The 139,364-nt window shown below is 45.6% G+C and overlaps 8 protein-coding genes across 17 annotated transcripts in view; 4 read left to right on the forward strand and 4 right to left on the reverse strand.

Annotated features, from left to right (window-relative positions):
* Positions 1-9,935: 9,935 nt before the first annotated feature.
* On the reverse strand, positions 9,936-36,770 carry ALPK2 (alpha kinase 2). 3 transcript variants are annotated; one of them, XM_064736066.1, is made up of 11 exons: positions 35,404-36,770; positions 27,843-29,527; positions 21,614-24,434; positions 19,551-19,698; positions 18,743-18,870; positions 18,605-18,640; positions 17,367-17,641; positions 17,160-17,248; positions 16,693-16,910; positions 15,820-15,868; positions 9,936-12,252 (listed from the first exon to the last, which is right to left on the reverse strand). In XM_064736066.1, the coding sequence occupies exons 2-11, from the start codon at positions 29,208-29,210 to the stop codon at positions 12,018-12,020; spliced, it is 5,367 nt and encodes a 1,788-aa protein (XP_064592136.1). In that variant the 5' UTR covers positions 29,211-29,527; positions 35,404-36,770; the 3' UTR covers positions 9,936-12,017. The 3 variants fall into 3 exon arrangements, 2 of the variants coding, with proteins under 2 accessions (XP_064592136.1, XP_064592137.1); XR_010443094.1 differs by having other exon boundaries at positions 12,164-12,252; positions 16,693-16,854; XM_064736067.1 differs by lacking the exon at positions 18,605-18,640.
* A 1,245-nt stretch (positions 36,771-38,015) lies between these two features.
* Positions 38,016-55,703, forward strand: MALT1 (MALT1 paracaspase). 2 transcript variants are annotated; one of them, XM_064736464.1, is made up of 17 exons: positions 38,016-38,381; positions 39,145-39,311; positions 40,228-40,349; positions 40,730-40,880; positions 41,002-41,180; positions 41,413-41,509; positions 42,195-42,227; positions 43,279-43,305; positions 44,375-44,407; positions 45,244-45,447; positions 48,460-48,637; positions 49,779-49,853; positions 50,240-50,367; positions 51,877-52,026; positions 52,727-52,884; positions 53,072-53,197; positions 53,924-55,703. In XM_064736464.1, the coding sequence occupies exons 1-17, from the start codon at positions 38,230-38,232 to the stop codon at positions 54,386-54,388; spliced, it is 2,445 nt and encodes an 814-aa protein (XP_064592534.1). In that variant the 5' UTR covers positions 38,016-38,229; the 3' UTR covers positions 54,389-55,703. The 2 variants fall into 2 exon arrangements, with proteins under 2 accessions (XP_064592534.1, XP_064592535.1); XM_064736465.1 differs by lacking the exon at positions 42,195-42,227.
* Positions 55,704-65,680: 9,977 nt separating this feature from the next.
* ZNF532 (zinc finger protein 532) lies at positions 65,681-96,798 on the forward strand. Of its 6 annotated transcripts, none has more exons than XM_064735147.1 (11): positions 65,681-66,159; positions 66,632-66,779; positions 68,382-68,491; positions 74,227-76,586; positions 81,134-81,315; positions 84,192-84,368; positions 88,105-88,267; positions 90,681-90,959; positions 93,699-93,811; positions 94,150-94,297; positions 94,555-96,798. In XM_064735147.1, the coding sequence occupies exons 4-11, from the start codon at positions 74,247-74,249 to the stop codon at positions 95,047-95,049; spliced, it is 3,897 nt and encodes a 1,298-aa protein (XP_064591217.1). In that variant the 5' UTR covers positions 65,681-66,159; positions 66,632-66,779; positions 68,382-68,491; positions 74,227-74,246; the 3' UTR covers positions 95,050-96,798. The 6 variants fall into 6 exon arrangements, with proteins under 6 accessions (XP_064591217.1, XP_064591218.1, XP_064591216.1 ...); XM_064735148.1 differs by having other exon boundaries at positions 66,638-66,779; XM_064735146.1 differs by lacking the exon at positions 65,681-66,159 and having other exon boundaries at positions 66,183-66,779.
* Positions 96,799-102,515: 5,717 nt separating this feature from the next.
* On the forward strand, positions 102,516-106,513 carry SEC11C (SEC11 homolog C, signal peptidase complex subunit). Of its 2 annotated transcripts, none has more exons than XM_064736107.1 (6): positions 102,516-102,728; positions 103,407-103,516; positions 103,948-104,097; positions 105,236-105,355; positions 105,886-105,943; positions 106,332-106,513. In XM_064736107.1, the coding sequence occupies exons 1-6, from the start codon at positions 102,531-102,533 to the stop codon at positions 106,383-106,385; spliced, it is 690 nt and encodes a 229-aa protein (XP_064592177.1). In that variant the 5' UTR covers positions 102,516-102,530; the 3' UTR covers positions 106,386-106,513. The 2 variants fall into 2 exon arrangements, with proteins under 2 accessions (XP_064592177.1, XP_064592178.1); XM_064736108.1 differs by having other exon boundaries at positions 102,587-102,732.
* A 3,890-nt stretch (positions 106,514-110,403) lies between these two features.
* GRP (gastrin releasing peptide) lies at positions 110,404-115,112 on the forward strand. Its single transcript, XM_064736007.1, has 3 exons — positions 110,404-110,651; positions 111,244-111,494; positions 114,708-115,112. Exons 1-3 carry the CDS (start codon positions 110,510-110,512, stop codon positions 114,759-114,761), a joined length of 447 nt encoding a protein of 148 aa, XP_064592077.1. The 5' UTR covers positions 110,404-110,509; the 3' UTR covers positions 114,762-115,112.
* Positions 115,113-120,387: 5,275 nt separating this feature from the next.
* Positions 120,388-122,311, reverse strand: RAX (retina and anterior neural fold homeobox). Its single transcript, XM_064736097.1, has 3 exons — positions 122,038-122,311; positions 121,688-121,917; positions 120,388-121,175 (listed from the first exon to the last, which is right to left on the reverse strand). Exons 1-3 carry the CDS (start codon positions 122,303-122,305, stop codon positions 120,723-120,725), a joined length of 951 nt encoding a protein of 316 aa, XP_064592167.1. The 5' UTR covers positions 122,306-122,311; the 3' UTR covers positions 120,388-120,722.
* A 5,350-nt stretch (positions 122,312-127,661) lies between these two features.
* On the reverse strand, positions 127,662-135,018 carry CPLX4 (complexin 4). Its single transcript, XM_064736251.1, has 3 exons — positions 134,843-135,018; positions 132,950-133,037; positions 127,662-128,300 (listed from the first exon to the last, which is right to left on the reverse strand). The coding sequence occupies exons 1-3, from the start codon at positions 135,007-135,009 to the stop codon at positions 128,073-128,075; spliced, it is 483 nt and encodes a 160-aa protein (XP_064592321.1). The 5' UTR covers positions 135,010-135,018; the 3' UTR covers positions 127,662-128,072.
* Positions 135,019-137,574: 2,556 nt separating this feature from the next.
* Positions 137,575-139,364, reverse strand: part of LMAN1 (lectin, mannose binding 1) — a 13,375-nt gene continuing 11,585 nt past the window's right edge. Inside the window, exon 13 of the mRNA XM_064736191.1 lies at positions 137,575-139,364. This exon is cut by the window's right edge and continues 1,102 nt beyond it. The gene's annotated coding sequence lies outside the window, so the exon portion shown is untranslated.

Consider the following 139,364-nt stretch of genomic DNA (forward strand, 5'->3'; position numbering starts at 1 on the left):
ATTTTCCTTACCTTCTTTTTTTACTCAAAAATACACATTCTTAGATTTTTTTAAGTTTTATCCCCCAAAATTCCCCTACTTTTCGAGAAATTTCCTCATTTTTACTTCAAAATATTTATTTAATACCATGGAGCTTTTCTCAATATTTACTCCCACAACTTTCCCTACTCATCGCCTCCTTTTCCCCATTTTTCATTCTCTTCTCCAGAGAAGGATGGAGACTGTCCTCAGAGGGAAGCACGGCCTGGTGGGCCCCAGCTCTGGCAGCCCGTTTCCTCTGTTGCTGCTGTCCTGGCACGGCACAGGTAAATGCAGCAGCCCTGGCAGAGCAGAGCTGCAGCTGGAGCCAGCCCACACCAGCTTGGTGGTTTCAGCTATTTGGGAATAATTTCACTGACTCTTTGCAGTGAAAATAGGAAGGTGGGGATGAGTGACCAGTACCCTGGGAAGGGCTGTGCCTGGGTCAGGAGCAAAGGGTCAGGGCTTATCTTCTCCTGGTTTGAGGCTGGGTCTGGCAACACCACAACATTCCACAGCAGACTAATCATTTCCTCCACTCTGTCGCTTGTCCAGGCTCTCTGCATACTGCCATGACAGTGGATACACCTCTATGCCACAGCGGCTTTCCATGTGGGCCTCAGGGCTCTCCTCCAAGTAGTGGTAAACCCAATTTCCATTTTACAGACCTCTATTGCTGCTGGATTAGCTAAAGGACATGACCTCCCTGTGAAATCAGTTCTTAAACAAAAGGTAAACTTTGAACCTTGGACTACAGCTAAAAGATAAGAGATGCACACTAGATAATACTTGGCAAATATTAGTTGTATGCCACAGGCAGATACCTTTCTGCTGTACCTCTACATGTTTTAGTGTGCTGGTGCAGCACGGATATTTAGTTTTAAGGGGTTCTTCACAGAGCACAACCATTAAATAACTTCTCCCTGCCTAAAGTGGGGTAACATAGTGTAAGTCCAGTAATTACCTTCCTCCGCAGCCCACCTAGAGTCCAGGGAACTGAGAGCCACCTGTTTGCACAAGTGACAACATTTTCCCTACCACACCAGTACTCTCCTTTGCCCTAGTGCGTTACTTCTGTGAACGGCAGCTTTTAAGAAAATTGTCAAGTTTGAAACAGTTCCTCTTCCTCAGCAATCAAGCAGCTGGCTCACCGTCTCCAATGATGTAATAATAACGTAAGTATAAACTGTGCTTCTATGTTTTATCAATGCCTGGGTACAACACACATTTCAGACGCAGTTTGCTTAACACCACCTCCCAGAGCTTTCACCTGGCACCACGAGAGAAGAAAGGCACCAAGAAAGTGCCACATCAGCTCCTGAGCTCCTTTCAGCTCAGCAGGGCAAGGGGCTGCTGGGGAAACAGCCTGGGAGAGGCACAAGGCAACGCAAGGCCTTCCTACAGCTCCTGCCTGCACAGAGAGCCAGGACAGCTCTCCGTTTACCAGCACAGCTCTGCAAACTTCTCTGTCAGTAAAGCATCGTTCAGACATGTAGCACAGCACCAAAATCATTATTTATCTGGTACTGAAAAGAACTGGGTGCCTTTAGAAAGTGCTGAGGGAAAAAAACCCAAAAACTTAATCCAGCACCATTACTTCACTAGGTGCTGGTTCAGCAAACACACATAAGCAATTCATAGCAACCCTCACTCAGCTTCCTTCTGTTCTTATGCTCACACTGTACTATCTAAAGCTGACTTAAAAAAAAAAAGCCAACCATGAAACCCCCAAGACTTAATGTAAATAAAAGCACAACTTTAAACAACACTTAAAAAGCAACATTAATTCATACTCATGCCAGCTTTCAGGAGTTAAATAAAAATACAGTTACAAATTAAATAGAAGCTTTTTTAGGTTACCACTTCAGCAGAGTAGGAGTATTTTGTCAAATGATGCATTTCAGGAAAACTTAATTTGATGAAAAATTCCCAGTTTGGGGTAAAGGTGAGTCAGCCAGTTCTCACAAACCTGTGGCTGCCACTGCCTGACTTTGAAGGAACTCCATCCCATGCTCCTAGCAGGTACAGTCATTAATCTTCATGCTTTTCAGCAAAATCCTGTAATTCACACAGTAAGCGCTGCACTAGTACATACTGGGTGAAATCCAGGCCCTGCAGAAACCACCAGGAATTCTCCTGCCACTGATGACTGCCCAGTGTGCCACCTCTCTAGACCCCTCTGCGAGGCCTCTGGTCCCTCGAGCCCACAGCACCTCCCAGTTCAGCATCCTCTGCAACCTCACTCCTGCAGCCAGACCCTGGGCAGCAGCGTTGAACAGTACGGGCCCTTGGATTGAGACCCAAGCACTCTGCTCTCCTCTTCCCGTGGCACCTGGCCTGGCTTCCAGGGAGCCCAGAGCAGCGTGCCCTGTTGAGCCAAGCTGGCATCCACCCCACCCACTGGCTTCTGCCTCAATGGCACTGCCTCTCTGCACGTTTCAGTCAAACCTGACCAGCACTCGGGGGACATGGCCAACTGCTCCCTGGCAGCTTCAATTTGAAATCTAGGGCAACAACTCTGCTTTCTGTAACTACACAGAAAATTTAAACCAAACCATGTCATGGTCACTGTGACCAGAACCATTACTCCTGCCATGAGTCCTCTATTCACTAACCCCTGTGGCAGAGCACCTTTCCTGAGCTTGTGATGAGAAATTATCCTCAACAAACTTCAGGAATTCCCAGGCTGCTTGTCACAGCAGTATGATACAAATGTCCAGTTAAGTTACTCACTGATCCTAAATTAAAATTGGACTTTACACTCCACTAGCACTCAGGAATGTTCTACTAGCATTTAAGAATTGTGAAACACACATAATCTTGCCACGCAACCACTTAGTTTCAAACGGCCCCAGAGCCTTGTTCATTGACCCGGGTAAAGCAGAGCCCTGGCCCACGCCCACAGAGGCTCGGGAGGAATGATTAATGTTTGACATGCTGCAGCTCTCATATGTGAAACAGCTCCAACTGCCAGCCGTGGGCAGATGGTACCTTAATTCACCAGGCACACTGGGAACACACGAGCTGTGCCACCAGCAGCAGGTGTCACCACACCCACCCCCGTGTCCCTGCCACCCCAGAGCCCCTCTCAGCCAGGCCCCAAAGATCTCCATCCACATCCCCAGCAGCTGTGATCCAACAGCTCCGGCCCCTCCTGTGCCACGGGCTGCCCAGCCCAGGTGCCCCCTGGCACAGCCCCTGGCACTCTCTGGGACCATTCCCACACGCCACATGCAGCTGGAGGCTCTGGCAGGGACCAGGGCCACCCCGTCCATGCCAAAGACAGCTCCACAGCCTGGGAGGGCAGAAAGCTCTCACCTCAGTTGGAAAAGTGTCAGCTGATATCTGGAGGAAATAACTCACTTCCCACTGGGGATAAAGATTCAGATTTGTATATGTGGTGGTTTGGTTTTTTTCTAGTCATAATAAACTTCTGAGGAAGAAAACCAAGTTTTCAGGAGTATTCTAGGAACAGCAGGTGAGTTCTAAATGTCAGTTCATACAGAATTAATCCTGCAAGCATTACTTAAAATTTGGGTTTTTTTCTTGGTAAGCAGAGAGAATAATATCTGAATCCCTGAATAAGTATTAGAAGCAAATAATGTTGAAACAACTGCAGATTACATAGTTTAAGAGTCTTCACTTGGACATAAAATTTGCAAATTGTTTCTTGCTCTTTAAATGGGCACATTCTATGTCCTATTTAATGAAAACAAAGAGGGGTCCCATACAGCATTAACAGGCTCTACAGTGGCTGTGCCATATAACCCCTGGTGAGACTGATATAGATTGACAGAGCAGGTACCTTTGGTCCAAAAAAAAATTTACTGAAACACCTTAGCCTTATCTCCAAATAAGAATATCAATACACAGATATTTAAAGTGGGCATTTGCTGGAAATCAAACAGAATTTTCCTCTCTTCTCCCTTATTTTGTGTTTCTTTTAAAAAGATTACTTTTCACTGTTGGATCTCATTTCTCCATAAATTCCATAAAAAGGAATTCTCAAAATAATTTTTTAAACTGTATTCTGAGGACAACATTGTGTAACTGGGAAACCTTGTGAGGCTATGGCAATGGATTTCAAGCTCTGGTGAGCTGAACTGGTATGTGATTACACAGGCAGGTCGTGCACGCAGTTCCCAGTGGTTAAAGACAGCCAGATGTTTCCTTCCAGAGCTGGGCACTCCCCCCCTCCCCACCCAACAAGAACCCGTGTCCTTTTAAGCCCAGCTCGGCCCCGGGCAGCCCCGTTTGCCCAGTGACGCCTCCACGGTGTGCGGGACACAGGCGGACACGGAGCAGCAGGTTAGTGACTGTGTCTGTTTTCACAGCGACAGGAGAGGCCGTTCTTTGTTCTCGAGTGCCAGCAGACGCATCGCCCTTCACCCGCAGGAGCGTTCGCTGCCGGGGCCGGGGCCAGCAGCCTGGCAGGTGCCACAAGCCCGGGCAGCACAGGGCCCTGCCCTCGCTGCTCGCAGCCCCCGAGCGCCCTGTGCCGCCTGGAAACGCAGCACGGCCCGCGGGCACGGCGCGCCTGAGCGGGGCCTGGGCACGGCCGGCACCCGGCACCACCCTCAGGCCGTGCCCGTGTCACGGAGCTCCAGCCCAGGGCGCCCGGCAGGGACACAGTGACCGCCTGGCCCAGGGACTGGGACTCCAGGGCCCGCACTGCTCCTGTTCCTCACACACCGAGGCGGGTGCCGGGTACAGACATCACATGGGGGTTCTGAAGTGCGGGCACATGAATGAATACCTCAGCCTAGTCCATCACACAGTGTTTGGGATTACACTTCAGCTAAATACCTTTGCGAGCTCTGTGAGCACAGTACACACCCACTGATTCCCAAGAGCTGATTTGGAAAAAGCCCTGGAACACAGGGAATTGTTCTCTCACAAAAGCTGCTGCCTCACTTTCCTCCCCACTTTAGTCCTTCTTTTCACTCAAAACTATCTTTGAACACCTGGCGATGTCTGATGGTCAGCACCTGCACCAACCTAAGTAATTACAGACCAGCTGCACCTGTGCAGCCACAGCCTGCCCCTCAAACCTGTTGCTTTGGATTACCCACAGGGACAGACTGGGAAAACATAGCAGCTGCTTTTTCTCTGAGGTCCTGAAATCAGAATTTTGTGAAAAAGGCTTCAGGAAACAGGCAGAAGTGTCCAGGATCGAGACACCATCACCCTTGGTAATCCAGAGGCTGAAACACAAGGCCACCTCTGATTCACTAACCACACTCTGTTTTATTTCAGTTTTTTTCTTTCTAAGCTATCCTCAGAGAGCATGAAGATGCTGGCAGGCAGGCAAAAAGTTTTCTGATAATATTTCTTTCTGATCCAGCACATTTCCCACAGATAATCATTCTATAAAGCTCACCAAATCTAATACATGCCAAGGCACACCACCACCTATTTTAACTGCCGATACAGGAACCTCAGTCACCCCATTCCAACCACAACAAATAGAAGTCCACTTACTTGCCAGTTTTAAGTCTCTCCAGGCAAGTCAGTCTAGAAGAGCAGTCTCAGGAACTCCAGAGCTGTTGATATCCAGTAAATTTAATATCCAATGCAACGGATTACCCTGTCCAATTTGGCAGAAGCACTCCTAAACCCTCACCACACTGACAATCACTTTAGACTAAAAAACCGTTACGAGCTCCCTGAGCCACACCTGATCCTAATCAGGACTGACTTGAACACCTGGGTGAATTCCCACGCCTGCTTCTGCAGCCTATACTAGACATTACTAATTCTTCTTTCCATTCCTTTCATACATAATGTTGCAATTACCAGTGCTAGGTCAGGAACTGACAATGCTCACTTTATTTTGAGCTCAAGATCTGTATTTCTCCCCCCTGCTCTTTCTGTGTGCAGGTTCCCTGCAACACAGCAACCTTGCAGCACCTAAGGGGCTCACAGGAGGGATGGGAAGGGAATTGGGACAAGGGCCTGGACTCACAGGACACAAGGAATGGCTTCACACTTCCAGAGGGCAAGATTAGATGGGATAATGGGAAGAAATTGTCAGCTGTGAGGGTGATGAGGCCCTGGCACAGGTGCCCAGAGAAGCTGTGGCTGCCCCATCCCTGGGACCGTCTCAGGCCACGCTGGACAGAGCCTGGGGCAGCCTGGGAGAGCGGAAGACATCCCTGCCCATGAGGGTGGAAGGAGATGATCTTTTAGGGCCCTTCCCACCCAGACCTGCAGCGCTGCCATTCAAACAAGCAGCAGTCAATGACAGCTGGCTGCAGCAAGCCCAGGGCACCGAGAGCCCTGTCCCCGCTGCCCCGGGCCTGGCTGCTGGCGCTGGGCTCGAGGAGGAACAGGGGCAGGGCACAGCGGCCCTCAGCAGAGCCACCTCAGCCCGGGCACAGACTGCGCTAGGGACTGACAGAGGGCACCTCACCAAAGTCTCCTCAAGTTCTCAGAAGTGGATTGAAACAGAATTTTTACTTGCAGAAACAAAAAATTAATAAAGCTGCTTATCTTCATGTGTGGCTCAGGGGACTAACAGAGCTGGAAGTGCGCCCTCCAAGCCACCCTAGGGCATCCTTTGTACACTGGTGTGCCCAGCACACCTGCCTGCAGAGCCAGCAGATCTCCTGGGACAAGGAGAGTCACCCTGAGGGACTGGTAAATACAAGGTTTTTGTGTTAGCCTTTTGTTTGCAGCAAAATTGCTTAAATTCTGCTCACAACTATTTTGCTGGGGAAGAAGCAATGTCATGGAGAGTACATTGTCAGCCAGACCTTACTCTCCTAATCTGAAGATAATTCCCAACCCCTCTCTGTCAGAGGGTGAACGGTTACAGGAAATGCCAGGGTGATCCAGAACTGATGTAATGAGTTTGATGATTGGGAAACTCAAATCAATTTCGTTTACTGATCCCCAGCAGAAATCAGAAGAGATCATGGCTTCCAGGTTAAAGACCTTTGCTCAACTTTCTGCTGCTCTGAGTTAATCTTTCTCCACCCAGCCATCGGAGTGACCAGCACAGGTAATCTTTAACCAGTGGCCATTGACTGACAAGGATCACAGCATTTCTCCTCTGGGATCTGAGCTGTCCCAGCACTTGTAGCCCTTACCTCTGTCCATGAGAGTGTGGTAAATATGCCCTTTGAATGCTGCAGTACTCTGGGATAAGCTGATAAACACCACCTTTGCCTCCTCTGAGCCCAAGAATTCCTGTAGCAATGTCCTCTCAAAAATTAAATGGCCATATCCAAAAGTGATGTGAGTCAGCACAGTCGCTGACATTCAGAAAGCAAAGGGATAAATTCAGTTCCACTGTTGGATATGTGTAATTTTTCTCCATAAAAGATTCTGGCCTAAATCTTTGAATCTGGAATTTTAAGACAAGGGAGCCATGCCCACAGCTGGTAGGACAGTGGCAGGATTTTTCCAAAGATGGAAATAGCCAGCCCCGGATCAGTTGAAGAGTATTATGTGCTGGAGTAAAGCCACAAGATACAGCTCAGGTTTTTGTCCCTGCAGTTATTCCTTCAGCTTTGAAGTCATTCTTCCACTGTTTCTGCACAGAAAAGACACCATCCCTGTGATTTCCATTTCCCTCAACATATCTTTCATATTGTATATAAGATAAATGAGAGGGAAAGGCTTTTTTAGGGATCAAATTTTGTCCTTTGTCTAGTGACATCTTACTCACCAGGAACTCTGCATATAACATGGAAGCACAGAATCATTTAGGCTGGAAGGGACTTTTGGAGATCACAGGAGTCAGTCCTCTGCTCTGAGCAGTGCCAGCCTCACGGTTAGACTGCACTTCAAAGTTAGATGATTTTGCTTGGGGTCATAGGTATGTATTTCCAAGGGAAGAATCTGGCCCTCAGGTCTGTGTGCAATGTATATTGCATTATCTGCCCCTGTGTCACCTTTAGTAACATTTAAACAAACCAGTTCCTTTTCTTTTTCCAGGAATTTCCCAATACTTTGGCATTTCATTTCAGAGAACTGGACCCCAACCAGTCTGCAGCAGTGCTGGATGTTGCAATGCAGTTCCAGACTTTCCCCAGGCTCCCTGTGGAGTAACCAGTGCTTCACCTACAGTTGCAGAGACCCATTTTGAGGGAAACTGGATTTTTTTTCCCCAGAAATACAACTCACAGACACCAAATAAGTGATGTTTCTGCTGTGATTAAAAGTAGCACTTTTTAGGTTTTTTTCTGCTGGTTTTGAACAACATGTGGCATTTTGGTTTTGGGTTGGTTGCTTTCTTTTTAATATGAGGTCCTCCTGACCTAATACTGTCCTCTTTTATTCTGATTAAGCATATTGTCATATATCTTCTGTAGACTTCAAATGCACATCTGTACTTTCAGAGCAGGTCCGAGTAGCATAAGGAGTTTGCACACAGGATGCTGATATAATTTTACAGGTAATTTTTAGGTACCTGCTTTCCCCAAAACATGTTCTACGACTAGGGCAGACTCTGAACTAGTAGTAGTATTTTTGTCATCTTTACACTGTGTGCATGTACCAGCCCCAAACAAGGAATTACTATTTACATAACAGGACTGGGATTAGGAATCAGCCTTTTAGGAAACCATAGATTATTCTTGCCATGACAGATTTGCAGTCCAAGACAGATTTAAGCAAAAAAGATGTGTAACCAAGAGGGTGTAAGGAGGAGAGGTTAAGACACAGAATGTTTTCCAAATTTGATTTCATGGTGGTTTTCTGCTGCTGGACGGAACATTAACCAAAATCAGTAAAATTACCTGGTTCCTCACTTTTGTGAAGTATTTATACTGAAAATTGCTTCCTAAACCCCCAAACTATTACTTCAGACTTTTCCAAAACGTTCTAATAGAACACAAGTGGTAATGGAAGTAAGTGATGAAACAACTGTTAGTTAACTACCAAATGTTCTCATACCCAAAACGTGACTTTATTTTATGTTCAGGTTCAAATCCTATTTTGGCCTAAAAAGTGAAATTCATCAGGCCCTAAACTGGAGATTTATGCAATGGTCTCTTTGTTGGATGAGGTCCTGGGAGGTGTGTACCACCCCTGGGTTTGCCAGTGCTGTTCAGACAGGCTCAACTGAAGCCAGGCTTTTCCCCCTACCTCCCAAGTGTGCTGGAAAAACTAAAACCTGAAAATTACTAGGCAAAGCAGACAGTACCTCAAAATTTAAGAAAGAAAAAAGATTGGCAAGCCTCAGCAGTGAACATGAGATGAGCACTGAGAAACTGATGAAATCAGTCTCACTGGCAGAAGTAAGCAATTAATATGCAGCCAGGGTAAACACTCTTCATCTCAGGGTTCAGCAAAACAAAGAGCTGAAACCCCCTTATCTTTTGCATTTTTCCCTCCCCACAAGTGCTCTCTGAAGGAACAGAGAAAATTGAAGTCTCTGAGCTTTTTTCCATTCTGTAGTCTGACTAAAGGTGACTCCGGCTCAGTGCAGCAAGGGTCATCTCCCTCCCCCAGATCAATATTTTAATATGACTTATCAGAACTAGAATGAATTGTTTACTTTAAAACCTCAGGATCCCATAAAGGGAGAGGGAAAGGTGTCCACTGGAAGCAGAGGCTTGCAGCAGCTGCCCACTGCTGGGAACTCAGAAAAGAAACCACGACTCCAAAGATTCAAGTACAGACAGTCAGCAAACGTCCAGCGAGAGAATCCCAGTTCTGCCAAGCCCTAACAACACACCAGAGGATCCTTTGGCTGTTGTCTCCGATGGTAAGTGCCTCCCTGAGCAAAATTCATGTGAGGAAAAGGAAATGCTAAAAGAGATTAACAAAAATAAAATAGTGCAGGTGGATTTCCAACACTAAGCACTTTGGCATACTAAAATATCCACACATACCCAGGGCTCAACTGTGTAATTTAACAGGATTTAATGTCTTGGACCTAGTGATCTCTACCTGCACTTGGAAAGAGATTAGGCTTTTGTTAGGGTAGTGTAAGCCACCCTGTTTATTGTTTTTAAGAAGTGGGGTGCTGGGGAAGCGGACAGACTTTCTGGGGGACCAGGAACGCTTCCAGGTCTGGCCATGTGGGAAGGACAGTTTCTGTGACCCATCTCAAAAAACCCTCTTGAAAACACATTTGTTCTTCACAATGCCCTCTGCATTGGAACATCCCAATGTTGTTCTTTACACAGATGCCCGGCAGAAGAGAAGCAAAAGGGGGATTTTTTTCTGATGTTTATGCTTTGTTTTCTCCCTGTAACTTTCCTATTATTTTTGGAGTTTTTCCCCTTGCAGTACTAAAAACTCATGGCCATTTCTCTTTCTTGCATGCTATTTTGTCTTGGAAGTATTCCTATTGATTTGCTGGAAGCTTCCACGTAGCTGAGGGACTAAAAATTGCTTATTTGCAGTGGCATCAGCTGCTTTGCTTTCTCCTTACATGTTCTGCAGTGAAGTCAAGTCCTTCTGCCTGGATTTCTGGGCTTTCCTGCTCTGCACAGGATTGCCAACCTTTTCCTCAGGGAGCTTAATTAGTAGGAATTTGCATGATCCTTCCCCTCTGCTGCAGAGAGTAGGCTGAGTAAAATGTGTTTGAGGAAAGGGAAGGCACCAACAGTGAGGTACAGCACCTCTGTCCCTTTGGCAGTATTCACCTCAAACCAATTCAGGATCTCGTGTCCTGCCTCCTTGTGAGGACCCTGATATGCCACTTCTAAATATTCACAAACCTGGTCTTGTGTCTGTTTTGCAGGTCTTTGAAACCCCCTCTGCTGAAGTCTGCAGCGTGCCTCCAACACTCCTTGCCCAGGCTAAGGACCTGCTCCCAGAGCTGTGGAGTGTGACAATGGTGTTTGTGTCCAGTCTATCAAACGCCATTATCACACTAAATAGTTCCTGGCAGACAAGGCATCGGGTGAGGAAGGTTTGGGACCTCTGGCAGTCCATCTTCCCACTGTGCTGAGGAATAAATAACTGTGGTACGTGCACAGGAGGACGACTCCACTCCTTCTTTTAGAGGCCAAAGCACCAGAATATGGGAGAAATCCATATCTCACACATGCACTTCCAGATCCCCACTGTAAAGCACACCAGACTTCTTAAGGAATCATCATTATACTGTCATCATTAGGAATGTGGATTTCCTTGGCATTAATAGGGCTGTGTTTCCCTCTGAGAGGTCAGCATGTGATTTTCATTGAACTGACCAGGACAATAAAGCTGAAGGCAATTAGCCAATAGAGTGAAACTCCATCTCTGACTTTGGGACCAAACTACAACATACATTTGGAATATTAATTGGCTGAGATGCTCATGGCATTTTTCAAACAGAACACTTCCCAAAATTCTGATAAAATTCTATTGCCTCTAACTTGAAACACCTTTTATCCAATGCTTTCAGCTTTGTTCCCATCCCACCATGCTCAAGCCCCTTGCCTTATGTTCTAAACCTCCTATTTTGCAAACAGTCACAGTGTCCTCACAGAAATTCTTCTGAATGCTATTGTAAAGAATAGGCATCATCTGTAGGAACTTCCAAAAGCCAGGTACCAGCAGTGCACTGAGAAGCCTCAATCCCACTGAACAGTCCAAGATTTGTTATGCTCTGATTTGCAATGGAAGTGGTAACTTTAATAATCATCAGCGTGTTCCAAACTTCACCTTTCCTGACTTCTAGTTCTAAATAACCCAGCATGCATATGCATATGCAATACTGTGCAAATCTTGTACTTGGCATCTTAAATATATTGATGTTTCCATAGCAGCTGTACCACAGGGCCACGGATGTAGACACAGAGATGTTCTTCTCCAATGCCAGTTTACAGAAGCCTGTAAGGAAATCCAGGAGATGGCATAGTTTGTTTCCAAAACCTTGTCCCAGTGTTAAATCTCAGGCACCAAGAGCAGAGGATCAGCTTCTTCCTTGGTTGCTGGCATCAGCATCAGGATGATTCCAAAACAATGTCAAAAGGCAAAAGACCAAAGTTATCCCCTCAAGTCACTGGTGCATATCACTGTCCTCAAGAGTAATTTCATAAGTGGGATAGTGAGACTCAGTGCTCTGAAGAAATGAAGTCTCTAGGTTCTCTTGCCTTCTTGGGCACCATTTTCTTTACTGTTGATGAGTTTGGCAGATTTTTGCTTTTAGTGGGTGTTGCTTTCCTCTGTTTTTGATGAGTGGTTCGGAGAGATTTCAGCCCCAGCATCTCACAGTACTCATTGCACTGGTGAAGGGCTCTGAACTGCTCAATGAAGGAAAAGGAGCAGTTGCCTTTAAACCCCTTGTATCTGTAGCAACAAAGGGAAAACAAAACAAAACAAAAAAACAACAAACCAAATGGGAATTCAAGATTCATTTTCAGCACAGGGAGGCAGAGCATGACTGCTGACTCATAAGCAACTTGAAAGCAATAAGCAAGTCTCTTCTACCCATGCTGGCTTGAGAAGCATCGACTGCCACAGAAACTCAGACTGGGTCATTGGGAGGTGAGAGGAACCAGACAACAAATGGTGACACAAGAGGGAAAAGCATTAGAGGCAAAGCTCTGTGGGCTGGGTCCTGGCACTGTCTTTCATGGCATTAAACTGGGAATAAAACTGTCTGCTGGCTACCTTTCTCAGTAACATACACACAGGAAATCCATGCTACATCATTCTCCATGAACAGTTCTGGTGGCCGCCATGCAAAAACAAGGTTGCTGCACAAGGTGTTTCAGAACTAGAAGCTGTTTCCATCTAAACATGTACATCATTTCCAGGCTATGCTGCTCCCCTCCCCGGCTGCCTACGGGATCCCAAGGAGCCACGCCCCTCAGGGAGGATGGAAGGAATGTTCCTGAGGAAGGCAGTTTCATCCAGCCCCCACTGTACCTCCCACCATGAGAGGCACATGTATCCCTCCTCTCTTCACCCTGCTCTGGATGCTGACAGTCCTCCCAGGGCCTGCTTTTTAAGCTGCATCAGATTATTTTAAAAGGTGTACCTGCTCTTCAAAGGAACCTTTTTGGTTAAATTCTCAGGATGGAGAAGGAAAAAGAAAGGCCAGGGGGCTCCTCTCCTTTTTTAACCTTAATCAGTGCCTGTTTTACCCTGTTCTCTTGGCTTGCTGGACATCCAGCGTCCTCAGAGGTGAACTCTGAGTTGTGACTACACAAAGCCAACCAAACAAGATTTGGTTCTTAAATGAACAGAGGATGCTCATTCCCAGCATCCAGGGAACATCCTTCCTCAGGCAGACTACACAGTGCTAAAGAGAATACTGCTGCTCTGAGAAGTCAGGCTCCTGCTGACAGACAGACTCTGCTCTGGAGACCTCACTCAGCTGGCTCTGAACAGCAGGTGAACCTTGAAGGGATTTTCCCCTCCTCTCCAAGTGAGCTCTGTGTTTGTTCATCCAAAGCAGGTTGAAGAGCCATGTCATTGTTACCCCAAGACTGCAGCCTGGAGTCCAGCAGGGCCATCAATGGTTCTCTTGCTGCCTTGGAGAAATCAGAGACTTCAGACTTTACTGAGCTGCTCTCAAGAGCTCACAGATATGTGTTGTGTTGGTGGATGCACCAGACACACCCACAAAACAGGAATTCCACAGGCAAACAAACCTGCCCTCAGCAAGAGAATTTCTTCTATCCAGCACCAAACAAAACCAAATCTTCCTCAAATCTGAAGGGGAAATGTTGGATTTGCCCTCAGGCTTAAACTCCCCAATGCCTCTTGTTACCATGAGGAGGAAAAGCTAAACTTGTCAGTGCCCTGGAACCAGGCAGAGTTTCAGATCCAGACTTGGCAACCAGCACTCCAGTTAATGACCATAACCATGGGTTACTGCGCTCCTGATTCCCTCCTTTCTGTGCACCATTCCTGGATAAATCCCTGGGCCCTCATGCACATTGCATGCACAGAGCCAGGCACTGTGCTGTGCTGTTTTTGTTTCCATTCGCCAGAGAGGCTACAGAGCAGCCGATTTTCAGGCTCAGGAGCAGCACTGTGGCCGCATTAAAAATGCTTCCCTGGCGCCCTCTCCTGGCAGAACTGCAGTGCAGCTCCTGCCGCACATTCACCACACCACTGCTCTGGGCTCCTCTGCTTTCCAGCTCCCTGGCAAAACACACACAGCGAGGACAAAAGATCAAACTTCCTTCCTCCACACATGGTGCACTCTGTTTTGGAGAACAGAAGAGATATGTTCTGTGTCCCCTCTGCCAGCACAGTGCAAGCCACAGCAGTCCCGCTCTGCATTTCTGGCGCAGTAGAACCATGTGTTCCCCCTTCATGGGACCAGGTTAGCTCTCAGCAGCACCCAAAGCAGCGAGACCCAGCAACACACAGGAGTTCTAGGCACTGAGTTGATTTTCCCCACCCACGTTCACAGAATTAAAAATCCAACTGCTGACATTAATACAGAGATCTTCTTTCCAGGGAAGGAGCATGCAAACAAAATACAGGACCAGGAAAAATCTGTCATCTTGCAGGAATACCATTAGCTAAATATCAAACAAAATTATACTCAACATTTTCAGGAGGTTGTTCATTTAGGGAAATTGTTTTCCTTTCTATATGCCTGAGGTGATCCTTACTACAGCTTGCATTGTGTGCTCACTTCCTCCTCCCCAACACAATGTGTGTTTTTATAGGAATCATTTCCCACAGTGAGCTGGACAACATTCACTGAAGCATTTTTATAAATCTTCTGATTCCTGAGAATGGTGTTGCCTAAATAAAACATTTATTACTCTTTTGGTTTGTAACAGGATCGTGTACATTCATTTCAACTGATTTTACTTTGGATCTACAGCTGCAAGAGTAAATCAGTAAATCAGTCTAATTGAATGGATGCCAGCCTGCATATGTTCAAGATTCTCCCAGAATATTCTAGAGTCACATTTTTAATAATGGTATTGTATTATATTATATAATATAATATAAATAACACTGTAATAATTTAGATGATATTGTGAGGTACACAGACAAGGTCTTTAGAACAAAGGCTGAACACGTGATCAGATCTTCTTTCTCCTGCCAGATTCTCAAAGGAGAATATGAAATTAAAGCACTTACCCCCATCCCCTTTCCCTGTCCAGCAGCCACTGCCTACTCCTATCCACAGCTCTGCTGGCCTGTGTTATAACTAGAAGCCTTAATTAACTTAAGAGAAGTGGATTAAAGTTAGAATATTACAGGTCTACATCTTTACACATAAACTGAAGTTTCCCCAAAGGAGCTGAAGCCTTTGCAACTAGAAAACAGGCTCTAGCAATGCCCTAAATAATCTTTTTTCAAGGCTCAGAACTGCTGTTTTTGAGAGAGAAAGGGGAGAGATACCATCAAATCCCTTCACAATTGTCCCTGTTTATCAGGGAAGTGGCCAAAACACAGCATCCCACTGAGAAGAGTCTTTATAAAAGCTTGTGTCACAAATACATATCCCAAAGTTGTGGCACTTTTGCTGGCTGCAGGAGTGATTCTGGGGTGCCTTTTACCCCGGAGTGCAGCCAGTGCTGGCCCTGTGTGTTCAGCCCTACCTTCCTCCAGCTGATGGACCTCCAGGAGCCTTACCTGCTGTCACCAGAGCCCTTCGTGTCACTTGTGAAGCCCGTTTCAAGGGAGGCATGCAGGAAAAACAAAGCTCAATCTACAGGGTAGCCCCATTCTTTCATAACAAAATAAAAGTGTTTCCTTTACAGGCGTGTTTTCCATAAATATGAATGTGAAGAAGTTAAAACACTTAGATAAGGACTGTTTTCTTCTAAAGTTAAAGCAAGAATGAATTTCCAGTGCACCCTCCCCCATCCACATTTAACTGTGAAGAGTCAGAGGAGTAAAGCACAAGCATGCTGCTGAGAAATCACGTTCACTCACCCTTTGGCCAGGGTTGCTATGCCAACATCTGTTAACTTCATCCCTACACCTGCAAGGCAGCAAGGAAAACAGAGTTTAGCTTATACTGGAATTTCTAGGACAATGTTCACATATGGAGGCGTTAAATATTATTTATTGAGTCACATTTTTCACTTTAATGATTTGTCACATTTTTTTCAAAGCATTTTAAAGCACCCCAGTCAAGAAGAGGATGTTCTCTGTGTCACCAGCAGTTTCTAGAAGTCAGGCTCGTGCCACTATTTTACAGCTGTCAGGGTGATCAACAGCACAGCTTGTTTCCTGTGCTAGGATTTTGTTCTTTCTCCTTCCTTTAAATTACTTCAGGGATCTTGTTTAGATGCCTTTTTGTTATTTTTTCTGCCTTCACATGTAAAAGAATATAGGATGTTTCCTAAGATTCCAGCTTTTTCTGGTTTTCTTCCCCTGTTCCAAATATATTGCAGGACTGAAGAGGAGTCACACCCATGGGAGCTGAGGTAACACTTAGCAAACATGAGGGTGTTTCTTCATTATTATTTTTGAAGGAATATATTTCTTCAAAACTAGCCAGGACCAAACGTGGAGCATTGCACTGTTGAGTGATTGTTGGTGAGTATTCGAATACAAGCAAAGAAAGGGGAGGGACTAGGGTGTTATTAACATCTGAAGTCTTTCACTCAGCAGCTATTTCATTTATCTCTGGTTGGTGAGAGAAAAATGCAGATTTGGCTCATACTGAGTGTCCAGATTCACTAAGGTACATGCAAAACAACAACTCCTCCATTAAGAGTGTAAGATTTAGTTTCCTTTTCCAAACTGCCCTCTTACAAGAACATAAGCTTGATAAAAATTGCTCTTACTCAGACAACTCACCTTGCAGGTCAGTGACAAGCAAGTTCCCGTTGGTCTTCTCATACACCCAGTGCTGAAAGGTGCAACACTTCTGGCCAGCCTCTGAGTCTCTTCTCAGGAAATTCACTTCCTTGCCATCCTTGACAGAGTATTTCACAAACTCCCCAACCAGCTCCTCCTCCACTGTGGCATAGGGGATGTTATTAGCAGGGCGATGAATAAGAAAAATCTGAATGATTCTGAAATTAAGCGATAGAAACTAATAAAATCCTGAGAATTCTTTCAGTAAAAGGGTAAGAAACAGACAAAAGTGGCCAGTGATCTCAGAGAGTGAGTGAACAGGCACCAACTCTAAACCAAGCTGAAAGAGCTGTAACACTGGTCCCAGGTTTCCTCTTTCCTCTTTAGTCCTAGCAATCAGTGGGTTGCCATGGCACAGGATGGTATATATAGGCATATATGTATATAAAATATATATTTATACTCACTCTGGTACTTCTCCAAAGCCTTCCAAGGGTTCAGCTTCAGCTGCATATAACTTTGCATACTCTCTCGCAGTATTTTGGACATAGCATTCCTGTATTACAACAGACATGCCGATGGGAATGTTGCTCAAAACATTCAACAGATCATCTGTTTGAATCGGAGGGCAGCTTTGGCCCCCAGGCGTGGGTGACCGAGGCCAGGCAGCTCACCTGCAGCGCCAGGCTGTAGTTCTTCTGCAGCAGCTCGTCGCGGCTCTTGGTGCCGTAGGTGAGGGCGCTGTGCACCTTCAGCACGCAGGGGTGGCCGGGGGCGAAGGCGGGCGCCAGCCCCTGCAGCACGCGGCTGCGGAAGGCTCTGCGGTGCATCCCCTCGCCGAAGTGCAGCCCCTCTGTCATTATTGCTCCGTGCAGGGTCCCACCAAAGTAGCTGGAGCTGAGGGGGTCCTCTCTGAACATCAGCTGCATGAATTCGATTTCTTCCACACCTAAAACACAACAGGAATCTCTGCAGGCACGTGGAGGGGTGGGCATGGGACAGCAGGTGCATCTCTCCAGAGAGGAGGAAAAAATGCTCAGTGGAAGCAGAAATTGTGTTCCTGAGGGCTGGGACCCCAAGCAGCTCCTGAGAGGCAGCTGCTTGCCTGTATCTAAAGCCAGCATGGACAAAGGTGGCAGCTCAGGATCATAAGGAGAGAAGCCAGGGTGCAGCCAACAAGTCTGTTACAGATGAAATCAAGGAAGACTCTGGATTTCACCCCTTTAAATGTTCATTGGAATCCAAATGCAAAAAAATTCATAAGGGGGAAAAAGTTAAGCACTGAGAGAAACTAAAACATCCTAACTGCACTTCAAGTGTCTCTAATAATAACATTTCAAGGACCATCAGTAAAGAGGATAAATAGGAGAACAGAACTACACAACAAGGAATTCCTTCCAGCTGTCCCTTGCAGTTACCTCTGGTTTAGCCTCTGTACACTATTGCTTCTCTTCAAAGCACAGAGGAAACACTGCACTGATAAGGCCAGAATTAGAACACTCCTTAATTCCACCTAAAATTCTCTGATTAAAAGTTATACAGTGCTGCTACATGAAAAGTCCTGTCTTTACTTTGCACAAGGAAATAAATGCTTCATTCTAATTCTTCAAGGAATAGAAAGAAAAGTCACCATGCCAACTGAAGACCTGGATCTCTGCAGGCTGTTCAGGAATGACAAGCCCACTGGCAAGGCACTATCTTTAGCTGCAGCACAGGCCACATGCCCGGTGTCACTGAACACCAGTTAACACACAGGGAAAGCATTCCAAAGCTCCATGCCTGCCTTGCTCCTGGATACAGTTACACAGCAGGTGACCTGCAAGAACCCTGTGTTTGTGCCAAAGAGCTGCCAGTGTGTGTATGTGTGTGTCTCTGTATGATGCCATGCAATGCTACTTCACTTTATATTTACCTTCATAACTCTGTAAACTTGACAGACGTTCCAATACTAGGAGGAAGCAAGAAAAAAAAAAGAATTTTCTAGTAAAAAACTCTGAATGGAAACTGCCATTGTCATTATTATTAATCAAAACTCTAAACTGGGGCTTACCTGCAGCAGTCAGATGAAACTCAGCAGTCACCTTCCCATACATGTTATTCAAGCAGCAGTAATACATCCCCTGGTCTTGGTAACTGGCTTCAGCTATTTCCAGAGAGACGGGAGAGTCATCCTGGGCACTGCAACAGAGCATTTTGTGCTATCACATATTTTACCTGTTTTCACTGGAAAAACGGATAAATTTGATCTTTCTGCACTATTTGTTAAGACACAGCACAATTATTTAGCAGATAATGACATGTGTTAATACTACAATTAGTATTGCAATACAACAATCAAAATCAGAAGAGTTAAAACAAGAAGAATCAGAATAGAAAGTTTAAGCAATTCATGCAACTTTTTCTCTCCACTTAAAAGAACATCTAAGAAGAATCCTTCCTACAAAATTTTTCATTTTCTCAGAAGTGAGCATTTTGATGGAAATGTATTTTCTTTCTTTTTTTTTTTTCTGGATAATCTTAATTTTGCATTTTTAAAGCATTCTAAACAGCTTTTTAAATCAGAATACAGAATTACAAGGAAAATACCAGAATTACAAGGAAAATAACTAATTTCATTAAAATGGAAAGGGCAGATGCTGTTAATGCCCTTAAGAAGCTTTTATTTCCACCCTTCTCTAGGTTAAATGAGGTTCAAACCTCTTTGATTTTTTTTTTAAATCTGGATGACACTGGCTATGAACAAGCTGAGAGGCGATGCAGCACAAACTGTGAGCAATATCAGTGCACTGTGAGAAGATCTGCCTCCTATGAACAGCGGTTACCCCGAAACTCCCAGTCCTTCAGAAACACTCCCTTACCTTCTCTGCAGCCGAGCCAGTACCTGGCAATCTTTAGTCCATGTAATGGTGGAGTCACCATGAATGTCACCAAACTGACAGCACAGCTTAATACTTCCAGAGCAGTCAGGGAATAACTCTGCTTGGATCTTCTTCAGCAGCCTGGGGGCTTGAAGCACAAGAACCACAGTTTAGGATTTGATGACAATTACATTGTTTTGGCATTTTAACATTTCACGTTAAGAACACAAATGCTGAAATCCCCGGTAAGTAATTATGACTTCTGGTGTCTCAATACTAATAACTAGTAGAATTTTTTAGCTGATCACAGCCTGGGGAAAAGTCCCAAAAGGTCCTGCCAGCCTGGACCTCTGCTAGGACTTTTCACTGCCTCACAGAACACTCCAGTGTCTTTGCACATGGGCATGGTGCGGGCAGGGGGCTGGAGGGGACTGGGAAAGAAAGGGAATTGACATGGACTTAGAGAAAGGTTTTGGGATCAGCCCCGTGATCATTCAAGTGACACATCCCTGCTCGATGTTGCAAGATGTTTTGTTTCCAGCTGTGTTAATTCTGAGCTGTTGCACTCTGAACAAGGTAGCATGGCATGTGCCCCTCAGGGATCCCATTCCTGCAGATTACAGTGTACTGGTGTTACTCCAGTAACACCTAACTTAAAGGGTCAGGCACACTGCCATGGCTTTCCCCATTCCCAGTTCCAGCCCCATCCAGTCCAGGTCTCCCCACTGGACTAACAGTCCCTGAGTCCTGGGGCATGTGAACCTCGCTGTATCAGGGCTAAAGTGACACAGACAGGACCTGACAGCTCTAGAAATAGAACTAATGGCCCCAGGTTCCTGGCCTGGCCAGCCTTCTCTCCTGCAGCTGAAATAATGCAAAAGAACACTGAGTATATTCCACAGCAACCAAACCAGCCTTCTCATAATGCCAGGGAAAGGGCCACAACTGTCCTCTAGACCACAGACACACTTCAGTCGAGACTGAGGCAGAGCAGGAACAGATGAATAAAATTCACTGTTATCTGATGCAGCCTGAATGTTTAAAACATTTTGCAAGTGTAGCCTCAAGCAATGGAAACAGGTCAGGCATTGAAGGAATGTGTCTCTCCTCCCACACATCTGGTTCCCTGGAAAAGGATGCATCTTTGAACAGAGACAAGTCTGGGGTTTTTTTAAATGTGATTAGAAAAAGTAGAAGTCTCATGGGACCACACAGTAATTTGAGTGTGCGAAAAGCTCCACAAATGTGTAGCTTACCTTTAGTCACTGTTCAGTCTTGCTCTGAACTATTAAATCATTTTATGATGTGAACATGAAATGTCATGTCAGAAGGTAAAAAATAAGACCTTGGTCCTTGCAAAGTACCCATAGCAACAACAAATCCCTCATCCGCCCAGGAGTCACAATCCTGCTACAGTGTTTAGCAATCTTCTAGAAACTCTGGCAGCAACCCGGATCCCCTTTCCATTATATGTTTCCTCTGTCAGTTTAATATTGCTCATTTCATCCGTCACTTTTGCAGCAGGGCAAAGCAATGCAGAACCAGTCAGAAGTCAGCACACAGGACCTCAAAACATTGTTTATCAGTGGTACCCTACTGCTAACAATAACACTTTGCTAGTAATAAATCCTTTGGTAACCAAGAGGGGGGAATTGCAGCTGGGAGCTGCAATGCAGGAGCATAACTGGGAACACAGCCCTGTGGGAACAGAACAAGTAGCGGGCTTGCAGCTGCTATGTGTGTGTAGTTATGTGGTACCATTATGCTGTTCCTCCATGCAAAGTTACTCCAAGAGGCCAATGAGGCAGTGATTATTTTAAATAGGTTACAAAGCTCATGAATTGAATATACTTGCCAGCTGGGAAAAGGGTTCATCTCTGTGGCATGGACACAGCACTCATTACTAAGTGAACAAATCTGGAAATAAAGCTCCATGAGGGCAGGACACCTTTAGCTGACTGAGTCAATCTGAAAGAGGCCTGCAGTGCCTTTCAATAATCTTAATTTTGTACTGTAGCCAGAATGATGGGAAAGGACAGAAAAGAAAAACCATTTTCTCTTACCTTTGCTATCTTTTTTCAAAATGAGTTTCCTTTGCTCTTTTCTATCCTCTTTATGAATCACACCTCCCTCGCTCTTGCCAGACTTTTTAGCGCAGCTGGTGTCCTTGCTGACACTTCCCCTCTCCTCCAACCTGGGTTTTTTGGACAGAGTTGCTGGTGGTAATTTCTTCTTAGCTCCAGCAGCTACATGCCCGCTCTTTGTTGCGTCCTCTTTACATTTGATGGGCTCAGGCTCTGCAGCAGCCACTGGTATCTGGCAGGATTTTGACCCTTCCTGATTTCTTTGACTTTCTGTGATGACTGGGAATGGATCAAGAGTGGTCCACGCCAAAGAGAATGATGGAGTTCTTCTGCGGGGTGGTTGTTCTTGAAAACGCTGGTTGTTCCCTGAATCAACTGGTGGCAAATTAACCAAACCCCTTACCACACTCTCTTCTGTCCTGACTTCCTCCATTTTATCATACTCAGTGGACTTAACTGAATTCTCAGCCTCAGCTATCTTGCTGGAAGGGATCAAGTCAGGACGAGGCTGCTCTGTGTTAATATTCATAATCTGTTTTGGAGCCTGGGAGCCAGTCAAAGTGTGCAAAGGAGCCTTTGCTTCAGCTTCATCTGGGTTATATTCAATAGCTCTTGGAATCTCATGGTCATTTTCACACAAGGCTGCTTCTCCTTTGGTTTCTCCAGGGACCCTCTGGAACAGACCCTTCAATGACTTGCAGGAAATTTCCATTGTAGTTAAATTTCCATTTATTTTGACTCCAGTTTGTATGGATCCAGTTTTTCCCTCATTTCTTGTGGCAGATGCACTGGGAAGGGCCTCTGAGTGGCTTACAGATGTGGGGAAGGGCAGGGTTTTGTTTCCAAGCAGCTGTTGGGAATGCAGCCAATCCTGGGCACCTCCATCCTCCCCACCTGCTGCGCTGTGGTGCTCACTTGGAGCCTCCCTGGGCAGCGGGGCATTGCCTGATGTTACACTTCCAGCTGCATAGGTGGGAGTTTTTGAAGAATCTATTTTTAACCCTTCATCAGACCTGAAGGTGCTGTCAACAGAAAATGAATGCTGTTCTGCTGTATTACAAGGGGAAGCTGCAATCTGACTCTCTGAAACCTGACTAACTCCTGAGTCACAGGAAGCTTCAGCCCTGTGTTCCTCAGGTATGCAAATCTCTGTCTGTTCTCCTCCTGGTTTACATGGTTCACAGCTGGGCACTTCTAGATAAAAATCTCCTAAAAATGTCTCCCCAAAAGGGGGAGAGACTGCCCCTTCTTGTTTTGCTATTTCTGGCAGTTGGTCTGTATTTTGGGGTAGATTCTTATGTGCTATGGTTTCGTGAATCTGAATTAAACTAGGCGATTGCATTACATTACTGTATTTCTGTGCATTAGAAACAATTTGAAAATCCTGACAGCCATTATTTTTTGAAAGATGGTAGCCATCAGAATTAGTGAAATTTGGTGCACTCAAGCCTGAATGATTTTCTTTTTCTTGTAAATTCACTACACCACTTTTATGTACGGACTTAACAGAAGAGTGTTCTGCATGTGTAAACTGGCTGGTATTTTCACTGGGGAAAATGTCTTCCTCTTCAGGGAAATAAGCCAGTTCTCCCCTCACTGGATAGCAGTCTGTAAAATGACAGCCTTCTCCAGGTATAGACTCATTTGTCATGGTTGTGTTGTATTCAGTGTGAAGTAACTGTCCAACTGTCCCATGTGACATATCTGATAAGTCAGCTTTGGGACATGCTAAATTACCACTCTGAGTACTTTGTAACCCTTGAGGAGAATCTGCTTCGCTTGTTTGGGCAGCACTATTAACAGCAGGCTTCCCTTCCCAAGCCACAGTGGATCCATTCCTGCCCGTGGCCGTTGGCTTCGGCTCCAAGCACTCCTGGGTGCTTAGGAGGACACTGCTTGCTGAAACACAAATGGATGGTGTTTCCCTGTCATTCCCAGTGCCAGAATTTAGACAGACACCATCTGTTCCTACCACTTGTGCAAGACAAATGTTTCCTATGGATGCACTCTCACATGCTGCAGCTCTCTGCAGGAGGATATCAGAAACACTGCAGTCGGCCTTCTCAGCTCTGGGGTTATGAGCTGGTTCTGTGATGGGCCCCTGCTCTTCTATCAAATCCACTGGCAAAGGATGATTGGAACAGGTCTCCTGCACAAAGTTCAGTTCTGTGACTTTGATATCTGACAGCCTCGTACCTAAACTTGGGATGCCTCTGTTTTCAAATGGGATTTGATAGTCTGAGTCATCTTCATGAAGAAGTTTCCACAGCTTGTCATGCACTGCAGATATATCAGCATCTCCTTTGCACTCAGGTTCTCCAGATTCCAGGACTGACTTGGGATTAGCTTCAGACACAGCCTCATCGGCTGATTGGCTGCAGAGAATATCTGGGTTACTGCTCTCATGTATGTCAAGCCCAGGCCTCTGCTCTCCCTCCCCTGGCTCATCACACAGCTTTGCAGAAGAGAGAACAGCACACAAGCGCTCCTGTTTATCAGGAAGAGAGTCCATATCCCATAGAGGAGAAGGAGAAATGTTATTCTTTGACATTTTGCCATTCCTAATAATTTCTTGTCTGGGGAAGACCTGTTGGTGACAACCTTCTCCCTTTTCACAAGGAGCACAGTGAAGAGAAGAGGTCTGTAAATCTGCATTCTTCACTTGCAGTGTGTTTTCAGTAGAGAGCTGGCTGGTTCCTGCACTCTCACAAGTGCTGAGGATGCCTTCCCTTTCTGCGCTGGGCTCCATACAGAGGTTCTCACAATTCTGGGTAACACTTTTAAGATTAGCACCTTGACTCTTCAAAGAAGGAGAATAGAGCAATATAATTAAAAATTAGAACTACAGCTTGACACAGGCCTAAAGACTTGCATTTTTTTAAACTTTTATTTTTTAATATTTGTCAATAATCACATTACTGACTTGTAATTATCAACATAATGGATTGAAATCAACCTCCTGGGTCTGAGTCTGAAAGTGTTGCTCCTTAGAGAAGGATTTGTAATGAATCTAATCAATTTTACCTCACAGTTTCTCACTGTTTTTTAAGCAGAAATGGTTTTGCAAGGTAATTTTCCTTTGCAAGCAAAGCCCCCATGTTATATTTATATCCCTCTGTTTGTACAAATGGAGTGTAACAAGCAATCCCTAGAATACAGACTAGAATACAGACTCACTGTCTCTGGGTCTCAGCTCCCTCAAATCCACTACATTTGGGACTGCTTTTACTGTTTATTGTTCTCCAGCAATCCGCCTTAGTGGATTGCCACTTCCCTGTTTCATGCAATGCTACTCAAATTCCCCTTTCCTAAAATGACACTCCCTTTTAAATGGCACAGCTGCCCTGGAGTGGCTGAAATACCTCAATATCTGTAGTTATTTCAACTGCTTTAGACAGGTGAAACAAAAGACCTGAGCTGTGCTTTATCCTACAGAGTGACAGGCACATCCTGCCAGCCTCCTGCTGTTCCTGCTCAAAAGGCAGAAAAAGAGGAAGAACTATAATATTTTAAAGGCCAGAAAGTGAGTCATCTGCCAACAACACAGAGCAACAGGCTGACCATGCACAGCTGTCAGGAGCCCATGCTCCAAAGCGGTACAGATTTTCTAAGGGATTTTTTCTTGATGTGTCTCCCAGGAAAGACTGGAGCCAACATAAGGCATGGGCAAGAAAATGGGATGTTAACTGTCATGCCCACTGAATGAGCAGGGTGGTGTCATGAGCTGCAGTGACTCCACTCAGGACTGCCCTGCTTGCTCTGACACAGAGCTAGAGCCGCTCTGGCACGGCTCAGGCCCGGACCGTTCCCTCGCAGCACCGAGCTCTCAGCTCAGCCAGACGCCCAATTACCTGTGTCAGTTCTGCTTCTCTCCTCTTTGGATAACAAAATTCAAAATTGTCTAAAAGTGACAGAAATCTGTCTTGGCAAGGTCAAACCAAGGACCTCTCAGATTTTATGTCAATAGGCTGTTCTGATATGGAAAAAAACAGAATAATGGCTCTGTAACCCAGGAGTGACAGCAGCACCTTGTGCCAAGAGTGCTGAACATTGACCACTGACAGGGACCCAAGCGTGCTGACCACTGGACTCTGACAGGAACAGGGTGCTGGCTGACTGCTAACAGAACCAGATTCTCAATGACACCCAGAAAAGCCTCCTGGCTCTCTGTACACTATGTAACATCACACAGCTGGCACCTTTGGTGTCTTGGACCTATTATTGAGGAAGCTGCTCTGAAGCAGCAGGTAAATAAAGAATTTCACCTGAGGCTAAGCCATGAGGTCGTGAAAGGAGTGAGGAGCCTCGCACTTTAATGGCAGGAGAGTCACTCAGCACAGCAGGTGCTGCACAAGACACACTGCAAAGGTTGTTCCAGTTTGAACTCTCGGTGCCACGGGGAAGTGTAAATCCTTGGGTCATTAGTGCTGTGATCCCGTGGCTGCTCTGTACCCCTCAGCAGACCAGATTCCCACACGGACAGGGAAGATATTCCACCCTTCCAAAGCGGTCAGCTGCGGGGCTTGCTGCGAGCGCCTCCCCGTGCTCCCGCGGAGCAGTCTCACCCGGGGCTCCAGCAAACGCCCCAGGGTACTTCTACAGAAACCCGTGTGCAGCAATAGATTCGCTCTAACCTCTCTTAGATTACACAGGCAGATTTCTGAGGAGTTTCTGGCTTACTATATGGGTGCTGTGAGAAGCTGTCCACGTTTTTCTAGTGCTCCAAAAAAGGGACGAGTATTCAGGCGGGATGCTTTTGCTTGGCTCATTTTCAAGACCACATAATTTTGAAGCTACACCTGAATTTCACTGTCATACACACATGTTTAAAAATAGGGTTTGGTGTGTGCCCAGCTCTCATGCTTTTGTGTACACCAATAGTAATTTTTTATCCAGTGAGGAGTTTTGGCCATGGAAATGCAGACTTACTGACTAGGTACAACAAGACTTTAAGGGGCTGCTCTGAAATTTGTGCCAGGCACCTGACAGCTGCTCTTGGCTAAGAGGCTTCTGGGATTTCAGTTATTGCACTGGACTTGGGGAAAAGAAAGCAAACACAGCCTCTGGCAAACCACGGCCATACACCCTGTCAGGAAGCTCTGAGAAGGTTAATTCCAGTGAGGGGTATTCCCCATCATAAGGACATCATGTGCTCCTCAGATGGGGTTGGAATTTTATGTACCATAAAACCAGAGAAACCTATGAGCATTTTTCAGGAAGAAGAATTCAGTGATTTCTGACTGCTGAAGACACCCCAGTGGTGAGATTAAAGTCACTCTACTGTGACACTACAGAACTGGGAGATATTTTTCCCAAATGATCAGACAAAGAAAAGCATGTGCAATTGGAAAAAACATTTTTTGTGACAAAGGAATTTTTTTCTGTGCAATTAGCTACACAGCTTCAAGCTAGAAAAACTGGTGACAATATGATTATTCATGATTTAATAGTGTTTATATATCTTGAGTCCTTACAGTGTGAAATAAAAATGATGATTCAATTTTCCTACTTAGGAAAACTGGTAGAGCATCATACCAGTCTCTACAACTGTAGTGATTTCTCCAGTTCATTTTCTACCAACAGCATAAAATATGCAAATACATGGACAGTACCACAGGGGTTTGAACTTTTAACTGGTTTATATGTTTCAACTGTAATATCCAACTCTTTCATTGCTTTATTTTAAAAATCACAGAGCTCCATTCACCTCTGTAACATGAACTCTCTGCATTGAATTCCCTTCGTTGTTACAAAACCAGAGCAAACCCCTGCTGATTTGGTTCGGTTTCCAGCACCATTAGTGGAGGATGGTTTTGTTTCTTGCATATAGATTGAAAAGAAAGTAAATGAAAGCATTCTCTGCTCAAATACCAACAGGTATTTGAGAAACTTTCTGGGTTGAAAGAAGCATTACTTTGCTAAGACCTGTGCAATACCCTCCGTATCAGATTTCTCTATCCAGCTGTCCAGAGGCCCATTAGTGCCTCTCACCATTATCAGGCTCACTCTATAATTAGAACAGCTTAGGCTTTACTTGGGCCTTTTCTAAACCCAGATTTCCCTCCCAGCCGTAGCTGTCATTCAGAAGTACATGAATAGTATCTTTCAAAGTAATTTTGATTTTACAGTATTTTGTGACAAGCAGGAATAAATTGCATTGAGTTCAGCAGAGCAGCTCTTTGTGTTAAATGATAAAGATGTTACTTACCCCAAATGAGATGTTCTCATCTAGCACCTGGTTTTGCTCAGACAGCCCCCGAGTCCTTTTCCTTTCCCAGGGACTGTCTTTATCTGCCTCTTCTGTTGGACACAGAGCAGCCTGCATTTGCAGACTCTCTGCTTCCTCGGGAGTCTGTGCTGAACAGACACCTTCCTGACTGGGAGACGGAGCTCTGGATTCCCTACCTGCTGCTGCAGCCTGGAAAGACTGTCCTATAGTACTTACATATCTGCAAAGTTCTATAGGGTTTAACAGCTTGAAAAGGTTTCTCCTCAGACTTTCTGTTAAGGTACAGACAGCGTGCTGTGCACTTTCCTCTGGCACATTCCTCCTCCCCTCCTCCAGCAGCAGTGAGCTTTCCCCCAGCACGTCCCCATCAGGGCTGGTTTCTGTCCTTGTCCCCGAAGCCTGATCGGGGCAAGCAGCACCTGTGCCATGGGCAGAGGAATCTACCTGGGCAGGGACAGTGTCCGTGGGCTTTGGTCCGTCCCTTGAGGAACCTGCAGCCGGATGGTCACTTCCATTAGTCTCTTCTTCACTTCTGGGATGTTCATTTCCAGTGGCTGCAGAAGCAACAGGCACTTGATTCTTCTCTTTGTCTTTCAAAATGGCACTTTTATCTCGGTGCTGTCCAACAGTGAGAGTCATCTCTGTCTGCAGAGCTGACTGGCTGTACATAGAGGGGTCTCTCCTTACGTTTACTCCTTTGATTTTTGACTGATGCTCACAGAAGCCAATGGGGGTATCCATAGGCGTAGTGTTATCTGACACTTGGAACACACAAGGCATTTCACTGAGGAAGTAAGCACACCCATCACAGTCCTTACCCAGTTTTAGATCATCTTCATCGCTTTCCAGTAAAAATTCTAATTTCTTTCTCCAGATTTCATCTTCATGCACTGTAAGCACATCTGAACATTCAAAGTACTCCAGGTCATCATCAGAAAAGTCATCACTTACGCTTGTTAGTTTCTCTGAATAAATCTCCAGAACAGCAGCAGAATTTTCAGAGTCATATTTTCCAAAATCAGTGAGATTACCTAGGGAAGTGTCTGCCTGCTCACCCAGCAGGGAATTCCTGCTTAGAGGTCTGCCCAGCCCAGTCCTTTTACATGCCTGGACATCGGCCAGAGACTGAGGAGATCCAGAGTCTTGTGTGTTAAGGCAACAGTTGCCTGTGTGACAAGTGGTTACATCTGTGGGGTGGGAAGGCACCTGCCTGCTGCAGTATTCTGCCGCTCTTCCAGCAGTGACATCAACCACACCGTTAAAATGGAGCAGGGCATCACTCTCCTCTGACAAATCCCTCAGGCAGGAAAAAGTTGCCTGGGATTTAACTACTTTCTTAATGTCCATGTTGTCTTCTGTGTTAGGCAAGTGTCTTGAGGGATTTCTCAAGTGGAGACAAAATTCCTGCTTTGCTGAGTTTCTCAAGCAGTAAATGAATGATTTTTGAAGAGTCAGAACCTGATGAGATCAACACAGTCTCACCCTCACAGGGGGAACTCTTGCATTGTTCAAAATGTTTCCTATTTTCCTCATTCTACCCTGAAGACTGTCACGAGTTCATTTAGGACAACAACAAATTCTGCACAAGTTTTGTTCTTTGTATGTGGTTCTGGGTCAAGAAAAGTCATTCTAGCTCTCAATGAAGTGTTTCTTTTACTGTGCACCTGCAAGTAAAAGAAACACAAAGCTTAAAATTACTTCTGCAATGGCTATAGGTATTTTCTAAAAGGTGGTCAGTTAACACATATTTGCAAGCACTTTCAAAATAAGAAATCATTATTTAAGACCCAAGATCAGACGTTAAGGCAGTAACCCTAACCCGACTGTCTGTGCAATGACACTTACTGGCAGCACATTGCAAGTGTCTGAGTGATCTGTGCTAGGAGAACAAAACCTTGAGCACACCCACACACGCGTGTGGCACCTCGACAGGGGCTCTGGTACACAGCCTTTCACCTTTTCTAAAGGCAAACAGGAACCTGCAGATAATGTACATTTCCACACAGACACCACTGCTACAGCTACCTGCTGCTTTGGTGGTCACATTGGCACAACAGCAGGCTATTCCTTGGATAGGATCATAGGGACATAAATCTCAAACTCTGTTTGTAGAAATACCCAGAACAACCAGCCTGCTTAGACTTTATAGGGCAATTTCTGTTTAAAGCAATTCTCTTGTGCTCCGGCTTGATATTTGTCATTCCTGTGCTAAAGAACATGAAATGAGGCAGGCTTGCTTCAATTTCCTGCTTATATCAAGTTTTCCCCTCAAGCGGGTGTGCAGTAGCACAGTGGCGTGGCAATGCTGAATTCACATAAAATCCAAGTGAGATACACCAAAAGGCTTGAGCAGGTCACGGCAGGAAATATGCCTGCTTTGGCTCTCGGATCTTCTGTAAACAGATTTTCCATTTTGTACTGATCAGAACCATGGGGAATTTTTATGGTAGCCCTTGAGGCAAATGAAAGACAAGTTCATGCTCAGCAGGGTCTTCTCCTGCCCGAGCTCAGTGCCTGGGAACTGAGATTAAGGGAGAACAAAGCTGGGAGCAGCATGAGAACAGCAGCCTGACAACTGTGCTTGGGTGTGATTGAGGAGAAATACTGAACTGATGCAAACCTGCAACAGTCAGATTAACAAGGCAGCAAGAGACAGATGGAGCTGCTTCACCAGAACCCTTGGATGGCAGGAAGTTATCAGGGTTTGTGAAAAATAATCCATTTCAAATAATATTTAACAAAAGAATGGCTGGGAAAAGCATCAAAATGACTAAAACAATCATCCAACATTTCTGTAAGGCATATATATAATAAAACAAATTCAAGTCAATTTCCAGAAGAGGTTTTTCATTTAAAATTCATATTTTGTCATAATTCCACACTGGCTGTGAAAAGCCTATTCACTCATCATAGTGAAAGTATTGTCTGAAATTCCAATTCTAAATATAAAATTTGACTGTTCAATATTATCTTCCTTGAAATGACATCACTCCCAATTGAACCTTATTTTTATACATTATTAAATATGTTCAGTATTTGATAATTTATTTCAATTGAGATCAAAACAGTTTTGAATTGCACTTTAACATGGAAGGAAAAATATTTAAATTATTTTATATTTTGTAGGTAGTTCTGGTGACAAAGCCACTTCTAGTGATTTCAGAGGGATTATTCCTAATGACAGAAAAAAATTAATTAACAAAAAATATAAACTTGATTAAACTTAAAAAGTGGCCATTGAATTTTCTCTCTTGCATCACATTTTTCCTACTTTATTAAATTATTACCAAAACAAAAACCCTCCTGTGAAAAATGACCAGATAATATTATCTTTTGCATTTAAGTATTAGCCTATGCATGCTGTTAGTGATTATAACTATTTAGAAATAGTATCAATTGTAACTGGTTTTAGCGGCATGTTAATGTAATCTATCAGCTAAAGTATGCACTGTGTTGCTCATAGAAATAGTAGGGTTATGAATATAATAGCTATGTATCAGTTATGGAAATAATAGTGTGATGAATGTACTGTGTTATAGACCTTAGCAAAACATAAGATGTGGAAAAAAGGCTTTTGTGTAACCAAAACCAGTGCAATGCCATCCACTGACCAACCTGTCCAAGTGATAAGGTAACCATGACACAAACCAGAGCACTGGAGGACAATTAGAGAATACCGTGTTAAAATTAAGGAGGGCATACTAAAATCTTATCAGAGGATGTGAAACAGCAGGATGGAGACACAAAAAGAAATAAAATATATTGACCTGACACCCAGCATGTCATGCAGATAAGCTGGAGTATGAAGAAGTCAAACAAAGGAGTTCCCAAAACATCAGAAAGTTCAAAAGAACGTTTGAATAATGCATGAAACACAAGAATATGCACGTATCTTATTGACGTAACTGTATAAAGATAACATTGTCTGTATGCCAGCCCCCCCCCCCCAGCACTGGAAATATTGTCCTTTTTTATCCTAATACTATTACTATCATTATTATTATTATCATTAAACTTTTAAAAACTGTAAGCAGTGATTTCTGTTTTTCACATTCTTTGTAAGCAATTTTATAATCACAAAAATTATTTCTACAGAAAGCTTATGCATTTTAGCAACTCAGAAGTGAATTTGTGCCTTTCTGTGAGGTTCATGTCCTCTAGAGTCAGTGGGAAAATACCCTTTACGACATCTCTGAAGCATTTTTCTTGTATTTAAGATCTATTCACGGAGTGCTCTGTGTTTTGCGGCCAGGCCCTCCTCAGCCCACACCCTTTTCAGCAGGATTCCCTGCTATCTTTGAGCAGCACTCTCTGTCCCTGACCTTGCTGGCCAGCTCCCGTTATCTGTGCAGCCCCAGCCCCGGGCTCGGGCCCGTCCCACGCGTTCCCATGGCACGGTGAGCCCCTGGCCAATGCCCCCCCCGATGGAGCTGTGACCCCCAAGGCTCCCCCTCAGAGCAGCCCTGCCAAGGAGCTGCCTCACGCCCACCCGGCCGGAGGAGAGGGAAGGGAGAGGCTGAGCGATATCTCGGCAGAACACCGGGCAATGACACTGATAATGCCACAGTGGCTCACCCTGGGAAACAGCCTTTCATCAGCCAACGCTCTGGGCTGTCCACGCCAAGCTGACAGCACTTCTGGGACACCTGAACCATGAGAGAGAGCTCCAGAAACACTGTGCGCCTCAGGCACGTGGACCATGGCTGCAGGAGCTGAACTGCTGCTGGCCACAGCAATCCTGTCAGAAGCCCTTGCCTCAAGTGGTCAAGGATTAACTTTCACCAGAGCTGTGCACACAAGGCAAGCCTTCCTCCTCTGTACGTAGGTGTGCCTGAGGAGGATGTGGATGTGAGCCACACGCAGTCTGCGCACCTGAAGTGCTTTGAACCCTTCTCCAGCAGACAGATCCTGTTTAGAAAGTCAGTGCTTGTGTGCTTTGCTTTTTTTAATCTGAGCTTTTTGGTCTGAGACAACTCCCCAGCTGCCAGCTGAGCTTCCTACTATGGCCTCCATTCCACAGGCTGAACTTTGGAATCTGCAGTTATTCTTTTGCAACATAATTATATCCTATCCTACCCTACCCCATCCCACCCTACCTACTACTGTTCTTAGATTCAGCAAAAGCTCTTTCTCCACCTCCCTGAGCATACATTATACATTCCTATACATCACTTTAAGAGACATTTTACTGGCAAACCACAAATAAATATAATATATTTTGTCAGTATAATTAGACTTCATGTAAGATGAACATGAAATATTTCCAAACCAAACCACCAATAACCAGAGAATTTATCTTGATGATGAACAGAAATGATTATATAGTACCCAGATCCAACCAGAAAGCTTGCTGGTATGAACAGCAGGATACAAGAAATATTGATCAAAGGAACAGAAAGCAGCAAAAGTAGAACAGAAACAATTAAAAAAAAAAAAGAAAGAAAGAAAGGAATCTCCACTAACCACAGGATCACAAGATTGACCAACTACAGTACCATATGTATAACAAAAAACCTGTCACCTGTGAAACTGGAGTGTCCTGCCTAAATGCTGCTATGCTCCAGGGTTAATGCTACTTCCCTTGCCATTCTCCCTGGAATGTCCCTCAAATATGTCTTAGCTTTCCTACAGAACTTGGCATATGTTTTATTTAGCTCCTCTAAGAAATCAACAGGTATAACTGCATCCAATCACTATTCCCACCCTGCCAACTGTTTTGTATCTGGGGACATACATATTTTTTTACTCCTCATGCAGGGCAACTCTCAACAGAGGTCTTTTGAAATGTTACATTTTTCTTCTTCCAAAGTAAAACAAAACATAAGAGTTTTCAGTTATACAATTAACACAGACATTACACACCAATTTGTATTTCTTAAATGAGGTATTATATGCCCTGTATGGAAATACATACAATATACTTATGGTCTGGAACATATAACTTTATCTTTCCAGAAAGGTTTCCATGAATGTTTTGCTATGTTTAAATGTTTTTCCTGATATTCTCTATTTAAACTTTTCCTTTAACAGAAATCAAAGATTTCAAAAGTTTTTGGTTCAAAGTTTCATCAACACTGACATTGGGAATCTTTTAAGCTCAGTGTATCTGTAAGTACTAATGGAATCTAGTTCCACATGAAATTTCTGATCCGCCATTCCTGGTCTATACAAGCTTTCTGACTTGGAACACCATAAAAACATTTTCCAAACGTGTTGTGATCATGGTTGCATTCTTAAACTGTTACCTTGTAAAAGTTACAACCTCCGAAAGAACAGAAACCAGAATTCCAGATTCCCTGTAACTTTGTGAACTCCAGTCACCACAGGGCTGTAGTAAGGATTCGTACAGCACTGAGCCTACTACAGAGTGTAACATTTGATGGGGTAGTAATGACAACCCATGGGTGCACAGATTTACAATGATGCATTTACTGCTTGTTTCTTCACCTCGCAGGAGTTCTGCCTGGTTCAGTTCTGTCTCATATACAAATAACCACATTATTCTTTTCCAAGTCCTTCGAGATACCACAACCAAATGGAACACCTCGAGCAGCATACTTGTCAAAGAGTGCACAGTGTCAGAAACCAAACCACAGAAACGCTGTATTATCAAAACCAGTTATCACACTATTTGTTGGATTAACAAGGTCTAGGTAAGAAAAACATCAGTGAAGTTGTGGCTGTTCAAACAGCAGATGTCTGGAAAATATGCCCTTTGCCAAAAATTCTGTGATACATTGCAGTTTTTCAGCTGCCAATATCCAAGGCTTTTTGACAACATTTTGATTAGTGCAGTACCCACTGTAAACAGCCCCACACTATAAAAACACCTCAGCCATAATTCATCAGCTAAATAGAATAATAAATGACTGGCTCTGCACAGGTCAAACAAACACCTTAATATAGAGTAATTAAAATAAGCAATCACAGCACAACTCTTAACACTGATCTGTCTTAATCTATTTTTAACACCTGTCAAGCATCTGACCCTGTCAGACTGAGCAATTCAGAAGCCTGGGAATCGTCTATTACTACCAAGTGACCAGACCTTTTTCTCAAGAATGGAGGAACTTTTTATCTAATGAGTATTAAACCATGCAATAAACATTTAGAATTAATAAATTTGTTTTTCAGGATACCTAGTATCACTTACACACTCTTTAGAGAAGGAAGCTTGCTTTTGTACAATTTTTGCAATTTTGTCTTAATGAGACTTGATGGAAATAGTAGCAGAGTGCAGTTTCAGAAACAGTGAGCAGAATTATAAATGCAACATGTTTAGAAAAACCCAAATCTGTCAGGATAAACAAAAATGGCTCTTCTTTAGCAGAAGGAAATAACAAATCCCATTTCCTGGTCAATAGCAGGATAAATCACTATATCCAGGTAGTGCGCAAATCACTATATCTATGTAGCGCATTGGTAAAAAAACTAACTTGCTCTTCTGCCTATATTAGACTTTTATGATTCACATCTATTTGCCCACAGGAGAAAAAAAGCAGAAAAATCATTTCACCAAATACCCCGACCCCTCACTTACCCTCGAGCTCTTTGTGGATGTTCTGGGCTGGGCTTCCCCGCAGGAGACAAAGGAGGCTGAATTTGTGCGCGTTGTTTGGAGCTGCAAGCCAGCCCGACGGTTTCGCTGGTGTTTGGAGTGTGACCTCGGGGTAGGGAGTCTGATCACTGAACAGTTTGACTTTTAAGAGAGACGATTTCATTACATGCAGCAGATGGCCCTTCCTGGGAAAACCTCTGCCAGACAGGGAGTTGGCAGTGAGGAGAGGGCACATCCTACTTCCATAGAAGTCCGTAGGAATTTCCTAATGGCCTCGAGACAGAGGAAGTGTTGGCCTTAGCTTTTCATAACAAAGCATCGGATTGTTTTTTTAAGCACCTGCCTAACTGCTCTCCTAGACCCATTGGGAATTTCTTGCTGGAAGTTAAGCACTGCTGAGCATGAGAAAATCCACAGTGCCTACCTAACAAGCAGGCTGAGGAAATCAAAGGTGGACAGTGAACTTTTCATTATCTCTACACAGAAATTCACCTAATGATTCTCATCCCTCAAAGGCAAATAAGCAAATCCTGAAGTAAGAAACTATTTCCACTCTTGGTACCCAAGGAGACAAGTCTCACACATGGCAAATTGGAATGAATTGCACAAACTGCCCTGAGCTCAAGGGATCTGGAAAAGGCTGAAAAGCAACTTTTTGTGCCAAATTTTTCTTAAGCATTTTGAAGGACATGCAGCTAAAACTGGTTACAAGATACTACTGTGCTAAATATTTCTTGCTCCCAGTGTTATCTATACAGATAGGAAACAGGTCTTTAGCAGTAAATACAGCACTTCCAGCCACACTCATCCAGAAATAGCAATAAGGATATTGAGAGCCTAACAGTCAAAATAACCCCCACAGAAATGAGAGGCAGCCACATTCAAATCGGAACAGTTTGGGTTGGAAGGGACCTTTAAGGGTCATATAGTCCTACACCAACATGGGCAGAAACACCTTCCGCCCCACCAAGTTGCTCCAAGCCTCGTCCAACCTGATCCTGAACACTTCTAATGATGGGGCATCTACCACCTCTCTGAGCTATCTGAATGCTTGATCACTGATTGAAAATGTTCATAAAATTACGTCCTTAGACACTTTGAGTCGACTTGGAACAAGTTGCAATACCAGAGTGTAGGGGAAACAGTATGGGTAAATGAAGGTGGTATAGAATGCAATCTAAAGCCACGTTCGACCTTCTCAGCACCAGCTGGGGACCCTGCAGGAGGTCTCGCCCTCGAAGTCGGATACTCGACACTCACATTTCAACACGGGTACAACCGCACCCGGTCTGTTCCCTCTCGGTGTCCGACGGGACGTACCCGGGGCGCGGTGCCCCCCTCAGGGCCGGGCTCCCTCAGGGCGCGGTGCCCCCTCAGGGCCGGGCTCCCTCAGGGCCGGGCTCCCTCAGGGCGCGGTGCCCCCTCAGGGCGCGGTGCCCCCCTCAGGGCCGGGCTCCCTCAGGGCGCGGTGCCCCCTCAGGGCACGGTGCCCCCCTCAGGGCCGGGCTCCCTCAGGGCGCGGTGCCCCCTCAGGGCGCGGTGCCCCCTCAGGGCCGGGCTCCCTCAGGGCGCGGTGCCCCCTCAGGGCGCGGTGCCCCCTCAGGGCCGGGCTCCCTCAGGGCGCGGTGCCCCCTCAGGGCGCCGTGCCCCTCAGGGCCGGGCTCCCTCAGGGCGCGGTGCCCCCTCAGGGCACGGTGCCCCCCTCAGGGCCGGGCTCCCTCAGGGCGCGGTGCCCCCTCAGGGAGCGGTGCCCCCTCAGGGCGCGGTGCCCCCTCAGGGCCGGGCTCCCTCAGGGCACGGTGCCCCCTCAGGGCCGGGCTCCCTCAGGGCGCGGTGCCCCCCTCAGGGCCGGGCTCCCTCAGGGCGCGGTGCCCCCTCAGGGCCGGGCTCCCTCAGGGCGCGGTGCCCCCTCAGGGCCAGGCTCCCTCAGGGCCGGGTCCCCTCAGGGCCGGGTCCCCTCAGGGCACGGTGCCCCCCTCAGGGCACGGTGCCCCCCTCAGGGCCGGGTTCCCTCAGGGCGCGGTGCCCCCTCAGGGCCGGGCTCCCTCAGGGCCGGGTCCCCTCAGGGCGCGGTGCCCCCTCAGGGCACGGTGCCCCCTCAGGGCGCGGTGCCCCCTCAGGGCGCGGTGCCCTCCTCAGGGCCGGGCTCCCTCAGGGCGCGGTGCCCCCCTCAGGGCCGGGCTCCCTCAGGGCACGGTGCCCCCCTCAGGGCCGGGTTCCCTCAGGGCGCGGTGCCCCCCTCAGGGCTGGGCTCCCTCAGGGCGCGGTGCCCCCTCAGGGCCGGGTTCTCTCAGGGCGCGTGCCCTCCTCAGGGCTGGGCTCCCTCAGGGCACGGTGCCCCCCTCAGGGCCGGGTTCCCTCAGGGCACGGTGCCCCCCTCAGGGCCGGGCTCCCTCAGGGCACGGTGCCCCCCTCAGGGCACGGTGCCCCCCTCAGGGCCGGGCTCCCTCAGGGCGCGGTGCCCCCTCAGGGCCGGGCTCCCTCAGGGCGCGGTGCCCCTCAGGGCCGGGCTCCCTCAGGGCACGGTGCCCCCCTCAGGGCCGGGCTCCCTCAGGGCGCGGTGCCCCCCTCAGGGCCGGGTTCTCTCAGGGCGCGGTGCCCCCTCAGGGCCGGGCTCCCTCAGGGCACGGTGCCCCCCTCAGGGCCGGGTTCCCTCAGGGCGCGGTGCCCTCCTCAGGGCTGGGCTCCCTCAGGGCGCGGTGCCCGCTCTCCCCTCAGCCGGATCCCGCTCACCGCCCCGTCCCGCGCTGCCCGCACTCCCCACGCGGTGCTTCCTTCCGGGCGGCGGCACCGCCCCGGCGAGCAGCCATGGAGCGCGGCGCGGCGGGGCCGCTGCCCCTCAGCCGTCTGGCCGGGCCGCTGCTCCGCAGGCTCAGCGAGCTGCTGGACCGCGCGGCGCCCGGCAAGGGCTGGCGGGAGCTGGCGCAGCGCGCGGGGAGCCGCGGCACGGTGCGGCTGAGGTGAGCGCGCGCGGCGGGGCGCGGGCAGCGGTGCGTGTTTGTCTCTCTAATCCCCTAAAACACTGAAAGTCCGCTTGGTAAGTGACGGTATCACCACATACTGAAGTTATCTCGCCCCTAGGCTTGCATGGCACTGTGATTTAAGGAAGGAAACGTTGATGAATCTTTTCAGTGGACATACGTAACCTTGTATTCTCTTTAGGTAGCTGTCATTATTTCTTTGTGTTGATTGAATTGGCTGTGATTGAATGTGCGTGATGACAACGACACCAAAGTTGAATCTATAAAGTTCAGACACAGTTTAACTGCACTGTACAGTCGGTGTGTTAGGCTGGGCTCCAGCAGTCACTTGTTTACAGCAACTTTACAATCAGTCTTCCTGTTCTTTGAAGTTAAGAGTCTGACTCACTCTCTACGGCTTCTGAATTAGGCTCATGGAAATGAAAGGTGCTGTACTGCTTTTTCTGCTGACACTTTAAAAGTGAAAAATAGAAGTACATTTGCTGAGAATTATGAGGTACATGCATCTCTTTTACCATCGAGCTCACTAATACCAGTTTCTGTCTGTGGAGGTGTCACTGAATAACCTCTGAAGTCCTGAAACTTGAAAGAAATGCTGCAAATATGTCCGAATCAGCTAGGAATTTCCCATCTCTATTTTTAAAAATACTTTTATTTATCTCCAAGTGATTGCTTACCCAGGTCCTTTCTGAGAAAAAGGTATTGAGAAGGTGTGTGCCGTGTCTCTCTGCCATATTCACAGCCCTCTGGACTTGGAGCAGTGCTCCCTGCAGGTGCTGGAGCCAGAAGGCAGTCCCAGCTGGAGTCTCCTGAAGCTGCTGGGGGATCGGGGCTGCACTGTGCTGGAGCTGGCCGAGTCCCTGCAGGCCCTGGAGCACACAGAGGCTCTCCGGTGTCTCAGCCATTCAGGTCAGTTCTGGGCTGTGCTTTCACTGCAGCCCTGGATTTTAGACTGGCAACACTCAAGGTAGCCCTCTACAGTAACCAAGATCATCTTTAGTGCTTGCATTCTGGTAGCTGGGATGCAGATGATTGCTGAGGTTATTGGCTGATCTGATTCTGAGGTTAAATGTGAGCCAAGCTTTCGTGCAGTGTTGTAGCAGACTTGGACTTGGCTGGGTGTTGTCATTCAGTTTGCTGACTAGGGTTTGGTCTCCAGTGGATTTGGTTTTGGGACCATCCTGTAGCAAGATCTGGAATGGTTTAGGTTGAGAAAATAACTGCGTCATATCAAAGAGGTGTCAGAGTTGCTCTCCTGGCAGTTAAGCTTTGCAGTAGAAAATTTGACCTTGCAGAAAAAACCCCAGCCCTGTGTTCTGCAGGAGGCAGAGGCTTAAAGCTGAAACCAAAGATTCAGCTCACAAGAGTGCATAAGGAATAGCAGGAAAATGTGCTCTGTTGGACTTAAACTCTGACTGCTTTGACTCCCTCAGGCTGGGCCTTAATCTGAACAGCTCAAAGAAATTGTTGGGAGTGAGCAAACATTTAAAACTGAGAATATCTTTCCAAAAAGGGATCTGTGATACCATGAGACACATAATTTCCTTTAAAACTAAAATGCATTAATAATATACTTTAAACCTTTTATGAGCTTCATCGAGTACTGATCAGTTTGAGTATGGATTTTGTGTAGTGGAAGACAATTTTGAATGTCCTAAAGTAATATAACTAATTGGAGCTGTGTGTATACACAGTACAAACGAATTATTTTCAAGTATATTTAATGGCAAAAATGTTCTGTGCTCCAAGGGCAATTTAAATGCAAATATAAATGATGGGCTTGTATTTCTTCATAACTTTCCTATGTGTAAATTGTGTCTTAAAGGTGTAAGGATCGTTGTACAGCCAGACTCCCAAGCAGTGCTCTCTGGTCAGGTTGTCAAGCTGTGCTGCTGGGCAACAGGACACCCATTTGTGCAATACCAGTGGTTCAAGCAGGAAAGAGAGGTAAGAGTTCATAGAGAATGCAGCGTTTTTAAATAGTGAAAATAAAACATAATGATTTTGGATTGTCCTTTTTTTAAGACTCTTATTCACAATGAGAGAAGATTGCTGTAAATATTCATAAAACTCATAAAGTTTAAGAAATGATGGATGATCCTACAAATGTACTAAAACAAAACTGCGATTCTTTGCGTTCACACCACTTCATTCCTGGGGGCTGTGAATGTGGACTGGGGCAGAAAGGAAGCTGTAAGTTCAGTTGTCTCAGCCTACCAGTAAGCGAAGATGGTGTTAAGGACTTGGAAATCAATATTATAATGCTTGATCCTGGTTAAGGTTAAACCAATTGAAATTGAAGGACTTTTGGTTCACCTGTGATGCAGGTTCCCCATGGTAATTCTCCAGAGCTGGTTTTGAGTCCAGTGAGTGTAAAGGATTCTGGCTTTTACACCTGCCGCGTGAACAGTGAATCTTCTTTCACCTTCAGTCGGTGGGCGCGCCTTGAGGTTTGTGAGCCTCAGGATCCGCCTCGCGGTGAGTGGCACAAACACCTTCTCAAATGCCTTCCTGCTTTCTCCAGGCACAGGGTCCCTGTTGCTGTGCTTAGGTTGTCTCACACTTCCTTTTCTTGTTACTTCCTTTTCCTTTTTTTAAGGGCTCTTAACAAGTTTGCCTGAAAACAAGTTGTGCATTTGTAATCAGCCTCAGCCACAAAACCTGACAGTGGGGGATGCTTTGGTACTAGAATGTGGAGCTGTTGGAAACCCAATTCCTCATTACCAATGGTTCAGAAATGGATTTCCTTTGGCAAATGGGAGCAAAAATGTCTACACAGTAAGTTACTGCAATGGGTCACACCTGGGAGTGAATGTTAACCACTTTGAGCTTTCTATAGAAAGTTCCCTTGAAGAAAAGAATTTCTCCAGAACCTTGGTAACTTCTGATGAAGTGCTGCTTTTAGTTTTTTAACCCTTTTTTGCCTGTGGGGCTTAGATGCAAGGCTTAAATACCTGATGCAGGTATTTCTTGGAGGTCTGTTGGGATGATTGTGGTGATGCTTGCATAGGTGACATACGTGGATGTGGGACATCAAGGAACGTACTGGTGTCATGTGTTCAATGACCGGGAGGACGAAGACAGCAACAAAGTACAAGTCATTATAGGTAAGGAGTTCTTCTGTTTCATACAGGTCAGCTCCTTTGTCCATTTCTTCCACATCACTAAAATTTATTTTTGAAGCTTTCAGTATTAAGACAAGCACATGCCTTCTGTATTTTTAGTTTATCCATTTGTTAAAGCACCTGTGCTTGCATCCAGCAAATGGCATTTTAGAGTTTTGGGGTTTTATGGTAACCAGCACACAACTGCTGTCCCTTTTTGGCCCTGCCAGCATGTATGTGGCTTGTTAGCAGATTGCTAGCTGATTTATGCTTTTTGACAACTAAAAACCACTTTAACCCTTGCTGGGGATATGAACTCTGTTACTTGGAGTCCTTCAGCAATCAGGAGAGGTGAGATTGTTCATTTCAAGTAGAATGAATGAATGATTGTTCATTTCAAGCAGAATGAATGAATGATTGTTTATTTCAAGTAGAATGAATGAATTTCAGTGCCATGTATTTGCAGTGAACTGAAGAGGACTTCCTCACCTAAGCAATACCCTAGTGTAGTACTCCTGGGTTTCAGGAATCATTACTGTACAGTGTTATGGCCAATGCAAATTTACACTGCTGTAAAGTGAGCCACATTGCACAGCAGCCTGACAGTGCCCTTTGTCTTCCACCTCGTGTGCTAACTCTCATAACTGAGAGCTCATCTTCCAATTTTTTCCCCTCCTTAAAACACAAGGAAGGAAAGCTGTAGCAGTGGAGTGCACAGAAGGTAAGGTAAACCTCTAATTGTAGTTTTAAAAATTGGTGATGGGAGCGACAGGTTGTTGAGTGTGTTGCTGAAAGGCATATGTGGGTTTTCAGGCAAACCTGGGTTTAAAACAGTGATGGAGGATGCAACAGTCCTTCTGCATGTGCTTCTCTCTTCTTTGCCTGGACACCGTGATCTGGATCTCACAGGAGAAAAAACAGGCTACTTCCTTCTTTTGTGGTATTCAAGTGATCTGGAGATTTCTCTGGTGAGGTTCAGGAGGCAACATCCTAGCAAGAAAATCCGGAGATATTCAGGAACCTGGGTGATCTTGGAGAGCTGGCTAGAGCTAGTTCCAATGCCAGCTCCATGTCTGCAGAAGTGTTTGTAGCAACTTCCTTAGGATGATTTTTATTCTCCTGTGCATTGTTGCAACAGAGAGGAGAAGTGTCTTGTGACTGAAATGTTGGTGCCATCCCTCCGTTGGCTGCTGAGCATGTCAGAGTCTGCAGCATCTGCAGCACAGGGGATTGGGTACAGTGGTGCAAGGCTGCTCCCAGAGAGCACTGCTGCTTCAGAGATGTTCATTTTCTTTTCCCTGCTTTCCAGTGTTCTCAGAATAAAGAGGTGAAACCCCTGGTAACTTAGGATGTTTGAAGATTGTGTCTGAAGTCTTTCTGAATACACATGGCTTCCCAAAATCAGATTTTTTGCTCAGGATGTTGCTTTTTTTTCAGCCCTTCAAGCATCTGTTCTTCAGATTCTGATACCTTGTTCCTTTTTCCCTCAGCCTACTTGCATGCCTGTGGGATTGAGGTGTCCTAACTGTCCCCCCCTTTGTCTTTACATTTACTGTACTGCAATGCTGTGTCTAGCACAGCTAATATTGCTGTAGATTTCTTCTCGTGTGAAAAAGCACAAAAGGTTTGTTGCAATGCAAACAAAGTATTCAAATATTTTGTTTCTGTGTTCATCTTTGTTTAATAATAGCATGGCACTTATGTTTTTACTAATAAAATGGGGTTTCTGCTTCTTGTTTAAACTATTATTTTATTGGTGTTTTCCTTCACAGAAGATTTAAGTGATCCTCAGGAATCAGGTAAGTTATAAGTTTTGAAAAACTTTAACTTGTCATCTTCATTTTATGTTACACTGAAGGCTTGCTGGGTTGCAGTATGAACTTTGCAGTATTTGGATGTACCTGTAACTGAGAATTGAATAGCAGCTGGTATCACCTTAACAGCAGCACAGCTTTCTAGTTCCAAGAGATTGAACTTGAAGCATATAGAGAATCATAGGGGTGCTGTTTATAAAATAGCCCAAGGCTGCACATGTACATGCACAGATACAAAGGGAATTATCTTTCTTGTCTGGGGTTTCTTGGGGCTCCCAGTTTTAGCACATTGCTACTTTCTCAGATAATAAAAGTGAAAAAGATCTGAGGTGTCTGGCTATCACTCCTGTTGAGTGGCATATTTCTTCCAGTCATGTTGGAGTCAGCCAATGTGATCTGAAGCCTGTTAGGTGGTTAGTGTAGAAGTGCAGCTCCAGAGGGGATTATCCCTCATACAGTTTTCCCAAAGCCTCAACTCCCAAAGATAGTTTCCTGGGTTAGATATCAAATATGTTTATGCTTGCCCAGCCTCAGTTTCAAGCACTGAAGGGCTTCTCTGTCATACAGTGTCGTGTTATCCAGGTGAGCCGCTTTGGCACACTGCTTACTGTTTCTCTTGGCACAGCACTGGCTTTGCCACCCCTCTGTGAAGTACAGAATAAAAGAATTTTCACACTCAGATGGGAATCCCTGCTAAGCGTCTCCCACCTGGCATGTTGCATTTTGTTTGGAGAGGATGAACTGGTCAGATGTCATTGAAAATGCCAATGTGCAGTTTGTGAGATTCAGCATCTATTCTTTCTTAATCTATAGAATTAGCTATTCACATCCAGTCAGGATTGTTTGCTGGAAGAGGGTGAAGGAAATCATCTAAACAAAAACAACAATACCAACAAAACACCCCCAAACCCCACCAAAAACAAAGAGGGCTTTTTCCTGCATTAAACTAGCAAAGTGTTAGAGAAAGCAGTGCTACTAGACTGTGGCTGTGGGGAAGATGCAGTTCATTTTCTGTAGTCACTGACACGCTGCTCTTTTCTTCTATTTCAAACAGACCCACAAGAAGAATCAAGTCACAGACCTGTGGGTAAGTAGTTTTGTATTGAAATGACTGTATGCATTTGACATCTAGGATGCAGATTTTGCTGCTGCTGACACTGCCAGTGCAAGACCCATGGGGCAAATAGAGAGCTCCAGGGAGGGAGATGTGTGGATATTTGTGTAGTCCTTTTGGAATGCTTGCTTGCCCTTTCAGGAGTAAACTGTGCCAAGGGCACCAGTGCTTTTAGTGACCCTGTGAAGCATTTGCAGCTTCTCATAGGGGCTGTTTCAGCTTACTGCTTCAGATTGCTGTGCCAGGCCTTAGCCAGTGTGTTCCTGCATTCCTTTGAACCCTTGGAGCCAGTGCTATTGGGATGATGTGGTGGAAAGCATTGCTATCCTGTCTGCTGAGGAAATGCTGTCCTTGCAGCCCTCCCCATTCTGTCCTGTGGATGCTTTGGTGCTGAACTGAAGCTCATAATGAGATGGATAGCACATGTCATATGACGAATAGTTGCTGGGTTTTTAAATCACATTCTTAAATTTGTACTGTAGACTTGAGTGGTCAGGCATGTTGTCCTGTTGATACTTAACCAGATGGAAAGGCTGCTGGCCTCTGTCAGAATTTTATGGCTCTTTCAGGTTCATTAGTATGAGGGGAGTGTAAGTGTTCCCCTCTCACACAGGTGATTTTTTCCTTCAGGCTGAAAAGAGAGTTGAGCTGTGTTGTGGATGTGGGATGACTTGTAAAGTCAGATAAAATATTGTGCCTGAAGTGAGATTGATACCATTTTCACTTTGGAAAACTTTAAATTTAAAGGTGTTGAATCCATGGAATATATAAATGTGGCTTTTTTTTTTTTTCTCTCTGTGTCTTGGCAGCCACAGACAAGGTGGCTCTGTTAATAGGAAACATGAGCTACTGGAATCATCCCCAGCTCAAGGCTCCAATGGTAGATGTCTATGAATTGACCAGTTTGCTAAGGCAGCTGGATTTCAAAGTTGTATCTTTGCTGGATCTTACTGAGTCTGAGATGCGAAACGCAGTGGATGAATTTTTACTTCTCCTGGACGAAGGAGTTTACGGTAAGGACACATGCATCCCTTCTGAAGTAGGTCCATTTTGTATCAAGTAGCAAACGTGTGGTATTTGCCTCAGCTAAACAACCTTCAGGGTAAATATCATGTATGTAGAACGGGAAGAATAAGTTAAATTAAAGTCAGCATATCCTCTGACTTTGGTTAAAATGCTGTTGGTTCCTTTACTTTTACAACAGATCAGATGTTTGAACTTCATTCTTTAACCACACCTAAAACTGCACTGCAGGCTTTTATTTTGTTTGATAGTACTTTGCTTGCTTAGATTTGATTCTGGGCCGCAAAGCACGAGACAGATGTGGGGGAGAGCATGATGGAATTGGTGTATGGAGCAAAAGCCTTGCATGGAAAAGGCCAAGAGTGATCTGGTTTGGAGTGTAAGAAAAGTGCTCACGTTTTCTGCTGACTGCCATTATTTTGTCATTTTTCTAAGATTGTATTTGCTAAGATTGTATAGAAAACTCCAGAAATTATTTAGGACCAAGAGCAAAATATTTTCCCAGGTCCCTATTTATTGGATTGCAGAATTCCTGTAGTAAAAATCCATTTGAGAAAACATTATTTGATCCCTTTTTGGAACACAAGGTCAGCTTATTTCTTAGCATGATTTTTTTTACGGATGTGTTACCTGATGCTCTCTCTGTGCAGAACTGCCTGCTCTGACATTTGGGCATTTATATCTGAGCCAAAACCTGCCTGACACGAAGCCTCAGTCTGGCAGGAACATGAGGCTTTTGAGAGCAGTTTGCTTTTATTATTCCCTGGGAAATAGATAGCCTTATCTATTTGGGTGAGCTTTGAGATTTTTGCACCTTCTCAATTTTTCTCCCTAATTGTGGACATGAATGTAGCAAATAAAGTACTGAAAGGCTTTAATTAATTTCTCAGCAGCACCATATGCAAACTCTTACATGGCATATTTTTGCAGTTATACTTTTCCAGCCAGTTGATACAAAAGGTAAGCAGAACAGTTTTCAGTGGTGTGTGGCAATAACTACTTCTGTTTAAAGGATTACTTTGTTTTTTCTGCATAGTGGCTATGAATGGCTTAAAGCCTGTAAAAGATGCTGTCAGAGCACAAATAGGTAACGATTTATTGCCTTTTCTAGTGGGCATAGCTTCAAATAGAAGAGGCATAATGACTACTGCCGCTTAGTCCCTGCTACATATAAACCTGATGCTTACTAGGTTGTGTAATTCTGGCTTGCTGCCAGGAAAGTGGCATTTCAGATGCTGGTCCTTAAGAGCAGGAGTAGTAAACAAATGACGATGACTGTCTCCTCTGCTGTCTCAGTCTGTGCTTTTCTAAATGTAGGTTGCAATTAACATTGTATTCCACACAGGGTAAAAGCACTGACCCATGTGTTTGAAAGGCTAAAGATATTTAGGCTGCTTTCTTTTTAAATGAGAGGGACTGAGGGAGGGAGGGAGGCAGATATCAGTTAAATGCTGACGTCTCTGAGGAACTTGAGCCTACTTAAAATTGTTGTGTGTGTCTCTGTTGAGGCCCTCCAAATATGTTTACTCCACTTACCCCAGGTATGTGCAGATTTATTTCTGATCTTGAGCTCAACGTGTTAGCTGTTGCAGGTACTTGGCACGTAGCACAATCATCTGCCGAGGATAGAAAAGGAATGTGGTCAGTCACTCCAATTACTTACAGAATATATGCTCAGATACAGAGAATCTTAAATATAACCCTGATTTAAGTCCTGGAAATGACATGAAGACTTTCTTTTTAGCCTAGGGCCTAGACACAAGGTTATGCAGTTGCACTTTATACCATTTTTAGCTCTCTTGAAGCTCGCCAAGCTCAGGTAGCCCTCATATTTTCATTTCTTGTAGCGATGTGTACTGAAAAGGTGAAAACATCTAGCATGCCCGCCTCCATCAGCTAGTACGTTAGGGTGAGGCTTATTTTGGGTTCTATCAGAATCTGCTAGTGTTGTAATGACTTAAATGTTTCAGCAAATGTTAGTAAGAATAACAACATAAGAATATGGTATCTCCAACCAGCATAAATTGTCAGATTTCTGTTAACTTTTATTCAGCTGAGCACTGTACTCTAATTGCAGATCTGACCCACAGACTGCTTTGACTAGGTAAATAAAAATTCTTTTTAGAAGGTGGAATTTGCGTCATTAAGGAAAACCAGCACTGGGAATAGGCAATAGGAAAATTCAATTAAATCATACAAGCCTCTGGTAACTGCATTTTATGGCAGTAGAGATTATTGATTCTAAGATCATCTAATCTTCATGCAAATTTAAATGACTTTAATATTGGACATTTTTATTCATATAAGGAATATCTAAGTCCTAGCTTGCAGTTCCCTTTCTCGGGGTTGAGAAAAACTTTCTTGTTTTATTGAAGATTCTAAATCTTAAAATGTTGTAGACTGTTGTGCAGTGACACATGAGGGACATGATGGCAGGATAATAATTTCTGGGTAGATAAGCATGCAAAGAGTTTGTTTAGTAGACCCAGAAGAGTCATGAGTCTGTGACTAGGAGATATAGCTGCAATCAACTGAACATGAGCTGTTGGTAGTCGGTAATGGGGATGTCCTCTGGAGTCCTACCAAACTCTTCAGCATTATTTTTTTTTCTGTCTATAAGCTGCAGACTTAGTGCTGCTCAGAGCTTAGTAATTGCACATGTGGAGAAGATGTTTTATGGTTGGCACATCTCCTTGTTCCTGTCTGTGAATTACACATAACAGGCTGTCTCTGTTAGAGGTTATAGCTATTAGAGCATTTTAAGAGTATTTAACTTTGTGTGTTTATGCAAATGTCTAACTGATTCTATTGCATGTGTGATTTTTGTGCTCCTTTTAATTTATTGCGTTGGTGTATTGCGGAGTTGATGTAATTGTGGCTTGGAGTGGCTTCAGTGAGCTCCCTGGCCTATAGTCAGCGCTGTGCATGACAGTTTTGACCCCTTTTGAAATGGACAGAAGTCTCTGATGCCCTGCTCACTATGGCACCTGTTTTGAACTCAGGTTTGTTGTACTATGCTGGCCATGGCTATGAAAACTACGGGAACAGTTTCATGGTCCCTGTTGATGCCCCGAACCCGTACCGCTCAGCCAACTGCCTGTGCGTGCAGAACATCGTGCGGCGGATGCAGGAGAAGCGGACGGGGCTCAACGTGTTCCTGCTGGACATGTGTCGCAAAAGGTACCCCCTGCACCCGGGAGCGCGCTGGCCTCTGCTCTCTGGGCTCCTCACAGAACGCTGGGCCTCCTGCACATCAGGCTTCAGGCTGAAAACTCACTGTACTGCAAAGTCCATGGTTCTGGGGATTCACAGCCTGCACCCGAGTGCTTTTAGCATCAGTCGGATGCACCCAGACTGGTGCCCACGGCTTTGGATAGAGATGTGAACCTGGTGGTTAGACTTTGTCCCCATGGGTACATACCTGCCTCCTGATTTCAATGACATTTATTTCTTTTCTGCTGCTGTTTTTTAGACATTATAAACAGACTGATCAGATAAAAGTAAAATTTGGCATCTTAAAGAAGAAACAGGACCCTTTCCCCTGGGATTATTATCCATATTCTTCATTACAGGGAGGAAGGAAAGCCCTGCGATCAAAGGCATGTTAACTTAGCAGAAGGGCTCAAGTGAAGTGCTTATTTTAGAATTCCTGAGAGCCATGGATTTTGCTTCTATACTGAGGATGTTGTATCTTTATTTAGAGGTTAAAAACAATTTTTTCTACACAAAGTACTGTGTTCATTCCATGTTGAGAAACTACTGTGATCAATTAAACTTGCACTTGAAATCAGCTCTTCAGTCAGCACTTCTGGCAATTGGTCTCTGAGGAATGTTTCATAACAGAAAGTTGCTGGCACTTCAGTATCTGTGGAGCCTCCAAACTTCTTTGCTAATGAAATGCCCATGACCCAATTCAGCTTCACAATCTGCTGTCCAAATAGAAAATCCATCTACGTAAGCTTTGTACTAACAGCGCCATGTTTGGCGGGGAAAAGAGAAATTTTAAAAAACATGGCATTTTTGAAATAACCTAAGATGGGTGGATATCAGAACTGTGTTTTGCAGAGATTGCAGCCAGACTCTACTGGTTAGTACAGCATGCCCTTCTCTGGGTATGCCTGGTGGCTCTGTCTTTGCACTGCCCTCAGGCAGAGTGTTGATGGTGCTGGCTTTTGTATTTGAGCAGTCAGGATTCATTACAGACTTGGAGGAGTGAAACAAATTACTGGTTCTGAACTCTCTCTGTTTTGTGTTTTGATTTTGTTGCCATTATGAGTTCTCAAATTACTATTTTACTTTCTTGTGTTTCCATTTATTACAGAAATGAATATGATGACACGATTCTTATCTTGGATGCTCTGAAGGTTACAGCCAACATTGTTTTTGGATATGCAACGTAAGGAAGTTATTCTTCTGTGCCACAGAAATGACTGAGATTGTATAGCTGTTCTTTTTCAGAATTGTGCTGTGGGCCAGTAACCTTGGTCACTTTTCAAGTGCAAAAACTGCTGAATAGAAGTAGTCAGGAGCTTTACTAAAATTGTCAATAAGAAATTTCAACTCCTCATATGAGCAGTTTGAAGAACAGGTCTAGTCTGTGGTGTCATTTTTAAGAGAAACTTCCATCAGCTGCTTGCAAGGGAACATGAAGAGCAGGTTGGCCTTGGACACAGCCTGATTTTCAAATTGTAGGGTTTCTTTCCCCATTCCCAGTATAAATTTACTCTTAATCCTGCAGGTTTTTCAGTGTTTTTTCCTTGACCAATGCTGATGATCTCACAGGTGCCAGGGAGCAGAAGCTTATGAAATTCAGCAGCTGGGGTTGGCCAATGGAATCTTCATGAAGTTCCTGAAGGACCGTTTGTTAGAAGACAAGAAGGTCACTGTTCTGCTTGATGAGGTTGCAGAAGGTGAACTCCAGCTTACTGCACTAAGTGTCCTCAGTCTGCGTTACTGAAAACAACTTTGCTTCTGTGTCTTTCCTCTCATGGTGAATGTGTTACACAAATTAAATCTTTCTTGTTGTGCTTTGTTCAGATACCAGGTGATACTGACCAGCATATGAAAAACATTCCTGATGCTCAGCCTCTTTAATAGTGCTCAGTTTTATACTTTCCTCTTCAGTGAACCTTATTTGTTCTGAGTATCTTTCAGCGTGGAGCTTTGAATTGTCCATCCACAAAACTGCTCTTCTGTCTGTGGTGCCAGCTGCTTGTGGTAGTCCAGTCGTTTGCATGTTCATTTAAACAATTAACATAATCCTACTTGCCTCAGGGTGCTATAGCAATGATAATGATTTGTTCTCTAAGTGCAGTAAAAAGAGCAGTGCCCTGTGTGAATTTGCCTGGCTCAGTGATTGTATTTTTGATGGAGAAGCACTAAAGTGAAAAGTGTGGAGGGAAAGCATACTGCTTCTGTGCAGACACCTGCTCCAAGCACAGGACAGTGTCGGACTGGTGTGTGTGGGTGCAGCAGCCTGGGGCAGCTGCAGGTCGCAGAGCTCTGTGTTCTGTTCAGGAGTGCAGGGAAAGTTTGACTGGTCAGGCAGCATGGCAAGCACTGGGAGTATTCCCAGGTGCTGGGTGCCAGGGAGTACACAGGTTCTGTGCAGACAGTGCCACAGCAATGTTCCCATTGCTGTAAGGAAACGGGAAAGGCTGTAGCCTGCTGGCTCCGTGGTTCTTGCTGTGCTTGTGCCACAAGAGTGCAGTGCTGGCTCATGGTCAGCTTGGTGACCACTAGGTCCCCAAGCAGGTCCTTTCCTGCAGATCTGTGTCCCAGTGAGTCAGGGCCCTTCATGGGCCTCTGCAAGGGATTTTTTCCTGCTTGGGAGCAGAACTTGGTGTTCCCTGTTACTGGACTTGATGACATTCCTCTCTGCTCAATTCCACAGCCTGTCCAGGACCCTCCCAAGAGCAGTACAGTCTTGTGGGGGATCAGCCACTCCTCTCAGTTTTTAATCATCTGCAAACTTTCCAGGTTTTGTTCTCTCTCCTGACACATAGGTCATTAGTGATGCTGTTAAATAATCAATATTGGACTCTTGTATCTAAACCTAAAATACTCCCCTTGCCCCCAGTTCTTTACAATAATCTCCTCCAATGGAATTACTCACATTCTTGAAATTAGCCACTGTAATTAGGACCTTACCCAGTCAGAGCTGTGATGCTGCTTGGACTGGCTCTGAGGAACAGGACAGTGTTGGCCAGGCTGCATGCAACCCCTTGGGGCTCTGCAGAGCTGCTTTGGCCTTCAGGGAAGGAAGAGCTGAGCAAGGAGTGCCTGTAAAACTGCAGCTCTTGATGGATGTGCTGGCTCTGCCATAACCACAGTAACCACACATTGCAGGAAAGTACCTAATTCAGTTGGAATTGCAGCAGCATTGATTTTAAAAGAACCTCTCTGCATCTTGTTTTTAGATATGGGCAAGTGTCCCCTTACCAAAGGCAAGCAAGCCCTGGAGATCCGCAGCAGCTTGTCAGAGAAAAGGGCATTAACTGATCCTGTTCAGCAAAGCACATCTTCTGCAGAGTGCCTGGCACGGAACCTGCAGTGGGCCAAGGCTCATGGTACAGTACAGTCTGCTTTCAGATGACCCTGCTGCCGTGATGGGGGAGGGAGGGCAGGCACTGCTGAGTGGAAATGGAAGAAGTGCAAGGCTATAGCTACATTTTCATTACTATGTTCAGTTGGAAGTTTTTGGGTTGGGGCTTACCCTTACATGAGATAGTAATGAACAAGGTGATATGTAGAATTACGTATATTCAGTATATTTAAGACCACTCAGACCCTGGAGGGGAGACTTATGGGTTGTCTGTCTCCTGGGACAGAACTGCTTGTCCAGCAGTGACATTTGTAAGATGTCACTGCTCTCATTCTAAAGTCAACACCTAAAATAGCCAGGTGAACTGTATAGTAAATGTGCATGATGAAAAGAAGTTTCCAATGCAGACAACTAAGAAAACTAAAATAAGTCTGAGATGAGTTCCAGGTTTCCTAGCCTTTTAAGAAGGCCAGTGGGGTTTAAGACCTGTTTTTACCTTTTGCACCTAAACCTGTTGGAGTACATCTTCAAATTTCTTTGACTGTTGGGGCAGAGGGTCAGGGATGGCATTTCTAAGACCACTTGTCATATAGGAAGGCTCTCTCAGAGATGCAGATGTTTATTTGAGCCCAAGCATTTAATTCTTGTTTGTTAAATGATTGAAAAAGAAAAATGTATATGCTAAATTTATATTTAGGCTGTAACAATGTTTTATTTATTGGCAGAGCTTCCAGAAAGTATGTCCCTTGAATTCCAGTGTGGTGTTCAGATTCAGCTGGGGTTTGCAGCAGAGTTCTCCAATGTCATGATAATCTATACACAGATAATTAAGAAGCCCCCTGAAATCACAGCTTGCAGAGCCCACATCACAGACTTCCCACTTGTAAGTGCTTCCTGCTGCTGTCTCATGATCTCGCTCCGCTGAAGTTGAAAATTTTCTGCTCCACCCATATCAAGTTGCATCTTGTATAATAAAATGGATCTAAAGTGCTTTAACTTATCCAACTGAAAGAAAGACTATTTTATGATCTACAAATTCTATATCATCAATTAAGTTATCTTTTTCTTAGGACTTGGATGTAGATCCTAAAGAGGCCAATAAAGGAACTCCTGAGGAAACTGGAAGCTATTTAGTATCAAAGGATCTTCCCAAACACTGCCTCTACACCAGGCTGAGTTCACTGCAAAAGCTAAGGGTTAGTATATACTGTTCATTACGAGTTTGCCCAGGTAATTGACACTGTTTATGTTGCTTTGCAGTTCTGTTGAGGCAGCTGTGTATCGTTACTGTGATAAGTTCTTTGGAGGGAAAGAATGGATAATAACACAGTTCAGTGACTTTAATTTCAGCTGAAAAGTAAAAGGCAGGGAATTAATGCATATGCAATCCTGAGGCCAGTGTGCAAGGCCCTTTGTATTTTCCAGGCCCATGCTAAACTTGGCCAAGATGGTTGTTTTTGTGCAGATCACCTATTGCATGCTCTGAGGGTGTTCCTGTGCTTTTTAGGAGGAACATGTCCTGAAGCAGAGCTGCCTCTTACACAGTCATTAGTAGGAGATGAAAGTGTTGTGTATCTTGTGTTGTGTTGTGTTTTTGAAAGGTTCTCTTCAGCAGACTGGGGCACTGCTAAGTGTCTGTATGTTTGTGTCAGGAGCATCTGTGCCAGACACAGCCTGGCATCTCTCCTTCGGGGCTTTTGGCAGTTGAGGTAACACAAGTGCTTCTGGAAGTACAGACTGTTCAGTGAACAAGCAGTGGCCAAAAGAGGACCTCAGGAAACAAGGCCTGCCCATTGTGTCTCTGGCTCCTAAAGAGGTCACTCTGCTTCTCCAGGAGACTGGAGCCTCCTTAAGTGTTTCCTGTAGTGTTTATTTGCAGAGGAAGTATAACTTTTTCTCTCCCCTTCTTTCTGCTTTTACAGGAACATTTAATCTTCACTGTTTGTTTGCACTATGAGTATTCAGGAATAGAAGATACAATGGACGAAAGAAAGGAGATTAATGTTGGGAAGCCCCTTATTGCTAAATTAGGGCTTCAACCTGGATTCAAACCCAAGAACTGTCTCCAGACATGTTGCATGCCTGGTTATCCTTTTCATAATCCAGCAGAATCGAGTCCAGAGGCAGCTGAATACTACATCCCTAGTCATTGCCAACCCAGTTCCTCTCCAGGTGTTTACCATCCACACTGTGCTTGCTCAAACAGCATCACACATCCAGAGGCATGTTCCTGCAATGGAACTGCCAGGATGTTGGCTCCAAGACACAAAGTACAGCATTACTCACCCACTGTGGAAAAGCAGAATGTACCAGTAGAGACCACTGATGATACTCTTGAACTGGAGTTCTTCCTCTCTGACAGCCTGAGCTTCTCTGAACAGCAATAGCTGGGATGTGTTTGGAAAGACCAGAGTGGCATCCTTGAACAGAGGGGCTCCCACACTGCCTCTCCATCTTCTGGACAAGGCCCTTGGAGAGTCTGGAGTAGGTGCTGTGAATGAGACTGTGATGAAAATTTTTAATACCTTAAGAGACAAAACTGGACCAATAGATTTAGGAATGAAAAATGCATTCTTTCTAATGTTTTTTTTCACCTACTATTTGTTGTTTGGTACAGAGAAAAATCTGAACTGCTCCAGGTTTCCTATGCTGTTCTTTGGCCATTGTGTGTTAGGATTGGTCACTGATGTTGCAGTGCCTGGGATGCAGCCAGAGAGCAGCTCTGACTGCATTCCCCTCTCTGATTGCCACATGTCCAGTGTCTGGCAGCATCTGAGAGGGCTAAGATCTGTACAAGAAACCCAAAACCTGAAGAGCCAACAAATTGACATCACTTTTGATTTTAAGAGAACCTTTGATTATCAGAGGGAGCAAAGTCACAGAATCATACTGTGGTGGATTGTTTCTATTTTGATTTTTCTTTTACATAACACTCTTAAGGTTTTTGCTGATCTGATAGCTGATTCTTCATGTTCTGGAAGAACACTAACTGGAAAGATGAGGGCAAGTGCCTGCTCAGCAAGCAAGGTATTGTATGGTCAGTCTCACAGACATGCTGAGGGCGAAAACAAGAATCACGAGAAAAGTGATGTTTATTAGGTCATTGAAAGTCTTGAAAATGCAAAAAGCATTGGGGTGTAAGGAAACTAAAATCAAAGGGAGTTTTCAGACAGGGGTAGTAGCTTTTCCTGTACTGGTAATATTGAGAGGAAGAATTGCTTTCATTAAGATCCTCATCATAAAAACAAGATAAGTGAATGCTATTGAGGCAGACTAGCCAGTTTCAATCTGCAGTGGAGAGTGCTGCGATCTGGTGGCCTGGCAATGTCCTGGTGTGGCCATAAAACTTTTGAGATGGGAATGTTAATGTTTCTTTAAATCTGGTGATCTTTAGGTTGCTCTGTGCTGAAAGGTGGATATAGGTACATGGATATAGCTATTTCCAGGATGACAGCCATGCTTGAAGTAATCTGTACATGAGCTTGAATTTCTGTTTTCCTTCTGCAGGATGTTAAGTAGCATCATACCTATTAATGAATGAGATCTACCTGCATTAACTATTCTGTGCAGTTGACTTCTAAATCAGATTGTAGCTTGAGACATGCTCTAGGAGTGTGCTACTTAGTTAATACTTTGTCAGTTTCCTAATTTGTATAAAAGCTTATTATTTTTTCTTACTGGGTAATAAATTGTTGTCCATAAAATTATGTACTATGTGCATATGTAGTTGCTACATTCTTCTACGCCTTCCAGCCTTAACGAGCCCAAAACTTTATTGAAACAAAACATGTGAGGAAAGGTTTTCCTTAACAGAAAAGGGGAAATCTGAATCATGAGCTTCAGCTCAAGATATACAGATCTGGGCCTGGGCTTGATAGCCTTGCTCCTCGAAGCTCAACCCTTGCCTCTTGAGAGGTGCAAAGGTGTTTGATCTTTAATAGGTACCCTTGGACATATTTGTATATGCATGTATGTACTTGTGTGTGTGTGAATTGATTTAAATCCTCTCTGGGCAGTATAGTATGGATATTGCCATCTTAGATCTAGAATTAAATTCCTGCTGCGCTTATAGGAATTGAATCATTTCACAAATGTTAAATAGTCAGCAGTTAGGTGGTGCCAAATTCTTCAGGCATAAACCCCTGCCCAGCTCTGAGCCCTGTGACTCAGCAGCAGGGCCTCTCTTAGCCTTTGGCATTCGTGGTGCCTGTGTAAATCATTCTACATTGATTCTAGATGGATTTTCCTCGTGTGCATCATCCATGTAGCAGTTACCAGAGTGAGCCCCGCCATTCAACCTCATCACCCTTTTGCACACTTATATTAAACTTGCAAATACCTTTAACAGAGTTCTCTGAGTGACCTAAATCACTCAGACTTGTCCAAATTGTATGACAAAAGTCTGCCTGTGGCAGTAGAGTGTGTAGAGGAAAACTTTATCTTTCTGAACCCTCTTTAAAAAGAGAATGGTGATGGAAAGGCATTTTCTCACTGCAGCACTGTCTTTAGGAAGTGCTCTGTTTTAATTATTAGTGTTTAGAATGAAATACTCTGGTTCTTCAGTGCAAACAGCACTCATGTCCTTTGGCCTAGGTCCAGGAAAGCACTTTAAAAGTTCAACAGATATAAATTAACATTGCAGTCTAAGTGAAATGGGTGGGATTAAAAGACATGCCTAAACCTAGGTAGTTGTTACCGCTCTCTTTGACTTGTGGTATGCATTCTAAATCAAAGCCTCAGGGGTTTGTTTTTTCCCTACACTGCAGTTATTTGCAGATAATTATTTTTTGCTGAAGTATCTGGTAGGCTAAATTACTTTGCCCTCTACTGTAGCATTGCTGTATGGTTTTGTGTAACTGAAGTGTTTGTTACCTGGGTTTGGATGTTGAATACGTTAAGAAGGAAGGTTTAAGGTAATCTATGTAAACTCAGGCTTCTCTGGCAAAAGAAGGGTTCATGTGCTTCAGAAAGGCCTCTGGCTCACAAGACCATGTGCACCATGGAACTCTTCAGCAGATCTCAGGGCTGGCGTTGCTGTCTCTGTAGTTACTGCCTTGGTTCATGCATCAACTACTCTTCCTCATTCTGTCAGCTAATTAGTAACTTTGGCAGCTTTCACGTGCAGTAAGCTGCTGGGCTATGTTCACCTTGACAGAGATTCCTCAGTGCTGTAATGTGGATATGTTTCAGTATTATTTCTTCCTTGCACAGAATTTTAGTTCAGGTACAGTAGGATCTGCTCACATTTTAGAGTGCAGCAGTGTGAGCTCCAAGGTTTTTGCTGGGAATTGGAGATAGGTTTAAAGTATCAGGTGGAGGAGAGCAGGTTGGGAATTTGGTTTGTTGGGTTTTTTTAAAGATTGATCATTTAGTAATTGCAGTAGTCAAGGAATGGAGCGGGGACACTTCCATGTTGTGGCATTTAGGCAGTTAGTAATCTCTAAGGTATGGCTGCAGCAATTCAGTCATAGCAGGCTTATTTTAAGAGCTAACGAGAAGTGCTGTGTCCCGTGCTTGTCGCTGCAGGCGGGAGCAGGATCCCTGCGGGGCTGTGTTACCACAGCGACAGCCTCCACATCTGCAGCGCCTGTGGGAGGGAGCCCCGGCCTCCCCCTCTGCCCTGCAGGCAGAACCTGCTGCCACCCTGCTCCCAGCCTTCAAAGCCACTTGCAGGCAGCATCAAAAGCCTTCAACCTGTTGTGCAAATTACTTCACTACACATAAGATAAAGCAGCTCTCCGATGCTTCCTGGGCTCTCTGATGACTTAACGTGGTGGTTATGATTTATTTCATCTCTCTAAACATGCACCAGCTCTGCTTCCCGCCGTCCTGCAAGAAGAGGGATTGACTGTGCGTGGCAGGACAGGCTCCCCGAGTACTCTGAGCTGCAGGGACCTACAAGGATCAGGGATCCAGCTCCTTGCTGTGCACAAGGCCAGTCCCAAGAGTCACGCCCTGTGCCTGAGAGCATTGTCCAAGCGCTCCTGGGGCTCTGGCAGTGTTGGGGCTGTGATCATTCCCTGGGGAGCCTGGTCAGTGTCCTACCACCCTCTGGGAGAAGAACCTTTTTCTAATATCTAACCTAAACCTCCCCTGCCATTCCCTTGGGTCCTGTCAACAGTCACCACAAAGAAGATATCAATGCCTACGGAGGTAAGCACCTTTTCTGTGGGTTGCCATCAGGCAGCTTGTCAGCAGTTGCTCAGATTATTCCCCTCTGAAAGCTGTTTTCCAGAGCTGTAGGTGTTTAAAGCAGTCCCAGGAGTCTTCTCTGTTCACATCCTGTCTTCTTTGTGCCTGCCTGCTCTTTTCCTCTCTTTCCTCTTCTGCTGAATGCCAGCAGTATGCATGAGACTTGCCTTGCAGGACCAGGATTGGTCCAGAAATTTTTCAGGACTGCTTTGAGATATTCATAACATACCAAATCTGATTTTTTTTGGTCTATAAGAAGCATAACAGTTTTTAAGAAGCTACAGAGTCACTATACAACACTAGTTTGCTGATTCTCAAAGCTTTGTAGGCTTTGTTTCATGCCTGCCTCAGGGATATGCAGAAAATTGCTGCAGATTCTGGTTCAGTGTTGCAGCTGCAAGAAAACACAATTTTGTAACACCTATTGGATTACTAACCCTTATTTTAGTGGAAATAGTGGGTTTATTTGAATCAGAAAATAGCTGTGCTTCAGGACAAGCTGTTTAGCCATGCTGGCAGGTGGAGAACTGCAGCTGTTTGCACCTCACTGCATCCCAGCACATGAATCAGAGGTGGGACTCATTACCACTGCAGAGCCTCCCTGCTGGTTCCTCTCTTGCTGTCTGCACTGGGATAATCGAGGTTTTGACAGGAGTACAACATGCTTTCCTGTGGTGGGACACGCAGGAGCAAGTCACTTGCCAGCTGGAGTGAGTTTTACTTGGAATGAGGTGCTGACCCTCCACTCTGGTGTTGCCTTGCCATCAGCATCTTTTTTCCTTTTCTGATCTGATAAGAGCCACATGCCCAGCAGGCCCTTAGTACCCTGCATGTGCTGGGACACCTCTACACCTCCCATCATCCTGTTCCATAAAACAATCCATGGGAACTCCTCATCTCTGCTGCTGGCAATCCAATAATCCCTTCTTTTCTTTATAAACTCCGATAAACAAAAACCTTTTTTTCTTGTTGTTTTGTGGAAACTGTAAGTTTCCACAACTGGAAAAGCTCTGCCTGATATCATGCAATAATTCTTAACAGAATATAATAGTAAAGAAGGATTAAACCCAGGTTTGTTACCTAAAGGTTCCCAAGATAAATAACTGCCCTTTCTCAAGTAGTTTTGTTTACAGTTATTTTCCTTTTAGACTAATTAGTTAAGTATTTTCTTATTGCTATAGTCTTGATGCTAGACAATAGTTACGATACCGTCAACGTGTAGTTAATAACAGGGCTGTCTTGAGAATGGTATTAATAATGTTTTTCCTTATATGAGTTATCCTGAGTCACTGGTGACAGCAGCTTCTCAAGCTGGCAGATGGTGTCTCTGTAAGAAAACATGTTTTCTTGCCTTGCCCATCAGTTCATTCCCAGACTGAGCAAAGAGAACTCGGTGGTAGTAGCATCTGTTGATGGAATAGTTCGTGTTAAACTCCATCTGCCTGCCAGCTCTAGGATGTTCAAACTGTGGTGTATATATAAGGTACAAAAGGTATTATTAGAATTCTGATGTATCACAAACTAGAGTGGGTTTAGTTATGTAGGATGGACATTTTTGGACAGTTCTAAGAAGTAATAAAAAAAAATCTCATGAGTAGAGAGATGTTGCTCAGCAGTTGCTTTTTCAGCCTGCATTATTATTTGCAGCCATGCAGTGCAAGATGGAGTGATTTGATCTGAAGCCAAGCCAGTTCTCGCATGGCGGCTGTGTGGGAGCCTGATTTCTGAAGCAGAGGTTTCAGAAAAGATTCCTGGGGCTGGAAGGGAGGATGACCCCTCCCAGACAAGGTGAGCCTGTAGTTTGGCCAGGCAGGTGCAGGCAGCCCCAGCAGTGTCACTGGTGACAGCAGCAGGTGCCTGGCTGTTGGCTGCCGGGGGCCCCCACGCTGTGTGGGGAGCCCTGTGTGCCCCCACAGCTCGTGTCCCGCAGGGAGCCGTGCTCGGTCACTGGGGCACCTTCCCGGCAGGGGCTGCAGCTGGAGCTGGAGCTGCTGCAGTTGTTTGTTCACATGCACCAAGTCAAGAGCCTGCCCACCTGTACTGCAGAGGGCAATGCCATCTGGGACTGCTAATCCGGCTGATGGACCTGAGCACGGGCTGCTGCTGAGCAGTGAAACCCTTGGGGCTGGATGCTGCTCTGGCGGCTCTCCCCTCCTCTGTACCCAAGACTTTTATGGCAGCAGACAGGAAAGCTTGCAACATGGGAAGTAGTGTTGTTACACAAACGAAATGGAATTTGTATAATCCTGACTCATCTTCAGTAGGTGGGGATGAATCAGATGTCCTTTTTCCAGCAGGAGATGCCAAGGACCAGCATGGAAAGTATGAGTGCTTGAAAGACTCCCTGGCCATGCAGGCCACAAACCAGCAAGGTGCCTTGATTTTAACTTTGCTTTCATTGTAGGAAGATCATCACGGGCAGCTTGGAATCAGGAACCACAGCCAGGCTGAGCTGCTGCTGCCACCCTCATCTGTGAGGGCAGCATTTCCTGAAGTAAACAGAGGAAAAGTGGCAGAAAAATCACTCTTGGGTTCGTCCTTCTTCTATTATGTGCTTCCAGAGAAGGCTTTGGAAAGGCAGAAGTGCAAGCACAGCTGCTGCTGGTGCCAAGTGCCTGTGTGCCCGTTCCTGCAGAGGAGCAGCGCCTCTCCCCAGCTGTGCAGGTGGCAGCCCCGAGGGAGCAGCAAGCTGTGTCATTGGGGATGGATTTCTCAAGCAGCTATGCACTGTCTCCCACTTCCTAAGGCCCTCCCAAAGCAAGGGTGCAGCTGTGCCTGTTGTGTCTGTTTTCCCAGACACAGAACCCACTTGGGTTCTGGAATACAGTGTCTTCTCTCACTTCTCGGTCTCCTCTTCCAAGAAAGAAGTGCGTGGAGCACACAGATGATGTCTGGCCCTGCTCATGCCCATAAGTCATGGCAGCAGTTGTCACACCTTGCAGGACAACATAGGTAAACTGCTGGCAGTTTCTGTCCTCTGCTTCCCTGCTTGAAGTGATGTATTGGGTAGTTTGGTGGGATATATACTCAGCTATACTAAGATTTTCTGAGAAAATTGTATTAGATAACATCTAGGACCAAATGTAAGTTTTACAGCAACACTTGCTCTCTTGGTGCGGCTTGTGGGATCACTGCATGGGCATTACTCGTCTCCCACACCGTGTTCAGGTTCAGCGCTCTCCATTTGCTGGGTAAGTGCACGGAACACACAGCACAGGAGCTGTTGATGGCACCATCTGCAAAAGCCTAATGGCTCATTCATTAAGCAGTGGGAACCGGCACCGCCACAGTTTAATCAGATATTGTATGATGAATAATTCAGAAATAATCCTCGATACTTGAATAAATATAAGGAGGAGGAAGGAAAAAGCCCCGTACATATGGCACGTATGGGAACAAAACAGGCATTCTTCACTGTGCCAGGCTGCTGAGCTCTGTGGTACTGATGTTAATCACGCAGGTGGCTAATTCCTGATGAGGAGCTGACTGAGGGGTTCTGGCCCAGCACTCGGAACATGTTCGTAAGCGGAAAAGACGACAGTGTCACGGAAAATCCAAAAATCCATCAGCCGTGCATTCTGCACTATGCCTGTGGTTGTGTTGTGTAAGCAGGCTGGGGACTGCGTTTGGGAGGTCTGGCCTGAGGCTGTGCTCTTTGTGCTGCTGGAAAGGTGGCTGTGATCAGGTGTGTGCTGTCCCTCAGCAGCTCTCCCTGCACACCCTGAGTGCTGCTCTGGCCACAGTGCTGGTGTGCTGCACTGAGTGCTCAGGGAGCCTCAGGGTGCTAGATGCTGTATAAATGGAGGATACAGGCATCAAGTATTAGGGTACATAGTTTTTCACCAGAGCCTGTAGTGACAGGGCAAGGGATTTAAATTTTTTAAGTTTTAAATTGACAAAGGGCAGGATTAGGTTGGAAATAAGGAAGAAATTCTTCCCTGTCAGGGGAGTAAGACACTGGCAGATTGCTCAGAGGAGCTGTGGCTGCCCTGCCTCTGGGGAGCAGTCAATTTTCTGCTGCTGCTCCTCTGGGAGTATTCAATTTCTCCAAAAACGGTAGTCCTGTGCAGAAGAAATGCCTTCCTAGCTTTTGACAATCATCAATCATCATACAGGCTTTTCTACTTCATCTTTCCTATTTCATATCTAGAAATGCTCGGGCTGAAGGCACGCTTTTGCCAACAGATGTACCCCTGTGCCAGTGCCTTCAGCTGTGTGCCTCGAACACCAGTGTCACTGCTTGGCAGCCTGGCGATGAGGCAGCAAGTGCTGTGGGCATATGGCCTGTGTACCAGGCCCGCTCATGTGCAACACTGAGGCTCCTCTATGTGCAGATTTGGGGCAAAGCCCTTCATTTCCCACGGGGAATACACTTCATACTGAAGTTCATATGTAGGTGAGTGTCTGAGGGGTGTTGTTCTGCTCTTGCCTGTTCAGAGGAGCTGGGAGCTCTCAGCATGGCACAGCACAGTGTTACCTCATACACGTGGAAAAACTGAGCTAATGACTGCAACTCCTCACAAACAGAACTGTTTCAATGATCCATGATCCTCACTAACCAACTCTGATTTCTTTGGATAATGCTTAGTTTGCTCTGGTTAACAGCCAGAAAAAAAAGGTATAATTAAGCCCTGACAAATCCTCTTGGCTTTGTATTATACCTAAATCAGCATCTCTTTTACAGATGATTAAAAATGGGAGTCTCTTGTTGTTCAAGACAATGCAGTATTTGGGCCTTTGCAGTGTTTAACACCTTGAGAGTCATTAGGGTTTCTCACTCCTCGTGCTCCTTGGGCAGTGCAAATGTTCACGCTGTGGTTAAAGATTCTCTCCTTACAGGTGGATAGCAGGAGCTGCCGTCTTCCATGAACACATTCTGTAGATCTGGGGGAAACTGCCTGTTGCAGACATCTTCCTCAGCTCTGGGCAGTGTTTGTACATTTCTCCCGACCAAAGTCCTTATCTCCTATGAGATCACCTTCTTTTAATAAAACTCATAATTTTAAAAAGCAATCCTGGGTGTTTCAGTCCAAAATGTAATAGAAGATATATTTTAATAACCAGGAAAGGAAAATTATTTTTTTCCCCAAGAAAATACCTAGAGATTAGTGATAGGAACATCTGAAAAGGGGAAATTTAATTGTAAGCTGGTCTTTAAATATTGAATGTTTAAATATATGTGGTTGCATTCCAAACAATGATAAAAAGAAAAATATAAGTTATTCTAAAACAAGAAATATAAACTTTTGCTCTGCTCTTGCTGATCACATGTTACAAGAAATTTTATGGTGAAAAAAGCAATGGAATTTGCAAACACTCTTAAGCATTTGCCAGAAGCTGTAAAGCTATTACTCTGAAAACAAATTTAGAATTGGAAATATGGAATCTGCATTTTACCCTTCTTGCTTCAAGTTAAGCATGTTTTGCTAGCTAGAAAGGAAATGTTCTCTTATTTTTCCCCAGTAGGAAGGACAAAACAGGCAGTATTTATTCTGACATAAAAAAATCAAATGTAAATTGACTTCAGTTTTTATTGTGTCAATCCACCTGCAAAATCCTCTCTGGTCCCAGCACATCTTTAAAGTACAGAAGCTCTGTTTGATGCAGTTAAAATTGATCCCTGTACAGAAGGCATGAAATGAATACACCACTGTTCAGAGTTGTGAATTTCAAGAGCCTTAAAATCCTTACAAGTTAAATAATTGAGAAGTTGTTATTGCACTCAAGTTCAGCATTCACTGCAGCAGCAGTGTTGTGGGTTGGCAGCGCTCACAAGGAGCAGCAGGCTGCACTGGAGGCCTTTCTCCGGGAAAAGGAAAGGAGGGCTCAGGGTGCCCAGAGAAGGAAGGAGGTCTGGGGCTCTGGGAGCTCCCAGCCCAGAGCTGGAGTGCAGTGTGGGGATCCCTGGTGATGGTGTCGCTGGGCGGGATGGACACTGTCCGTGCCAGCACCGCGGGGCTGGGCGCTTGGAACCGGGCTGCTGCAAGCCAAGGGGTAACACAGCACGACTTAAACAAGGACAGTTTCTTCCACCACGGCTTCTAAGGACCATGTAGCAGAGTGTCTGGGAGAGTGAACAGGACTTCTGCTCTAAGACTTCAGAGCCAAGACATAAGGTCAACATGCCAAAAACTCCCAATGCAGAAATTACTGCAGGGACACTCATGCTGCTGAACCTCTTTTTTTGTGTGCTTGAATTAAAAAAACACTGGACAATTGCTATCAGCCTGGCATTACTTGTAAGATATACTTTAAATTCTCTTCATTTTATGTGTTTTAAGTCAAATACTTAGGGTGACAGACTTTTTCTCCTATAGAGTTGTCAAGGACACCTGGCTGGAAGGAAAGCAAGTAGTAGATTTCCTTCCTAGCTGGAAGGAAAACAAGTAGATTTCCTTCCTGGCTGGAAGGAAAACAAGTGTGAAAGGCAGCACACACAAGGACCTTTGTGCCATGTATGAACTGTGAAATTGATTAACATTTCACATATTAATACCAGAGTAGTAGTAGCAGCTGCCATCTTCTTTTATGCTATTATGCAAGCCAACCACAGAAGTTCAATGGAAGTAAAGAGAGTGTAGTTTTCACTTCTTTAATCAAATCAGTTTACTGATGAATTGGGAAGAAATAGGGTGTTGTAATTATCACGGCCTAATTCTACAAGTATCTTGGAGGATGAGCCCAAGGCTTGTGCAAGCTGAACTGCATGACCCTTCTTGAACATTAAAACTAGTGCACAAATCCACTTTCATATAATCCTAAAATCGATTTATTATATTAACATTAAAGTCAGTAGAACCTATTAGCCAAAACAGAGCATAGGTTCTGTTTTGGCTAATTGGAATAAGTTATAATTTTTATGTGGAGGCAGGATTGGAGCAGGCAGGGAATGGCGATGGGTAATTTCCTGCCCTACCGATAACTGCGGGCACAGCTACTGGGGCAGCTTCCCAGAAGGAGCCGTGCTTGTGCAAAACGCCTTTGGGACTCTGCTGCCTTCCTAACAGGCTCGTAAGAGACTCTAAGACACCAGACGCTAATGCACTAATACATATTATTATATCTAGAATATTTCGTATACTGTCTGCCCATAGCGTAAACTGGAGACGGGTGTTATGTATTTAAAGCCATTAGTATGCTTCAATAAAGCGATTCGCGTGCAAAGCATTCCATTCTGAAAATGGTGCTGCACGGTGGTACCGGAGAGGGCGGGATCTCGCCCTGCCGTTGCGAGCAATGGCGATGCCGCCGGGATGCTGCGCAGCCAACAAAGGCGGCCGGTCGGAGGCAGCGCACGGGCCGCAGGCGCTGCGCAGGCGGGCCCCAGAGTGCCCGGCTAACAGGGTGTGGAAGGAAAGGCAGCATCGCTCCGGGACACGGTTCCCGGCCGCGCCCCGGGACCCGGGGGGTGACCCCGGCCGGGCCCGGGCACAGCGGCCGCAGCGCCGGCGGAGGGGCTGAGCCGCCAGAGCTGGCAGCGTGTGGCTCCTCCCGTCCTTTGTTGGCCTGCAAGCGGAGCGGCGGCCGCGGGCTCTTCCCCCGGCTGCCCTTCGAGGCCTGAGGCGCTGGGGCACGGGGAGAGCCCGGCGGGCCCCGGGGAGCGTCTCCCACGGCACCCGGGCGGCGCCGGCTGCGGCGCGGAGGAGATCGGGCCCGGCGGCCGGCGCGGCTCTGCCCGCCGGCAGCGCTCGGAACCCCCCCCGAGCTGTGCGGGCTGCGGGAGGCCGCGACCCGGCCCCGGCCCCGCGGCGCTCGGCGGCCCCGCAGCCTCCCCGCCCCCGGCACTCTCCAGGGAGCCGTTCCACACGGAATCACACGGGAGCGTCTCCCCATCTGTGCCGCCGAGCACCCCCACCCCCACCGCCCAGCCCCGCAGCCTCTCCTGCCATTATGTTCCTCCGACGCGGGGCCGGGCCGCACCGCGGGCCGTAGCCCTGCCCGAGCCCGCCGGCTCCGGCCGCAGCAGGTGTGTCGCATGGGGACCGGAGGTTGCATGCTATGGGGTCGCTTCCTCCCAGCCCGGCGGCGGCCGGAGGCCCGCGGGCACCCGTGCAGGGACTGCCCGGGCCGGCGGCTCCGGGCCGGCCGGGCGGGGGCGGATCGTTCTCCCCGCTGCCGAAGGGGCCACGGCCTCTCCTCCCCGGCCGTCCCCAGGGTTCGCAAGGCCCGCTCGGACAGGGCCGGTTCGGGCCGGGAGCGCGCAGACCCGCGGGGAGGTGCCCGGGGCCGCGGCAGCCCGGAGGAGGGAGCGGCCCCCCGGACCGAGGGGCCGAGGGAGGGCCGGCCGCGGTTGCGGCCGCAGCAGCCTGTGCAGGGAAGACGGGCCGAGGCAGCGGAAGAACATGGTGGTTCTCCCCAGAACGGGGTGGGGATGAGGGATGCGAAGAAGGTGTCTCCGCAGGGAGGGGTGCAGGGTTGTGCCCGAGACCTCTGTTCAGTTGCAGGTGCAGCCAGGGGCAGAGGGGCTTTGTCGGGGTCGCCCACCCAGCCGGAGGGAACCCTGCACAGCAGCATCTCCCGCAGCCTCCGAGAGGAGGGGGTTTCAGCGCGTAGGCGGAGGTGGTTACTGGTGTTCCCAGAGCAAGGGTGAGTAGCCAAGAGGAGCGGGGTGGCTGCTGTCTCGGTCTGGGTGCCTGTCAGCCATGCAGGAGGAAGGCCCTTGCGTGGCCGAGGTGAAGGGGAGCGGGCAGGAGCAGAGCGGCCACGGGCACAGGTGGGTGCGGACCCCCGGAGCGGCGTGGGCACCGCAAGGGGCTGAGACCCTGGGCAGGCATCGGCTGCGAGGTGCAGGGCCGGGCAGGCGGCCGGTGCGCACGGTCTGTGCGGGGTGGGAGCTGCGCAGAGCCTGACCGGGCCTCCCCAGCCGGCGGGTGCAAGCCGGGGGGGCTGCCCGGCCGTGGGGCTGCAGCTCGCTGCTTCTCAAGGCCTCCAGCATAGTCGAATAGCAAAAGAAAAAAAAATCAGTTTAGCAGCCAAGTCGGTGCTGCGAGGAGGGGGCAAAGGAACTATTTTGTAGGCATCTTGCTACTGCGGAAATGGCTTTCTTGAGGGGAGGGAGGCGCATTTGTGGGTACTCTATAGTAATGCTGCTCAGAGCACAGAAAATGCCACTCGGGCAGCCCCAGATGGAACAAGGAGCGGGGAGGGCAGATGGGAGAAGCCCGTGATGGGGCACCCCATGGCCGTGGGCATGAGGGGGCAGATGTGACGCGTGCGAGCAGCCACCCCGCATCTGGGGGAGCAGAGGGGCAGCAGCCCGGGTTAGCAGCCTGTCTCCCAGGGCTGTGGCCGAGCCTGCCTGGTGCTGCAAGAGAGATCCTGTGAGGATTTTTATTGCGGTCTCTTTGTTAGCTACAGCCAGGCACGCACGCACAGCTCTCAGCCAGGTTGTGGGAGGTAAGTGGGGGAGGCGAGCAAGGGAGCGTGCGGGGGGCTCTGGGGAGCAGGGGCCGCGTGGGCCGGGCAGGAGGGGAGCCGGGGCACAGGGCTGTGCCGGCCCCACGCCACACAAAAACCAGCCCCTGCGATTTTCAGGGTCTTGTTGGCAACTCAGCGAGGGTTGCCATAGCTTTTTATGTAGGGTGACCAGAACCGGCTGGAACTGGTTTGAGGCAGATCAGCTCCTGAACACAATGCAGTCACTGAGCAGCTACACTGGGATAGCTTCCTCCCTTCATGGCAGCCAAAAGCAGAGGAGCTTGCAGAAAGATACCATCCCAAAACAGTATGTGAATGCACACTTTAGACACACAGCACTGGTATGTGGCTAATGTAGTCATAAAGGGTTCTGTATGTAAATGTACATATTTGCAGTAACTGAGATTACTTTGGCTTTTCGTGCCTTTTTATGCTTAAGGAATGGGCAAGAGCTGAGATTTATGACCCTTACTAAAATATTTTTGCTTTGCAAGGGTGGGACACTGGCAATACAGTCTATTTTAAAGCTAAACGAAATAAAATGGATTGAATTATTTGTAATTGTAGATATGCTTGTGACTGAGGATGCTTTGCATGCTGTTTTATTTACAGGGTGCTGTCTTGTGGTTTGCTTCCTTAGGAAACATTAATGGGGGGGGGGTCTGTGCCTTTCTCTAAGACCAGAAGGAAACAATATCGTTGTAGAATTGTGCATAAAAGCATTGAAAAGATGCTGTAAGGCATACTCATTTTCCTTTTTTTTTCTTGTAGGCCTATTGATTGGGGCTGCCTTTAACCCTTTGGTGTTTGCAGAGGTAATGCGGCTGTGGCACTAACTGAGCACTGGCTAAAAAAATCCCTCAAAGGTCAAGGTTCACAAGGTGAGACGTGGTGTTTTGGGCTGAGTAGAACAATAGATTGGAGTTACATCCTGATTGCACACTTGGCACATTAGGAAGGAAACAATTGTTTAAGTGTTAATGAAGAAATGCTATTAAGGTCCTCCAGTTTTAAAAGGATTAAAGCTATTATTTGTAAAGAGTTACTGATATCTTGGTTAAATACAGTATTTTCATTGAAATATATCCAGATAAACTTTTTTTTCCCAGTGTAGTGATACGAATAGGCCTCTGAATGACAATCATGAATTGCCGAGCAGTTGTGGCAGGGAGCTGTTCTGTGCTGTATTGAGAGAGTCACACATGCAGGATTTGCTGTCTGATTATTTACACGTTGTTGTTTGACCACATCTCAGTGACCCAATACTTGGTTTTTAATTAAGGTCTTCAGTGTTAAACACGTACTTAATATTGCCTACAGAGAAAAAACCTGTGCAAAAGAAATAGTATGGATGGCTTTTCTTAAACTGTGGTAACCTGGGGAGAATTTTGCAGCAGCCAACTGGAAAGATGTATTTTGGGGGCTGGATGGAGCTCCAGTGGTGTGAATTGCATATTCCTATGCAATATTGTGCATAGGAAACTGGATGGGCAGTGCAGCAACTGCAGAGGGGTGACTGCATTCAACTTAAAGCAGTGGATAATGGACAGAATTTTTAGGTTTTCTTTCTGAACTAGAAAATACAAAATGTGTACTTAGATTTGAACTGACATTTTTATCTTCCAGTGAAATCTGAAGGAGTCAGAGAGAGGGAGAGGGGCAGAGAGAAGGAAGCAGTAATGAATCCAGCAAAGGGAAGAACAAAGGCTGTTAGAGCTTGCACAGTGGATCACTAAACATTTTGCCTGGGGGATTCTTTTGCTGGAACTGTTACTTCCTATAACAGGAAATCAGCAACTCTAGAATCCTAACCAGTGTGATTTTTTAAAAATCTTCCCAATCCTGGCTGTGTTAGCTGGTTTGGTAACCTACAATCAAGAAAATATGGAGGCAGAACATTGGAAATACTCTGTTGTGGTGTGAAATGAGGGTCCTTTCCTCTGTGCTCAGCAGAATAGACAGCCCTGAAAGCCTTGAGAGGTTGTGGATACTGGGTAAGTTGTGTGCTGGCTGCTGAGGCAGGGTGACAATACAAGGGAACCTTTTTGTTTCTGACTGCAGTAGATTACGTAAGGCACTGGGCTATTAATCGTAGAAAAGTGAAAATAGCATACTACCATTTGGCCTGAAATTCTGTGTTTGTAAGCTTTACTGCAGCTGTGATAAGCTGTTTTTCAGGTTTGGTAGAGCAGTGAATAGCTCATGGCAGAGCAAAGTGCCTGACAGATCACTGTGCTGATTTCTGCTCCTGTTCTTCAGCATCAGGATGCAGAGGGTCTATATTTGACTAGAGACGTCTGTGGCAGAATGATGCTGCAAACAGGAGTTCTTGTTGTATGCTAGGAATGGGATCTCTTCCTGATGAGGATGCATGTTCTTTTCCAAGTGTCAGCTAAAATTCACATATTACACAAGAGCATTTTTTGGGATTTTTTTTTCCTTCTGCCAGAATAGTAGGCAGCTTTAAAATTTTAAGTTCTCGGATTGCGATAGAATTCCTTGAATCTGTTTTGTTTGGGTTTTTGAATGCTATCTGTATTATGAAATTTTGTTTTTAGCAAAGGAGATTTTGAATTTGCAGGGATTTTTGATGGCTGTAAGATGAGAAAACTGAATAGATGGAGTCTGCAGTGTTCTTGGTGAGTTATCTTTTTTCAGTCTAGTAATATCTGTAAAGGCTCTTCATCAGGAGATTTGGATTGTGCACGCAGGCCAGCTTTCCAGCAGCAAATGCTAATGCTGGAGGGCTGCTCTTCTGTATCAGCACCCAGGATCTCGTTTTGCATTGGTCTCAGTTATTTGATCTTCAGAATGAGGGTAAGGATTCATCACATTCCAAGTCCCTTTGGAATGAATTGACTAACTGTTGTTTCCATAGCCATATGCCTATGTGTTAAAATACAAATATGCAGCAGAGTACCAGGAATATATGTTCAGGAAAACCCAAAGTTGACCCTCACGTTCTCGGGCCTGCTTGTTGCCCTGCTGGGCCCTGCCTGGCTGGGAGAGCTCCCTGAGGGGCTGCACTGCTCGTGCTGTGCTTTGGCCACGATTGTCATCCACTGCAGAAAAAGTACCTTACAGGATAGAGGTGGGAGGCTTGTGCCAATTAGAGTGTAATTCCAGTCTGCGTTCGTTGGGGAATCTCAACATTCTCTTCGTTGTAGTTGTGCATCTGAATTATTCACGTGGTACTGCCCCAGCCTATTTTTCATATAGAAGTACAAAATTAAGCCGTGATTTTAATTAATTTCTAGGAAAAGAGTGGTATGTAGATTTCTCTGCTTTTCGGGAATTCATCTGTGTTTCAGGAGGGATTTGGGAAGTAGGTAGACCCAAACCCTGGCCTGAATGTCTTGATAAATACAGGTGGTTTTCATGTGGCCAGCTGCAGCTGGGGATGGCCTGTTCAGCCCCATGTTGTGCATAAGGAGATTCCTTGCTCACGTGTTGAAACATCCCTGTTCTTTTTGCCAGCCAAAGGCTAATTGTCCTGAGCTTTGAACCAGCTGTGTGTGGTTCTCTTCAAACTGTGCCAGTAGTGGTTCAGAGTCCAGAAGATTCCCCTCCTCTTTCCCATCTTGTTTTCCAATACCCAAAGAGAACCTGAAATACCCAGTTCAAAAATTGATGTGTTGGACTACAGGATGAGGCTCCTAAGGAGTCATAAACTACAAGTAACACTATTTTGGCTGTCAGAATGGTGGATTAAATCTTGTACTCGTTGAGTCTTGAACATGGAAGCGAATTGGATTTTCCCCTTTTTTGAAGGCAGGTGGATATGGTGTATAATACAGAAAAAGTAGGTTCTTGGGATAAATTTTAACTGTAAAACACCCCATACTTCACAAAGATGTTTACATTAGGATTGGCATGACCTTACTGATGCTGTGGATGCTAAATAGATGCTAAATAAGACTGTTATCCAAAGAAATCGAAAATTCCTAGGGTAAGAATTACTTTGCATATGACAAAAGGAATTTCTGTGATTCGTGGAACTGGGTGTTTGCCTGGGTTTTGCAACAGTAGCAGGCCATGGGCCCTTTGATAGTGAAAAGGAGCCCGTTCATTATGTATATAAGCATGAGAGCCATTGCTGACTGTGGTTGAAGTGGCCTCTTGCACATCCCACTTGCCTGCTGAGTATGTCAGACCAGGCCAGGCTGTGATTGGAGATGTGGTTCCCATTTCCTGAAGAAGGTTTTGTGGTTAGATTAGTGTATTGCTTTGTCTGTCTGTACAAGGCTTGGCTTTCAGAGCAAATGACTGGAACTGTAAGTCAGTCATAATTACTAATAACCAATGAACTGCTCATCATCTGTGTATTAAGATGAAATTTGTCTAATGTTAGGATACATGTTACTGTAATTCTGATCGAATCCTTTATGTCTTCTCTACCTGATGCAGTTTCTTGTCACAACAACACAGGAACCAAAACCCAAAAAAGTGTGGTTTTGTGCTGGTTAGGCTGGTATTGCTCCCTGTGTAAGCATTTTCTTCCAGAATGAGCTTGATGTTACTTAGGCATCATTACTCTTGTTTGGAGGTGGAGTATTTATTCCAGGTTACTGGAATTTTGCTCTGGAATAGTGTGTCTGCCTGGGAATCAGTAGAAGTAACAGACTAATTCCTCTATGTGGCTATAACAGAACCAAGACGCTGCCATGTGGCAGACCCTGAAAAGAGGTTTCTCAGTGTTCTCACAGTGTTCTCATCTCACAAAACTGGAAAGAATGCTGGTGTTTTTGGAAGAACATGCAAAAGACAACGTCTCCATCCTGCAGTGTGCACAGTTCTCAAATGTATGTAGTACAAAGAGCTGTAAAAACAAGAGTTTAGGGCAGGTAAAGGAATGTAGTCACAAGAATGTGAATGCCATAGGTAGAGGAAGATTAAATTTGGTGGTTTTCCTTTTTCCTTTGATAACAAATGGATTTGCTGCTGAGGGAACTGAAGTCGAGCATTTGTCTGAACAAAAGCAAGGAATTAGATATTTAGATGGGATTTGAAGGCAAAGGGTAGGAATTCAGTAAGGCAGAAAAGATGGTCTGGTCCAGTTAAAGCAATTGTATAAAGTTGTTAGACTTGTGGTCTAGCTATTTGGAAGGTCTGGATGAACAGAAAGGTGTCTAGAAGGAAGAGTTGGTTGGTTCTTCAAAGATTAAGGATTAAATAAAAGAGTAAAAATTGAGAATGTAGGAAGTATTTACAGGCATCATGTTAGGCCAGAGAAGGAATAGACTCACAGCTGGTCTGGCAGCAAAGGTGTCCCTTGGTTTTGATTTTGGATAAAAGGCAGAGGTTTATCCTTAAAGGAAAGAGTTACTAAAAGGTTTGTGGAGGGGAAAAAAACAGGGAGGGGAGGAATATGGCTACAGAGTCCTGACAGCTGTGGTGGAAACAGAGTTTATAAACTGAATCTTAATATGGGTGCCCTGGAATAGTGAGGAGGAGATAATAAAATGGCCTGGTTAGATCTTTTCTTCCTTATGTATCGCAACTGACCATGTTTGTCTCCCTTTTTGTTTAACTTTGATTGCTTGAAAAGTTAGAAGAATGAGAGAAGTTCTTGATAAGGGCAGCCGTAGTTCTCAGTAAAGGACAGCTCTGTCTCCTCTGCTGGGCAGTTGTGATCTTAAACATACTTGGAGGAAGAGGAATTAAGTGTGTAAGCCTGTCTTCATTCATTGTTATGGGTAAATGTTAATTAAACTCCAGGATATATAATTGGAAGTAGTTTCAGACTAGGGAGACTATCTAGCTCTTTTTGAGTGGATGCAACAACTGTAAAAAGACACCTATGGACAGATGTACAACCAGAATGCAACTAATTAGTATCCCAGATTATGAGAAACAGTGTCAAAGCTTTCTGTCAGTTTACATGGATTTGATATGCTTTGGTGTCTGCAGTCTTTTCCATTTAATCCTCAGAGAAACTTGTTTTGTGATTCTGATTCTATGCGTGCATCTGGTTTTTTATTAAGAACTTCATAGGTTAGACAAAGGGCCCAAAACCATTAAGAGAACTGTGTAAACAAATTTCCAAACTCTTCTGTATTTATTTGAAGCTGTTTCATGAAATGTCTGTGTCTATTCCAGTATTCTTTAAAAGTCTTCCTCAGTTGCCTTCTCATAGGCCACAAGGACTTCCAGGTAGCCAGTGTTGATGAATACCTAATTTACAGATGTTTATTAATTTATACTTCATTATTTTCAGGAAGACTCCTCAGATTAATAGTGCAGCTGTTAAGGAAAGTCAAGACTTCAGAGGAATTACAAATGTCTCATGTTATTTTTATGCATGTCCAGGTATTTTGCAGTCTGGGTGGGTGAGGATAGGAGTGGGTGTAGGAGAGGGAACAGGAAGAAAGTCACTGCAATTTGGGCCCAGAATAAAATTGCCAGGTTACTGTCTGTGGAGTTTATAAATTACTATAGTTCTTGGTGTAATAATTCTACTGTATGCTTGGTCACTGTTCTGTAATGTATAATCTCTGAAAACATTACTTCAGAAATGAAATAGCATTTCTTTGCATGGCAGATGTGAACAAGCACTTGTTTTCTGTAAGACTGGACTACTAGAGCTTAAAGTGATGACTTTCTGCTTATTTTACAGATTTGCTTACAATCAAATACATGGCCATGGGGGATATGAAGACCCCAGATTTTGATGACCTTCTTGCAGCCTTTGACATACCAGACATGGTAGATCCCAAAGCAGCTATTGAATCTGGACATGATGACCACGAAAGCCACATAAAACAAAATGCTCATGCAGATGAAGACTCCCATGTCCCATCATCATCTGATGTTGGGGTGAGCGTCATTGTGAAAAATGTGCGTACTATTGATTCTTCCGAAGGTCTGGATAAGGATGGCCACCACTCCACAGGCAATAGCTTGCACAATGGCTTTCTGACATCAGCAGCTCTTGAGAGTTACAGTAAAGATGAAGGGAAATCACTTAAAGATGATGGGTCAGCTTCTGAGACTACACTGAAGGATTCAACTTTCAACCAGTTCAGCCCAATATCAAGTGCAGAAGAATTTGATGATGATGAGAGAATTGAGGTGGATGACCCCCCAGATAAAGAGGAGATACGTGCAAATTTTAGAGCAAATGTCTTGGCAGGATCTCTATCGCAGCAGGAGTATGACAAACTAAAGGCACTTGGAGGGGAGAACTTAATTAAATCTGGAATCACAGTTTCAAGTAGTATAGATAAAAATAAAACTGGTAAACGAGAGACAGAGACAAGCTCCATGAATTTAGGTGTCTATGAGCCTTTTAAAACTCGAAAAACAGAGGACAAGTTACTAAAAGACAGTTCTGAGAAGCTTCTTGAAAACAGGGTACTTGATGGAAAACTGAGTGCTGAAAAATGTGACACAAATCTTGCCAGCATTTCCCAGTCCAAAGCAAAGTCATCAGCAAAGCTTTCGTCCTGCATTGCTGCAATCGCAGCATTGAGTGCTAAAAAGGCAGCTACAGATAGCAGTAAAGATTTACAGTCTAATTCAGGAGAGTCTTCTCCATTACCAAAAGACATGAGTGAAAGTCCCCGGGCTATTGAAAAATCTCCTGAGTCTCAGAGTCTCATTGATGGTGCTAAGAAACCGTCTGTCAAGCCGCCCGATAGTCCCAGAAGCGTCTCCAGTGAGAACAGCAGCAAAGGGTCTCCGTCTTCTCCCGCAGGATCAACACCAGCAATTCCTAAGGTTCGCATAAAAACCATCAAGACTTCTTCTGGGGAGATCAAGAGAACTGTTACTAGAGTGTTACCAGAGGTTGATTTGGACTCTGGTAAAAAGCCAGAGCAGAGTGCTTCCATGGTAACCTCCATGACCTCTCTCCTGTCCTCACCAACTTCCGCTGCTGTTCTCTCCTCTCCTCCCAGAGCTCCTCTGCAGTCCTCAGTTGTCACCAATGCAGTTGGATCTGCAGAACTTGCCCCCAAGCAGGTCACTATCAAACCCGTGGCTACTGCCTTCCTGCCCGTTTCAGCAGTGAAAACTGCAGGTTCTCAAGTGATCAATCTGAAGCTGGCTAACAACACCACAGTGAAAGCCACTGTCATCTCTGCTGCGTCCGTGCAGAGCGCCAGCAGCGCCATTATCAAAGCTGCCAACGCCATCCAGCAGCAGACGGTCGTGGTGCCAGCATCGAGCCTCGCCAGTGCCAAACTCGTGCCAAAGACAGTCCATCTTGCCAACCTTAACCTTTTGCCTCAGGGTGCTCAAACCACCTCTGAACTGCGCCAAGTGCTAACAAAACCCCAGCAGCAAATCAAGCAGGCAATAATTTCTGCAGCCACCTCCCAGCCTTCGAAAAAGGTGTCTCGAGTGCAGGTGGTGTCATCTCTGCAGAGCTCTGTAGTGGAAGCATTCAATAAGGTGCTGAGCAGCGTCAATCCCGTACCCGTTTACGTCCCAAACCTCAGCCCCCCTGCCAATGCCGGAATCACGCTGCCGACGCGAGGGTACAAGTGCTTGGAGTGCGGCGACTCGTTCGCTCTCGAGAAGAGCCTGACCCAGCACTACGACAGGAGGAGCGTGCGGATTGAAGTGACTTGTAATCATTGTACAAAGAATTTAGTTTTCTACAATAAATGTAGTCTCCTGTCCCATGCTCGTGGGCACAAGGAGAAAGGCGTCGTGATGCAGTGTTCCCACCTGATCCTAAAACCAGTCCCAGCAGATCAAATGATAGCATCTCCTTCCAGCAATACTGCTGCGGCCGTGCTCCAGAGCGCAGGGGGAGCTGGCGCGCACTCCCTAACAAAGATCCAGACTGGCTTAACTGGGACAGTGATCTCGGCCCCTGCGAGCTCTCCTGTCATTCCAGCTATGCCCCTAGACGAAGATCCATCAAAACTCTGTAGACATAGTCTAAAGTGTTTGGAGTGCAATGAAGTTTTCCAAGATGAGACATCTCTTGCAACTCATTTCCAGCAGGCCGCAGACACAAGTGGACAAGTAGAGTATCCTATGTTTACATTCCAATGTTTCATCTATAAGCCTAGGAGACTTTGGATATGTTTTTACTTTCATTTAGCTGTTATTATCTGAACCTCTGTGATTAAAATGATAAATGAAAACCATAGAAAGTCTTGCAAGCACTTACATAGTGAATGTCAACACTTTTTAAATAAGACTTAGAATCTTTATAGGCCCTGAAGTCTGAAATTGACACTTATATTTTTGCTAAAATTTAGCATTAACTTTCTTACAGCTGAACATGATAATGCAGAAAATAATCGTGGGTATTACTAATCATATGTTAATGCTTCTTTCTGTGCTTTGGAATTTGACTAGCCAGTGGAATCCACTTAATTGGCACCCTCATTAACAGCCCGTCTATTCAACCTGAATGATAGCTTTAAGCGATTCATTCAGTGGTCTTCAGGTTTTAGAGTTTTCACCAAGTGCCCTAAGTGAGAGAGGCATTCCCCTCACGTGCAGGGAGGGACTCAGGCAGTGACAAATGGCACACTGACTACTGACAGGAATGCTGCTGTTTGCCTCAGCTCTTCCTCACAAAGTGCAAAGTGCTGTTCTCACTTGCACGTCTTCCTTTCTGTGTGACCATTGGTTTAGCTGGTTCCATTTCTTTTCCTCTTACAATTGCTAATGAGTTCAACATAAAAACCATTTGAAAATTATTTACTAATGTATGTGGCCTGACCTGAAAGAAATACGTCATTCAATAAAACGTAATATTAATCAGTGTGCGATGTATTTTATAATCCTGGCAGAGTGAAGGTGGTCAATTAAATGATATGGTTGGATCTCTGTTGGGGTGTGCCAATTAAAAGGGATTCTGGTGTGGTTCAAAGCATTCAGGCGAGCTTGGTGCTCCAGCTTCTTGCTGCGGGGGAAGCTGAAAACCTGCAAGCATGCTCAAGACAGGAATGCCCCAGGAGTCTTTCTGGGAATCACACAAAGTGGACAGGCTAAAGACTTTTAAGTCCTGCAGTTAGGAAAAAAATGCACTAGTCCTAGGAGCACAGGCAGGTTCCTGTCAGGATCTATTCACTGCCTGTAGGACCCATTCTGTACCATGAAGCAGCTCCACTGCACCTACCACTACAGGTAGTAATGTAAAGAGATTTGCACGTGGAAATAGCCTCGATTATGTGGCTCTGCCTGAGCTCCTCCCTTTAATTGGCTGGCAGAGTTAGACTGAAGTTACCTGGATTCCAGGTGGAATGCCATGCAAGTGAATTTCTGTTTGTAAGATACTGCAAGTGTGCATAGCTCAGGGAGTTTCCTTCAGCAGAACATGTCCATGCACAGTTGTTGCTGCAGTTCTGAACAGGATCTAGTGGCTGACCATTAGAGTACATTCTGCACCAGCTCGGGCTGCTTAATACTTAGGCTCTTTGGCTAACTGATTTGCTGATGCTTATTGGTTGTAGATAGATTCTTTTTTTCCCCATAATAAGCCCATTAGGTAACATTCCATCTAAGGTCCAGTAGACCTTGCAAAAACCTGGTGGTTTTGGTACTGGAAAAGGAAGCAGGAAAGAAGGTGACAAGACAAAGCAGTTGAATGAGGGACAGAGAATTGGTTGGAAGGATGAGGCTAAAATAGAAATTGAAAGAGAACAAAGATAAAGTGATGTTCTCACTTTCAGGGTGTGAGGATTTTTGTCTTTATGGCCAAGTAAACAAAGCCTTTTGCCCTTCCCTTTCTCCCTCTGTCTGGTGCTTTTGCCCTGTTGCTGCTGAGTTGCTCTCCCTACATGTCCTTTAGAACTGTTTATCCTGGCAATTGTGATGTTGACAGAATGTGAAAATGCAGCTGCAGGGAGGTGGAGAGAGAAGTACGGGTTCCCAGGTACTGCTGTTCAAGGAGGGAAGGCCCTGGAGCTGCAGCAGCAGCTGGCATTGCCTGCTGCCTGTCTGGGTGTTTGTGTCTCCTCATGGAAACCTGCTCTGCTGAGCTGCAGGTTTAAACAAAACAGTGCAAAGCACTGGAGGAAAATAAGCTATTTTCACGTTCTTCCCTTTGAAAAGAACACTTAATAAATGTAGTTTTAAATGTTCTTTGTTGAAGCATCCTTTTACATCTTAATTACACATTTTTGTAGTCCTTTTCATATGTCAAGCAGCCGCTGTTTTTTATGTTGAGTTTGGTTGCATCCTGTAGGGGTAGTGTTTCCTGGAGAAAGGCTCTGTACAGGCATTTATTACTACGTATGTGGCTGCTTTTTCATTAGATGTTACCTCTTGAGAAGCTTGGATGGGAAATACCCTGACTTGTTTTCCTTCTTAGTGCTTGGCACTGTCTTTTTGCTGTAAAACTGCCATTATTGTGGGGGGAAGAAGAGAGGACAGTTAGATGAGATTGGTATTTTTTCTTCGGAAGGAAGAAAGAATAAAAATGAACACTTAGATTTTGCAAACAGGTAATAGGAAAAAAGATTATTTGCAGGTTACTGTTCTTTCTAGTGTCCCATCTAATTGCTCCTGAAATGGAAAATGTATAGTTTTGTGTTTCCAATGAGTAAGTAGCTGCTCTTATACTCCTGTTACAAAGGTAGAATGTTTTGTTTAAAATAAGCAATGGTAGAACAATCTTATCAATGAAAATACATTCACTATGAAGTTGTTACTTTTCTGTAATGTTTTATTGCCATTAATTTCCTGTTAAAGGAATATTAATCTAAAGGCATATTCCTGCTAAAGGAGTATTAACCCTGACTCACTGATAGGTTTTTTGGCTGAATAAAACCCTCATGTACTTGCTGGGGGGAAAAGGTAGCAAATCTGGGCTAATGAATGTTAGTATTTCTCTTAGTTATAGATAGGAGTATATAGCTCCCATGGAAACTGCATAGCTCATTTCCCTTCATACTCAGCGTATGTGTGTATCTTTATTTTCCACCTCCACCATTTTTCCTTCTAACCCTTTTTTTTTTCTGAAACTTTGACTTTAAATGCAGGCAGGTGATGATTTTCACAAACTGTGTTTTATTTTGGTGTGGGTTGGAATGAGAGAACTGGAAGTTAATGCCACCTTAAGCCCAAAATAAAATGGTAAGCAAACGTGCTGAATGTCAGAATTTCACAGTAGATGCTTCTTGTTCTACTGTAATCAGTTACAATCAAACATTTTCTGTACTCATTGAAATAGCAGAGCAGGGGCCTTAACTGAGAGCATTACTGGCATGTTGGGTCAGCAAATGAGTCTGGCAGATTGCTGCAAAATCAGGAAGATCACTGAGCTGGGGCTGGAATGTTGTGTGGCTCTTCTGTGGCATCACATCCCAGTTTCCTTCAGAGGTCCTGCAGGCCAAAGGCTTTGGAAGGACTGTGAAACCTCCAAATGTTTCTGTTACTGGAATAAGTAGTTCTGGTCTGCTCTTTTCTTAGTAATCAAATTATGCTCCAGATTCTCCAGTATTGTATTACAGCTTGTTAATACAGGAATAGCCAAAGAGATTTGGGGAATGGTACTGAGCCCAGTAAATGTGGCACTTATTGCTGGTCAGAGAGTTTTGCCTTTATCTGAACTTAAGACAAAGTTAACACCCCAAAACAATTCTGGTCAGCCTGAGGCTGTGAGTTCCCCACTTTTGGGCACTCTTTGGTCAGTTAAGGCTAAGTATTTGGCATTCCAAAGTGAATATTTCTTTGTGTCTCAGTAGAGCCTTGCTGCACCCCAAAGGCTCTAAGCAGGTGCCGGTTTGACATCCCTGTAGACAGCTGAAGTTAGGCAGAGCCTTGCAGGAGAGCAGTGCATGTACCCATGCTGAGCAGAACTGTAGTGGGCTGGCAGGAGTCCCCGTGGAACCTGCATTGCAGCGATGGCCCGTCGGCTTTGCTTAACCTGCTGTAATGCAATGATTTGCATTTTGCCATCCTGCTGCGTCAGGACATGGGAGAACTCTGTTTGTACAGACTGTGTTCAAACACACCGGGCCACAGTGCTCCCAGAGCATTTATTTCAGGATTTCTTCATGCGTATGTTAGTAAATAATTTATAATGCAGATCTGGAGATCTTTTTGGTCAGTATTCTTGCAGAGTGTACATATCACTACATATGCCAGAACATTCTTAGAACATTCCTAAAAATATGCAATTACATGTTTAAAAACATGCTGATGTCATGAAGGAGTCTTGGGTTTGATTTTAAATCTTTGCAAGTCCCTGGTGAGGTTCACAAGTCCCAGGCCATAAGAGACAATAGCAGTAATTTGATTTTGGAGCTGTTTGTAGGCCCCTTGCACTATAAAGGTAATCTGGGAAGGCACCCCAGTAATATTTCCGTGAAGCACGTGTATCCCCCGTGGTCAGTGGTGTAGGAAGGAGCTTTGTAGCCCAGGATGCCAGTCAGTCTGGCTACCAGCACCTGCCAGCTCTGCTAGCAGGGCTTGTGTTTGTACTTGCTACTGCATTGGGTCCCATCCCAGTTATGACATTTAACCTTTATTTGCTGTATTGCAGTGTTTGACACAAGACGTTATGTAGAGCTGAACCAAACCTTTTGTCTCATCTATTCTGGTTTATCATTTAGAAGACATGCAATATCTGCCAGATGCTGCTTCCTAACCAGTGCAGTTTTGCATCACACCAGAGAATTCATCAGCATAAATCTCCATACACGTGTCCTGAATGTGGAGCAATCTGCAGATCTGTCCACTTCCAGACCCATGTCACTAAGAACTGCCTGCATTATACCCGAAGAGTTGGGTTTCGGTCAGTATGATGATTCCTTTTGCTGTCAATTGATGTATAATTTATGGTTTTTAAAATGGTTTTCCATTTCCATAAGCACTGTTTGGACAATACCAGCTTCATGGGTTTAAGATTGTCATGGCAACAGTACTATTAGTACTGAAATTTTGGAATAAATACATTAGGATTCTGCTTTGTTTTGGGCATCCACTTTTGTATATGATTAAATCAGAATATTAGCTAGTGTAACACAGATTCAGGACGTCACGGTTTATAAAGTCTAGAGAATTCAGATACATTATCTTCATTTCAGGTTTTCAGAAACCTTCTTGAGTTTTTCCAAACCATTGAATTTTAGATTGTTCTTTCTGGTAGAAGAGTCATCATCAGTACTTCCAGAATGTATGGTTGAGATGTTGATGGGCATGCTGCTTCTGTCTGGTTGTTCTCTTTTCTGTGGCAAATCAAGATTCGTAGACTTTATCACTTTACATCACTTGGAAATTGCCTTTCTCAAACAACCCTGTCTTTTGGTTCTCCTTTGTTACTCTTCAGTTTTCCTTTGACTTTTACATTTCCCTGTAATGGCAACTCACTGAGAAAATGGGGAGCAGAGGCATTTCATAGAAATGTTTAGTTTTGAAAGATTTGAAAAGATGCTTTCTGTTAGCATTTTCCTTGCACTTGAATGGCAGGCAGCACAGCAAGAGATCAGAAGAGCCACCCGTACCCTGAGCTTTGCTTAGCACTCCAAAAACATGTCCACTTCCCCCTGTCTGCCTGGAAAAAGGCCATTGTAAATCTTCCAGCAGGTAGCTCCTTCCACCCTTAAGGTGCCACAGTTCATTTTCCAGGATGGCTGTGCAATTGTCCCCTAAGGGATGAAAGCATTTTTACTGCATCAAGCCTCTGTTTTCAGCTTGAATTCATGTCCTGACATAACTCCAAGCTCTTCTCATTTCTTTGGGTTCTTTTCTTTTACCCTTTTCTCTCAAGCAGTAGTGTTTCTTGTCCTGCATTTCTTCTCCATCTGCTTCCTGCACTCCACTGCTCTTCCCTCTCATGTATGTCTCTTGAGTTTGTACATGGAATCACCTCTGGGGACTCCTGGCCTGCGCTGGTAGCACCAGCAGAAAGAATCCCCTTCTCTGGGAATCTAAGTCACTAAGCTTTTCAAGATGTCTCAAAAAATGTCATCTCACATTGAGACGAGAATTTCTTGATGTGGTGAGACGAAAGCAAAGTCACGCAGGCAAGCAAAAGCAGGCTCTGGGGATGTTACTGCCTCCCTCCTTAGCCTGCCCAGCCTCTCCTGGAACTGTGGTGCTTTTCCCCATGAGCAGCACAGCCTGTCCTGCCTCTCGCAGGGCCTCTGCAATAAGGGAAGCTCCCTTTGACTCCAGCGGTTTAGGTTAGGTGTCTGCACGGAGTCAGCTGAAACTTCAGCCTGAAGTTTCGCTGCGTGCTGCCAAGGTGAAAGCAAGCAGCTGTTAGAGCAGCCCCCAGAGGAAGGCTTGGCCCTAGGAACTGTGTGATACACAGTGGTGGATGCTGAGTTCAGTTGTTCTGTGGCATCACTCGAGAGTGAAGGCAGGCCGCGGCACGGGGAGGTGGCAGTGCCACCCTGCTCTCCGAGGGACACCTCGGGAGCACGCGTGTCACCGAGTGCATCGTGCTGTGCACGGCTGGGAAAAGGGCTCAGCTCTCTGGGACAGCTCTTAACAGAGCCAAAACAGACCAGAATAATCTGCTTCAGAGAGTGCATTGGTGAGCAGAGACTATATAAACTCAATGGATATTGTTAAGAGTGTAAATTAAATGCCCAGAAAAAGAATGGATGGCATTTCATAAAATTCAAGGGTGATAAATTTTAAAAGTAAAATGGGATCTTTGAATTCAATGTAGAACTGTATTTCCTGCTTTATTGTTATCATCAGGGCAGTAAAACTATTGAAAAATTAAATTGACATTTATATGAAAACAATCATACTGCCATGATAGATGCTAAAATTAAAATTCTGGAAGGGTGGAGGCCTTCTACATTTGAAGAGTTTGTACAAGTCTTATTGCAAAATACTGATCAATAAGAAATTGTCTCATTTGACAGGTAATTGCTGATTGCACTATGTTCTTGGACTGATTTGGGAGCATTTGCTACTGGAGATAGGACATTAAAGGGGATCATTGTGTATAAAAATTCTTATGTTCTAATATTAATTCAATTTTTTAATAATTTCATTTTAGAATAGATGCAGAAAGGTCACAAATTTTCGTCACAGCAGAAGTATGTTTTTGAAAAATATTTTCTGAATTCTAATATGATATATTGATCTGATAGTAGGGATTTGGTTTCGTTTTCCTGAGTTTCAATCCAAGTGCTGATTTGATTACATGTACAGAAAATCATTACCAGTATATCTTCATTAAATCTAAACAAGGGAAATGGTGAAAATATTTTCCTTACTGGTTTTCCATTTGGTGGTAGTTTCTAAATTGCTGTGGTGTACTTTAAACAATGCCTTGCATGTGATAAAAATGAATTCTGGAAAATCTCTTTCCAAATTTGCAGAGGATTTAAGCATTTTTCTGCAATCAATAGAGTACTTGTCTGTCCATCCTTCTATCTGTTTTATTGTAATAACATAAAAACACATTCTGACCTCCTATCTCTTAGATTTTCAAATGACAGTGTGTGAGATTTCTTTCCCCTTACTTTGTGATCCACAAATCGCTGGTTATGTTGATTCTTTCGGGGTTGTTGCAGTTGACAGAGTAACGTAGTTTTATCCAGTTGTTGTCCATGTGTGTTTCTCTCTGGCCTTTGCTTGGAAAGCCATGTTGATGATGTCCAGCCCTGCTGGGCAGGCTGCACTGACTCTCCTCCGCTCTCTCCGCAGCTGCGTGCACTGCAATGTCGTGTACTCTGACGTGGCGGCACTCAAGTCTCACATTCAAGGTTGTCACTGTGAAGTCTTTTACAAGTGTCCTATCTGTCCCATGGCATTCAAATCTGCTCCCAGCACGCACTCCCATGCCTACACACAGCACCCGGGTATCAAGATAGGCGAACCAAAGTAAGCAAACTTCATCTTCTACTGCACTTGCCTGATTTGAATGAGCTGTGAAATTGCATTGTGTCCTGTGCTTGCAGGACACCTCTGACAGCCACCGGTTTGTCAGCCTGCTGGGAATGTGGGATTTGTGTAGTGCTTTCGTGACTTTTCAGCTGGGAGTTCATTGGGCAAAGGTGACATTTCTCTGAATGCACCAGCAGCTCTTTAAGTACTGCATGCTACAAGAGAGTGATTGCAAAATGTAATTACACAAATTATTTGGACAGGTGGCCAGAGCGTTGCTCGTTCTGATGTTTTAATCTGCTTAGCTCATCTGCATTTTTACTGTGAATTAAAATAATGTGATTCCTAAAAGAGATGCTAATACTAATTGGTGCTTATGTGGTGATTTTCATAATGTGGTTGAGAAGTTGAGAAAAAGCATTTTATCTGTTTATATAAGCTTTTTTTCCAATAGGTAATCTCTTTCTGGCTTGCAGCAGAAGTGGTTTTATTCTGTGGCTAGGAAAGTTGCCCATAAAGGTGGCAGTTTGCTGAAGGTGGTGACACAGAGTACAAGTAGGACTGAGCTTCAGGGTCTCTTTTGGCAGCTGCTGGGCAGCTGTGCTGCAGGTGCTCTGTGTGTGCAGACTCGTGCAGCCCTCGGGTGTGAGTGGAGAGCGAACAGGGCTGAGCTCGCGTTCTCTCTGGGGCGGGCACAGCACCAGCGTGGTAACAACTGGCACGCTCAACAACATGGAAGGTGCCTTGTGATGTAATAACCAGCCTTCCTAAGAGTTCACTTTCTCACTGTTTCTTCTAACATAGGAACAGGTTTTATTCTGTTCAGTTTCTCAGTGTTTCTTCTATCATATAAACAGCAGATTTTTTTTTTATTTGTTTACACTTCCAGCAAAGCAAAATGGCAACAAACTTGCCATGTCTGATACCAAATGGAAGTAATTTCTGCCCCGTGGAAATGATACATTGCTTTAATTCAGGATGGTGTCATCAGTCAGGGGCTGTTAGATACCAGCATTTAAAACTTTTTTCAGGTCCCCATAGTTCTCATTAGAGAAATGTAAAAGATTAAGAACACTGTTTGTGTAAGATGCTACACATATGAAAAGTGAACTGTGCTTGGATCTGCCAGTTGTTTCTGATCAGGTTAATGAATTAAGTATTTTACATTCGTTTTTTTTCCATATAGATGCACTTATAATTGCATTCCTCTACAAATTTACTTTGATTATAAAAAAATGAAATGAAATTTTATTATGTACTACTGTACTAAGTCACAGAACCCATAGTGGAGCAGTCCTCTTAAGAAGTGGTGTTTCCTTTAAATTTGGCAGTTTTAATCCCAGTGCTGCCTTAAATGCATGCAGAGTGACTGGTAGGATTTCTGCAGCCCTTGCAGTGCTCAGAGTTGTTGGCTTGCCCAGCAGTGCCCCGGGGCTCCTGAGGCACCCTGCAGTGGGGCACACTGCTCTGTTACAGCACTGGGGCTCTGGGCAAGCTGGCTGCCTGCCCCTGGCACTGTGTGATTTACAATTACAGTACAAGCAGTTGCTGCACAACAGATGCACTAAACTATTTGGTGTATGAAAAATGACTTTTATATGCAGGGATTCTCAGTGGGATGAAATGAGATTATTTTAATATAGGGAAATGGATGGCTGTCTTGTCTTTCAACTCTGGGAAGCTCTCTCCTGTAACATACTCTTAAGCTCTGGTTTCCCAGAAAACCACCGAGGTGGTCTTTTTTCTGTATGCAGTGTCTAGGAATGGCACTAAGATATTTTTCATGGCTGATCTCTTTGTGATTAGTGGAGAAATTCTTGTTTATCAAGCCAAATTTTGGATATTTACGGTACTATTGGTAAAAAGTGTATTATCCCACAAGTTCCTTTTAAAAAAAAAAATTGGGAAGGAGGAATACTATCCTCTGGTGCAGAAGCTTTCCAAATGCTAAATGTCTTTTATATGACTGAAAGTATTTTCCTGAGATAACACTTGTATTTATTCCCAGATAGTACATGAATTTGCTAAGCAGATTTTTGGGAAGTGAAAAGGCCATGTGCCTGCTTTGGTGTGTCCTGTGGGGCAGGAGCAGTGCTGAGTAACCAGCCTGGGAGTGGGATGGGATGGGATGAACTGCCTGACTTATTCCAGCATCCCTGTAAATGACATCCTGTGGAAGCACAACTGCCTTTAAGCTTTGAACAGCATTTTAGGCAGTTGCATGTTAAACACTGACTACTTCAATTAAATTAAAAAAAAAAAAACAAAACCAGTGTACATGGTTGCATGTATGTTAAGGATTGAAAATTATGTTTTTGCTGTGTTTGAAGGAAATACTCCAAGTGTGTATAGTCATAACTCATACTGTACTCACTGAATTTAAGTGAGTACAGTCTTTGCCCAGAGACTTGTCTGAAATTTGGATCTTTACCAGACAGTTCTGCTTCTGTGAAGGCAGGGTTAAGTACTTTAGCTGCCATAGAAAATACAGAGATTCAGCTCGTGGTGGTTTTAGAGTGTTACAGTTTTGATATGTGGTAAATTCAGAAAGAATTTCTACAAATCTCCAGATCTGCAGTGAAGGGTTCACCACAGAAAGCAGGACAATAGTGCATTGATCATCTGAGGATGCTGTGCAAATAATACATTTATCTTAGCATGTGTGAGAAACGGGGACCCCTTGACAGCACAGAGTCTTTCCCAGTTAATATGAAGTAGTGAATTGTTTTTCATTTGGAGTTCCAGGACAGCTTGGACATGGAAGCAATGCCCATGTTCTTGTCATCTCAAAACAGAGTGCAGCTCCCTAGAGCTCTGGAACAACGCACTGTCAATTGTAATTACTTAGAGGCATATAGAAAGGATATTATGTGGCTAATGAGAAGATGTAGCACTTTAGCAGGTAGGAGGGTTTGATGGTTGTTTTTTTAAGTGGAAGTTACTCTTAAAGATGGGAAGTGCCTGTTGCTGTACGAGCACCTGTGGTTGGTTCTTTTATTTTAGCTAAACTTTCTCTGCAGCACTACAGATTACATGGCTTAGATTTCTCTCTTATCTCATGGTCTGTGGTTAGAAAACTGCTGTAAGAACAGGAGTCTGGGGAACCTATGTTCAAAAGTCACATGTGCTCCAAGAAAGGAAGTGTTTGGTGGTGTCTCTACATTTTTGTGGCAGATTCATCACATTGGAATGGCAGATCAGGGAAATCCTGTCCTGCACTGTTGCAGCTTCAGGGCATTTACAGAGTCTAGGTTTGGCATTCAGGAGCATCAGCCATGAACATTGCCCAAAATGTATTTATCTTGAAGTATGTTCCTAACTACAACTGAATGAATCACTCCCTTACAATATACTGCATATACAATATACAGGTTTGTAACCTGGAGCAGGGATATTATCCTTTAGCTACAATGTGAGTTCAGAAACTGAAGGTGTTGAACTGTCAGATATCCTGAGCAGATGTTGTTGTTGTATCTGTAACTGGCACATGCTATTGTTTTCTGGCTTCTTGTTTGCACTTTTAATTTTTTTTTCTATTTTTCTGTTTCTTCTACTGCTCTTATATTTTGAAATTGAAGGATGTTTTGAATTAGTTTAACTTTTTTCAGGCAGTGTGAAACAATTGCTTAAACATGTCAGATCTTATCTGTGATGAGAAACAAAGTTAACGTCATGATTCTTGCAAGTAGATCATCAACGTGACTGACATTGTTTATTGTGCTTCTGTTTTTAGAATAATATATAAATGCTCTATGTGTGACACTGTGTTTACTCTACAACCTTTGCTCTATCGCCACTTTGATCAGCACATTGAAAACCAGAAGGTGTCTGTTTTCAAGTGTCCAGACTGTTCTCTTCTATATGCACAGAAACAGCTTATGATGGATCATATCAAGGTGTGTAGGCATCTTCTCGTTTCCTTCATTATTCCATTTGGCATGCAATACATGCTGTGAAAAGGCATGGAGTAACAAGACTGCTGAGAGAGATGTTACCAATTCTGAGGGGATAATCTGTGAATGTTGTTCTCCAGTGTTAAACTTTTATATTTTATCTGGTCTTCAGCATATCTGTAATGACTCAGTCGATTTTTCTGTAAGAATGTTGATCTCGGTGTACTGGGAATATCTCAGCAAGTCCAATCCTAACAAATGCTGGGTTTTATTTACAGTATTTTAAGTATTATTCCAATTGTTAGGAGCAGAGAATGCTGAGTGCATCACAAAATCAAACCTTTGATGTTCAGAATTCACCAGGAAGCAGTATGTTGTTAAATGTAGAGGTTACCTGTGTTATATGAACTTGAACATGTGTGCTTTGAAAAAAACTCCAGTGGATTTCCTCATAAACAGCCTTAAGAGCTGACAATTCACTGTGATCCTTGAAGGTCCTGGTTTGAAGGATCAGCAGCCCCCTGGCTATCATTTGTTGGTGGTGTGTTTGACACAGACTCTTAGCTCGTGTCATACAAACCAAAGCTGAGGTTTTTCTGCCTTACTGACCCCTGGTGCCTGAACACACGGTGGGGCTGTGGAGCTGCGCTTCTCTGGCAATGCCATTTCTCTGCTGCAGAGTGGAAGACCAGACATCTTTTTTGGCTGCTAAAACCATAATTTTGCATTTTAGTCCCAGCTATGGCACTTGTAACCACAGAATTCTCTGAAGTAGTGTTGTAAATAAGATCACAAGTCTTGAAAAAAACAGGTGGTCTTAAAGCCAGTCTTCATCTTGAGGAGGAGATGAGGGGAAGGCTGAGCCAGGATGTTCAGAAATACAAGGACTGGGTATTTCCATTGTTTCTGAACTAGTAGCACTAGTTCTTGCTTGTTTACTGCAAGATATCCTAGATGCTTCTCTCATGCAGCAATGCAAAACTGATTTCTGTTTCCTTTGATCTACTCAGATAGTTGGGGTTTTTTCACTAAATAGGCAAATTCTGTGTATTGCAGTGTAGTCTTGTTTCTGTAGTTAGTTTTTCCTGAGTCAGATATTACTGGAGAAGTACTGTTATATCTATACACAAGTACTTCTGTAAGACCTGAAGACTCCCAGATCAGGAGCTCGATCTGACTGCAGTTAGGGCCAGAAGCTCTCTTTACAGAAATTGGGGTGTTTAGCACCTCACATTTCAAAGATGTGCTCACTTGCTTGGGCATTACTTTACTTCTTTGGCTTTAGTGTTCCATGACAGTTTTTGAACTTCCAGCCAGTGGGGTTTTAGCATGATTCACCATAAGTGATTCAGACATTTTTGAGACTAAAATTAGAGGATTAATCAATACGTGTGCAGTAGCAGTATTGCTGGTTTTGCATTTGGGATGTGTGTATAGCAGTAGGGACTGGAGCAAAGCATTGTAAATTGGAATTCATTTAAGGGGGACTGAAAAAACAGGAACAGGTTATAGATAAAAGCAGAAAAGGATTCAGGGAAAGTACGAGTGCCAGACAGAGGCAGAGCTCAGCTGCACAGAAAGTAATGGTTTGGTATGGCTAGACATAAACCATCAAGGCAGAGACAGACCTGGTAAAAGTAGGACAGAAAGGGACAGAAGGAAGCTCAGGAGGAGATTATTTAAAGCTACAGAAAATAACCCAGAATAATTCCTGCAGATGCCAATATTTCTTGATGGCAAAATGTGTGTCTTATTTTCCTGTAATGACTCGCTACAAGAAAATTTCCAGCAGCCTGTGAGAGCAGATGGTGAAGGACTTGCCTGGCCTGGCCTGGAGGTGTCATACTCCCAGTTTGGCCAGCACTGGGACTTCATACTATGCTTTAATGCTCTTGGTGTAGTTTCAAATAAGAAGTGAAATTTCAAATATTGTATTTACAAGACATTTGGAACGTTGAGCACTAACATTTTACATGCTGACAGGTTAGGCTGGAATGGAATCTCAGGTGACCTTCAGTTGCCTGAGAGTACAGGAACCTTGTTTCCCGCTCCCCTGCGCAGTGGGATACTAAAGCCAGCCTCCTCCTTTACTACACACCTGCACTTTGCTCTTAGTTGTTGGTCCTGTGCACTTCGCTTTTTATTAACAGTTATGAGCCCTTTTTCCCTCCCTGCTAAACCACAACTTAAACTTAACCTCCAAAGTAAGTCTCTTATTTTTTTTATGAAAATACCTATATACGGTGTCAGTTATTGTTAGGTCATGCTAGGTCTTGCCTTTACTTAATCCTGTTTCTTTACAAAGGTGATCTGATGATAATAGTATGCCAAAGAAGTAACTGAAGGCTTTTGATTGAGTACAACTGTGTATGTCTATGTCAGTTTTGTACCTTTTTTTCTCTCTCTTTTATTATAGTCTATGCATGGAACTTTGAAAAGTGTTGAGGGGCCACCAAACCTGGGGATAAATCTTCCTCTCAGTACTAAACCCACAACTCAAAACTCAGCCAGTCACAACAAGGAGGACACAAAATCTATCAACGGCACAGAAAAGCTGGAGAAGAAATCTCCTTCTCCCATAAAGAAAGCAGAACCTAAAAAAATCACTAGCCCTGGCTGGACATGTTGGGAGTGTGACAGGCTCTTCACTCAGAGAGACGTTTACATCTCCCACATGAGGAAAGAACATGGAAAGGTAAAGGAATATATTCAGTACAAAAAGGTGAATTAAACCTGAAAGGCAAAGTATTTGTTTCTACATTCCATTTGTGTTTCTGAAAATAATTCCTTTAAGTCCCAGTATTATTATTTACTGTTCTTATATCTATTTCATCTTTTTTGCTTTGGCTGCTTAGTTTTTTTCAGTTTCTACATCATTCTGCTGAGAAAATCAATTGTAGACTTGTTCATTCAGTACCAAAATTTTTTCAAGATGGAAAGAGTGACAGATATTGCTGTATTTCATCCAAACCATCTAATCTGTTCCAGGTTCCTATTTCTTCTTTGTGCCTTCTCAGTTCCCTCCCTTTATGGTGGTGTGGTCAACGTGGCAGTGCTGGGGTAACGGTTGGACCCAGTTTTAAAGATCTTTTCCAGCTTCAACAATTTGATTCTGTTCTGTTCTGAAGCTCAGTGCCTGTTAGCCTCAGGGAGTGGAGGCTCAGTCATATTTTACTCATCCACTGAGTGCCAACTGGTGTTTCATTTAAAGGCAGACACATTCCATAGTTGAGCTGTTGCTCTAATCTGACACTTAAGAGTTCAGCTGAGTTAACAAGTTGAATTTTGTATTTAAAGCACCTGAATTTGAGCCACCTTACTTAAAATGGATTGAAAGTGAAATGTGGGAATGTTGCATCCTCATGTCAGCAGAGAGACTGTTTGATGTTGTTCCTGCACTCAGTAGCATTTCCAGTTAAATGACATTAAAAAGACTGGCAGGCAGGAAGGCAGCAGTGACCCTGCTTAGCTGTGGCAGCCACCAGCCAAGCCAGCCTTCCCCTTTGCCATGCTCTGGCTCTTTCCTCAGCTGGGAACCAGGACGCCAGACTGATGTGCTGTGCTGCACTGCAGCAAAAGAGCAGGACTGGGAGGGATAATAGGCTGATTTTGTCTAAGTGGAGGAGAACCACTCTGAATGAAAATCCATCGTTTTCAGGATTCTAATGTGCTGTAATAAATGATTGCACATTTCCAGAGGTTTCTATTACAGTTATTATCTCTAAAGCTGTTCTGCAAATTATTTATTCTGTTTATAAACGTTTTATGGAAAAACTGAAAATGCTGGACTACTGAGTGTCATCTTCAATTTTCTTAGGACAACTTCAAGCAAATAGCATCCCCACCATCATTGCCTCCAGTAACTCCCACCCCATTCCTTCAGCTTCCTGCTGCCTAAATATTACTCAGCAGAGCTTTTACTGGCAATCAGAAATGCGTTTAGGACTGAATGCATTGTACATTTATGCAATTCTTAAAAACAAAGCAGCACAACCTCCCAATGAAACTGTCACTTCAGAGTGAACTAGAGAGCGATATTCAGTCTGATTCCATCCACAGCAGAGTAGCCAAAGGCATGTAAAAGAAGGTTAGTAACATATCAATAATGCTTTTTAAATATTAGCTTTAAATCTGTGTCTTTCTCTCTCTGATGTTTATGTGCAATGTTACCTCAAGGATAGCCCTTATTATGAAATATTAGATAATTGTTGCACGCAAATCCTGGCCTGAAGGCCTCTTTCATTGCTTCCATTCAGATGCTGATTTTTATCTCCACTCAAGGAGTTCTTTGAATAACACAGGAGGCACACAGATACTAAAATGAACAGAAATGCAATTCCATGTCTTTCAGAAATGGGGGATACAGACCAGGTGCTACATTCCTTCCCAACCTGTCAAAATTTCTAGTAATTGTTAGCTGTCAAAAATACTGTGTTGAAAAACTAAACTTCTACCATAGACAGAATAGAAATGAGCAGGTCTGTTTCTGTCAAAGGGCAGATGTTTTCTAAGTAGGAATTACCAACTCCAACTTAGTCATTGATCATCCTCTTCTGTCAAGACAGGATGCTGTAAGATGCAGATCATGCTGCACTTAATTACAGAAATAATTTTTCAATTCTTTTTGGTTTGGCTGCCATTGCAGAATCTGATGCATCCAAAATTCTGTTTGGGTCTCTATCTTGAGTCTCCCCAAGGAATTTAGAACAAGTGTGGGGTCACAGCTAGCTGCCCCAGGTCCTGCTGGGCATCATCCTCCTCCTGCTTTTCTGACCACGGGCTTGATGCTTCTGCTCACTGCCACACAACCAGTGTGTGACTGCTCCAGCCCTTCTCAATTTCTTCCTTTACTTTTTCCTACCACTCGACCAGCTGCAACATCAGCCCCACAGAATTCCCCAAAGAGATGGCCATCAAGTTGGCATCAGATCATACTGCTCATTTTGTCATGACTTTCCTGAACTCTGTTAGTGTGTCAGTGTCTGTGAGGTTCAAGTTTGGCCCTTCTTCTGTGCTCTTCACCGCTCCCTGTATGTGGCTGAGGAGCTCCCAGTCAGCAGCTGAGGACATGGTTTGGTGATGGGAAGGGAAAGCACCCCCTCATCTGCTGCCTTTATTGATCCAGAAATAGTCCTCTGATCTTCCCTGTTTCTTTGGTGGAAGAAATTCTCCTCATCCACAGTCCCTGACACCAGGTCACAGCTGGAGACAGGTGTGTGTGTGTGTGTCTGTCTGTCTGTCTGTCTGTCTGTCTGTGTGTGTGGAGCTCATAGGGCCACAGTGCTTTGAAAGAGGTCCAGCTCTGACTTGTACGTGAAGTACAGTACCAAAACCGGGTAAGTGATGTTTCTTTCCTATTTATCAGAAGGTTCAGCACAGGCACCACTTTTACTGAGCTTTTTTAATGAAAGTCTTTCTCTTATTTTTTTTAAAGCAAATGAAGAAACATCCTTGTCGGCAATGTGACAAATCTTTCAGTTCATCCCACAGCTTATGTCGGCACAATCGTATCAAGCACAAAGGCATTAGGAAGGTTTATACGTGCTCGTAAGTTCTGGTTTAATTTATTTAGAAATGGAATACAAAAACCATTGTTAGCTGAACATCTTTCCTTAACTGTGGAAAAGCCAGTGTCCCATTCTTTCAGATGCCCAGGACAGGCCAAACCAATTACCTATCCTGCCTGCAGAAACGTGTCAGGCTCCTGAGAGTGCAGTGTGTAAAGTCTACAATCTGAAATTTGGCTGAGCTGAGAGTTCACAGTTCCACTTTGGGGAACCTGGTTTTCAGGGGTATCTCAAATACAAACCCATTCTTCCAGTCTACAAAAGGCACTTGTTAAGCATGACACTTGAATGTGTGTGTCTGTGTGTGTGTATCTGCAGGCACTGCCCAGATTCCAGACGTACTTTTACCAAGAGGTTGATGCTGGAAAAACACATTCAGTTGATGCACGGCATTAAAGACCCTGATGTGAAAGAAATGACTGAATCTACCAACATGGAAGAAAGGGAAGTAAAAGAAGACACAAAGGTAATAATTTTGAAGACTCATTCAATCACCGAGAATGATTTTTTTGGGGTATATATTCAGGATCTTTAAATAAATACAGGTACTTTGATGCCATAAATGACTCATCTTCTGTGAAGCAGAGCCCCAAAAGGATAGTTTATCAGAGTTGTTTTAGAATTTGCCAAGGGAAAGGTTCTGACATTTGCAAGTCACAAATAGTTAAGAAAAGAACTGCATATTTACGCTTACATGACACACCATTTCTGTCTCTTTGTTAGGTTCCTAGTCCAAAGCGTAAATTGGAAGAACCTGTAATGGAGTTCAGACCTCCACGAGGTGCAATCACTCAGCCATTAAAGAAGCTGAAGATAAATGTTTTTAAAGTTCACAAGTGTGCAGTTTGTGGCTTTACAACAGAAAACCTTCTCCAGTTTCATGAACATATTCCTCAGCATAAATCTGATGGCTCTTCGTACCAGTGCAGGGAATGTGGACTCTGCTACACATCCCACGTGTCCCTTTCCAGACACCTCTTCATTGTACATAAGCTGAAGGAGCCTCAGCCGGTATCAAAGCAGAATGGGTCTGGGGAGGATAATCAGCAGGAAAACAAACCCAGCCACGAGGACGACTCTTCCAACAGCGCGGCATCGGACAGGAGATGCAAAGTGTGTGCAAAGACTTTTGAAACTGAAGCGGCCTTAAACACTCACATGAGAACACATGGCATGGCCTTCATCAAGTCCAAAAGAATGAGTTCAGCTGACAAGTGATCAGATTGTTTGGGATGCAGAAATCTCGCTCCACATTGGAATACTAATGACATTTTTGCTACAGAAAGCTCAAGGTATAATAGTATTAACAGTACTGTTCAGGCTGTTGCAATATATTCTGCATAAAAGTGTCCCCTTCACCTCATTGTCTATACCCTCAGAACCATTGAAGCAGTATTTGAGTTGAAAAATGTTTGTATATATTTAAACTAATAATTTTTATACTCTTTGGTTATGTGTTTGTATCAGTAACTAGTGGAAATTTTTTTTTTTTTCTCGTTATTTTCTGTTCTTTTGTAGTAAGTTTCTTTAAAACAGAGTTCTGAATGCCAGGGCAGTTCCTTAGGTTCTCTTAAACTGTTTGGTTTTTGAATGCTTCTGAAAGAAAATTTAGCTAATGGAAGTTTAGCATCAAGAGGAGGTGCTAGGAGGGGAGAGGAGAGAGGAAGCAAGCTAAGGGGAGGGTCCAAGAACTTGGACCTCCAAATGTCTAAGGAAGCTTTTAAACTTTTTCTTACAAAATACATTATAAAAAAAGACAAAAGTACCACTGCACGTGTAAAATAAAGTGCTGGTTTTTAGGTGGCAACACCAGAACAAGTGCAGACCTCCTGGAGTGGTGAAGTACTTTTGAAGAGTAGAAATGCACAACTCTGAATATCATGCAGTGACATTTTTAGGTCACCAGGTGCTTGTGATCAAAGCTCAAATTGTTACAAATGGGCTGGGTTGCTCTGGATTTAAGAAATAAGATGTAATTAGAGGAATAGGTTTATAATGGTGATGTTTTCTGTCATGTAATTTATTAAACATATAGAAGTGAGTACACAGCATTATGTATTTTCCTTGCTGGTCATTGAAAGGAAATAGTTGACCCTTGCTGCAGGGGTTGGGCTTTGCCAGCTCCATCTCATCATGCCAAACGTTCTGGTGCTCAGTGTCACACACAGCCACAACTGGGAAGGAGCCAGCCCCAGCCAGGAGTGGGACTGGGGCCTGCGGCTTTAGCACAGGCCACACATTGCAAACTCCTGTCCAGCACCACTAGTTTTGCTTGCACAAGTACAAAAAGGTACCATACTGTCCCTTTCAGATAGAGTTCTCTGTGAGAGTATATTTTTAGTTTGTTTTTGCATTTTATACCTTGTATGTAACCCTACAAAAATTTTTGTACTTTTTTTTAAAACAAATTGTGTATATATAGATAGCTGCATGATAAACAGTAGTAATTGTTGGGTTCCTTAAAAGTCTTGCTGCTGTCAGATGTTACTATACACTATGTCCATTACGACTGTATTAAACACATTTCATATGTAAATAAATGTGGAGCATTTTGCCCCAAAAGATTTGTGAGATTCTGTTATTTATCATTAAATTCTAATAGTTTTAAAATTTGAAGTGTTTAAAAAAATATGGGTCCTCTCTCAGCCACCTCTGTAAAACTGAATCATTCTGGAAATTGTTTCTCAGACACATGAGTTCTGCCCTCTCCATCCTCATTCCTGGTTTGGCTCCTGGGTAGATGCTTGTTAGCCTGTTTCTATTACTGGCATATCAAGTGCTTGTGAGGTACTTCATCCTACAGTGGGCACAGCACCACAGCCACCACTGCCCTTCCCGTGTAGTGGATACCTCTGAACACTTGTTTGTTGATGTGCACTGTCAACTGTACAACAAATGAGTTATCACTATGCAGAATGGTGTTTTGTATACAGTGAACAGATAATAAAAGTTCAATTTTCACAGCCATTACTATTACTTTTCTTTATTTTCCCTTTTCACTGTCTGACACCTGCAAGTAGCCTGACGGTGCAAGTGGCATCACGGTGCCAGGGTGTCACACTGGCACTGGTGTCCCCAGAGGAGCTCCTGCACAGCCAGGGAGTGCAGCCCAGCTGCTTGGCACTGGGCTCTCCTCAGGTCTAACTGGCACAACAGTTTAACTCTCCCACCAGTAATCTCTCGAAAGGTTTAAGGTACAGAGGGCCTTGAACTGCCCCATAAGCTCCAGCCACATTTCTGTGTCAGAGCTGACTTACCTCCTTAAGGGGAGCACAATGTCCTGAAGAGCAGGAGGTGAACAGAAGGGTTTAAAGCAATGTGAGATATGGTGAAAAGGCACAAATATCAGTAGGCATGCCTAAAGGAATTATTTCCTGTTGTAAACTATAGAAAAAATGTTTAAACTTATTTTAGTCCAAGATCTGACATTTGAGTTGTTTGCTTTTAATTAACAATGTGACACTCACAGTCAGTGATGACATAAATACTCCTCATTTTTACCCCTTTCCTGTGAGGATTGAGTAATGGATTAAACTTCATAAAACCTCTCTGAGAGTTAGGAAAGGGATCATCTAGACTCCACCATTTTGCAGCCACTCTTGTGGTTGGAAACAAAGGTGCTGAACAGTACAACCTCAAATTGCAACAGAAACTAAGGCTATATATCTCCCCCTGTTGTGTGCCTTCCCATTCCATCCCTTCTGCTCTCCAAGGAGGCGGGGAGTGCAACGAGACCTCTGCCCAAATATCCAGCTGCAAACTGCCCAATCAGGACTGCACCAACGCGGCTCCAGCTGCCACCACAGCCACAATAAAACCGTTTTTCACCTGCTGCTATTGGTTAACAGCTCACCTCAGGGCATGTGGGCAGTGACTGCCACAAGCATGGGCCTCCCTTGTCCCTGGGGTGCTGTGGCCTCCCTGCACGGTGCCCCCAGATCCCTCCCTCGGGGGCTTTGAGGCCTGGCCTGCTTGCCTGGGGGTACAGCCAGAGCTAAACCTGGCCACCCACTATCCCCCCGATTCTCTGCACTTGTCTCGTGTTTGTATTTCTGAAGGGCATTTACAGATGCACAACTTGACCTGCCAAAGGCCCAAATGTTCTCAGTTCTTAACCTCTGTCTACCTGTGGGGAATTCAGTTTGGCAAGCCTATTTATTTTAAAGGGATTTTTATACAGCTGCGACCTTTTCATTCTGTTAATATTACCTTTCTCAGTACACTTAGCGTACACACATAGCTGCCAGGCCAATAATGGCACACAGAAGAACCTATTTTAGTTTAAAACCTTTCTCAAATATTAGGGCAGTTCGGCAGTCAATTATTTGTATTTGAATTTCAGCTTATTACTCAAAGGTTATCTGCTGGGCTCTGTGAAGGGTGACTAGGAGCAGTGGGGAATGGACTGACAAGAGAAATGAGTACAGAACTGGTCACCCATGGAAGGCACAAGCATGCCTGACCTACATCCCCGGGCTCTGTGTGCAGAGCAGATTCTGCAGCCAGGAGTGGATGTGGACACAGGAGCATGGAAGAAGGAGCTACTTCCTGGCTCATCCCTGGGCACTTCCTCACTTTGGGAAAAGAAATTTGATTTGCTCCTCAGCAGTGGCTGTACAACACCTGGTTTTGGTGTTATTTCTTTCCTAGCTGGCAAAAAAGAGCCTTCCTCACTGAGGACCAAATGACCCATTTGAGGGCATCACATTGAGGCACTGCACTGGGAATGACCCAGATTCACCTGGAAAATTAACTGGAGGCACTGCAGCTCTTCTCTGAGCCCCAGGATTCTATTTTGAAGGAAGAAATGTATTTGAAACAGTAATGTGACTATTAGCCAAATAAGCTGAGCTATTTGCTATATAACCTTCTCAGCTATGTCCCCTTATACGATTTGGCGAAAGGCTTTATGCAGCTCATTTCTTTTCTGCTCTCAAATTGTGCTGGTTTGTATTCAATGGCTCTCATGTGCTGTGGGGATATGGATGCAGTGCACTACCAGCACTGCTCTCCCCGGGTCAGGCCAGCACTTGGCTAGCAGTGCCATGCCTCTGCGGGCCAGACCAATATTGCAGATCAAGCACAACAATATTTCCTGATTTAGTGACTGTTTCTGATTTTTTTTCTCCCTGTTCCATGGGAGAAGGGGAAGAAAAAGAGAACATTAGTCGCTAAATTCAATTGAGTGTTCAAATAGCTGGATCCTTCCCTCCCCTTACCCTTCTTCCCGAGCAAAAGAAATTATTTTCACAAATAAACTATTCCCTGAAACAAATCCACTCAGCTGAAATCCAATTAGCTCTGCAGACACCGGGTCACAGAGCAGACTCCAAATGTTGACTCATACCCTTAGCAAGTGACACTGGGGCTGCAAACTGTGCCTGTGAGTGGTCTTTGCCAGCTCCCAAGGCACATGACAAGGCTCAGGAGAGGAGTGACACAAGACAAAAGCCACACATGCTCCCAGGCAGTGGCTCCCAAAGCGGGGGTATGCATCCATGGGCATGCAGGAAGCAAACAGTCTTTCTACTGTTACAAAACTGCAACGAAACACAAATATTAAAAGTACCCAGAAGAGGGGAGAGCTCTGTGCCCATAACCAGTCCCCTGGAAAACAAAGAGCTGTCATTCAATATTATATATACAGGCAGTACCAATGCCTGGCTGTGTGCAAAGGTCTGGCAAATCTGCCAGAATGTCAAGAGCTACATTTTCTGTGTACTAAAAAACTAGCATGATTTTCTAGCTGCAGAGCTCCAGAAGATCTACTGTACAAATATTGAAGTCAAACATCCAGTGCAGGGAAAGATTTCAAAATACATGTAACCTTTAACAATCGAAATCATGCAGATGGTAAAACAACAAAGCCACCAAGAGAGGTGTGGGTGATTCCCAGCATCTCTGGAAAAGGAAGAAAAGCAACTTCCTAGTATGTTTCTCTTGCCTCACCACAAACAGTGGAGGAGTCCAATTGTTTTCTGAGCTATCAAACACCAAGCACAACCAAACCAACAGGCAAAGGAACTGCAGTGTCAGAATTAAGTGTGGGTTCGTGCCTCAGACAAAAGGAAGTCCCCTCTATGTGAGCAAAAACATGAGCAGCTTTGATCCTCCCAGGTCCCAGCACAAAGCTGCCTTCTCACTTTTCTAAATTCTCCATACACTAACTCTGCTTCTTCCCTCTGCTTGGTACAGAACTAGATTTTACCACCTTGATTTCCACTTTTAATCCTCTCCATCAGGAATGACTGCCAGGAATTGTTCCAACACTGCACCTTGTCACTTATTTTCATCTCCCTTGTCTTTTGCCTCCAAAAATTATATCCCTGCTTCCCAATAGGCAAGAACATTTTTCTGCCTGTTTGATGAATAAAGCACTACCCAAAAATAACACTTAGAGATTATTCTTCTATGTCAGCCATTTGTCTTTGTTCTGTGAGTGGCAGAATTGCAACTCTAGTCTAGGATGAAAATTCATCCATTTATATTCAGCCATTCCTTGTGGGACCAGGTAATAGAAAAGTCTCAAATATTTACTGTAAAGTGCAACTATATAATTAAATACAAAGTAAGGATTAAATCTATCATACTTAAGGAGGAATTTGGGTGTGACACACAGCGTTTTGGACAAAAGCTGGTTCCTTGGTTTTTTTTCATATTGATGCAGATATGGTACCCAGCATTAATATAATGAATTAATAGCTAAAGTGGAATGTACAGCTATAACCACAAGAAATGACAGAGATTTCCTTCCAATAGCAAAGCAAATTTAACAAAGAAGTTTTTGTCAAATGGTTTTGGATTGCTATGAGTTAGAGGTCTGAACCCTAGTGTAAATTAATGGTATGTTCAATGAGGTTTTCAGACACTGAGGTTTGTTAGTCTCCCCTATGCTGATTGTACAGCCTGTATCAATTTTGTCCCAATCACCACTTTTAATCTCTGTTTTCTTGGGGTTTTTTTACAAAAATGAAGGCAAGCAGATTTGTACACAAAGGCAAAAAATTCTATTTAAAAAATCTGTCCAAATAGTATGGTATGAAAAACCTGCTCAGGGGATTGCAGAAAACCTTTTGCTGGGTAAGAGTCAATACAACATTTCAGTGGGCAGATCTCACTTGTACAGAAGATACAACTTGTTACACACTTTTTTAGTTAAACTCTTAATTGCACAAAGAAAATTCAGAATCTTTTCACCACCTTTGAATCTGCTCTTGTATATTTTCCTTCTCTCTTAGTAATTACTTCTGAATATTGTATCTGCTCAAAGGGGACAGTGGCAGATGCTTTTCTCTGAGTATGTAAAGGATAGCAGAGAACTAACCTGAAACAACGTCAACTCAGAGGAACTCTTGTATAGTAAGTAAAAGAATACTGGTGTCACTGGAAGATAATTAGATGAGGGGAAGGATCTTATCTAGATCATGCCTACCTGGCGTCCCTGGAACTTTCTTTCCAACTTGCCATTTCTGTTCGTTCCTGAGAGCATCACACCTTCCCCTGCGCTCTAGTGTCAGTTCCGCCTCTCTGTCAGTCCTAGTTTATTTCATTCAACTGTTTACCAACGCTACAGTCCTGGTGTATTTCTAGTAAATTACAAAAACACCGCTTTGGTCAGATGGTTTGTTTCCATTTATCTTAGTAGCATTTCCATGTGTTCTCTGTTCACCCGTTCTCAGTCTTCAGGGACTAATTTTAAACTTGGTGAATGCCTGACTCGGTTTGGTCCATTTAATTCCCAGGAAATCAGGCTCTGGGCTGTGATTTTTATCTGTGTGGCTGCTTACTGCTTCAGGCTCATGCAACCATTCAGTGACGAACTGGAAATCTGAAGTCTGCTTGTGCTGCTGCGGGTCTGACCCACTGCCCAGCACGCCGAGCGGCCCGGGCCCATCGCTGCGGGCCGCCAGGCCTGCCGAGGGCACCGAGGGGCTGCCGCACACGGCTGCGGCTTTTCCGGGCCTCTGTGCCCTTTGATCCGGGCCGTGTCGCGGGGCCTGAGCAAACGCTGTCACCGCTAGCTGCTGCCATGAAAGGACTCCGCTCACAGCTGCCGAGGAGGATGCTGCCGTGCCGCTCGCTCCCTTCGCACCCCTCCGCCGCCACGGCCCTCACGGCCCCTCACGGCCCCTCACGGGCTCTCAGGACCCCTCACGGCCCCTCACGGCCCCTCAGGACCCCTCACGGCTCCTCACGGGCTCTCAGGACCGCTCACAGCCCCTCACGGCCCCTCAGGACCCCTCACGGGCTCTCAGGATCCCTCACGGGCTCTCAGGATCCCTCACGACCCCTCACGGGCTCTCAGGATCCCTCACGGCCCCTCACGGCCCCTCAGGGCCCCTCACGGCGTTCCCGCGCTCTGCACAGCGCCCCCTGGCAGACAGCGCCCCCTGGCGGACAGCGCCGCGCGCCCCCCAGCGCCCCCCCCCACCGCCTCCCCTTCCCGCCAATCAGCTGCGCACACGCTGCGGCGGCCCCGGGATGCCCGCGACAGTCGCCTGGCCCAAGACTCTCCGCGCCCGGGAGAGCGGCGCAGCCGTCCCGATGCTTCTCGGGCGGATGCGGCTCTTTCTACCGAGCCGAGGGGTCTGAGCCTTCACCGACGGTCCCTCGGTACAGCCAGCTTCTCAGGCACCTCCAGCTGTGACAAGCAAGGGGCCTCGTCCTCAGGACCTTTTGCCGCGGTGTATCTGGGAGTTATGGTTCACCTGGCGGCGGATACCCCCTGTGCATCAGCAGGGCGGAAGAGAAAGGGGACTACAGATCCCAGAGAGCCGCGCGGGTGCCGCTGCCATCGCCGGCGCTGCGCGGGGCGCGGGCGGTCCGGGCCCGGAGCGCGGGAGCCGCGGCGGGGCCGCCATGGATCTGTTCGGGGACCTGCGGCGCATGAACAAGCGGCAGGTACCGGGCCCTCAGCCGCACCGGGAGCGGCCCTTCGCAAACGGCAGCTGACAGGGTCCTTCCCACCGCTGTCCCCCTGTGCTGCCCAGGAAAGGAACAGAAAATGAAGGAGTGTGGTTAAAGCGCCTCCGCTGCTGGAAGGGCTGGCGGGCAGCAGCATTTGGGGGCAGAAAGTCAAATCTGTGATTTTCTAGAGAAGAAGTTTCAGTATGACAGTTGCAGGAAATGATCTTTTGTCGTCCCTCGTCTCCTCCGGCCGCCCTTTTTAAACAAAAGTCGCGCTCGGAAGGGCAGCCTCTGCCTTTGCCCGGTGTCCCTCGCAGTGTCCCCGAGCTGGGGAGGGAGGGACGGGGGGAGGCAGGGCCGGGGGACCCAGCCGGCTTCCAGCGTTTGCCAGGTCGCTTCCCGGCTTTGTGAGCCTTCCTCAGAGTGTCTGCGGCTGTCACTGACACTCAGGGGGGATTAAGCCGAGACTAAGGCACGCAGAGGATTCCAGCTTTATGCTGCTGCTTGGAGGATTCTGACATGGCAACCTGTGCTACCAGGCTTGTGATGGAATGGGACTCTACCATAAAAGCCTAGAATTTGTGGTGCACTTGAGTTAAAGTTCTATGTTGTTGTGCTTCTAAATACACTACAGGACCTTTAAAACCCAATTTTCTTGTTTCACACAGCTATATTACCAAGTCTTAAATTTTGCTATGATTGTGTCCTCTGCCCTCATGATCTGGAAAGGGCTGATCGTGGTGACTGGCAGTGAGAGCCCCATTGTTGTGGTGCTCAGGTGAGTCAATGGAAAGGCTTTCTGCTTCAAGTCCAGGTGTTGTTGTGCCTTCTGTCTCCTCCCCCTTCCCCTGGGATACAGTTGGAATTCGAAATGTCCCCCATTCAAACACTCACTTTCTCCTGGCTGTGTTTGGGCTCTGGCAAAGGTCACAGTGTCAGTAGCCATGGCCCAGCTCCCACTGAGGTTTGTAGGAGCAGTAAATGTGTGACACCTTTGAAAACCTAAGTTCCTTCACTCAGTGGGCAAACCCCTGCAGATTGCTTTCTGGGATTTGGTTTCTGTTAAAGGTCTGAGCAGTGTTACTGAATGGGTGAGGCTGCAGATCTCTGTTAAAATTGTGGGTTTATCTGTAAGAGTTAAATGTTCTTTGATTTCATGGTGCTTCTTTCATTTATGCCAACAAACTGTCTCTTTCTTGTTGTTTGTAGTGGCAGCATGGAGCCAGCTTTTCACAGAGGAGACCTGCTGTTCCTAACAAATTTCCATGATGACCCAATCAGAGCTGGTGAAATAGTTGTTTTTAAAGTTGAAGGCAGAGACATTCCAATAGTTCACAGAGTTATCAAAGTACATGAAAAGTAATGCAACTTGGTGTTTTTTTGTTTGTAAAGCTGCTTTCCTTGCCCATGGCTTTCAGTGTCGGTTTGATAGTGGTTTAGTGTGTGAGAGAGGCACGTGAGGATCAGCAGTGGGGGAAAGCTCAGCTGTAGGATGTGATCCACTTGTGTCCCCAGTTCTGTGTCACTCTTTGTGAGGGTCTGAGACCTTTCCCTCAGGGCTGGAGCAGGTGGAGCTTTGCCCAGGAGCAGTCCTGGCAGCAGGAATGTGGGTGGGAGCAGAATGTGCTGCTGTGCTGCTGCTGGTGCAACAGGGATTTTGGTTGGAAGAGCAGATTTTTCATGGAAGGTGGAGATTCACAGTCAGGGTGCAGCCTGACGGTGCGTGAGCTTTGCTGACTGAAGTTTTCCAAGTTTGATTCAGGGTGAAAGAGGAGACCCTTGTTTTTCCTGTGTCCCTTGGCCACACTGCCCATGGCAATTCCTGCTGAACAGCAGCAGGGAGAGGGCTTGGTGTGGCCGGGATTGCAGATGCCTGCCCTGCTCAATGGCTCCTCCCAAAGCACAGCTCTGCTCCCTGCCCTGCACAGGGAAAAGCCAGGCTGCAGGTGGCAAGCCCAGACCTGCTTGCTCCATGAACTGAAGGTGTTCATTCCTTGAGTAACATCTGTTCTTCCATGCTTTTTCAAAATTTCCAAGAACCGCCTGTTTAATTTTTTTTATTACCTAAATTGTCTTTATGAGAAGTCCTCATTTCTTGATATTAGTACTTAATGAACAAAATTCATTTGAACACTGTAAACTTAAGAACTTTATTTGATTGGTGTTCTGTCGAAGATGCTGATAAACACACAGGGTTTTGGTGGGGAAGTTTAGTGCCTGGATGGACAATGTCCCTTCCGTGCCCATTGTGTAATTGCTTACATCAGTTGACAATCTAGGAGTGTTGTAAAAAATGTTTCTTGCTAATATCTGTTGATAGATAAAGTCAGTAAAGTCTGTAATGTTAATGATTTAATGGTGGTTGTTCAATAAGCAGGGCTGAGAGCAAACATTGTTATCTAATCTTGTAGTGCTTTTCATCCTCATTTGCTTTGTAGATGTTAATTGAGATTTTTAGATTAAGTGCTATTTAGTTTATCACCTCATTGCCTTCTAGAGGAAATGGGAACATCAAATTTCTGACTAAAGGGGATAATAATGAAGTTGATGATAGAGGCTTGTACAAAGAAGGTCAGAACTGGTTAGAGAAGAAAGATGTTGTTGGAAGAGCAAGAGGGTAAGTAAAGCAAAATGTACTTTGTAATTTAAGAGAAAAAATAGCTCTTACATCCGTTCTGCTGTTGATACAAACCAGATCTGATGTATTTTTAAAATTTCTTAGATAGAATTGTAATTTAAAAGAAAACCTGGAAAAGTTGCTTCCTGTAGTCCTCAGACTGATGTGGAGTGTGGGGGGGAAAAAGGGGGCATTTAACAAATAGTTCACCTGAGAATACAATATTAACCAGCTTCTCCTTGTGATTGCTGGGAATTTCTAGGAAATTATTTTGGCATTCCACAGGAATTTTATGGAAGCCTTGGGCTTTTGACTTTGCCTCTTTCTCCTTCAGTTGAGCTGAAGTCTCTTCAGATTTTCTCAGATAACTTTGATTAAGGAAAAGTAATGAATTTTTTACTTCCTATTCAGATCCTCATTAGGCATAGATTATGGGATTGCACTGAAATATTCCAGACTGAGTAACATTAAAATACTTTCATGTAATGTTTGAGGGTTAATTTTGCATTCACCTGTTTTATCAATTACAGGTTTTTGCCCTACGTAGGAATGGTAACTATAATAATGAATGACTACCCAAAATTTAAGGTATGTATACTGACATTTTGAATACTTGAATTGCTAAAATAACAAGTACACACAACAAGCATACATGTTAATAAATTTGTGTCTGTGGTTTGGTACCTAACGTAGGATGAGCTGGGTTTCCTTGCTTACTGTTGGGCAGTAGAATTTGTTGTTTGTAAGGAGTTGAAAGCATGTCATTTGTTAGAATGTTGTTAGTTAAGTGTATGCAGTTTTGATGCCCGGTTATGATGAATTTGATCACTTTAGAATCTTCCTGCAATTTGGTAGGACCAGAGCTCTGTAATTGTGCAAAGTGTGATGTCTGAGAGGGCACCTTTTGAACAGTTTGTGCTTTCAGAGCTCAGCAGAGAGGAATTGTAACGAGTCTGTGTTCTGTGTTTCTTTGCAGTATGCTCTCCTGGCAGTGATGGGAGCATATGTACTGCTCAAGAGGGAATCCTAAACACAGGAACAAAGGGAAATTCACAGGGGGAGAAAACTAATATATTTCAGATGGTTTCATTTCTGTATACGGTTACAAAACTGTGCGAGCTTTTGTCTTGTCTAAATAAATGACACCTAATGAGCGAAGCTGTTGGCTGCTGGCTAATTACAAATGATGTATTTACCACCCTCTGCAGACTGCTCTCAGCTAGCCTGGCACTGGTTTAGGGGGCTGGAGCAGCCAGGGGCTCTCCTGCCATGCCACAGTGGGTTTGACTGACTGGTGCTGCATCTGAACCCACTTTTGCCCTCCTGTTTGTCCTGGGGGTTGTTTTTAATCTGTCAGTGCCCTCTTTTCTCCACATGACATGCTGTTTGCATCAGTGCTTGTAAGGACACAGAATCTGTGAACAGGTAGGAAGTTGTGGGAGTTTGGTCAGGCTTGTGCCTGGGTTGGCTGGTTGTGGCTGCCAGAAACAGCCAGGAAGGGGAGTTCCACTCTGGCTTGGTGCTGAGCAGTGGGGACTCAGAGCTTTTTCCTTGGATTTGAAACCTGCTCCTTCATGGGGTAAGGACAAAAGCCCAGGTTGGCCTGGTTTTCAGAGGCCTGGTTTTTAGGGACTGTGTGTGTTGCTAGCGCTCAGGCTGTTGACCATCTGCCTTTTGTGTTCTAGCTCTTCAACTAACCCAACAAAAAGGTTTTCTGGGGCTCTAATAACACTTGTAAATTACTGAATGAATAGCACAGTAGTACACTTCAGGGGTATTGCCAAGACGGGGAAACCAGAACTCTTGTGCCAGTTTGGAGAATGTATTATTCTCTCCTATCATATAACACCTGAATAGTGTTAAACGTAAAATTGATTTTTCATTTAAAAACTTACCTGATAACTGTCTTTTATGAAATTTGGTATTTTTCTCTTATCTTCAAATGTCAGTGTTGCACCTTCAACAAAGCAAACTTGTTTTCCTTGCTAGCTTTGTTTTTGTACCTTTGATAAGGAACAGCATGATGCTTTTTTCCTCTGGAGTTCTGTTTCTTCTGTAATCCCTTACCTCTGCAAAAATACTCTATTATACAATAATGACACCTTTTCTGTTGCAACAGCTCATGCTCAGCAGACAACTGCTGAATTTCTCCAAGTAATATTACTTCTTTTGTGTCCTACTAAGCAGTTTTCATGTCCAACTGTATTATAAAAATTACTCATTTTGTGTCAAATTATATAGAAATAAAATTGAGTATAATAAATGGCATGGCAGAATAATGTCGGGATCGTTAATGCAGTCTTCCTGGAAGTGTATCATCCCTGTTAAGAAAAAATAATGTGTTTTTTGGAGACAGTGTATGTGGAATAAGATTTTTTTCTTTCTCTTGGTGTTGCTGAAATCCAGATTTATGCTCTCCACCTGCCCCAATGCGAGCACAGTCAGCCCTGACTTGGAGAGTGCAGTTGGACGTTTTGCAGCTGGCCAATGTGACAGTGGCATCTAGTCAGAGGAGTGGCTCAGAGCCGTGCCAGGGGGATCAGTGAGGGTCAGGAAGCATTTCCATTCTGAGAGGGTGCTCAGACCTGGAACAGCCTCCCTTGGGAGAGGGGAGAGGGTGGGTGCCCCAGGCTCAGCATTCCAGGAGCACTTGGACAGCCCCTTGAGCTTCGGGGCAGCCTGGAAGGGCTCAGGCTGTCGGGCTGCTCTGGTCCACAGGCGTGTCCATAAATGCTTCACATTTGAATTCTCCAATTATGGAACCCCTCCGCTGCAAAAACCGTAAACCCAAACTTGTGGCTGCCGCAGCAGCCTGGCACAAGTTCAGTGTGCAGTGAGCAATCACTGGGCTTTAGCTTCAGCTGTCCAGGGCTTCCCAAAGTGCAGCACAAACAGTGTCAACTACCTTACACTGGGCCTTATTAAATAAATGTTATTATTTCATATTATTCAGCCTCTGTAAAGTTGCGGAGCTCTTTTCTGAGAAATGTCTTCAGTTCTTCAGGGAGCTGTTGCTGCACCGAGTCGATGGTGAGGTTATTTGCAGAACACCTGCCCTGAGTGCAGGTTGGAAATGCTGGAGATTAGTCTATTCAGCATCTTCAACATTTACAGAGTATTCCTCGGTGATCACGCCCGTTATTGCGTTGGAGGCAGGCTTCCCCCAGTGTTTGTTCTGTGCACACATCCTGGCTGCGTGTAACGCCAGCACCCCTACAAAGACAACGATGAAAGGCACACCATCCTGATATTGTCCCTTTTTATAGCCAGCAAACACGCCTTGCTGATAGAACAATGATGCTTGTCTAAAATGTAAAGGAAGCGGATTAAAGTGTTATCATGGTAATAGCGTTTAAAAACCATGAATGTTTTCCTGCCATGAAGAAGCACAGCAACATTTTGCTTTGCCATGGTATATATGAAAAGGTGAAGGGTGTTTTAAAACAGGGAGCTGTTCCTTGATATTTAAACACAAACTGATGTTATCAGGCTTCTTAAAGAGAAATACTGTCTTGAGTGAGTTGAGTCACTCACAGTTCATAACATCCTTTGGTTGTACCTGGTTCCTTTTCTGTTGTGGGGGGTCCAGAATAATATTTCTCTATATAATCAAGTTACTATTTTTCTTAGAAGTGTAATCAATTAAGAATTAGAATAAATCCTTATGAACAAGTAAATAAATAATAAAGGCAATAATAATAGTACCTATACAGCGTATGAGAAGGGTTTATGTGTTTGCATGGTATTTTCAGTACAAGAGATTTGGGACTGAGTAAGAATTCATGTTTGGTTGGTTTTGGTTTTGTTTTCTGAAAATGGACAATTTCCTGAATTTTTCAATTTCCTGCCTTAATTGCTCCAAACAATTAGAAGTTTCTCTGGATGGCAATATTTTATTTGATCAGCTGTCACTCAGCACAGAGCACATGTCGGTCGCTGTACTGCACAGTGCAACTTGAGGCGTGAGAATACTGTTGTGAATTAAGCAGGAATGCATAATTAATAACCAAAAGAAAAGAATGAATCACATTAATCAGTAAAAGAAGACTAAACAAACTGTGACTAAACAAGGGGACAATTTGGCTCAATACAGCAGGATACAGGATTTACTTCAAAAGGAATTGTACAAGAGTTTGCTTGGAAATTATGTTAATTCACATCCGTGTGAGTTTCCAGTAGGGATAGTTCAGTTCCAGTCATGTGGGGCTAGCTGGAGGAGCTGGCAAGTTCCTTACAGTCAGCTCTGCTCTCTGTGTATCCCAGTTCCTGCCATAGTTCTCTAGACAGCAAAATCATCACACTACCCGTGGCTTCATCCTGTCCCTGCTGTTCTCCTGGGTGACAAACGGCACATCAGGGCTTCATATCCCATCGTGAAACCACTGTAAGTGTTCCACTTCAGGGCCTTTCCAGGCATGTACTGTCTCTGTCTTTTCCCTGCACTGCCTCTTCAGGCTGGAATTCTTTTCATCCATTTGCTACAAAGCTGGCCAGTTCCAGGTGCCTCAAGGGCTTCAAAGTTTACAGGGTCCCTGTGCAGGGAAAGCAGAAAGTTCTGTAAATGCGCATCCACTTTACTGTCACTTGTGACAGGAGATTTAGGTGAAACTGGGAATTAAGACAAGCTCTTTGCACCAGACTTTGCTCCAGAGAGGGACAGGGAGGCCCTTTGCCCCAGGGGCAGCCGGACCGAAGCGCGCAGGGTGGCGGTGGCTTCGCCCCCTGCAGCTCCCGGCTCCGCTCTCCGAGGAGCTCCGGTGCCCCGAGGTGCCCGGGCCGCCCCCAGCGCCGCGCCCCGGCGAGCGGAGCGGGGAGCGCGGACTGGCGGGACGCGTCCGTGTTGCGAAGGGAGCGAGAGCGGCTCGCCCGGGCCGGCACCGGCACCGCCCGCTGCCCCCGGCACCGGCACCGCCTCGCTCCCCCTGGCCCCGGCACCGCCTCGCTGCCCCCGCGGGCCCGGCACCGCCCGCTGTCCCCGGCACCGCCTCGCTCCCCCCGCGGGGCGGGAGCGGCCCCGTGAGGAGGCGCCAGGCGCGGGGCTCCGCTCGCCCGCGCGGGCCGGCTCCGGATAAATGGGGGGCGGCTCGGGCGGCGCCGCGGAGCCCTGGCGGAGCCGGAGCGGAGCGCGGCACGGGCGGCACCGAGCGGGGCAGGATGCGCGGCGGGCGGCCCGCGGCGCTGCCGCTGCTGGCGCTGCTGGCACTGCTGACGGCGCGGGGCGGAGCGGCGCCCCTGCAGCCCGGCGGGAGCCCCGCGCTCACCAAGATCTACCCCCGCGGCAGCCACTGGGCTGTGGGTAAGTGCGGTTCAGCTCCTGCAAAGGCACCGGAACGCGCGGTTGCCGCGTCCCGTGCCGAGGCAGGGCTGGTCTTAAACCTCGGCTTCTCCGTCCGCTTTTATTCCAGCGAATCTGACCAAGAGCCTCTCTCTATCTCCAGACAAAGCGCTTGGTAATCGCTGCCCCTCTCTCAGCCACGATTTCTCTGACCATGTAACTTGTACAAGAGACAGAAGAAATTAATAGTACCGTATGACACTGACAAAACCTTCACTCCCAGTAGTGCTACAACTATCTACCCCCTTCCCTTCCCTTCCCTTCCCTTCCCTTCCCTTCCCTTCCCTTCCCTTCCCTTCCCTCCTTCCCTTCCTTCCCTTCCCTTCCCTTCCCTTCCCTTCTCCCTTCCCCTTCCCTTCCCTTCCCTTCCCTTCCCTTCCCTTCCCTTCCCTTCCCTTCCCTTCCCTTCCCTTCCCTTCCCTTCCCTTCCCTTCCCTTCCCTTCCCTTCCCTTCCCTTCCCTTCCCTCAGTCAGTAGCAGTCCCACTGATGTTTGAACAATCAAATTTTTACCTGTTTTGGTTAATTTTGTGCTACTTTAATTGTTGTTGCAGGACATTTAATGGGGAAAAAAAGCACTGGAGATTTTCCTTATGGTTTTGAAGAAGAAAACAAGACACCATTTCCAGCATTACCTGAAAATATCAAGCAGCTGGAAGAGTATCTGCAGTGGGAAGAAATCTCAAAATATTTGCTAAGGCTGCTGGAAAGGAATGAAAATAAAAGTGGTCACTTTTCAAAAGGAGGGCTCCCCTGGTATACCAGGAACACCTGGGAAACAGATGACAATAGCAGTTGGAAACATGTAAGTAAGATAAAGCCTGTAAAGATGCTCCATGTGTTCAGGTTTTGGTTTACAGAATCATATCAGCTTCCTCTGACTGGTGGATTGTTCAGAAAAGCAGCAGAAACGCATCTCATGTATTAGACATTCAGTACAATAAGACTCTTCTCTTGATTGCAGATTGTCACTCACCGATTGTAGTTTTGGTGACTTCATTTACTAGTGGGCACAAACACGGCATGCATTCGGCAGATTTTAGTGCCTGGGTTCCCTTCCAGCTGCTGTGTTGGGCCATTCTTTTTTCTTTTTTCTCTTTTTCTTTTTCTTTTTCTTTTTCTTTTTCTTTTTCTTTTTCTTTTTCTTTTTCTTTTTCTTTTTCTTTTTCTTTTTCTTTTTCTTTTTCTTTTTCTTTTTCTTTTTCTTTTTCTTTTCTTTTTTCTTTTTCTTTCTTTTCTCACATTAGCGGCACATATTGCCCAGCAAAGCCAAGCTGGTGTGAAAGGCAAGTGTGAGGGCAGGAGGAACCACATCACACTGAGGATGTTCTGCCTTGAGCTAAGTAAAGCCACAGGGCTGCAGAATTGTTTTCTGGTCGCAGCTTTGTCCCTGTTTCCTTTGCCTTTTCTCCAGCCCATGGGGCAGGGTGTTGCTGTGGTCATTCCTGGGTTTGCTAAAGGAGTCTGGGGTCACTGATAAGCTGCCCTCATCCCTGAAGCTGATGTGCTTCCTAGTGCTGTTGCACAAGACAACAAGGTTTTGGAACAGATTAATCCCTATTGTTTTGGGAAATCCTGTAAAATACACTGGGAAGGATAACAGTGAGGTTTTACAGAAAGTAGTTGGGGTCTAATGTAAATCACAGGATCCACAAGAAAATTCCTTTCCTTATAATACCTCAGACACAGTCATGGTGATAAAGCTTCAGAATTCTTTTGGGTGACCATGAAATGGAATAAAAAGATTAATACATCCTCTTAAAGGTATCAATGGGAAGAATTTTTCCTTCCCGTATTCTACTGCAATATGATGTCATTAATATTCCTGGGCTAACTTCAGCCTTGTTTCCCTCCTGAAATCCTGGTGCAATCAAATCAGTGAGTACTTAGGCTTTTATTTGAATGTGGGCAAAAATTTACCCTTTAAATTAAGCTAAGATTTAAATCTCTCGCACAGTGATATGAATGCTGCCCACAGGTTTCTTTCTGGCTGTAGCTCTGTGACAGTGATGCATCATAGTAACTGATTATTAATACTATCTAAAAGCAAAACTATTTATTCCATCTTCAGTTCTACAGTGTGCAGCTTTGTAATCAAATTAAATGAACAAATTCCATTATTTAATGTAAAGAGGGAAATGTTCTGACTTCTAAAAGTATCTGTCAATAAATCCTGCTTAGGAGGGCTGGAAGTTGCCTCCGGTAAGTTGAATCATACCCATATGTGTGTACTTCCACCGTAAATTAACATCCACATTTCTGTGGTCAGACATCGGACATCCTTATGGAGTAATCAGGTTATTGCCTTAAGCATGCAGATTTCTGCAAGGATTATTAAAAACCAGCTCATGTTTTTCCTGTGACTAAGATAGAGGACAACTTGCAGAACCTCATTTGGCCATAGAACCTTTGATGCCCATCATTCAACAGTTTCTTTGTCTCCACGCTGAAGTGAAATCTAATGAAAGGAGCTGTAACTGTGCTTTCATGTTGTTGGACACGAGCATCTGATGATACACAGCCTAGGCAGGATATGATGTCCTGTTTTCCCCTTGGCTTCAAGAAAGCACCTGAAATTTAAGGTATTTCTGAGATCTTCCTTATAGATGAAGAAAACATGAAGATCAAAAGGAATGTGCTTTACTCTTTTGAGGGCCGCAATAGTTTCCTAAACATTTAAATAATGAAAATTATTTTTCATTTTAAAGTTATTTTGAACAAAAGAGGCCTTATTTATAAAGGTGGAACTCTGATATAGGGAATGGACATTCCCTGTAGTGTGCATTGTGGTACAAACACATAACTGGCCAGTTTTGTGTAGATTTGTCAGGCCATGAGGGGTTTCATGTGCACAGACTTTGGTTAGGTAACACCTTGGGGTAAGGTGCTGCTGTACCCCAGCTGTGGAAGGTGTCCACCAGCTACAGGAAGCTGAGGATGATGGCACAGCGTGTGTCCTTGGCATGAAATACTTTTCCAGGCATATTTCATGTGAGTTTGGAGCAGAAACTTTTTCTCGGAGGAGCCAGATAGCAGATTTGCAGCGGGTTACTGTTCCCTGTGCAGTGGCCTGTTGGACTGCGGCACTGAATGTGACCAAAGCAGTAAATGATGAGCCCTGCTGCCAGCCTGTGGAATGGCTGTGCCAGGAGCACGTGCCCTCCGAGGGCTGCAGTTCCCCTGCACTGACGTGAGAGATGCAGCCTGCCCTGCCTGCAGCCCCGTGCTCCACCTGCTGCACACGGCAAACGCTGCCTGTGCTGGAACAAACTGGCTCCAACAACTCTGCTTCACGGGTGCTTTCAAATTTAGCTGATTTAATGTAAAGCTTGGATTTTAAATTTAGGATCAGGAAGCCCCAAAGCTAGAAGTAAACACAGATGAGTACCTCAGGTGACTCAACTCAGGGTCTCTCTTATTAGCCCAAATCATCCAGTGCATCACCACTGATGCTCACACTGGGCTGCACATTTCTAAAAATAGAGGAATTATTTCTAAAGGACTCAGAGGAGGGAAATAGCTGTAACACACAAATAGTCCGAAAATGGAAGAGATGAGCCCAATACTTCTTGGGGTTTGGCTTAGGGTGGTGCACCTGTGTTATTTTATTTTCAGTAAATGCCTTGCGTGCTCTTTATTCTGTAAATAAATTACGGTTAATGTAGTTAAAGGGGAGGCAAATCTCTCCTGCAAATTGGACTAGGTGCAAAAGTAAGTTGGAAAATAAACTTTAAATTGTTTCTATTAGTTGGCTTTTTCACACTAATGAGACAGGATATAAATGAGATGGCACACAGAATTATCTGGGAGAATGACTTTCCTCCTACTTTGGCAGTTGGTTATTACACTAACCAAGACAAATGGGGTCTGTTTCAGAAAGATTATTAGGAATATGTTTGTTATGTGAATGCACAGAGCAGTTATCTATTAGGTTTATTAACTTATAGAAGGTTTATTATCTTAGTGAATTACTTTTTCCAGGACTGGTCTATAACTAATATATTTTTCTTTTTTTTAGATGATGGACTATCTGCTTCAAGTTGTGAATATGAAAGAGAGCACTCCAAGCTGAAAGAAGATCACTAAATCATGAAGAAATTGAATACTTTCTGTAAGAGACTATATTTCACAAGCACTTGATTGTATCAGATAATCAACACGGTCACTTTTCTGTACACAAGAATTCCTTTGTGTAAAGTACTTAAATACACATATTCTTGTATGGTTCAGCAAGGACTAAATCCTCTACTTCATTTTCAAGGTTGCATTTTCTCATTTGAATGGCTTTGATATATATACATATATAATTGTCACGGAAGGGTCTTCCAATTAATTATGTGACTTACCTATCGAATCATTTAATCTCTTAGTTTGAAACTACATGACATTGCAACATTCGCAATAAATAGTACCAAGAAAAAGACGGATTTTGTGCTTTTATTTGAGTTAAGCAGCGAAATTCGCTGTGTAAAAGCCAGTAGCAAAGGGCCATCGCCTTCCCCGGGCCAGCGCGCGTGTTGTACTTTGAGCCGCTCTGCCGGGCGCCCCCGTGCCCGGTGTGTGCCCGGGGGGTGACGCTGTGCCCGCGGCCCCGGCCCGGGGAGCTGTACACACAAATAATCAAACGTTGTCCCCGCTCCGCCGTGCCCGGTGTGTGCCCGGGAGGTGACGCTGTGCCCGCGGCCCCGGCCCGCTGCGGCAGCTCCGCCGTGCCCGGGACGGAACCCGGCCCGGGACGGGCCCGACCGCCTGCTCTCGCCGCGTCCGCCAGAGGGCGCCCTCTGCCCGGCTATGAGGGGAGCGCTCCAGGGAGCCTGATACCGCCGAGCCCCGGCCGTCCGCCAGAGGGCGCCCTCTGCCCAGCCATGAGGTGAGCGCTCCGGGGAGCCTGATACCGCCGAGCCCCGGCCGTCCGCCAGAGGGCGCCCTCTGCCCGGCCATGAGGGGAGCGCTCCGGGGAGCCTGATACCGGCCGAGCCCCGGCCGTGAGGGGAGCGCTCCCGGCCGAGCTCCGGCCGTGAGGGACGCTCGGAGCCTGATACGGCCGAGCCTGGCCGTGAGGGGAGCGCTCCGGGGAAACGGCGGCGTGCCCGACACCGGCCGAGCCCCGGCCGTGAGGGAGCGCTCCGGTGAGCCGGACCGGCTGTGCCCGACCGGCGATCCAGCCTGAGGACTCGGTGAGCCCGGACGCTGAGCCCCGGCCATGAGGGGAGTGCTCCGGGGAGCCCCGGGACCGGCTGTGCCCTGAGACCGGCTGAGCCTGATACCGGCCGAGCCCCGGCCGTGAGGGGAGCGCTCCGGTGAGCCCCGGGGCCGGCTGAGCCTGACACCGGCCTATCCCGGCCGTGAGGGGAGCGCTCCGGGGAGCCCGGGACCGGCTGAGCCCCGGCCATGAGGGGAGTGCTCCGGGGAGCCCCGGGACCGGCTGTGCCCTGAGACCGGCTGAGCCTGACACCGGCCGAGCCCCGGCCGTGAGGGGAGCGCTCCGGTGAGCCCCGGGGCCGGCTGAGCCTGACACCGGCCGAGCCCCGGCCGTGAGGGGAGCGCTCCGGTGACCCCGGGACCGGCCGAGCCCCGGCCATGAGGGGAGCGCTCGGTGAGCCCGACACGGCTATCCCGGCCAAGGGGAGCCTGGGGCCTGACACCGGCCTATCCCGGCCGTGAGGGGAGCGCTCCGGTGAGCCCCGGGGCCGGCTGAGCCTGATACCGGCCGAGCCCTGGCCATGAGGGGAGCGCTCCGGGGAGCCGGGACGGTGAGCCCGGCATGAGGGTGCTCTGGAGCCGGACCGGCTGTGCCCTGAGACCGGCTGAGCCTGACACCGGCCGAGCCCCGGCCGTGAGGGGAGCGCTCCGGTGACCCCGGGACCGGCCGAGCCCCAGCCTTGCGGGGCGTCCCGGTGCGCTCCGGTGCCAGGTGAGCCCCGTGGCTGAGGCTGTTTGCCGTATCTCAGTCGCACCACAATGCCCGGCGCTGCAATCCCAATCGTTATGGGGCAGAAGTGTCATATGACAGAGGGATGACTGCCAAATGTCAGCCAGTTTTGACATAAGGCCTTGGCAGAACACAGATGCTTAGAGAGGAGACACAGTATTAATTTTACTAGAGACTGGTAATGTCAGCGTCCTGGTCTAACGAGCTTTTTGTTTCACTTTTTTGTTGTTGTTGTTTTTTGTGGGGTTTTTTGTTTGTTTGTTTGTTTGGTGTTTTGTTTAGTTTAGTTTAGTTTGTTTTTGTTTTGTGGGGGGTGTTGTTTGTTTGGGGGTTTTAGGTTCTTGTTTGTTTGGGGGTTTTTGTTTCATTGTTTGTTTGGGGTTTTTTGGTTTTCTTTTGTTCCACTATTTTCTCCAATGCTAGCATTTTGCGGGTGGGTACACTGTGGCTGTCAAACTACTGAAGGAAGTCCCAAGGTTTATAGCAGCGACAGAGGAGGACGGCTGACTGCATAGAAGAGAGAAGCTAAAACAATGTAGCTGAAGGGAAAGCACTTGAATTAATGCCTGCTCATAGTACGTCCCTAGAAATGAGGAAAGGAAACCAGGAGCTTTGAGCAACTCCTTGAGATGTTGCAATAGTAAGAAACTGAATGTCCATAATTGAAATGCCTGTCAGATGTAGCCAGGGCAGATGGAAACAAAATCGCTCAACTCTCTGTGCAGAGGAAAGGAACAGTATTGCCCTCAACGCCAGCAGCTGGTAACAGAAATTCAAACTATGGCTGAGCAACGTGTGTTTTCATGTCACAGGGGCTGTGAGCTGCACCGGCAGTAGCACACACAGCAGCCAGCCTGCTGCTCCGGAGGGAATGACAGCTTCCGAGCCACCCAGCAGAGACCGAGGGTCCCTCCTGCACACAGAGACAGTCCTGCTCCACCGGGACGCCAATGAGCTGAACCTCAAGTCAAAATTAAAGAGCTCAGGTATCTGCTAGTTTTCTTGAACATGGATAGGATTTTGAGCAGGGATAGAGAGAAGGAAGGGAGACCAGAATACACTCTTGTGAACAAATTCCGTCATGGCATTTTCTTCATAATTACTCATTCTCTGGTAGTCTTTTTTCTGTATTATTCTTCCTTATTCCAACTTCAGGTGTTGAAAAGAAGTCAAGTATGGGCACTAAAAATACTATGTTGCTAATACAGTTTAAGCAAATGAAGAAACAGACCACTCAGAAGGCCATGCTAATAGCCTTAGCAAAGTTAGAGTAAAGAAGTGGTTAAGGATCTAGATGATTTAATCCAGTTTTAAGAAAAGGTTTTACAGTGAGCAATTAGATGCTGTTTAAGGAATTAATCGCTAATGGGTCATTAACTCTGACTGGTATTGTACAGTTAACAAGCCGAGGCAGGATTATTAGACTCAGCACCCAATTAAGGAGGAGAAGATATTTACAACAAAATGAACAAATGGGCTTTTAAAATGGAATGGGACAATTTGAAAGAAAGTGTAGGAACACAGAAAACTAGACAGGCTAGAAGAAAGATGTGTTTGCATATGCCTCTCTCTCTTTATTTGCCCACTTCTGTGTAGCTGGTAAAATATTCATTTTAGCAATAAACTCTCAGCTTTCCTTGACTACATGACTGCACCAAGTCGACCCACTTACAGGGTTCACCTGTAAAAGGTGTAAGAAAGACTAGTTTAATATGCCAATAAAAGAACAACCACCGTATCTTGCCATAATCTTTATTTGTTTGCAGATGCTGGATCAGGACCTTATTAAAAGTGAGCAGGTATCTTCAGGTGCTCCTTGTGCTGCCCTGTCATTGTGGTTTTATCTACTGCCAGTCTTTGACTATCTCAAGTAACCAAGCATCAGCGCTGCTGACAGCTGATCAGGAATTAGAGGGCTTCTTTCCAACGGCTTTACAGGATACAGAAGAACTATAGGTAAGAGAAAGGGAGGGTAGTAGTGCCAAAATACGGGAAAGCACTATTGAAATCTTGGGGAGTTGCCTATTAACCATGAGCAATAAGGACAGGCGAGAACTTTAGGGCAGCAATTTAATGTGCTTACCTGCAGGAGGGTTTCCAGCTTCAGAGCCACAGCTGGCCTGTAGCCAAGTAATGACAAGTGAGATTGTTCCTACCCTGAGAAGGAAGAGTGTGCAGAGCCTGTGCAGTCACTCATTAGTGTGTGTCTCCTACTGACACAAACCAGGCTACGCAGACACTTCTCAAGCACACCAAGAGAAATTATTCTCTTGCAGCCACCAAAAATGCCATGTCTTCTTGCAACTGGCGATGCAAGCAAAGCTTACCTGTGAAAGGACCACTAGAATAAGACCTAAAAACTTAAGCAATCCAATTTTTGTTGTCCTTCAGGTGTCTTTACTAGAAGTTAGCAAAATACCTGCCTTGTCCTGACAGCAACGGCAGTTCTTTTCCTGGCAGCACTTCCTCTGTCTGCCAAGGAAGCAAAGAGACGTGTGCTGGGAAAGGTGGGCACACACAGTAGAACTGTCAAGTCCAGAGCCCAGCAGGACAGTCTCCCCCAGCAGGGCTTCATTCCCCCCAGACTTGGCTTCCCTGCGTGCCCTGGACCAGCACAGCTCAGGGCAGGGAAGCTGGGGGTCCTGAATGGTGCTCTGGTCCAGAGAGGCAGGTTGGATCTGCAGGGAGGCTGGGGACAGAGGAAAAGGCGTTTGAAAACAAGAGGGATTCCTATTATCTGTAAAAGAAGCTCTCCATACAATAGATGGAGGCTGCTATGGGGGAGATGGGGGAGAAAGCTATGAAGGGATGTTTAGAAACTGCTGTCTGAGGTTAAAAAGCTCTCTGAAGTGAAGCTGAACAAGGCTGACATACTTGTTTCTGACTGGACTCTTAAAAGATACGCACAGATTGTGAAAATATAATTAGACGCCGGCCTTTGTCTGGCCACAACGAGTGGGAAATGGTGAAAGGAGAGGTCTCCCAGTCTGCATTGAATCATCCCCAGGACACAATGAGGGCACTTGTGCATCCTTCTCTCTTCCCTAATGAGAAACATTAATTGCCACAACCTCCCGAGTGTGTAGAGCACCCCATGCCCAGCAGAGGAGAAGGGGTGTTTCATTACAGCTTCTCAGCCCCATTACAGGCAGTAACGGAGATAATGAAAAATAAAGATGCCGCAGTTTTAGTTGGGGCAGCCTGGCGATGGGCACTGGGTGGGCAGGGGAGCGGGCACGGCCCAGCTCTGTGCCAGCCCCCAGGGGCTGTCCTGGGCAGCCAGAGCGGGCAGGATGAGCCTGCCAGGCCCCAGCCGGGTGTCAGTGCCCGAGACCGTCTGTCTGTCCCTGTGGGCAGCTGGGCTGCAGGGGGCAGGAGCCCTGGGGGTCCGGCCATTCCCCTTCTTTGCAGAGGCAAGCACTGCCACTGACTCTGGCCTGCAGAGCCCCCCTGAGCCTGGCACTGCTCCACAAGGGCAATGGCGGGAGTAGTGTGCCTGGCCCAAGGACTGCAAGGGCTCTAAGCCCCCCCTGCCCACTCCCATCTGTGCACACTCTCCATCACGGGGATGCCACAGGCAGCTTGGGCAGGGTTCTGTTGATGGAGGATAGAGAAGAGCCCACAGCCAGGCATCTCCCACCCCTCCGCACATCACACGGAGCAGAGGCTCCAGCCCAAGATGCCCGTTTGGGTTCAGAAACATGATACACAGCCTCCATGCAGATGGTACCATTTAATGGTGTAAAAGTAGAACCCCCTCCCCAGGTACAACAGTCCTGAGCTCCCAGCCACCTTACATAGCTCTTTGCCCTACTGTAGCTTTTATTGCAACTAAAGCATCCAGCCAAGGAGGGAGAGCAAAAGAAACTGTTTTTCCTAAGCTATGATCAGGCCCCTAACTTTTCAGGGGTTGTGGAAAAGGGAATTAAAAGGACCACAAAATACAAAAGCAAGTCAAGGCGTAGGGGAAAGGTGAGTGTAAGGGACAGCCCTCCTGTGCCTGGCCATCCATCCGTGGCAGCCAAAGCAGGGTAAGGATGTCCTTCAGACGTTCTGGGATGCGCCTTCCCCATGGCTTTCTCCCAGGTGCTGAGAGGGAGTTCAGATTGTCTGCCAGGGCTTGCCGATGGACTGGATGTGCTCCTTGGCCTTCAGCCGCAGGGCGGCAATGCTGGTGTTGCGTGGGTCTGCCTCATCCAAAGGGAACTTGTCCACAAAGGTGGCCCCACACTGATAAGGCGGCGGCGGCCCCATGGCCCCCAGGGGCTGCAGCGCGTGGGTCACCGCCGGAGAGTTCAGGAAGGGCGGTGGCGTGTAGCTGCCGGGCAGGCTCTGCGGCGAGGCCACGAAGCCGGGCAGGCTCTGCAGGGCCGTGCTGCTGGGCACCGGCGGGCTGAGCCACGTCTCCAGGGGCAGGCTGCTGCTCAGAGGACCCATGGGCGCTGCCTGCGGCGAGCGGTTGAATGAGAGGATGGGCGAGTCCTGCAGCTTCATGGAGGTCACCTCCAATTTCTCCTGCCGCCTCCACTTAGCCCTTCTGTTCTGAAACCAAACCTGCAAGCAGAGCTGTATCAGCCAGGCCCCAGGCAGCGGCACCTCTGGCTGCAGCGGTGCATGCAAAACAGAGTGAGGGAAACACACCTTGCCGAGCTGGGGCAAAAGGGAATTTGGGGGGCTCGGGCGTTCTTCCCCGACCCACAGCCCCGCGCTCGGTGGAGAGCAGTCCCGCAGTGGAGCGGGCCCGCTCATCCACCCGCCACTGCCCTGGCACACAGCAGATTCAGCGGCGCCGGGCCGGGACACGCCGCTCAAAGGGCGGCAGCAGCACCGACGAGGCGGCTGCCGGACGCAGCTCTGCCCGGACCCCGCGCTGTCCCGCCGGCCGGGCCGGGTCGCGGCCGTGCGGCAGCCCTGCCCAGCGCTCCGGCGGGGCCCCGAGTGCGGCCGGAGCCGCGCTGCGGTCACGGGCCCGCGGCCGCACCCGGGCTGCTCCGGCCGCCGGGACCGCGGGGCTGCGCCCAGGCGCGTCGGGCCGGGCCGTGGCGGGGAGCCGGGCCGGGCGTTACCTGGACGCGGACTTCGGGCAGATTGACCTTCATGGCCAGCTCCTCGCGGCTGTACACGTCGGGGTAATGGGACTTCTCAAAGGCACGCTCCAACTCGTGAAGCTGGTACGTGGTGAAGGTGGTGCGGTTTCGCCGGTGTTTCTTCTTGGGCTGTTCCTCTTCCGACGGCTTCCCCTCGCCGCTGCTGCCAGCGGGCAACTCGGGGCTGGCGCTGCCGGGACAGTACGGCTCTGCGAGGGGAAGACGGGGGGTCACCGACGGGATCTCCCCCCGGGGCTTGCCCGGGGGCGCGGGGGAGCGGCGCCCACCCGTCCGCCCCCCGGCACCCTGCGCTCGTCCACAGCGCTCACCTTGGAAGCGCTCAGCGCGGCCCTGGGGCTCGGCCGGTGGCTGCTCTCCGGGCATCTTGGGCAGGCAGTGCCGGGGCCCGCGCCGGTCCGCCTCCTTGGCGCTGCCGTCGGGCGGGAAGGCGCCCAGCAGCCCGTCTTCCTTGGTGAACCCCAGGATAGCCTCGATGCTGTGAAGCCTCGACGGGTTTCCGCCGGGGCTCCGCGCCGCCGGGGCGGCCAGCGAGAAGGCGCCCTCGGCCATGGCGAGCGGGGCGCCGGGCGGGTGCATGAGGCTGCTGGCCCGGGGCTCCGCCGCGCCGCTGCGGTCTCACCCGGCCTCAGGGCGGCGCGGGCAAGTCTGGCACGGTGTCGCCGGGCGGGCTGGCCTCCTTGGGGCGGGGGAGGAGTGCCAGGGGGCGGTAAGCGAGAGGGAAGGCGAGGCCCCCGCACCTCTTCGGCGCGGAGGGGGAGGCAGGGCATCCCCCGGCCCCCGCCGGCCGCCCCGCCCCTCCCCGCCGGCCCCGGCCCCGGCCCCAGTCCCAGCCCCAGACGGCGCCGGGCGATGCCATCCGGGGCCCCCGAGGCGGAGCGGGGCGGCCCCCCCTGCAGCCGGGGGCTGGCCCGGGGCGAGCGCCGCGGTCGGAGCCCCGGGACCGGGGCAGCGCTGTCGGAAACCGCGGTGGGACGGGCGGCGAGAGGCGCGCCGGGCACGGGGGGACAGAGCCGGGACGGCGGGAGCCGCGGCAGCCGCTGCCGGGGGCGCGGTAAAAGGGACTCGGCGAACGGGACGGGAAGGGGCGGGAGCCCGGAGGAGCCGGGCCGGAGGACAGCGGGTCCCCGGCACAGCCCCGCGCCGGTCGGCGGCTCTCGGAGCCTCGCCGCGCTTCTCTTGTCCGACGGCCTGAGCCCAGGTCCCTCCAGGGCGGTTTGTAGGTGCGCCGGTTTCACGGCGGCCGCTCGAACACTGCCCTGCGGGACGATCCGCGGCCCCGGCCCGACTCGGGGGCTCTGGGGTAAAAGCCGCTGCGCTGGTGCTCTGCGGGACACTCGCCCTGCGCCCGATTGCCTTCAAAGGCATTTCACAGACCGGGTGCTTCCGGGCAGGATGGACGCAGGCGGTGGGCTCAGCCTTTCGGACTTCACAAACCCGAGGAAGCTCTAAGCAATATTTGCGAGGAAGTTTTCAAGTATGCTGCTGTAGGACAGAGCCTGTGAGAAGAGCTGATTCGGTGACCCTGTACTCCACGATGCGAGTGGGGCTGGGGGCGGTAGCAGGCAGGGCATAGGTTCATGGGGGATGAACAGAATGTTTTTGTAGGTGAGGCAGGGACCCGAATCCCACACATTTCTCTTTGTACTTGACTTGGTGGAAGACGTGGACCTTCCACAGAACCAACCAGATAACAGCATCACGTATCCTGCATCGATCTTTTCCCTGCTTTTGTCTTTCTGTCATTTTCACACCAGCACTTCCCAGTTCCTCTGAGGCACCAGTTACCTTTTGTCCCAACTTGTTTATGTGACAAACGCAGTAACATCCAGAGTGATTTTCAGTCTACACTTAGCTTTAAAATGCTTCCGTTTGGAGCCTGAGGGTGTGAATGTGGAAGAAAAGCACCACTGCTACTGCTTGTTCTTCCAGATATATTAGCTAGTCTAATAAGTATGACCTCTCTCAATAAATCTGCATTTTTTTATTCCCCTTCTTCCCTATCTGGCTCCATATCATGTAGATTTTTTCAGAGGAATCACTTCAAAGGTTGGCAGTGCTTGCTTTTGCCAGCGTCCACACCTTTTGCAAGTTTGTGTTCTGATGTCCCAAAGTAGATTTCTTTTAGGAGTGCACGGCTTTTCCTAGCTTCGGGTGAGGTTTGCCTCAGTTCACCACTGACTGCTTGGGGGTTGGTTTGAGGCCGAAAGAACTCAGACCTCCGTTTGCACAGAGGGAAGAGGCCAACAGAAGAGACAAGAAAAGGTTAGTGTGGCTTTTGTGGACACTATAAAGAGCCAGTCAATACCATTGTAGGGACATTGGAGGGTACTCAAAGCAATCAGCGAGGGGCCATTGTGTTCCTTTAATCTACATGTGTGTTTCCCAGGAACTCTATTAGTGAAGATGAATGAGCTGTGCAATGTCCCTAATTTCTTCTAATTTGAAGCTGGGGGTTTACAGCACTCAAAATCAGCACAAAACACACCTGTCCCTCCAGAAGTCCTGGGCAAAATTAGGAATCAGTTTTGCTTGTTATAGTTAGGAAAGATAGGAATGCGAGATGAAGGGGCAAAACCCCTTTAGTCAGTGCCCTAAAGGGCATTGGATCCTGGCACAGATGCTGCTTTTGGGGTACCTGTCAAAGTTGTCCGTTACAGAGTCAATACTCGGGTTTTTTGCTGTTAATGACAATATGAAGGCAGAAAAAAAGCTTTCCAGCCCTGGAGCACGGTGCTCGAGTCCCACACAGGACACAAGAGACCTTCCTCCCTGACAGAGAAGGCTCCTCTTTGCTCAGCAGTAGAATATTCCACTTGCGTTTTCCGTGTGGAGCTACGTTTGTCACTGTAGCATCCTTCTGGCAGGCGAGTGGGATTGTTGAAAGAGGAAGCCACTCCCTTGATCCCAATTGGAAAAAATACCGGGAAAAAAACCCCATAACCGTGTAGCAGAGCAGAGAGAACTCTGACTCTTCCAGCTCTAGATCTGTCTTTTCTCTCTTGCCATGCTTCAGGCACAGACTGTGTGACACGCATGAGGCATTGCAGTGCTCCAGGGAGGGAAGAAGTCTAATGGTTCCTCTGATTGCACAGAGGGTTTAGATGGACAAAGAATGGTAACGGAACTTTTCCCTTTGGGTCTGATGTCCCGGCTGTCAGTTGAATTGCTTGCAGCCCTCTGGGATTTGTATTGTATTAGTGTGAAGCCTCAGAAACTGATCCTGTGGTACCTCCCAGCTTTACAAAGACTATTGACCTTTGGGAACTTGTGGGGGCAACCAGAATCAAATTTGAGAGTATTTGTTAGGGGATGAAACAGGCAGCGTTTGTTACTTGCCTTTCCAAGGGGTATCCCCATTTCATCACCTTTTTTTTTTTTTTTTTTTTGCAATGCTTTATTAAAATTTCTGCTGAAGTTATGTTTGGAGAGTAACAGAAGTTCTCAAGATGGACCATCTGTAAAGTGCAGCTGTCTGCTGTACCTCCTTCCACGTGTACAGCGAAGAGTAAAGGGAAGTAATTTTCATCCTGTAGTCACTGTTGAGACATATGCATGGGATGTGGTTTCATGCAATGAAATCAGCACCACGAAATGCCACAGGTTCCTCCTTCCTTTTCTCCTGCCTTTTTTTTATGTCCAGGTGAAATAATTACTGCCTTGCAGAGCAGAGATTTGAAGTCACACTACAGGAGAGACATCACTCTCCAGACCAAAGATGTGCAGCAGGGGGGAACCTCCCTGAAAGATAAATGGGGCATCCAAGGTTAGACTGCAAATCAACAGGAGGGAAGCAAGGAAAAGGAGGAAATATTCACCTAGAGTGAACCTGTACCCTCCTGCAGTTTGTATGCTCTGTATCATCCAGCAGATTGATAAAAACAACCCAAAAAAAGGAATTTTTCCTCCCCAAAAATTCCTAGGGGCGCAGTTTCAGAACCTTCTTGGAAGCATAATGCATGAGGACACTGTCTCCTCCTGTCACTGTATTGCTCACACTTTTGTTGTTTTTCTGCTGAGACTTTGCTTGATCTGCCCAGGAGAATCAGCTGTGTTTTCTCACCCCCCAGAATCCTGTCTGGCGCCCAGGAGTTGCACAGAGATCTTGTCCTGCTGTCTGTCCAGGCTGTGGGTGTAGAACAGGCTCTGGGAGCCAGGCAGCCCTTTCTGGTGGGGGCACCATGGGCTGGGTGCGAGGGTGCTGGCGTTTGGGCCTGCCGTGCCCATAGGGAGAGAGGGGAGGTTCATGCTATAAGGCTATATTAACACAATCCTTCTTTACTTGTTTTCCAATTAGCCTAATTGAATTCGGATTGCTTAAGAGTGGGCACTAGAGACATTTATCTTGATGGGATGACGGCCTTGAGCTCCAGCGATCCTATTAACTCTAAGAACCCAAATCCCAGGTAGGGTCGGTCCAGCAGTAGCTGCCATGTGACCTAGCCCTTTAATCTGTTCCTGACAGAGATACACGGACACACAGACATGTCCCTGTCCATTCTCCCACGTGCACAGCTGCGTGCACACGCGCACACCAGCATTCGTGCACAGATGTGAGCACAAACATTCCCAGACCCGCATACCGGCACATGCAGTGGCTGCATTTTAATTCAAAGGTCAAAACCCTTAGGCTTGTTTATTTTGGTGTTTTATAGATAGGACAATTCAGTCTGTAAAGCAACACAACAGTGTGGAGACAGCCCCCAGGTTTATACCAATGCAGAGGGAAATGCATTGAGCCTCACAAACCTCAGGCTGGTTGAGCTGAGCTGGTGACTATTTTATATACTTTGTCTTTACATAAAGACCTCCTAAAAGACCCCGCTTGTCTTTCCACATAGATAATTTGATTCTGTGGGGCCATGTGAGAGCAGAGTCCCAAGAGGAAGAAATCAGATCTGAAGTCTTGGTGATTTTAGGCAAAACAGCTCTGATGCTTAAGGGACCTGCTGGAGATAGGTTCTGTCCACTAAAGAAATTACTTGTCAGATGAGAGCCATTTAATGCACTAGAACATCCTCTGGAAAGAGCAGGGAAGGTCAGAACTTGTAAACTCTGTGTTTCCTAGGTAAGAAGGAAATGAGCAAGAAAAAAACCATATTTTCTTAATGCTACAATGGGGAAGAAAATGGATAACAGGTTTTCAAGCAAGGGGAGGGGAGGGGAGGGAGAAAAGACAAAGAGAAGAGGAAGGAAGCAAGCAAGGAAAGAAGGAAAAGAGAAAGAAAGGAGGTAAATCATACTTAGTGAATTTGTTAATTTAAAATTATTATTTTTACTTGATTGGCTAGAGGCAGAAAGAGAGAGAGAGAGAAAGAGACTTATAAACCTGTAGGAAGGTGCTACATGTATTAATTTCCAAATTTAATTTCCAGGCTAGCTCCTGGAGAACTTACAAAGCCATTAATTTTCTAGAATTCCTTGTGAGTAGCAGCCTGCATGTCCCATAGGCACAGGCAGATTTAACATCAGTGAGAACTATGCCTTTCCTTAGGTTTAGGTGCCCCAGCCTGGCATAACCTTCCATGTTTAGCCTTCGATGGAGCCAACTCCCAGAACCAGTGTGGGGAGCTGCTTTTAGCCCTGCGCCGGTACCCCCAGCCCAAGAATTTGGCACACAGAGCAGACAAGCAGAGAGCCACTGCTGTCCCTTGGTGTTTGAAGTGCTTTGAGAGGCCGGGGAATGAGAGCAGGCTGGAGAAGCCTGCACTGCCCCAGAGCAGAGCTCACTGAGAGCCACCAAGCCTTATTTCCTCCAAGCCCCCACTCAGTGTATATGACAACATTTTTGGCCCAAGCTGTTGAGTTACATGCTTCACTTTTTGCCTTTTGCTACACTTAATACTGAGAGGATTCTAAAAATCAAGGTTTTGTAGCAATTGTCAATATCTGAGCACTGTGTTTGCCTCAAGATGCTTGAAACAGACATGTTCTTATAAGAAATATGTATGTTTATTTCTGAAAGCAGGATTAAATGAGTGGCTACCTCTATGTGATGTATCAGAAGTACGATTTTGTTCAAACATACACATTTAATAGCATTTCAGTCATGTGGAAAAAATGGAAAAAGGCACATTTTTTTCTCCGATATTCATTGTTTTAAAGCCATTTTTTTTCCATGGGGGAAAAAGTTATGTTAAAAACTGAGGATCAATTCTAACTTCTTTCTAGGCAGTCCCAGCAGGTAAAATTTTACTCTCCCCTCAGGGTTTTAAGTCTCTCTCTCATCACTTTTCTATATTTACATGGAATGCTCTAGAGCTAAGCGCTTCCCTCTGCCTGCTCTCCCTCTGCATCCCCAGCGACACAAGACTGAAGTTACAGCCTTTGGGCAGTGGTGGCTCTTCTACATCATGGAACATTTCTGCTCAGCTGCCTGTTTCATCTCAGTGAAGGTGGCTTGTGCCTTCTCTTTGATGGCATCCATGTCCATATTCTGGATGTTCTGCAGCTGGCCCAGGATAGAGTCCTTGTCTTCTTCCTCCTCCTGATCTTCTGCCACCATCTTCTGAAGGTCTTCTGGCAATCCCACATCATCTCCCGCCATCTGTATTTGATTCTCATCCAATTCACTCTAAAGCAGGAAACAAAACCAGCAGATGAGATTATTTCTGCTCTCCCAGGATCTACCAATGAGCCTCTTGTTTTGTTCTTTTTTAGGTTTTTAGCGAGAACCGAAACGTGGGGTAATAGGAGGACTTGGACAACAAAAGAGAGGAGGGAGGTTGGTTGTGAGTCTGAGAAAGCAAAAGGAGACGGGAGAAGAAACTAGTTAAGCAATTAAAAGGGCTGAGATGCAGTAAGCACTACACACACTTGCTTCCTGCCTGCCCACTGAAACACTCCATCAGTGGGATTATGTCAGTTTTTCAAACAATGGTGATTTTGTTCACATTTTCTGGTGGATTCTGATGGATCCAGAGCTCAGAAGAACAGGATATTTCGACACAGTTCACACATCAAAGATAAGCATTAATGCCTCATTACATCTCCAAAATTAACCATGACAGCAGCAAAGGCCTGATATGAATAAGCAGCAATGCTATCAGCAGGAGGTGTTTTTTAGAGTGAGGGGTCTGGGTTTTGCATGAATGAAAGGACAAATGAATGCAAGGACATATATGAGCAATGTCTGCGTTGTTGCAGGCCACAGCAAGGACAGGCAGGCTGGGGGTGGTCAGCTGCATAACCACTATTTATGGTTCCATATTTCCACATTTTCTGTTTGCAATGACTGTACTTCCCTTTAATCTGATTTTCCCCCATATCTCCTGTGAAACTGTAGGGAGCTCTAGCAGGATTGTTACTGCTATGTGGATAAAATGGGTGAGGATATCTCCTCACCTTTTTGGTAAGGGTTGCTGGAGTCAGATCTGTGGGAGCTAGAAACAATCTCCTGAACAGAAGAGGTATTTTTTATTAATTGTGTAGCAGGAAAAATGGTTTTAAGCTTTTATTCAGCAACTATCAGAGGAGTTAGCCCTTTTGAAATCCTCACCAGCAGCAGTAGAGGATGATAAAAAAATGTTAATTACTGAACAATTGCCCCTAATCAGACAATCACACATGTTCTTTCCTTTAGAATTATTTCCAGCTTAAGGCATAATCACTGAACACTGCTGTAGTGATTCACATCTTTGTCAATGTGAACAATTGTCTGGCATGTTCTTGCACCAAAGCCCAATGTCCTATGGAAGTCTGGGATGTGATGTGCAACAGTTTGGGGCTTCAAAGTGTTCTCTGACCAAAAACAAATATACTGAGATATAGCCTAAAGCAGTACAATTCTGCCCAAGCCACCTGCCTCTACCCACTTGGCATTTAGCTTTAATAGGCCTAAAATGAGCTTCAACAGCGTGGGGCTGCTCAACAAGAAGCAAAGAAGCACATGATGCATGTACGGCCTCTCCGCTTCCTTCTAACCTTTGAGCGTTTGATTCCTGTTTACTTGGATTTGAAATGGAAAAGTGAGCACAGAACCAACATCTATTTTACTAAATTAAATATGCCTGGCGCTGGTCTCTTGCCCCAAGGCCAGCTGGCCTGGGAAAACCCACGGGGATGCTATTGAACTCTGCTGCCCTACCAAACAGGGTGGTCCCATCTAACTGCCATTGGGAACGCCTGTCCCAGCTCCCAAACTGGCCGTGGGAACTGCCTGGGAGAGTGCCCAGGCCAAAACTGGGTCAGACATTATTCTGACAATTCAGCAGCATTGGCGGTGGAGTCTGAGTGCATGGTAATGTTTTTTGACCCTGATTATGCCTCTGATGTAGCCAGTCCCAGATCTGTTTTGCTATGGGTGCAAGAGAGTTCTTTACATATACAATGATACACAGGTAGGTGTGAGCAGAAAACTGTCTAAATACCTGCTTTGTTACAGTTTGACAGTAAAGCCCTCTGCCCAAATTAAGGTGCAAGGGTCCAGTTCAAGCATACCAACTTTATTTTGTAGCATTGTGCACAGAAATGAGAAAAAAGGTGAATGAGAGAGGGAGAAGGATTAAGATAGTGCAAGCAGGACATGGTCACCATCTGACCAGCGCAGGGAAATTACTTCTCTGGCTCCCACAGGTAAATGATACAGTTTAACATTAGACAGCTCCATGTCCACTGGGCAGGAAAAGCAATGTCCCTCAGGGAGGCAGCTTCTGTCACTGGAAGTTTTGTCAAGCTCCCTCACAGGGAGCACACGGCCCTCCACGAGGCGAGAAGAGCAAAGTTTGGTATTGTTTGTTTAATGGCACTTTCGTTCCTCTGAACAACGATGTTAAAGTCTTCTGTGCAACTTAAGGAGCAAAGAAGACCAAATGCTGGTTCAACGCTGCTTATATGAAGTCTGCTTGTAAACCAAAAAGATCAAAGCTCACAGACTAATTCACAAGGGAGTCAAACTCTTTTCCAGCATTCCTATGTGATGCACTGCTTTCCTTGTGCCTGACTTATCCTGCCATAACATTTGCCTATGCTTATGTGCAGAGGTCCTTAGGTAGCTGACTCCAGACCTTATCCTATGATTCATCACCTGTAATGCACCAGTAACATCCAAAATCAGAGTTCACCTTGCCTTGACCTGCAGGTGGGATTAAATCAGCAATACTGCAGCAACACCGTCCTTTTGCCATTGAAGGGCTGCAAGTACCTTGCAAGTAGCTACAAGGAGCCAAATATTGGAACCAGCAGCCTTCCTGCCCAGGAACAGCCTCAGAGAACCCAGAGATCACAGCCTGGGGCACCGAGCTGGGGAGGGGGACTGCTCCCTACTGGCAGCCGCCTTGGGACTCCTTTTTCCACAGCTCACCATCAGCTCATGCCCCTGTGTTTAGACCTTGCAGAAATTAATTGATTACTGAGTCCCAGCTCAGGAAAGAGGCAGCAAGGGGATAAGAGAGTTTGGTGAGTTTAAAAAAAATTAATAATTATTGTTAAAATATTAATGTCTATATTTATATAGTTTTAAAAAATGTTTTATATACATGTGAGGCACTGAATACACCAAAGATGAAAAAGTTGTCCATAGATCAAGTGTCTCATGGCCAAAAACATCTTTCTGATGACAAACCTAAGTTGACAACTCTGTTAATAGGATTAGGTTCATTAAGGGTCTACTTTCCCTTACAAATCTGGCCCAGATAGCATGGAGCTTTAGATTTTACATGGCAAAGGGGGGCCCTGCTTAGTCCTGAATTTCATGCTTTTACTTAAAATGCTTGCTAGTGATTGATACTGGGGATATTCAGTGTTTCTAGACCATACTAGGCTACCTGAAATTACTTTCAACTTCCAAAATATTTAGTGCATTATCACAAGCCTGAGAGCATTTGCTGCCAGTGTGTTGTATTACAGCACTGAATTGTTTTACAGGGACACATTAGCATGCATGTAGAAGTTTCATTTTCTTCCTGCTATAACTTGTTTTCATAAGGGCTGATGAAAACCAAGAAATGCTATATAGGGAGAAACGAATGCAGGAAAACGTGTCCTGCAATATTGTTTTCTGGCTTAGAGCTACTCTCCTACCTTGGAGACAAATATTCTACTGTTATTACTGAAATATGGCCCCAGAGAGCACTTGGTACATGCCAAAGCCAAAATCCTCCTGGAGATGGGTCAGAGCACCACTGCATATTCGTGTGTCTCTGAGAGCTCTGCCAAGGGGGACTGGTGACCTGGACGCCATCTCCAGCTGTAAAACGCACTGCTAGTGGGAGAATTTGAAAACCACAGACATCCAGTGATGTTTAGCTGAGAGCTGGATACTCGAGTATCCTGGAGTTTTCCAGAGCAGCCCCTCTTGCAGCTGCAAGCCCTGGCCAGACGCTGGGTGAAGCTGTTCAGGAGCTGTGGCAGCCCATGCCTCCAAAAGGAAGGCAAGGCCTAATGATATTTTACTCCTCAGCTGCTAATTAAAATGCTGGTGTTTAGAGACTTAGGCCTCCAATCCAATCAATCACTTAAAATCTTGGACTTAATTTTTTTGCATAATTAATCTTTCTGTAATTAAACTCACCCTCAGGGTATGTTGTCCAGCTAGAGCACCAGAGGAAACAGGCTCTTAGGGGTGGAATACATCTTACCTGAGTTCAGATGTCACCTGTCTTCCCTCTGGAAGTGACACAGCCACTGGGAGGTGACCCAACTCCACCCTGAATGCTTATTTAAAAGTTTGGCTAGATGAGGCTACGGGTGCTGCTTTCTTTCTGTGTATGATGAGTCCCTAAATGACTGGTTTGGATTAAGCACTACATTTTTTAGCAGCTAAATTTACAGGAGAGAGATTCTTTACCTTTCTCCATTTTAATTAATCAAAAAGCATGGGAAAGTACTGATCAGAAAATGAGTGGTAATGACTCAGAGCTGGCAGGTGAGTAATACAAATAAACTTTCAAATTGCTAAGAAGCACATATCCTTGAGGGGTATAAATGAAATATGCCAACATCTTCCCAGTAGTGACAGATCAGAGCAAATGTGTGATCCAAACCCCTGGAAAGAGTACTCTGTCCTGTATTACCTCTCTGCTCCCCATGGCAGAAGCCTACAAAATAACGCAATAATTTAAAAAATTATTTGAAATGTGTTGCTTGAAGCTTTTACTTTCAATATTTTGGTTTTCCTGAAAATATTTGACAGTGCCAAGATCACTAAAGAAAAAAGAATGGGCAGTTTAAAATTGGTTGAAATTTGGCCTCTGGACTAGAAGAGCTCATGAGCTACAGGCTTACCTTGGGCAGTCTGTACTTTTCTCTCAGGTGAACCCTCAGAACAGCTCGCTCTGCTTTTTTCTGTGCAAATGCTGCATCTCTTTCCATCCTGGAAATCAGAAAAAAATGTTCCCTCAAGATGCTAATAAAAACAATCTTTTGAACTAAACCAGTTGCTTGGCTGCAAAAAGCCACACATGGGAGTTATTCCCCAAGATAAGTAACTTGTCCAAAGGCAAAAAAGGAGCAATAGCAATAAAGTGATGCCAAAGGGCCACACTTCCTGTGCTTCTGTTACTGTGAATTTTCCTCGTCTTTCTTTGTGCATTATTTGTTTCATAAGAGCAATGAATTCTGAAGCTTCCCTGTATGGAAGAGCACTGACTTAATCTGTGATTTTATAAAATGTTTTCCTTAGATTTAAGAACTGGTCTGCACCATTTTTTATTTTGGATTACATATGCATTTATTTGCAAAATGTGTCTCCTCAAAGATTTTTGGCAACATGTTTCAGTATAGGTATTCTGGCATGTAAAAGCTACTTCCAAAATGAAATACTACTTTTCCTCTGCTTCCAAAATGAGTGTTTGGATTTCTCTCCCTCTAAGAACAAAACCCCCACAAACAAATCTAAAATCTGAGAAGTGCCCAAAGCCTGGTTGGTTACTGGTTCTAAACTGCCTGAGCACAAGTTCAGCAGGGCATATTTACTCTTCTGGTCTCCACTCCTGCACAGCTGAGCGCTGGGCAAAATCCGTGGGGCCTTGGAACAGGAGCGTGCTCTGCCCATGTCAGCGCCTTCTGACACAGCACCACACCTCACCCAGAGATGATTTTTTCTCTCAGAGTTTCAAGCTGTCCTACGGGGGTATTCCTGCCCTCCTTCCTCAGTACATTCCGCAGGGATAGGACACATGCCCCACTTAAAACAGTACACAAGTAATTCTTTTCCCAGGCATTTCCCTATCCCAGGAATCCTGTGCTTCTTCTCAGTCTCGCTGAAGCAGCTTCCTGCCAGCAGGTGGTCATTTCTTTTTTAGATCTCGCTTGACAAAAGGCAGAGCAAAACATTCTGTACTTTTTTTCCAGACCAAAGGAGACCTCTTCAGGGCTTCCTGATTGAAATGTCGGATGCTAAATACAGACCTGGATACCTCAAATTCCATCGGTCATTAACCTGGCACCTATAATCATCTTACAAGAAGGATTTACACAACCATTATGTAATTGACCATTAGAGGAACAGATGCATTTGAGATTTAAAAGTCAATCGTTTTATTTATAATTATGCATGGTTTGAACTCCTACACACGCCAAGTCTTCCATTTTACTTTTTTTCATAAACACAGCAATTGATAAAGATTGTCTTTACTGACAAAATTGAGACTTAATTGGTTTTAAAGTTCTGCTTTATTTAGTAGATTTTAGAAAAAAAAAATTAACCATCTTAAACCATTGCTCAAGATAAATGAGCACTCGGTACTTTTTCTGGTCTGCCATAATAAATGTGGACAATGAAATATTACATATTGAAAGTGTACTCCACGTGGAGTTCTAGAACAAGTCATATACAGTAGAGAATTAAATCCTGCACTACAAGCATCTTGGAAAATGTTTCTAGATAAATTAACATCACCTAGGAATGAGTCCAGCACATCAAGCTGTGGAGAGAGCAGGAAAACATAGGAGAGAGTTACAAGATGGGGGACAGGGGGGGCAGGAAGAGGAAATTTAATATTTTACCATTTCCAACTGGGGAACTTTTATTTTGGAAAGTCTTTCTAGCAAAGATTCATCTACTTTTTTTAAAAAATACTGAAGAGCAGCATGTTTGGCTTTTTCTTGGGTTATTTTTATGTGCACATAGTTACCAAGAATCAGCCCCATACTCATAATAAGGGAACAGGTACTCACTTCTCCTCAACCATTTGCTTTTGATATTCCTCATACTCCTCTCTGGTCATTCCTGCAGCTGCTGCTGGATCAGAAGGGGTGCTTTCTTCTTTGCTTTCGTCCCCTCCACCTCCAAGTCCCAAATTCTTTACCTGGTTGCTCAACATACTTTTCATTAGAAAGGCCATCTTCTCAAAAAAAAGGAAAAAAACCAAAAAACCAAAAAAAAAAAAAAAAAGAAAAAAGAAAAAAAAAGGAGCTATAAGAAAACAACTCCAAGAAAGCCAAACAGAAAATGTTTTCAAACACAACAGTTGTAAGCGAGAGAGTTTCTACAGCCACATCAGCTCTTCAAGGGCACAGTGCTAGTGAAACGTGAATGCCAAAACCAGTTTGTCAGCCATAATCTGGATTAAAGAAAGAACTCCTTAATATATAGAGGCAGATGGTTCAGATTACTCCAAAAAAATCATTAGATGCAACTACCTACTTTTTCCATTAATACTTTAAGCTAATTGTACACACACACACACAAAAATCAATTGTAGTGTGCAATAGCATTTTGACATCTTCAGTCTTGAAGTTTGCTCTCACTTTCACAGAGATCACAACATTCCCTGGATCTGAATTTAAAACCTGCCTGACTCAATAGCCATAAGAAAACAGCAAAATTCAGGCTACTGAGCGGAAAGCCCTCAGATCTGAGATTTGAAAACTTGAATTCTTCATTAAGCCAAACCCCTTATTCTTTTTATCCATGAATATTTTATCCCACTGGACAGAAATATTTTGTGTGGTTTTTCTTCAGCCCCTCATTCCCTCTGCAGATGAATGAGGCATCACTGTTATGCTTGCTTTATTTCAAGGAAGTAACCCCAAAGAAAGCAAGTCAGATCTTCCTAGTGTACTTTCTTCTGGGTTTCTGTCCGTTCTTCCCCAGGCTGTCTCCATCTAGACCCCTGCTTTGGTGCTGCATAAAACACCTGCTGTTTGTAATCCTAACTGCTGATAAAGGGTGAAAAACCTGAATCTGTGTGCCAGAAAACAGTATGGATACCTTTTGGGTCTAGATTGTTTCTGTTGGTCCTTATCTTCCTAACCTTTAGTCACATCGTTACCCTCACCAGCTCTACTCAGGCGGAGATTTCCAGGATCTGCTACCTAGGTCATAGTCTATTTTGAGAAAGAAAATCACCTGCTAGGTTTCCAAAGTTCGTGAGTTTGGGTTTTGAGCATTTATCCTACTGCAATGACTGAACGTGCCTTAATGCAACATTCTGGAATTTTGATTATCTAAATGGTTCTCCCAGCAGTCTCATCATTTCGATGAGAACTGAGAGATGGGAGGATTCCAATTTGCCTAATGCCTTAATCTATATTACAGCCTTTCTAATTAAAGCAGACCTATTACTATTAAAAAATAGAGCAAAAACAAAAACAAAACATCACGAAAAAAAGCCACCAAAAAAACCCCAAAACCAAACCAAAAAACCCCAAAGCCAAACAACAAGAAAAAAACCACCACAGGACATTCTGAAATCCTGGATTATTAGTGACTGAACAAGAAACTCTTTCTTTTTGAAACTATCACTCAGAATTGTGAATTCCAAGTAACAACTACTTCATCTTTATTTAAAATTCTCCTAGCTGGAACTTTGTAAACACTGATTTTTCCAGTGTTAGGTCTCAAGGGTCTTCTCCAAGTGTATGGAAAGTGGTACCTGTTAAGCTTTGTGCTGTTGGGCTTTACTAAAAAGAAGCTTCCCTGACTTTGCTGTAGGCTTGGATCCCTCTAGAAATGTTTCTAACATAATTTTGTGCCTAGAACTGATGCTTTCACAGGATTGAGAAAGGCGAGGACTGGCTTGGGGAGAGACTGCTAAGAGGTCTTGCCCTCCAGCTCTCAGCTTCACAGTCAGCAAAAGGCTTTCCCACGTTGAGATCAAAGATAACAAAGAGGGCTTCAAAAGCTACTGGGCCTATTGGAGCTGCTGAGAAACGCAGGAGAGCCTGGTGACAAAAGGCACAGCTCAGCCCAGAGGGATTCTGCCCCAGGCAGGTGCTCTATTGCCGTTCAGACACTTACTGCTTTTTGTTGATGGCAGCAGCCCCAGGCTTCAGGAGAACATGCAAAACAGCCGCTAAGTACACATGCTGTCACTTCCTTTGCTTTAAATCTATGTCTTTTCCTTCTAGTTTAAGCAAAATCAAAATTAAAGACTGTTCCTCTTGTATCTGATGAAAGTGGGTGATATATAAAAGCCTGTGCTCCACACCCAAGGAACACACAGATCTCTAAATCCTGCACAGAATTCAGCCTTGAAACAGGCAAATTCCAGAGGCCAGCCCAAACTCCCAATCTTTTCTAGATTCTTTGTTCCTATCAGTCACATAAGGCAAAAATATTTATGTGTTCTTGAAAGAACCAGGACTCTGCCCCTGCTTCATCCCTCTACCAAGAGGATGTAGCCATTTCTAGCAGCTGGACCATCAGAAATAAGTGGTTTAGGGTTTTGTCACCTAGAATAGATTAAATTCAAGATTCCTGTCCTCCACTTCCTAAAAAACTTGCTCCTGGCTGGGAAAAGGTCACAGAGGGAATTCAGACTCAAAATGCCATTAACTCCCCAGTGTTAGGTAGAACTAAACCCAGATCTGTAAGTGTTCTGACTCTGAACTGAGGGTAAAGAATATTTCAAATACACTTGCTTAGATTTCATGCACATGTACCAAATGAAAAGAAAAAGGCTTACTAAAAATATGCACCTTTATTCAAATAAGGTTATCTCTGAACTCCAAGTATCAATTTACATCAGTCAGAAACAAACATGAAACTGTCAGCCGTTTGAATTTAAAATAATGAAAAGAAAAAAAAATTGACATTTTTTGGTGTTACAGTCATCGATCATTGAGAAAGGTCAGATTTTCTTCCCACAGAAGTTACAAACCAGAGCAATTAATTTACAAACCGTAAACCAGGTCATTTACAAACCACATTGCGCATTTGACTTGTGAAAGATTCAGGGGTGACCATGTGTTTAATAAACCCCCACCGGTGCAATCCCATTATTTTGTCATTGCCAAATATTTGCACTTATTACCCACGATTCAAATATAACCTGTTCTCCCTAATACTGTCCAACTGCATTCTGCATCTTTTCCTCCTAGCTGTGAAACCTTACTGGATAAGAATCAAACACATTGTCACTGCTGAAAGACACCTAGCAGGAGGCTACATTGACTGAAAAATGTTCTTAGAATCCTAATTTGTTGCTATCCCTTCAAGAACAGACAGGACCAAAGTTGAGCTGGGCAGCTGGGAGTTTTCTTTTGATCCAGCGAGTTCTGGAAGCTCCAAGGGAGACAGCTGTGAGATGAATCACGAAGCAAAGTCCCCATTTTCTGGTGTCCCATATCAGACCCTCTGTTCCCTGCCACCACAGAAGTTTTCTCACGGCGTGTGGGAGCCACGTCTGACCCAGCAGGCTCCTCCTGAAACAGAGGGCTCCAAGCTTCCTTCTAGACATCGCCCCAAGCTGCTCTTCTTCCTAACCAGACAAACAGAAGAAGGGGCTGCTCCAGCTTTAAATCAAAAGAATGGGTGGGTAAATTCACAGTAACAAAAATCCAGGCTCATTCCAATGGACACATCAGAACTGCCCCTCATTCTGCCAGATATATATCAAAATACTTTCTGCATAAGGGGTTTTGCAAAGCCTGCTGTGACAGGAGTTCTGTTTGGATGCTGCGTTGATGCAAGAAGGTCTGCAACTGAAAGGAAACACCACTGTACAATTTCAGAACCATTTAAGAAAATATAGTAAGTTTCATTACAAGAGTCCGCGTTGTAATAGCTTAGACTCAAGGCACCTGGAAATATTTGCTGGTGTTGAAAGAACCGAAGAGATAAATTCCAGTGGGTTATTCTGCTTTATCTGAAAAGTTGTTTATTCATTGATTAGCCTGAGGCAGTAGTTTTTCTCATTAGTACAGCAAAATCTGCTCAAATTTAGAAATGAATCTATAAAGCTATACCGCTTGGAGTATCCTCCATACTGCAGATGTGTTAATTGGTGTAGCCAGTGTCATTTTCTTAGTATACACAGACATTCACTTTTTGGACACTGTACTTAAAGTAACAAAATATATTGCATAGATTTATCATTTCTCCAAACTGACAGGCACGATACTGAAGTGTTCTTCATTACAGTGAATTTGGCAGCACGTGTTGCACTCCAAGGGAGCAGACTGCAGAAATGCAATAGGAGTAGTCATATTACAGATCATTTTTTGCAGATTCAGATAACCAAATTAACAGTTCTAAGTGAAATATCCTGATGCATTTGTGTATTTTATAGAATTTAGGAAACCACAGAAATACTTATTCTAATTCTACATACAACTCAAGGACAAAGTTACCACAGATATGTAAACAAGGCAAAAATCAATTAATTTCACATTCCTAAGTTGGGCCCTCTGCTTTCTTTCTTTCTTTCCTGAAGCAAATGTTCACTTGATAAGCAGTATCAAAATCACATGTTCA

Source organism: Zonotrichia leucophrys, chromosome Z, assembly GCF_028769735.1.
Source record: "Zonotrichia leucophrys gambelii isolate GWCS_2022_RI chromosome Z, RI_Zleu_2.0, whole genome shotgun sequence".
In the NCBI taxonomy this organism is placed as follows: domain Eukaryota; kingdom Metazoa; phylum Chordata; class Aves; order Passeriformes; family Passerellidae; genus Zonotrichia; species Zonotrichia leucophrys.

What these genes read in the sequence shown, in the direction of transcription:
- ALPK2 (XM_064736066.1), bottom strand. Translation starts at nt 29,210, where the DNA reads ATGGACATTAAGAAAGTAGTTAAATCCCAGGCAACTTTTTCCTGCCTG. An exon ending in CTGGCTCGGCTGCAGAGAAG is followed by an intron (nt 18,871 to 19,550) that starts GTAAGGGAGTGT and finishes GCTCTGTTGCAG; the next exon opens with TGCCCAGGATGACTCTCCCG. An exon ending in GTTTCATCTGACTGCTGCAG is followed by an intron (nt 18,641 to 18,742) that starts GTAAGCCCCAGT and finishes GCTTCCTCCTAG; the next exon opens with TATTGGAACGTCTGTCAAGT.
- MALT1 (XM_064736464.1), top strand. Translation starts at nt 38,230, where the DNA reads ATGGAGCGCGGCGCGGCGGGGCCGCTGCCCCTCAGCCGTCTGGCCGGG. An exon ending in CTGGACATGTGTCGCAAAAG is followed by an intron (nt 48,638 to 49,778) that starts GTACCCCCTGCA and finishes CATTTATTACAG; the next exon opens with AAATGAATATGATGACACGA. An exon ending in GCTTGATGAGGTTGCAGAAG is followed by an intron (nt 50,368 to 51,876) that starts GTGAACTCCAGC and finishes TCTTGTTTTTAG; the next exon opens with ATATGGGCAAGTGTCCCCTT.
- ZNF532 (XM_064735147.1), top strand. Translation starts at nt 74,247, where the DNA reads ATGGCCATGGGGGATATGAAGACCCCAGATTTTGATGACCTTCTTGCA. An exon ending in ATCAAGATAGGCGAACCAAA is followed by an intron (nt 84,369 to 88,104) that starts GTAAGCAAACTT and finishes TTCTGTTTTTAG; the next exon opens with AATAATATATAAATGCTCTA. An exon ending in AAGTAAAAGAAGACACAAAG is followed by an intron (nt 94,298 to 94,554) that starts GTAATAATTTTG and finishes TCTCTTTGTTAG; the next exon opens with GTTCCTAGTCCAAAGCGTAA.
- SEC11C (XM_064736107.1), top strand. Translation starts at nt 102,531, where the DNA reads ATGGTTCACCTGGCGGCGGATACCCCCTGTGCATCAGCAGGGCGGAAG. An exon ending in CCCATTGTTGTGGTGCTCAG is followed by an intron (nt 103,517 to 103,947) that starts GTGAGTCAATGG and finishes TGTTGTTTGTAG; the next exon opens with TGGCAGCATGGAGCCAGCTT. An exon ending in ATGACTACCCAAAATTTAAG is followed by an intron (nt 105,944 to 106,331) that starts GTATGTATACTG and finishes GTTTCTTTGCAG; the next exon opens with TATGCTCTCCTGGCAGTGAT.
- GRP (XM_064736007.1), top strand. Translation starts at nt 110,510, where the DNA reads ATGCGCGGCGGGCGGCCCGCGGCGCTGCCGCTGCTGGCGCTGCTGGCA. An exon ending in CGGCAGCCACTGGGCTGTGG is followed by an intron (nt 110,652 to 111,243) that starts GTAAGTGCGGTT and finishes TTGTTGTTGCAG; the next exon opens with GACATTTAATGGGGAAAAAA. An exon ending in ACAATAGCAGTTGGAAACAT is followed by an intron (nt 111,495 to 114,707) that starts GTAAGTAAGATA and finishes TCTTTTTTTTAG; the next exon opens with ATGATGGACTATCTGCTTCA.
- RAX (XM_064736097.1), bottom strand. Translation starts at nt 122,305, where the DNA reads ATGCACCCGCCCGGCGCCCCGCTCGCCATGGCCGAGGGCGCCTTCTCG. An exon ending in CCGCGCTGAGCGCTTCCAAG is followed by an intron (nt 121,918 to 122,037) that starts GTGAGCGCTGTG and finishes TTCCCCTCGCAG; the next exon opens with AGCCGTACTGTCCCGGCAGC. An exon ending in TGCCCGAAGTCCGCGTCCAG is followed by an intron (nt 121,176 to 121,687) that starts GTAACGCCCGGC and finishes CTCTGCTTGCAG; the next exon opens with GTTTGGTTTCAGAACAGAAG.
- CPLX4 (XM_064736251.1), bottom strand. Translation starts at nt 135,009, where the DNA reads ATGGCCTTTCTAATGAAAAGTATGTTGAGCAACCAGGTAAAGAATTTG. An exon ending in AAGCAAATGGTTGAGGAGAA is followed by an intron (nt 133,038 to 134,842) that starts GTGAGTACCTGT and finishes TCTGATTTCCAG; the next exon opens with GATGGAAAGAGATGCAGCAT. An exon ending in AAAAGTACAGACTGCCCAAG is followed by an intron (nt 128,301 to 132,949) that starts GTAAGCCTGTAG and finishes TTCCTGCTTTAG; the next exon opens with AGTGAATTGGATGAGAATCA.